Consider the following 102,201-nt stretch of genomic DNA (forward strand, 5'->3'; position numbering starts at 1 on the left):
AAGCAAGCAGACTTGAACTGTGGTTACAAGAGTTGGATGTGTTGCTATTTATGACAGAAATAGTTTCACAGTTTAGGTTTTCAATTAGCACCTCTGTGTAATGTATGTTGGATGGAAAAGAAGATGTGAAAAACGGTGAGAAGTAATTGGTATTCCCTAGCTGACTGGCCAAGTGGTCAGAGTTTCATATAAAAATCTATTTTTCAATATTAGTGCAAACTTTCATTTTCATCATGGCATTTTCATAATGAAAATTTGAACTGTTGTTATTTTCAGTTGACTTACTTCTCTATTATGAAGCTATGACTTCTCCATTAAAACTATACTAGTCTGAGGACTAAAAAGTCTGAACCTTGTTCTCCTTTCATATACATTCACATATCTCTGAGGTAGCTGTGACACTAGTTGAAAGGACTAATTGAACACAGCACTTTCTACAACACAGATGAAAGTTCAGAAACTTGAGAGTATTTCAAAAAGATATGAAAGGAAATGAATGTGAGAACACCTCACGGAAAATATTGTTGTAAAAGACTGAAAAAAAGAAAAAAAACTTTCCAAACTATCGCTATCAAGACTTAGCCTGTCAAAGTAAAAAGTGGATGACATTTTACTTTACCATTTTATTTGTTGGCTGCTAAATTGCTTTCAGACTCTTATGTAAAATCATTATTCTCTTTATGATATATGCTTTCTTTTAAGTTTTAAAATCAGACACTGAATCATAAAACCAAAAACCACTGTGAAGTATCTTGTACACATTTTTAAAGTAGTTATAGTGGGTCAAAGTCTTAGCTGGCTTTCTTGGAGTTGTGCTGATTTACATTAGCTAGTGGTCTGATTGCTTTTATATACGATTGTTTCAATCTATGATGAGGAAAACAAAGAGACAGCAAAACTCTCCAGGGTTTCTTTGCTTCACTTTAGTAGTAAAATATGCAAAGAAGCCAGCTCTGTTGAATTCCTCCTTTTTTTTTTTTTTTTTTTTTTAATGTAACCTGCTTGTTTTACCTCTGAGGTGACACCTCCTGTTGCTACTGGGAACTTCAGCATTCCCAACTGTCCTGGGTAAAATAAAAAGGGCAACTGTCATCAAATAAGTTTCTGAACATGAAAAGAGTGACAGGAAAATAAAAGAAATCCTAAGGGGATTATTTTTGTTTTTCCTGCTGCTATCAAAATAACTTTATTTAGAAGTATAGTGAATCATCGCACAGTAAGTATCAAATAAACCATTCATGTGAAATAAACAGTGGCAAGCATTTATCTACTCAGGAACAGAACTTAAAATAGGAAATATGGCTGTCAGAAATCCATAGTGGAACTACAGTTCCAATATATCAACATTTAGCTAAAAAGCAGTCTCAGCTGCCAGCATGAGGGCTTATTTAGAAGTGAATACATACACTCTCTTTGCAGTAACGGAGCTATAAAATGTTTCATGTCTTGAAAGCTTGCATTACTGTCTCCCCAAAAGGGGATGCTATCACAGAAAGAACAGCACTGATCAAAGTATTGTAGAATCACGTGTTTTGCCTCCTCTCTTTTCCTGCAGAGCGTATTTTGTAGTGCTTTTGGGGGGTTTTATGCTTTTTTCTTCCTTTTTTTTTTTTTTCTTTTTTTCTTTTTTTTTTTTCTTTCTTTCGAGGTCTTGGCAGAGTATCAGCCTTTCAGGACACAGTTTACCTCGTTGCACATCCTCATTCTCAAAATGGCCAGCAAGGGGAGGCGGAAGCTGTAGCTGAAATAAAAATTGTTCTATTTAGCTTAACAGACGGATTCCTGAACCTCCATCCTACTTCCATCACACTTCTTGGAAAAAGTCCTGCAATTCGTCAGAAAAGGGGAAGAGGAGGTGTTTGGACCGAAGATAGCCGAGGACATCACCTCCTCACGCCTTTGTTGAAGGATGTGAGAGGGAAGACCCCCGTCTCCTAAAAAAGTCCATCTTCACTCACTTTGCTGAGGTGGGGGGCACCTCTGGGTTGCACCCACAGCGGGGTGACAGCCCACCAGCCTTCGGTAAGGCCTTCAGCCCGGGGATGGGAGGGGAGGGCCGGCGGGCCGGGAGAGGCGGGGGCAGGGCGCGGGGGGCTCCTTCTTTCCGCCCTCGGAGGGGGCTGGCGGCTGCCGCTGCTCAGGACACCTCCGCGGGGCTGTGTGTGTGGGGGCTGGGGGTCCCTCGCTTTACCCTGCCAGTCCTGCCTGTCCCCAACCCTGCTTGTCCCTCCAACCTTGCTTGTCCCCAACTCTACCTGTTCCCGACTCTGCCTGTTCCCGACTCTGCCTGTTCCCGACTCTGCCTGTCGCCCCTACCCTGCCTGTCCCCGCCCCCCCCCGCCCCAATCCTGTCTGTCCTCCCAACACTGCCTGTCCCCTACCCTACCTGTCCCCAACCCTGCCTGTCCCGCTGGAACCCTACCTGTTCCCCCAATCCTGCCTGTTCCCCCAACCCTGCGTGTCCCCAACCCTGCCTGTCTCCCCAGTCCTGACTGTCCCCCTCTACCCTGCCTGCCACCCCGGAACCCTGCCTGTCCCCCCGGAACCCTGTCTGTCCCCCTCTACCCTGCCTGTCACCCCGGAACCCTGTCTGTCCCCCCGGAACCCTGTCTGTCACCCCCTACCCTGCCTGTCCCCAGCCCTGCCTATCGCCCCAAACGCTGCCTGCCCCCCAAACCCTGCCTGTCCCCAACCCTGCCTGTCACCCCTCAACCCTTCCTTCCCTGCTGCACTTCCCCTGCTGCACTGCACCTCGCTCTACCAAGCTGCCTGGCTTGGGCACATCTCCCTGTCCCTCTCCCGGGCCCGTGAGATACTTGTTCCTTGTTACAGAGATGTTATTAATAATTTAGCTCTGAAAAGGGCTTGTTTTGACACACAGCCCCTCACTGGCACTGCAAAGCCGCCCTCCCCGGGCTGCCCTGGCCCTTTCCCTCACACCTAGGTGGTCTGGAGCAGGACAGTCTCTGTAAGTGCTGTTGCAGACGGTAGCAGCAAAAGATGATGCCTAAAACATTTCTGTATCATCCCTCAAATCCCTAATTTAAGAAAGTTAATATTCATAATTTTCTATTACCTTTCCATTAATGCTAGTAAAGATGAATTTCTCAGATCTGTTTTTTTTTTCCGTTTCCCTCCCTGCAGCCAACAGTTCACAAAGTGAGAAATTCCACTCTTCCTTTTTCAGGAGGTTTTTCAGACTGAGCTATTTGTGTATTGACTCACTCACTGGGAAAGGTTACCCTCTGTTTCAGTGATGAATTAGGTTCTGAAGATTTATAAGTACAAGTTGTAACTCTCTGGAGTTTGGAAGGCTACCTCTGCATCTGCTTTTCACCTGGCAGGACTTGCATGGTAAGTAATCAACTTCACTTACGTTATTTGAAATGAAGATGGATTTTAATTTTTAACAAAAAACTGCAATCCTGGCAGAATGAGGCTTGGACCTAGTACGGTTAAGGCAACCATCCTTTTGTTTTCTGCATGAATTCTACACAAATTATGGCACTGAATGGTGACATTTGAAAAAGGCTTAAATTCCACAGGAAGCTATACTTAAGGAGGTAACATGAGTGCTTTCCTCTCTTGACCCTAAAATGTTCAAATAATCTGACATTCAGAAGAATCTGCTGGTTTAAAAAAAAAAGAAAAGAATTGGGACCAAATTCAGATTTACAAAAGTGGTGATCAAAATGAGCTACTTGACCTGAGGATCACTTCAATGTGTCAGTCCTCTCTCATTCCAAATTTTTCTGGTGATTCTGGGAAAATGGAATAAATATCCACAATTGTATAGTTCATGAAGTGTCATTAATGCACTTTACAGAACTTAAACCTTCAGTTTGTTTAAAGATTTTGTTGGCTTCACAATATCACAATGATTTTTAAGAACAATTTTTTATTATTAAAATTTTCTTGGTGACTTTAAGCATGTATGAAATTTGAAAAACATACTTAAAGTTATTGTCACTTTGGACCTTATAGACAACTGTGTTTTTTATACTTTTTTGTTGATATTGTCATTCCTTACTGTTGCCCTAGCATTTTTCCCATTTACTATTTCTGTACTCCTTTACTAGGCAGAGAGCCTTTGCCTTTACTTTGAAGTATCTCTCAATTTCTCTCTGAAAATTAAAAATCTTATTCTGTTCCTTGAAGAATCTCTTTATATTAGCTGAGTTTCACCAAAAGCATTTTTCTTTTTTTTTCCCCTCTTTTTTTTTCCCCTCTTGTTTCATCGAAGAGTGAAAAGAGGACTAGATGACCTTTAAAGGTCCCTTCCAACCTAAACTATTCTATGATTCTGTGATTCAGTGTGAGAGTAAGATTAAACACCTATATTTTGCTTGTTAATAGTAGCCACTAATCTCAGGCCTGGTTATTACTAAGTAGCTAGTAGCTTGCATTATACTGTATTCTTCAATCCTCGTTAAAAGAACTAAGTGCTCTGCTCTGCATTCTTCAAAACTTCCACTGTGTGCTGATGTGATGTGCCAACAAAGAATGTGATTTAAAATTTAAAATCTGGTGATAAATGATTCTGTCTTTATATACTGGATCATAGTTTCATGATCTGTAACAGCTGTGTTTCTTCTGGCTGTGACAGACTGAAAAATGAAAACTAAATTCAAGAAATGAAAATAAAGAAAGAAGTCCTTCTGTCCTTGTAAAGTGTAGTAGTTTGAATCTCCATGTGTAGAGGGAACTGAAACCAGGTCTGAGGAATTTACTGTATGACCCTTTAAAGTTGTTTGTTACAGTACTCAGCATCAAACTTCTTTTAGCTGCTTTCTACATCTGGATCTGCCTACCAGTCAGTCTGAAAAAGGGGATGTGAAACAGTCCTTTCATTTCCTTACAGGGATTTATAGAATGATGGTATACCTGTGACAAACTGGGGAGAGTGATAAGAGAGGCAAAGCAGCTACTCATTTTGGTGTCATTCTGCAATATTGCTGGAAATGCAGTAGCCTCCTACCTCTGGCCACTTTAGACCACGGGAAGTTTCTGACTGTAAATCTCAAGGTGGTGTCTTACAACCGTAAGTATGTGCTTTCTCAAATTGCAAGAAGTTTGGGTAATAAAACCAAAGAAAGAGAATGCTAACGAGAATTCTTTTGGCAGCTCTTTGTGAAATATGTCTTTTCTGAATGTGTGTCATTTGTCCGTGCATGTTCAGTTCAGTGACTAAGCAAGGTTGTCTGTATTGGCTGCAGAAGTTGAATTGAGCTTCTTATGCACCTAATCTTTCTGTTTTGCAAGCAAAATTGAGGCATCGTCTTAGGACTGGCTCTACCTTTTGTTGTCAGTTAACCTGCTATTCTGAGGAATCTCAGAGAAGATACTCCACGCTGGTATTATTCAGTGGCGGTTTCCATTTACCTCTGAAAGCACAGCTGACTGCATATGAAGCAATTGAATAAGAGCTTCTTCATCTCCTGCTCCTCAGTGGAAACGCTAGCACTCTCAGCTGGTACTTATCGGTTCCATAGACAAAATTGTAAGACAAAACTGTAGATCTCATTGTTTTTCAGCAGGAACAAAATCAGCCGTCAAGATGTCCAATATATCAACGTTGTGTTGTGTTCATTGCAGGAAAGGGAAGTTTCAACTAGCTGTTTCTGTAAGGTCCAGTCTTGCAAAGTTTATACTCTATGTGGAGGCAAAAGCACTCTCCTGTCCTGTGATAGGCGTCTACTGGCTTGAGATCAAAGTTTGAGTGCTTCTATAAGATTGTCAATTCAATCAGAAATGTAAAATGCATCTAGCGAACAAGAAAATGGAGGAAGGAAACCCTGTAGTGCTTTCTGAATTTAAAATAAACTTGCCAAGAAAAATCTAGATACATTGCCTGATATAGGAAAATAGCTGTTACGATTAAAATATGTAACTTTACATTTGGAAAGCCCTCTTCAGTACCAGACAATAGTGACACTGCTCACATGCTCAAAGGAATCTCTTTCACCGCACTTGTGATCAATTGTGAATCTCTTTTCCTCAGGCTTTCAGAAGAAGCAAGAACAGTTCAGTTTCATTTTTCTGGACAAGAAGTGAGAAGTAACTCTAGAAAATGACTCTGGTGATTTTTTTTTTAATGTTTATCATTGAATCTGCCACTGGTAAGTCTAAATCCTAACTTCATCAGTAGAGTCTTTAAAATATTTGCTGAATATGTGGCATCTTCTTGACTGTGGCTTACAGTGGGGAAAGTTTTGTAATTTGCAGCTAAGAACAAAATCTTAAAAGTTTTGGCAACTTCAGCCCAGCTCTAGATTTGGGAAATTTGGTCCAAAATACCAAAATTATGAAGTAAAAAGAGCAGAGATGCTACCTGGAGACCCCTGATGATGTTGTATGGGAGCATGACTGTATAAAGAGCCACAGCAAGGAGGAGAATGGGTCTGCCTCTTTTTGTGCCATTCAGAAGCGTGGTCACAGTAGTTGCTAAACAACAATGATCTCTGAGAACCTCAGGAGAAATAGAGACCAAAGGCTTATTTTATTCTTGACTATTAATGCTAGACCGTGGTCTCTTTTCTGTGTTTTTTTATGACTTCTGTAAGCAAAGGTACGTTTGGGAAATCTGATGGAAAAAGCAGACTTTCTTCACTGTGAGAGTGATGAGGCACTGGAACAGGTTGCCCATAGAAATTGTGGATGTCCCATCCCTGGAAGTGTTCAAGGCCAGGTTGGATGAGGCTTTGAGGGACCTGTTCTAGTGGAAGGTGTCCCTGCCTGTGGCAGAGTGTTGGAACTAGATGGTCTTTAAAGTCCCTTCCAACCCAAACCATTCTATGATTCTGTGATTCTGTGATGATTCTATGACTTTGAAACAAAATTTTACACACGTAATTTCACTCCAAGGCAACTTTTCTAAAGATATCTGAGTTTTTAAGAAATCTAGTCACATAGTGACTTAGTTTTAATTAAGAAGATAAGAAAATGCAAATGTTAATTCATAGGATCTCTGGTTCTATGGCTGTTGACCAGTTCTGAGGATTAGCCATATTCATATAGTCAAACTATATGTAAGAATTTTTCCTTTCCCCTTCCATTGTGGCAGCCACTTTACTATAGAGTGAGGCCAGATTCTGTCTTTTGTGCCCATTTGATTCTGACATTGTTGGACACACATGAAAGAATCTTAGGGAAATGTCATTTTTTTTTACTCTCCTTTTCCTTCTGGTTTTGCTTGGGTGAGGTAAATAAAGACTTGGAAAAAAATAGTTCTTAGATGGAAATAAATATTACTGGAATAAATAAATACTGCCACACCACTCTGCTGAAGGAAAGTCACTTTATAAAAGACCAGTGACACAGCAAATAACTTCAAAGTCAAGCTAATATCATTTTCTGAAAGAAGTACTTGGCCTCCTAATGTGTCTTTTTTCCTCTTTATCTGAAGAGAAACAGTGTCCCTTTCGTGCCTCCATTGATGTGCTAGAAGGGGAATATTTTTTCCTTTGTTACCTTGAGCCAATGCATGAACATTTTCAGAAAGAAGCATACACAATAAACTGGTACAAAGAAAATAATGGAAAGCAGCAACTGATAAAGGAAACACACAGAATTGTTTCCCAAATGAATATTCTGGAGTTTTGGCCAGCTGAACTCAGTGACTCTGGGAATTACTCTGTCACTCACAGGTGGGTACACAAGCCGGTGGGTGAACATCTTGCCTTTGCACTTGTCTGTGAAGAAGCTCATTTCTTTGTCTTGCTTTGTATTGCTAGTGGCATCCGTACAAAGGAGGTACAGGGAACTACATTAACTGTGGTGTCATTTTCCACATCATTTCACAATAACCATCCAGGCAGACCTATGGTATTTACAAATAGCTATAAGCAGATGCGGCCTTTTAAAGGTTCTGTAAACCTTTTGATAAGGCGGGTAGCATTTCTGCTGGTTTGTGATTAATTATCTAGGAGAAATGAGTGATAGGCAACCCTTCTGTCCACTGCCAAGTAAGAGGAAGCATTTGCTTTTCTCCACCGGACTCATTTTTCTGTACTTTGTGGAGTGGATCTCATGCTATGAGGCCTGTCAAGTAGTCTAATTGTACAGTAAAGCAATAAACAAAGAGTAGCATAGCTGAACCCTAGTTTCTGTGCAAACTTTTGCATGCTTGGAGCTGTTCAAAGAAGGAATTAAATAATTGGATTGGATTTCTTACTCCTGTAGAACATCATGAGTCAAAAGGAGAAATGAAGGTAGGCCTCAATTATTTGGTGGTAATATTCATTAGATCATCATGAAAAACTAAAGAATCAAAGGTTTGCTGCATGGAGTTCTTATGAACTGTAATTCAGCATTTACAAAGCAATAATTAATTTAAAGCAGATTATTTTGCATGTAATGATTTGTACTGTTCTCCAGGTGATATTTTTAAGGTTCTTGCCTGGTTCATAAATGTTACGGGACTGCAGATACTGAAAAATGTCTCCACATTTCTCCAGTAACATCACAGACACAAGTTCGATAGTTTATAGTTTCAAGCCACACTTTGATAGTTAACTTACAAGTTAAAAGCTTGGAAGCTGTATCATGTATCATTATTATTATTGTCTTACTGAAATGATTTTTAAAAGTACTGAGTCACAGTATCTGAAATGCTGAATATTATAAATTAAAAGTCTTCTAGTAGAATACTTCTTTTGAGTTTATGTGATTTCTTTATAATTGTAGGGCACTCTTTATCCAAATGTAGGTACAGCTTGAGAAAAATTTTACTCACGTGTGTTGAACCCAGTCTTAAGAGAATTCTCTTTAGGAGTGATGAGTATGGTAGTTTGTTGTGAGGTAGTTTGAGGTGATGAAAAGGTGGTGTATTATTTAGTACAGACATTTGTCTAAAGTAGCACAGGTGAAGCAGTGTGCTTGGTTTTGGTGTGTAGGCATTACCATTAGATAATACCTGACATAGGCTTGTCTGTTGTCATGGACCTGTACTTTTCATATCAAGCCTGAATCTGACTTTAAATTTTGGACTTATTGATGGCATTGATTAGTCTTCTCTATGGTCATCTCACTAAATATGGTGCTAAAAAGCTATAAAATCTAACAACTCAAGCTATTAAATCTAACAACTTAATACATAATGCATACTCTAACTAATTTTGGCATGGGGAAGGATAGGTGGAGAGCATACCTGAATCACCAGGCTACTGAAAGAGGTTGTCATAAGGATTCTAACGTAAAGGACAAAAGAGAGGAAAGTTGTGGTAACCTCAGCCTTAATTAATGATCCTTGCAGTTTTGTGATTTTTTTTTTTTAATCACTTGGAGTAATGACAGTAAATCCACCGTTAACTACAAGAACCCTGTAAAGTGAATATGAAAAAAAGTAAACTTCAAGACTGAGGGAAACAGCCTTACGCATAGAAGAAGACAATGGGAAAAGGCCTTAAGTAAAACTATTGGGATGAAGTTTGTTAAAATAAGTATTTGTTGGAAAACACAAAAATATCTGAATCCTTTGTGAAATCTCTTGATTTTCTGATTTGCTTAAGCAAGAAACTCAGAAGAAAGATTTTGATTACATCAACGCGTTCATTTGAAATGAAGAGTTTTGATTTTCTGCTTTTTTGTTTCATTTTCTAAGACTATAGTATGCTACTGCATTTTAAAACTAGATTTTTAAAGAAAACACTTTTATTTTGGAAAAAAAAAGTTTCTTAATTAAAAGAAAATATTTTGACCACTTTGAAACATTTTGTTTTTTCCCCAGAATTTCTTTCTGGTAGGCCCATACAGATACTAATTTTTCTGCTAAGATCAGAATGACGGCACGTGCCAGAATCTTGCAATGCTTACACAGGAAGTTTTCACAGGTCTCACCACTGGAACAAGAGGCATAAGAAGTCATGGGATTTTAATGGGATCTTGGGCTTAGTTTATCTGATGATTCTCACTATTGGCAAACATGTTAAAGCATTTACATTTCAGCAAATACAAAAGATTATTTGCAGAAACAGTTTTCTGCAGAGACAGAGGACTTTTAGTAGTCTCTGTTGACAGGAAAAAATTGTGGATGACTGAACTGGTTTAAGATTCAACAAGAATGACAAATAGAATAGAATTAGTTTCATTCCAGAGCATTTATAGGAGGTTAAAGTTTTGGTTTCGAAAGCAGACATTCTAAGTATATTTTTATTTACCTTTTTAATTTTCAACTCTTTAATTTAGAGATAAGTATTTGTAAGTTATATAGGAAGTGATTTTTAGAGTGCTTACAACTTTTTAGGCAGTTTCAGTGAACAAAGTGACAATTAAATGTACTGCAGATTTTAGAGAAAAGTAAGACAATATGTGTTGACAGATTTTGCAAACTAATTGCATTTAGGGACTTTTTTTTCCTGTTGTGTTACAACTGACAATATGCAAGAAGCGAGAGGTGAAAATGATGTAACTCTGTGTTTATGGTGTACTATCCACTTATTTTTGACTTAAAGTAAGAATCAGAAGTTTTCCAGTTCAAACAGAAGTATTCTGCTGAAACGTAGCTTAGATAGCTAAAGTGTGCATATGTGCTTGTTGATGTGTTTGTTAGTCTAGTAGATTTAGGATATAAATTCCAGAATTAATAGACATCACTTGCAAGTCTGAATGTGTCCATCTTCAGCCACATTTCTTGAAAATAAGTGGAACTTGTAGTGGGAGTGGTAAGTAGAAAAACTGTGTCACACATCTTTGACAGGATTTCTGATTTGTATGTTTTTTCATAGCCTGTGGTTATCAAAGGAAAAACCAGAATACAAAAAAGCGGGTCATCTGGTTGCTCTGTGTTGGTGACCTTGAAACTGAGTGTGCCTACAGGTTCCTGAAAAAACCGAAAGCACAGAGATCCATGATGAGCACATGACACATTTTAAGATCCTAATACTGCTCACTTTTTCAATGTGTTTAGAACAGTTGAAAGCAGCAGCAACACAGACATTCAGAGTTAATACTGAGGTTTGGAAGGTAGACTGTCAGTTTCTTGCAGTAGATTGAAATACTGAGATAGCACTGGCTTGTAACAGTGAAATAGCTAAGTGATGACTTAGAGATGGCTATGTATCCAGTAAACTTGGTTTATATTTGCTAAGGGCTTTCATTTCCCTGTATCCTCTCCTGAGACAAGCTAGTTTTTGTTGTCCCTTCTCAGTGGGTTTGGCAGGGGGAGTTGAAAGGCTATTAAGGCAGAAATGGTTTTGTTCCACATAAATTATCACTAACGACTCTCAGCAAGTGAAAAACAGGATAGAAAAACAACAGCTCAGACACTAGCAATTTAAACAATACAACTGAACGTGTTTGTTTTTTTTTTTTCTGAAAATCATGTGTACGGCAGATAATTATAAATTATGTAAGCCACATTCATCTTAGTTTGCATAGATGTGGTTTTGTCACCTTCCTGGAAGCTGCTCCTTACCACATTTTGGCTCATTAGGTAGGATATCTTGATCCATTTGATCCACCCATATGGGTGAAATCCTCATATTTGTTGAAGTGTTTTCACCAAATATGATCACAGAAGAAAGCTTATGTGGAGTGACAGTGCTGAGGAGAGCATGTGGCTTTATTGATCATTTTCTTCTGTCTGCTGAATCTAGATACTGAAATCACATGTATTTTATGGCTAGATCTGTAATTGCCTCTCCAGCAGTACTCAGACACTAGTGTGATGCTTGAAGAAACACACAGACTTGGTTGAATTAATTGGAACTAGTGTTTATGTCTACACTTGAACTTGTCTTGGGTCCCTTTACTGTCAGGGAGAGAGAGAGGACTTTCTGAGGCACTGATTATCTCGTCCTAAACCAAACATATAAAATAGGTCATGTAAACTGCACTCTAAAAGAGTGACTATTGACTGTGGCTCCACTGCTGACCATGATTAGTAGCTCTGATTTAGATGTGTAAATGTGGTGTTGAAGAAGAGGTGAGGACTCCACCCACTGTGAACACCCATGAGAGTACATCTCTGATGGAAAAGTTTTGATAAGATTTTTTCCTGTTTGCAACACCACAGTTAACTGATTGAGAAAGCAAGACACTATGTTTTGATTTAAGTTGTCAATTACAATTATGAGTAATGAGTATCTCAAGTAAGGAAAATAAGGAGAACCTGTGTAGGCTGAAAAAGGGCTACAATGAGAAGAGGGTGAGCAAAAGACGTAAATACATCTGTTTGAGAAGCTTAAAAAGGGAGAAAAAAACAACTCAAACCTTGGTCTAAATTAATGGTATAAATGATGTCCTAATAGTTCTGAATCTTGTAACAGTAAAAGGCATGTCAGTCAAGAGTGGTGTTTAAGCTGCTATATTTGTCAGGCTTGCTTCTCCATTTCAACAGTTTTGTCCCCTTAGCCCTTCTCATCAAAATAATTCTTCACTAGTTTCAGTTCTCCTGGGAACAATTCCTTTTTCTTTTTTTGGAGAAGAAAGATTCAAACATATTTATGAAGATGTGATTGACACTGGAGGGAAGTGCTCTGTGATTGTTGCTTTTACTTTGTCAGACCCTACTTGTTCAGTAAAAAATGAGAGCTTTATGCACTAATTGTGAATTTTCACCCAATAACTTAACAGTAGCATACAACTTTCTCTTAAGCCCTCACTTTGTCAAAGTTAGGCAAACTTTGCCAAAACTAAGCCAAAAGTCCTCCAGCTTCTTTTCCATTCCATGATTTTGGACATATCCAGGAATGAAATAACTCACAGCTATAATCTGATTCTTTAGAGGGCTATGTGGGTAGAGCATGGTAGATACGTGAATGACAATGGTCAGCTCCTAGATATTAAAAAGAGGCATTTTTAAAGAAAGGCATTTTTTGAGCATATTCACTTGATCTTTTATAGATACTGCATGGGATGTGATGACTCTGCTTTAGAGTAATCTGGCTCTTCCAGTGAAACTGGGGTAGCCAGCTACTGTAGATCTCTAATCAGTGCAGACTCAAAGATAAAGATATGAATCCTTTCTAAAATTTCTTGTTTTGCAGACATGGTTGAATCCATGCATGATTCTGTAATTTATGGGACTTGCGTAGTTTAGAAATATTTCCAAAACATTGGTGACTATATGCACAGTATCAAGCAATGGATAATGTTGCTTTGTGAACAATAGCAGAGTTGCCCATTTTATTTTTGACATATTTTACAAATACGTATTTTTAGTTATGGCTTTGAACCTTAGCAATGCATAGGAGATTAAACCTGCAAAATCACCAGCTGTTTTCCTAAAATCACATCCTAAAACTCTTTTATGCTCACTTGTAACTATACATGATGCCACAGATTGTTACATCCGTGTTCTGGTCGATATAGCATATATTGTCATATTTCACAGACATAATTGTATTATCAAATGTTTTGTGATATATGATTTAGTTTAGATAAACCCTTTTGTTATGGTAAATAACATATATTGGGGGGTGGAAAAGTAATAAAGAGGAATATAAATAATTAGGTCAGTGGAGATGTACTTTGTACCTAACAGATGTATCAGATAATTTATTTGTATTTTGTTGTGTAACTCACTAAGCCACATTCCTTTAAAAAGATCCTAAAACTGATTTTTACTAATTTTTTTTTTTCATAGCAATGGAAAACAAAATTTCACAATTCAAAAGTGGACCTTGAATGTACTTGAAAGAAATAAAAGCAGCTGTTTCAACAAAAATCATTTAACTACAGAAATTAAAAATGCTGGAACTGGTCATTCACTGAAATGCAGTTATTTGTCTGTCAGTGAAAATGACAGCATAACATGGTACAAGGTAATTACTGAAGCAGTGCCACTCAAATCATTGGCTGTAGAAACAAAACATCTGATAGCAGGAAAAATTAACTACAAACAGATTTTTAGAAGCATCTACAAGCCTTGTAAAGCTTTAATTTCTCAGGTCATTAGGGAAAAAACCTCTAGACAGATATTGAAAAGAAAGTTTTTCTTTGCTCTCAGATTTGTTAGAAAAAGGTACCTGTAATCAGAAATTATTATTAAACTGGTAGTTTGGAATGGTGAAAGATCTGATGCATATGTCTGTTTGCTGATTTAGCCAGCAGCTGTTTTAGGCAGCTGCTACTTTGCTGATACAGATGCTATCCTGACACTAAATGAGGTGCCAAGATATTTGTTTTACAGTTGGCATGTGCTTGTAAAGTAATTGCAAACTTTTCAATTTTGCTGTTTCTGAAAACTTTTTACAAAATGTGTAACAGATCCAGTTCTGTTCATTTTAAGCAAATTATCAGTCTTCTCTCTACTGGCTTTTGTCAGAGCATAGATGACAGTTGTGTAAGCGCCTATAACTGTTGGGTGTTGCGCTCAACCATTGGATGAAGCACCCTGAGTAGGTTTCTCCCACCCTGTCCCAATGCATCACCTTGACCAGTGCTCCTTATTCCTCTCAGGTGCCCTGACTGGAGTAACAGGCCCTGTTCATTCCGTGTTGAATCAGTTTCATGAAAGGATTTTGACAGCTTAAGTACAGGCATCTGCCTAGCAGAATGAGCCTCAGCCCTGCTTCCTTGTTCTTTGGGGCCTGGGAGGATAGGACCAGTGATGAACAGGGCCATAGGTGGATGTGCTTTCCTCAGTAAAGGACCTTATCCTAGACTGACCTCTTCTCATGGCTAAGCTGAGTATACCCATGCCTAAAATTTTAATGCTTAATACTGTGTGAGACAAATGAAGTAGCCGTCCTTTTGCCTAAATATCCTTTGGCACTTAGTTGGGTGAAAACTGTCAAAGCCTTCCTATCACACCCTGATCTGAGATAGATTAATTAGGGATGGTCACACATGTCTTTTATATAAGAGCATATGCATCTGGGAAATGTCCGTTCCCTGGACAATTTCCAGCAGTGATCATTTCCCTTCTTGATCTAAGATAACTCAGACCAGAACCAAATTTTGCTCCATTTTCACAGGAAGTTTCACTTAGTGTGAGCTATGAATTTAAAAAAAGAGCCCCAACAAACCAGAGTTTGTTTTGGGGAACAGAGAGAGTAAACAAATGTGAGTCTATCTCTTGTCACCCTCTGAGATGGTCACCTTCCCTACTGTTGAGGCATTTTGTTTAAACCTGAAAGCTCCTCATGAGTCTAGACAACTTTTGACCACAAGCAGGTGACACCTACAGATCCAAGACATCATTCTGAAAAAAAAAAATAGATGAGAGCATTTAAATTCCTGATATAGCATTTTTATACTCAGACACTTGCTTGGAATTGTGGTGCTCTCAACTCCTAATGGGTTAAATGTTCAAATGTAGTATTTAATTGACCATGATTGAAAATTGGGCCCCCACCTCTTTTGGGTCAGATAAATTTAATTGAAATAGTGAAAGAGTGAGAGTGACACTTTGTTTCAAAATAATTTTTTACTTCTTTAAGGTTTTGAATGTATATTTTCTACAGATTAGTATTTTCTGTCTTTAAATGATGTAGGACTGTAAGAACTATGAAAATGAAACAGAGCGGGAACTGGATTTTAAAACCTTAACAGTGCAGCATTCTGGGATATATACCTGTAAGGTTTTGATCAGTCATGAAGGAAGGATATACCACAGCACAAATACAATTAAGCTGGTAGTAGAAGAAGGTAAGAAAGTTTTCTGAAATTTTGGAGCATGCTTTTTTGTTCCCCTTACTATGGAGATTTTTAATTACAGCTCTCATTTGATAAATATGCACAGAGGTGATCAAATCTGGTAATTTGAACTATTTTGCAATAATTTCAAAAATGAAAAAGCAAAGAAGAAGTTTATATGACATATTAGCAATTACTGAAAATTTATTTAGTATGTTTTCCCTACAGGTTTGGGGTTTTTTGTTTTTTTTTTCTTTTTTTTTTTTTCCAAATTAGCTGCAGTAAGTCATACAAAATTACTAAAAGTTTTGGGGTAGAGCCTTTCCAGCCATTGTAAATTCTGCACTATACAACTACACATGTATGCATGTGAAAAAATTCAACACAACATATTGTGTTTTAAACTACTCAATAATGCCAGAGCCCAGATATTGTTCTTTGAATTAAATGGACTCTATGTGATTAGTCTTAGAAATAAATCAAATGTGTAATTTTAACTGTTGTAAAATGTAAGTAAACTACTACTTCAATAACAGTACTTCTTTCTATTTTAGATACACCAGAGGCTGTAACTTTGGAGGTAGTTGGACGTGACGAAGAAATTGAAACAGAAATAGGTACCGAATTAGTAAAAGAACCTTTGTGGCAGCTACTGCATATATGTTTTTTTTTTTCTAATCTCTTTATGATTCACAGGCTGATTAAGTGTAATCAAACTAAGAACTGTCTGTACACCCTCCTGGATCTGATCCATCTTCACATCTGGTTATGTTTTGTCTAGTGTATTCCATAATTGATATACAAGTACACTATATTTGCCGTTTTATGGAGGCAGAAGCTGAGGTTGCTGCTATGACCAGCAAGAGAAAGTAGTGATGGTAATAAACCAACCCTCCATGACTTTCTTTTGTAGACAGCAAACCCAACGGAGTGGTGTGTGAAAGATGTCTGTCAGCGAACAGCAATAATGAGTAATCCCCTTAATAAATGATGCAGCTGAGGATGCTTTTTCTGCAGGGAAATGAGAAGTGTGAGAGCTAACAGTCCTGGCAATGTGAGCATGCAGATCTGTCACTGCTACAAAGAATCGGTTATGTTGTCAAACCCAAACCCTTGACTGTGTTCCAGCTAGGAGTAGGTTAGATAAAACACAGTCTGCAGGCTTCATACAGTGTTGGACAGGATCCAGGATTTTGTGATTGAGGCTGTAATTAATTTTTAAAACAGAAATTTACCCATCTTTTTCCTTTCCTGTGCCTGAAGGCTTTTCGCATCTGGTTACCCAGTCCTTCTTTTCCAAGTCTGAAAAGTCGTATTTACCTCTGTTGCTCATATCTGTATCTCATTTACTCAGCCAGGACCTCAGATGCGAATTTTCCTTCCTTCCTACAAATACCAGTTGATAGGTCCTTTTCCCAATGGTAGTACCCCAATCCTATGATGCTGATTTCCAGGTGAGGAGCTGGGATGAGAATTTATTCTATGAGACTTCAGCAGGGGCTCTAACAGGTTTTGTTTTTCCTTCGAGTAATAGTATATACTTTAGCTATTATAATCCACTGATTGTAATTCCTCTTACTAGGTACTTACTTTTACCTGGCCCTGGGGCACTGTGATAAGTTGTCCTTTCCTTTTCTCTGCCTGCAGCACACAATTTAGTTCACAGATTCATAGAATATCTTGAGTTGGAAGGGACCCATAAGGATCACTGAGTCCAACTCCCTTTAGTTCTCTAAAGCCTGAAATGGTCTGGCTTATCTATACTCTTCTGGCTGTGACAGAGTGCATCTGAGAGAAAGCAGTGGACAACTGTCACTCTGCAACAGGGTGCAAGAGAGCCCTGGGCATGCATGACTGTCGTGGTTTTCTTAGTGAGGGGGGACCTAAGGTGGTAGCTTCTGTAGGAAACTGCTAGAAGTCGCTCCCCTTTGTTCAGTGGACTCGGCCGAGCCTAGGGTGGACCCGCTGCTGGCCAAGGCCGAGCCGATTGGTAGCAGAATGTCCCGTGATAAAGCCTCTGCGATAACGTATTTAAGAAGGGGAAAACAGAAAAAAAAGAGAGAGGAGAGAAGATGTGAAGAAGCTGAGCGGGGGCAGAGACGCAGAGGGGGAGGCGCAGGCCTATGGGCCTTGCAGGCCTCACCCTCTGGCCTCTCGCCAGGCAGCCGACTGGGCCCGACTCAGTCCAGCCCAGCTGCAAGAAATGGAGAGGAGATGAGATATGAATAAGATGTAAAAAAGATCCTGAGAGACATCTACCAGCCTGTTGTGAGGAACGGCTGCAGACGCCAAGGTCAGTTCAGAAGGAGGGGGAGGAGTAATGCGGCTCCTGGCCAAGATTCCCCTGCAGCTTGTGGTGACGACTGTGGTGGAGCAGGTTGTCCCCCTGCAGCCCATGGAGGTCCACGGAGGAGCAGAGATCCACTTGGAGCCCGTGAAGGACCCCGTACCGGGGGAGGTGAATGCTTGAAGGCAGCTGTGGCCCGTGGAGGGCCTGCTGGGACAGCTGTTCTAGAGGGACTGCACCGGTGGAAGAGATGACCCACGCCGGAGCAGTTCCACGAAGGACTGTGGCGTAGGGGTGGGACCCCACAACGGAGCAGGGGAGGAATGCGAGGAGTTCTTCCCCCAACCATGAAGCAGCGGTGTGAAACAACATGTGATGAACTGACCACAACCCCCATTCCCTCTTCCCCCTCTGTGCTGCTCAGGAGGGGAAGGTAGTAGAGATAATGTTAAGCTTGGGAAGAGGGAGGGGTGGGGGGAGGTTATCTTGTTCTCTGTCTCATTATCCTGCTATTTGTAGTAATAAATGAATAGTTTTCCCCAAGTCGAGTCTGTTTTGCCCGTGACGGTAACTTTAAGGATTTCTCCCTGTCCTTATCTCAAACCTCGAGCCGTTTTTCTTATATTTTCTCTCCCTGTTCTCTCGGAGGGTGGGGGGAGTGAGAGAGAGACTGCGTAGTCTGGTCCTGATCGGGGCTGAACTACGACAATGACAAAGCCACCACCAGTGCAAATGGAACACATCATGCAGGGGATATGAAGTCCAGAAAGGAGTGTAGCTCGTGGGACACATTGCCCGGAAAGCTGACATTTTGCTGCACTGTGAATATGAATGCTACTTCTGACTAGATCTTCTCATGTTATGCTTTGTTTAGGCAAAGAAGAGATACTCAATTGCACAGGTTTCTTGGGTTATTATATGCCAGAAGACGTCAACCTCTACTGGTTATTTAATCAAACCTTTCCAGAAAAATGCTCAGATATCCCCAAGAATGAACCTTCAATATGTGAAGAAGAGTTCAAAGAATTACGGTAGGTTTCCTGAAAATACTCCACTTTTGTTTGTATGTGATGATGTCCTCACTTTGTGGACTACAAATTCAGTAAAATGTCTGAGGTTATTTTAGAACTTTTTTCTCAAAATCTGCCTCTCAGCTGGTTGTAGGTTCCTGTACAGATAGTGTTGCTAACACCAATTCTTCGTTGCAGGCTGGGAAACAAGTTCTATGCCACAAGACTACTACGGATTAAAAAAGTAACAGATGAGTACATGCATCATAATTTTACTTGCATGTTGCAAGTTGATGAAAGAACACAAATAAAAACAGTGAAATTGAAGAAAGGTATGGTATAATCTATGAATCTATGAATCATACTCCTCATATATAATTGTTAATTGTGTCAGTCTTCTCAATCTTGTGGGCAGGGTACTGATTTCAGAACATCTCTCCAGATATGTCAGTGTGCTTATGAAGGCACTGGTCCATCTAGTGCTGGACCTAACAACCAACCTGGGTGATTCCTTCTGCTCTGAGACAGGGACAGCAGAGGTTGCTGCTGTGTCTGCTAGAGCAGCTGTGTGAAGGCTCCACAGATCAACCGCTGCTACTGTGGACACAGCTGGGGAGGCTGAGCTATGCGCTGGGTGACAGATCCCTGGGCAGCACTTTGTTAGATCCCGTGACATTCCCTGTGCTCTCCTACTCATCAGATTGGTGGGATCACAAAAGTTAACTACCCAAAGCTTGATGCAGCTCAGAGTCTGCCATTTGGAGCTGTTTACTAAGCAGCTCTTTTTAAAGTTAAAATCTGATGATTTGGTTGTTTTTTGTGGTGGTTTTTTGTTTGTTTGGTTTTTTTTTTGTTTGTTTGAATTTTTTTTTGTTTGTTTGTTTTCTGGAAAGGTCAATCTTTTATATTCCTGATAATACCTGAAATGTTCTTGGTGATGGTTTATCTATTGTCAGGGACTCTATCCTTCTACTTACGGAGAGCTGACCTTTATTATATAGTAGCACTTCACATTTATAGTCCAGAGAGTCGGGAGATTTATGGCAAATGGGCATTCCCTTCTTGTTTTCCATCTCCCAGACCTTTCCAAGCTTTACTGGGAGGAAATATGTGAAAACAGACTAGTCAAAAGATGATGCATATAACAAAGCAAATGAAATACAGACTGCAATGAGCATGACTTGACAGTGCCTTCGTAAAGACTTCACAAAGATTTAAGGGTTAAAAATCTGTATTTGGAACTAAAAAGACAAAGATAACAGAATAACAATTGAGAAAACAAAAAAAAAAATGCCTGAAAGCAACTACGAACAGAAGGAAAAAAATTATCTTGGCCAGAGAGATTAAAAGGGACATGACAGACTGTTATGTCCCCACTGAAAGAGGAGTGAAAGGTGGAGAATAACAGGAAATAATAAAGAACTTGAAGAAAACTCATCATAAAAGTGGATGACTACCAGTTTGGGATGCTGTACGTCTGTGAGGATCTGTAGTGTCAGTCTTGATCCCGCATGTGATCCATTTATGTGTGTGGAGGGTTTGTGAATGTGTACAAAGCTGTTTCTCCAGTTTTTAGAGTAATCCATGTTCTATAGTTCTTAATGTCAGGACAAATGGCGTGCATATGTGCTTAAAATATTAGCAGAAAAGGATTCACATCATCATTGTGATTTTGGGGGGTCATTTTAAGATGCCATCAGTATTGAAATTTGTCATATAATTTGCTAAGGTTATAATTTCCTGTTTTACAGGGAGCACCCGAGATCTGCCTGTGCACATATTTACAACTGGAATGGTCCTTGCTGTACTATTTGCATGTGTTGCTGTAGCCGTGGTGTTTGTCTGTGTGATGTTTAGAGTTGACTTAGTTCTACTTTACAGGAACATATGCAGAAGAGATGACACTGTTGGAGGTATGACTTGGCTAATGCTGAAATAAGTGTGTTGATTAGAAATAGTTTCTGGTACATTCTTTAGAAGAATCATCTTTGAGGAAGAGACAAAATAAATGCAAGAGTTTTGTCAGTAGAAACAGCAAAGAATATGTAAAAGAGAACCTTATGGTCAGGGGCTAAAGTGACAGAACCAGGACAGTTTGTTATGCACCTGGGGCAGTAACAGTGGGTAAACACAGTGAAGAAGCTGTCTCTGGAGCAGGGAGTGGAAGGGACATGGTTAGATGCTGTTCAGATGCTCTCTATTCTGATGTATTTGTCATCACAAAATTTGATGAAGGTGGAGAAGTTACAGTTCTCTGTCTGTAAAGAGGATGAGCTTTCTGGAGTTGTCAAACAGGCGGATTGACAGAAATAGACAGGCAGATTGACAGAAATTTTTTTTCACCTCACTGATGCCCTTCAGTGCAATCAGTTCAGTTACGTATCACTCAATGTGGTAGACTTGGCCTCTGACTTGGTCTTGGATTGTGTGTTTGTAAATTACTGCCCAAAGCATGACCAGACATGGTATACTCTTGAAATAATAAATTGGTTTGTTCTCTTTTCCAAATACCCATTCTACAGAACTACTTGTAAGTCTTAAATAAAGAGTAAGATAAATGTGGAAATGTGCAATATCACTTAAATAGCATTCTTATTGGCTTACAGACATATTTTTTGCTTCCCTTCTTTTTCTTGATCATCACAGATATGACGTTAACTGGTTAAATTAATCTGATGCTTTTTAAAAAACATTTTAATGTAGAAAGAACATGTCACTTCCAAATATTTGCTAAATGCAATCAGAATCTTTTGTGTCAAATTTAAATTGATCCATGATTTTTTTTTTTTTTTGTTGCTTGAAGACTGTTCAGGGTATCAAAGGAAAGAGCAGGACTTTCTAGATACTTTGCTACTAAGACAGTAGCTTTGAAAACTAGGATGATGGATCAGATACTGTATTTCTACTGGTTACTAATGAGACAACAATTGGTGATTTCTTTCCAGATGGAAAAGAATATGATGCATTTGTCTCTTACTTGAAAGACTGCTTTTCTCCCACTGGAGAAGAGAGAGAATTTGCTTTGAAGATATTACCCATGGTATTAGAAGAAAACTTTGGATACAAGTTATGCATATTTGAGAGGGATGTATCCCCTGGAGGAGGTAAGTGTATTGAATATACTTGTCATTAAACAGGCACATCATTTTCACACAAAGGTGAAAGTCTGTAATTAGAAGGAATTCTGTCAAATATGTTGTGCATTGAAATACTACATTTTTCATTTGGCAGTTGGACTTGATGATCTTAGAGATCTTTTTCAACCATAATGATTCTATGATTTAATCTAGACTATGTGCACACAAAGTTCGCATGCACACATTTTTCATATTTTGTATGTGCATTTATGAATGCATATACACATACACACATATACACACACACACATCTCATTAATTACACAGAACCAAGATGAACAGATGAAAAAGCTGTCATGGTGAAAGTTGAGGTAAGAATACAGAAGATGTCAGAAGTTTCACAGTAATAGTACTCTTGCTCTGCATTGCTGAGTGCAGATGCCTGTGAATAAACTCACATGTACTGCACAGAACAGCTGGTATCTCTCGTACCAGTTATTCTCAGGTAATGTGTGTTTGCTGTATCTTCAGTGTGATGGATGAAACCATTTTGTGAATGTAATGGATGGCAGAGCAAAATAGAAATGAGAAGATGGAATTTTGTTTCTCTAAATAACCTATAAATAGATGGCTTTTATAGATGCTTGAAAAAAATACACTAGGGGACTCCATTTACTGAGTCCCCTAGGAATGGAATTCATTGTTAAAAATACAGAACTATGAGGTCGTCACCCTTCTTCACAAAGCAGGATTTTCTCTTCTTGTATCCATTCCTGACATATTTTTTTCTAACCTGAGAAGTGCCCCAACTCTCCCAAGCCATTTTTTTCCCAGTTATTCTCTGTCCATAAGTACTAAAAAAAGACTCTCTGAAGTGTCCAGTCTGATTCTTTCAATAGTTTTAGCTTATTTACTTGCAATAGTTTTAGCTTATTTCCTTTTCTTTGATCTGATCCATTGTGAATATGGAAAACATTGTATTTACTTCTATTTACAGGAGCCTTTGGTGTGTTATAATACTCTTGTCAGCCTCCTTTTCCTCTCGGTTTTTTCTCCTTTAAGTTACTCCTGCAGTTTGCTTTACCTTTCCCTACAAGACATGTTTTCTAGATCTCTGGTTTCTATAGAACTTCTTGTCGCATGGTGCTGAAGCAAGCATAGGAAGTTGTGCATAAGAATTCAATTTGATGCATGGGTGTTTGAAGGGAATCACCATTTGATTTCGTTCATTGCTTGTAATGACAAAAGTCATGCATCTAAAACACAGCTGGAACTCATTCTCTCATCCCAGGCTTATCTTCTCAACCCTGTATTGCTGGCAATAGATTTCGGTATTCAGTGACATAAAGTAAGGAGTACTCTGAGAGTTACTGAATGTTTGAAGGGAGATTGCTGTTGGTGAGTTTCTGTGGAATCATTCCAATGGTATCTCATATGAAAGAGCAAAGAGATGTCTAGTTGGAGGAAAAATATATTTTGCTGTCACTTTCTATCCATGTGACTACCAATGGACAGCTGTGTAGGGTAGCTGGAGATTGTATGTAGGTTTTGTCTGCTCCAGAGAGCAAACTTTGGCCATACCTGAGCTAATTTTCGCAGACACTTAATCTGTAATGCATATTAATCTCTTCTTAGGGACAGGATGCTTACATGCTGTCACTTTATAAGGGTGACTTTTCTGGTACATCTGTTATTAAAGGATAGGTCAATTCAGTGCCCATTCTTTCAATTTAGTTTAATAACACATTTGTGTTTAATTTGCAGCTGTTGTTGATGATATCCATTCGTTCATTGACAAAAGCCGAAGATTAATCATTATACTGAGCCAGAACTACATTTCTGACAAAGCCATATACGAACTTGAGAGTGGACTGCATAAAGCCCTAGTTGAAAAGAAAACTAAGATCATCCTAATTGAATACATGCCTATAAGTGACTACAAATTCTTGCCAGAATCACTGTCTCTTTTACCATCAAAGAGGGTTGTGAAATGGAAAAAGAGTAAATCTCTTCCCGTGAATTCCAGATTTTGGAAGAACCTTCGGTACCTGATGCCGGCAAAACCTACCAAGATAAATGCCAAGGAGTACTCTAATAATCTTGGCCTAGGCTCAGAAGGGGGTCAACGATGGACTGAGGGCTGTGACTTTAATGCAGTCATATAACAATTCTGGAGACAGAAGACACTTCAGAAAACTGCACATTTTACTAACTACTAGAAAACACAAACTGCACACTTACTTTGGGAAGATAGTGTTCCTAAGAGGGCAAGTCTGAGATCTGAGAAGAAAGTAGAAATTGTTACAGTGGCTAGGATGATGTTAATCCCGATGCTAAATGCTATCTCAGAGAGAGTTTCCTCCGAGATCTGCACAAGAAGCAGAAATTTGATTCTGCTTAGGACTTACCACATAGCACAAAGCACAATGCAAAACATTTTGATTTAACATTTTTCAGTAATGTAGAATAATATTAGTTATAGTTGCATACTTTTTGAGGCCTCTGAATAAATATATCAGTATTTGCAAAGTATTATTATTGAGATGCTCTTGGGTTTGTATTTTGGTATTTCCTAAGGATCCTACTTGGGAGCAGACCCAAACAACTCCTGCCCTATAGAGCTCGATATGCAGGCTTTGGGCAACATCAAGCAGAAAAATCAAGTGAAAACAGAGAAAAAGGAAGTTAGGATGAGTAGAACAGATTTGTTCGGGCACACATTATTCATTATTGTCTTGTATATGGTCTAGAAAAGCCAAGTGGGAGTGAGGAGAAGGACTTGGGGGTGTTGGTTGATGGGAAGCTCAACATGAGCCTGCAATGTGCACTTATAGCCAGAAGGCCAACCACATCCTGGGTTGCATTGAAATAAGTGTGGCCAGCAGGTTGAGGGAGGTGATTCTCCCCCTCTACTCCCCTCCCATGAGACCCCACCTACAGTACGGCGTCCAGCTCTGAAGCCTCCACATAAGAAGGAGATAGACCTGCTGGAGTGAGTCCAGAGGAGGGCCACAAAGATGATCAGAGGAGACAGGCTGAGAAAGTTGGGGCTGTTCAGCCTGGAGAAGAGAAGGCTCCAGGGATCCTTATAGCAGCCTTCCAGTACCTAAAGGGGACCTGCAGGAAAGATGAGAATAAACTCTTTAGCAGGGTCTGTTGTGATAGGATAATGGGTAATGGTTTCACAATACAGGGAGGTAGATTCAGACTGGATATAAGGAAAACATTTTTTTACAATGAGGGTGGTAGAACACTGGAACAGGTTGCCCAGAGAGGTGGTAGATGCCTCAGTCCTGGAGACATTCAAGGCCAGGTTGGGCAGGGCTCTGAGCAACCTGATCTAGTTAATAATGTCCCTGTTCCTTGCGGGGGGATTGGACTAGATGGCCTTTAAAGGTCCCTTCGAACCCATACTATTCTATGATTCTATGTCTTGAAGGAATCATAAGGACTGTTTCCATCCTCCTATTTCACTGAAAGTACTGTAAGTGCTCAGTTTGGCAGAGAGAAGAGGAAGATAAGGTAGAGATAATACTATTTTTTTCATGGACACTGTTATCTACATTATACTCTGAACTGAGGGGTGTAGGGGATTTATGTGAAAATCAGATCTTTGATATGTACCTATACTCCTAGCGCCTTGGAACATTTGTACTTAGTATTATTTTTTAAAACAAACTTAGTAATGACATTCAAAACCATGGCGATCCTCCCTTATTATTAGCTGCCTGCTAGAAAATACCAATCTGGCATAAATTCCTGTCTAAAATGGAACCATGTTTCCTCCTAGTACCAATGGGGAGATATCAATGGAGAATCACTTTGGAAAATCTTCTGTCAGTTCGCTAGGAGACCATCAAGGCTCAGCATACTCTCATCATTGTCTTGCATTCAACTAATGCGTTCTGAGGAGACGTCTCTTTGACACTGATGCTTAATTTATGCAGCTGCAGTGGAGGAGTTCTGTTACCTTCTCAGTGCACTTGAGAACACAATTGGAGTGCTAGGTGTCATGGCAATGTCTCAAGATTCATGAGAATGAAAAACCTTGTTGTTTGTCAAATATCCTGTAATAAAGCATAGTTTGACAGATGTTCAGGCAAAAAGTAAAGGCTAAATGTGGATTTACGAAATGGAGACAACATAGTTGCCAAGTTAACATGCAGATGAAAAGGTATGAAGTAATTAGGCATACATCTATGGTGTCCTTCAGGTCAGCTCCAAGAGGTCTCCCTCTTTCTGTTAGGCAACTAAAGAGCTGTTGAAATGTGATCCTTACACAAAGGACATTTTCTGGCTTAAGCTTTTACTGAAGAGGATTTCTGCTCTTTAGATATGTGTGTCTTTATATTTCCAAATCTTTCTCAAGGTTCAGTTCTTCTCTACCAGTGTTTCTTGTGATTTGTAATCACAGACCAGTTTTAAAATTCTCCTGCAGGACTAATGATTGCCCCTACTTCAGAAATGCCATCAGATATACTGGGCACATCCATTCATTGGCCAAACAGCTGACAGAAAAGTTAATAACTTTCCTCGTACTTAACTGAGGTTTAAACTTGCTCCTCAGCCATACAGTTTTTCATATGCTGCTGTCAATGTATGGCTTAATAATGTAAAGTGTCAAATGTATTATACTACACATATGAATATGGATAGTGCACCTGGTTTGTTAAAAGCTCTGGATTTAGCCTACCCTCTATGAGAATTAGCTACTATAAATTGAAACTGAATTTGCCATGAATACGTCCTCACCTCAGCTTGGAGAGATGATGTGACTGCATATACCTGCTATACCTCATGAAGTTATACCCTGAAGATTGTGAGACCATACAGAATTTGACCACATTGTGGTTTTACAGAAGACCAGAAGACTATACATAAGGAAGCTTGAAAGCTAAATGGCATTAACTCCGAAGTTTTTTGAATGCCAGCAAAGCAGGCATTCAGATGTAGTACAATGAACTACTCAATATCTGTGAAAGGGCAAGGATTTTTGCACAGAATGGTATCGTGACACAGTCATTTAATCTCTATAGCTGATTGTCACTGCCCATGCTGTGGTAAAGAGACACAAGGGAAATTAAGGATATATATCCTCGTGTTAACACCACACGTTGTTCTTACTTCTCTTATATCCTGAATTATTGACTTTAATCAGGGTTTGGAAAGGCTTGCTTTCTGTTTACCAGTCCCTAGAGAAAAGGAGCTGCTAATACGACTTTTGTAGACTGTAGTTGCGTTGGTTTGCCTGATCATGTGTATGTGAATTTATAAATGAATTCACATGATAATTGGTTTGAAGTAATGGGTAATTTTGTGTTCCATTCTTGCAATTAATAAAACTTTATTTCTCCCTCTCTATTTCTGTGACTTCTATTTTTGCTGCAGTTAGACAGTAGTAAGTATCAAAGATCAAACTTACTGTAAGAAGAAAAAATGCAATAAAAAGCAAGAGTATTGTTAGACCAGCTCTCCACAAGCAATAAATGTCTCATTTGTACTATAGAACAATTTAAACAAATCCAAATATAAACAAGGAATTGAGATAGGTAATTTCCCAGAGGAAGATGCAGATGCTGTCAGTGAGGAGACAGCTGTTGTAAGACACCAGTCTTGAAGATTCTTGTCTTTCTTGCATGTGCTACAACATGGTAGTGCCTGTGACACCAGAGTCTGTGTCTGCATTTTTTCTGTGTTTCTAGTTGACCACTTTCTACCACGCGCAATGCAGACTGGAAGAAAAAGAGTATCAAAGAAGTCTTCTTGTCTATTGATAATTTGAACATAAATGTTGGGAAGAGTTTGGGCTATTGAATATAGTTCCGGTTCTATAATGTAGTACTGTATAAAGGCCTGGAAATATAGAAGGTTCATGAATTATAGTTGTCCATGTGCCTTGTCCTGTGTATATCCATCTTCAGTGTCTGCACAAAGTCTGGGGAGACTCTCTGAGTGAAGGAGTCCCTCCAAATGCACACTATGTCTGGTTCCATATCCATAATTTCTTCCTACTACAAGCACTTCTGTTCCTCCATTGCCATCTATGTTCTTTACAGTGATATGAGGAGAGGTAGAACTTGCAAACAAGGGGGAAATGGTAAAAGGTCATTAAAAAATGGAAAGAAAATAAAGATTAGCAGGTAAGAAGATAGATGTGCGAGTCTGGCCTGGAACAGCACTCTAGAACTGTGGTTATATATCAATGTTGTCATTTTCTATCTTGCTTTCTCAGAGAAAGTTAAAAAAAAAAAGACTTTATTTTTAGAGATGACTATGGTCTGGCTTGCACAGAAGAGACAGCTGGTACATCACTAAATCCTATATATATTTAATAAAATGTTTGAAATGTTGCCTTTCCTAGTGAGATGCTTGTGATGTACTTGAAAAGTATTCAGTGTTTTGAAAAAGAAGATGTGATCACTTTTTTGGGAAGTAGTTCTCTGATTTAGTGGCTATTGTTAGATAAAGTGCCTGAGCGAAACAGTAGTTACCAAGCTTTCTGTAATAGCCACAAGTTACGTAAAACAGAAAATGGAAAAAAGGCTCCACAAGAATTTATTCCAGTTTTGACTAACTCGTGACAGCTTCCTGCGGTTCAACAATCCAAATTTCCTGAACTTCAGTGAAAGCAGCTGAAGAGAGATGGCATTTTTTAGTTTCATTGTCAGCTAAATGTATAAACAACTCATCACAGGGATTTGTCTCTTATATTACATTGTTGGATTTACCATCTGGCCTCTGTTGGTGAGATTCATTATGTATATCAGCAAGATATACCAGTTCAGTAGTAATATATTTGTTACTTATTACCTATCAAATACAAAAATAATAGAGTTCAGTACATTAATGACTTAAAGTATTTATGAAAGATAATGAAATAGGTTCATGGCTTATTGCTCTAGTTCTTTTGACCTCTACCACAGTTAAGCCAATTTCATTCATGTGCTGGAGACCTCATTTCAATATGTGGTTACAAAACTATTTACTATACCTTGCAGGAAAATTGTAGCCGTTTGAAGATTTTTTTTGGTGAAGGAATGCTGTTCCGTAAGAGGTTCCAAAACTGCTTGTAATGCTGTATGAATCTGACTTTTTAGAAACAACTGGGCAAATTCAGATGTGACTGTGTCTGTTCATGAAGAGTTATCAGTACATAATAGGAATAATCTGAACATCCTTAGCAAAGAGATCTCTTGAGGGACTTCATTATGGAGTACACCTTATTTCTGAATTCAGGCATTGAGCTGGAGTCTTGAGCCTAAATATTCAGCTCAGCTGTGATAGCGATGTCTCTTGTCTGTGTTTAGTGGCTTAATATGTAGTATATCAAGCATGTTTATTTTTGTAGTACTTAAGGAAGATTCTAGCAGCAAAAATTCAGCTAAAGGGAAGGAACTTATACTTCAGAAATGAAAACTTGTGAGAACATCAGGATTGTTGCCAGCTGCCAGAATGACGAAGGAAAATCATGATACAATGCAAATACCAGTGAAGTGAGACCTTGAGACCTGCAAGGGTTTCTAGAAGACTTTAAATTGTTTAGGCTGATAAAACGAACAGGGAAAGGAATAGGAGTGTTGTCAACAAATGCATACAGGAAAAGAAAAAGCGCTGGAAAAAAAGAAGAGTTGTTTAGGCTAAGTAAGAGTATTCACACAGACATGTGTCCACGAATAAATTTACGATGGGCATTAAAGCCATTAGAACAGCAAGGTCTCCTGTGGGAGTAGTGGGGAAACTATTCTGACCTTCTTCTGTGCTGCAGCACAGTCAGTTTCTGAAAGAAAACCCATAATACAACAATGGTAATCCTTATCAGTTTTATGTTTCTTGGTTCAGAGTAAGCAGGCTAGACAATCAAGGAAGGCAAGAAGGAACTGGCATGGAGGTGCTAGACAATCTTTTCTAATTAGCTACTAAAGGTTATGAGAGTAAAAATATTTTAAAGGCCAGGGTTGTAAGTATTTGCTTTGCCCTTTCTCTGTCTGCAAGTAATCTATTAAGCTATTAGTACATCCAAAGTACTTCTGTGGCACTGGCCATGCTACATCCCGATGCCCAAGGCACCATACTCTGGTGCAGCAAAGTAACACCATCTTCCCTTATTTCACAGAGGAGTAATAGGTGAGTTATCCCACTGGTCCATAAGCTGCCTTTGACTCTATAACCTAGTACAAAACAGACAGAGGTTCATGTTTAGATAATGTTCAGACACCTCCTGTGACACCACTGACTCAATGTAGAAGATAATTGGAGCGGAAAATTTCTTACCTACTTGGTGTTAACCATAGCCAGGCAGAGGAGGAGGTGACGTGTAAATGTGTCAAGCCAGAATTGTACCAGAACACTAAAGAGACTTAATTATCCCAGTACTATAAGACTACACTACACACACACTGAGATGGTGCATTTCCCCCCTGGCTTCTTGGTTGGCAAAGTGCTTGAGCAAAAGTGAGATGGAGAAGGTAAGATATGGATCCCCATCTTGACTTTCCACAGGGATGAGGAAGCACTCCTGAGCATGGAGCCTGCAATTTCCTGAAGCTGTAGTATAAAATATGCTAATTGTGAGTGAGAGAGGGAGAGGTTTGGAGAGGAGAGGTTCGGAGAGGAGAGGTTCGGAGAGGTTCGGAGAGGTTCGGAGAGGTTCGGAGAGGAGAGGAGAGGAGAGGAGAGGAGAGGAGAGGAGAGGAGAGGAGAGGAAGGTATTCTGGAGCAGTCCTTCACCCTCTCCTTTATAAACTTGCTGTAGCAGCAAAAAGTAAATATGAAAGTGCATGTGTGTGAGGCTGCTTTTTTAGCATATACACTACTTTTACAAAAGCGGAAGAAGTGAATTGAAGCAGTGGGTCAGCCAAATATTTGGTACTGTTTGACAAGATTTTCATCTATGGTGGTAACCAGTATGACATACCACTCAGTTTTCTGGCAGCATGGCTTTCAAAACTCTATATGACTGGTGCTTCTGTTGTATACTAAAGATCTGCTGTAGCAGTTGGACTACTCTACTTAATAGTTTGAATGTAATAAATCTGTTGCTTGGAGAGTACAACAATTAGTACTTAAAATGAATGAAGTCTATTTTGTGTCTGCAAGACTCATCTTCAGGAAAGAACCATCTTCTCTTTCTGATAGTCTGAGCAGCTGCTTGAAGGTAGCAATGGCTTGACTTTATCAGTGTTGCACTCTATGAAGTGCACTCTCCAAGAGATGTGGAGAATAAAATGCTTTTTTTTTTTTTGCTAGTCAGAAAGGACACCTTCAAAGAGCTGACCTCTTTATACTAAAACCTACAGAGATACATTGGAGTCTTTTGTAACTTCTAAACCAAATATATACTTTGTATTGGGGCAAAACAGGAGACAGTCACCAAGCTTGATCATCTGTGGGCTCTGTTCTGGAAAGAGGAGAGAGATAACCACATGGTAGAAGCTGTGAATACACATCTTACATCTTCTGATGCTCAGGACTCAATACAATCAAGCATTAATAGAGGCCATCAGGCCATCATCTAAAGGTGTATATAAAGAGGCAACATTGAAATTGCCTCTTATATAGAAAAAAGTCTTTTTCAGCCTCTTGTGGAAATAGAGTAATTGACCCAATTTGCAGTAAAGACAGTGAACTTCACACCAGAGAAGAAGAAACAAGTCCTACTGTTCCTGCAATAAGTCCGGTGCAAACTGATGGACCTATATTTTACATGATCTCTGCTGGAATAGAGAGAAGTGGGGTCTGAATCGATGACAAGGCACTCTCAGATGCTTTTATATAGTTTGTGCAGCCTGTCTTCTATGGGTTTTGCATCCATAGAGGAAGCCTGGAAGAGGGGCTGGACCGTGTGGGACTGCATATCCTGAAGTGCTCTGCCTGCCTAGGGGCAGGGGCAAGTCACAGACAGCTTATATTCATCAAAACTTAACTTTTCTCTTTCTGCCAAAGCTGTGTTGGAGTAACCAGCAAGGCTTAGCTGGAAGGACACAGATAGAAAGTAATAGTGTGTCTCAGCCCTCTTATAGTGCCTGCTTGCAGTGGATGTGGAAGGTAGCTGAGGAGACTAAAGGTCAGCAGAACTTGACTCTTACAGCACATATTATTCAGTGTTGGGCAGAAATGTGGCTCTCTTGTAGATTCCAGATATTACACACTTTTTTGAACCTTCTTGTAGCAGCATTGGAGCAAGCAAGAGAGAAACTTTTACCCTTCCTGCTCTTAAAAGAAGCGAACTAAAAAGTCCAATGCATTTTTCACACAATGCAAATAGAAGATTTCAAAACCCAAAGGGCTTTGATCTTTTACTAGGGGCAAACTTTTTCTCCCTGTTCTTTTTACAAGAAAGTGACCCGGAAATTTTGAACCTAACACAATTGAACTGAGAAAGGAAGGGATGGTGACAGTGAGGCAGAGGAAATTCCTGTAAAGGAAACAGACTCAACACAGTGCACAGCTAGAGCTAACCACAATTCTTATCACATAGTGTAAGATGTACAGGTAAGATTTTCAGATAATTATTTTTTTTTTAAATTACAGCTTTTAGCTTCAGATTTTAGCCCTCCCTACCCCATCTGCTTGAGAGGTGAGTTGGTTTTATTGTCTTTGATGTGCATTTAAAAATAAATTGGTTTTAATTTCTTTGTCAGACAAAACAGCAGTGTCTTAGTAAGTAGCTTCATTAGATTTTGGGTTTGCTTTATCTATATAGTGAAGCTTTTTTCTTCTGTGTGACTATGACTGATCTTACTCCTAGAATCAGATTATGTTTGCCTTTCCGTTGGTGTAAATCCAATACAAGACACAGGAATTAATAGCTCTGCTGCTGAAGTTATTTTTATCAGTCAGAATAGTTGATTGTAAGATTGTGGCATACCACTCTTTACTAGACTTCAGAGATATCATGAAACCTAGTGCAGCTCTCAATAAGTTGATTTTTATTTCTTTGCTTATATTTTATGTAAATGCACTCAAAATGTCATGAAATAGAGATTTACTGTTTTCTTGTGAGAGTTCTTTAGGTTGAAACATAGGCAAAATAATACAATACTTATTCATCTCTTTTATATTTTTTTACCACAGGAAATTATTATAAGACCACATTAATTTCCTTTGTATATAAGTTATCTTCCAATTAAATGACCTCCTAAATCCTTAGACTAAGGATATGATAATATGAGTGCGTACATGGCAGGAGAAGGCGGAGAGACTCTTGATAATATGCTGCCCAGAGTAGAGTGCTTTCTTTTTCTGGCAGATATTGACCAAGATAAAATGAGTCATTGAATATATTGAGTCATTGAATCACCCTGAGTCCACCTGCACTGCAAATATACCTGAATGGTCAGTTTTAGATTATCCTGTTTTGGGTACCCCTCTCCTTTGGTAATTGCTATGTGCTTCTGCTGTGAACTTCTCTCTTCCTGTCAAGCACACTTGCAAGACAACTATTCTTAATTCCACATACTACCATACTTTTTAAGCACTATAAAAATGTAAAGTTCCTGAGGTTCTCTAATAAAAGACTTTATCAGTAAGCAGAAAAATTGGCAGTGGTGTATTTTTCCATGACTAGCAAAAAACAAGAGAAAATTATACAGATTGCTAGCCAAACTTATAACATTCATTAGTTAACTCTCCCTTTTACACTTCTTCCCTATTCGTGGTGAGCTTTTGAGCTTGAAGAGGGTGCTGTTAGCATGGCAGTAAACCTGAGAGAAGAGAGATTACACATCATTGGCATTATTAAATGCTTTGTGAATGGTCGCTTGGTGTGGTTTTGCTACACCTAGTCTGTGTGTTCCCAGTTACAGACAAACTGGCAGCTGGGAAATAAACACTTCCACCACTTACCTTGTGCCAGGTCAGGTGCTCCTTTGGTAGCTTCTGACGGCTTAACAAATTGAACTGAGTCACTAGAGAGGACTAGAACTGTCACAGGAGAGGAGCTGGACTGTTTTTCTCAGATCAAGGGAGAGGGAAGCGGGAAGCATGGAGAGGTAGGAAGGGACCTTCAAAGGCCATCTGGTCCAACCCCCCTGCAAGGAGCAGGGACATCTTTGACTAGATCAGGTTGCTCAGAGCCTCATCCTTGAACGTGTTCAGGGAGGGGGCATCCACCACCTCTCTGGGCAACATGTTCCAGTGTTCTATAACTCTCAGTGTAAAAAATTTTTTCCTAATATCTAATCAGGAAAAAATTTTGGTGAGCTGATAAGTGACATGACTCAAGATATCATCCTTTGTTTTATCTAGTATGAATATGGACAGAGATGCGGCCGTAATGAATGCCTTGAGAGAGTTCTTTACAATTTTCCAGATTCGAAAGAGTCAGGATCCATTAATCTTTTTGCACTGTATAAGAACAATCTTCTTAAAGTTTAAGATGGCTTTTGCCCAGTGCTGGTAGGAAACTGTGTCTCTTTATTCAGACTTACTTGTTGGCTTGCAGTTTCAGGATGATTTTAAAAGATGTATGAGGTGATGACAGTTGGCAGCAGACAGTCTGTAACAATGGGTTAAAACAAATGAGTTAACCTACTCCATATGACCTCTGAGTGTAAAAATAGATCATTCCATTCACTTGCAAGGAATAGAGACATGCTGAAGAGAATGATGACGAAAGTACTCCTCCGGACACAGAAGAGCTGCCTGAAAAAACACAGAGTGGGAGTCCTCTTCATTTCTCTTGTTAGCTCAGTGTGCACTGGATACTCTCTTGCTGCCCCCCTGTATGAGTTGCGTCTGATTTGCATGAGGTGCCAACAGACAAGGGACTAATCTTTGCCCGACCTTTTCTTTTTTTCCCTTGGGCTCACTCAGTGACTTTCAGGAAGCTGTGCAAATGCAGAGTCACTCTGTGGCCATATGAGCAAAGAAAAAAGCTCCTTGAGGTCTCGGTTGCACGATGTGAACATCAGCAAAGCACACGGCCTTTACTCACTGAGATGCGAGATCAGGCACTCCAGACATGTTAATCACAGGCGCTCCATATGTTCTTATTAAATTCCCAAATTAAGCCGTGGCTGTTGAAATGCATGCTGGACAGTCTGCCTTCCCTCTGGCTCTGTGGCTGAGAAGGCTGTGGGACACAGATCAAGCCTCTTAGTAGGAGAGGCAAAACACTCCATACAATAGGCTTTGGGGTTTCATCTTGGTCAGGATGCAGTAATATAGGAGTCTGGGTGCAGCTGAGTGCTTTTGGACCTCCTCCTAAATTCCCTGGGTCTTCCCAGTCTCAGCTCACGGATGGTACACCACAGAGCTGATAACTTATGATGGTGTGGGTGTTTCTCTAATCAGCAGGTCTCTGCTAGGGTCATTCAAGCAGTGCAGCACAGCACTGCAGTGCAGAACTGAGGCCTGACACTGCACAAGTAGGTAAGTCATGGAGGAGAAGAAGGGTTTTGTAGGCTTCTCTGCTGACCCTAGTGGACATCTTAGGGTATGTCCATTTTAGCTGGTAGTAAAGCCCAAAAGGAGCATGTCTGAAAGAGTCAGAACCCAAGACCTGGTGTCCACACAGTATGTGCTTTGAGGATTTTACCTCTGCATAGCTATACTCCCATCCCATGGATTCAATGCCATTTGGAGCTGCAGCATATCTTCAGATTTGGTTTAATCCCAAAAGAAACCAGTTTACATGCCTGTTGACCTTCAAGATACAACAGAGCTCCATGGATTTTGGAGCCAGTTATGCCTTTCTCAGTCTATTGTTGATAATTGTCACTAGATAAAGGCTGATTTTGTTATTTGGTACCTTATCTCTCATCTTAGAGGATGTGTTCCTCTTCTAACAGCAACAGCTGCTGAAAGATATGCACTGCAATTCCAGATGTGGAGTTCTGTGTTGCTGTAGGTATAACTTGGAAATCCACCTGTAAGCAACTCTATGCAAGATGTATCTAAACAGGCTGTTGCATATTCTTGAATGCCATCTCTCCTGCATTTGCATGAAGTAGTATGAGCAGGAAGAGTGCTGCAAACCTCGTTTTTAAAAAGCACAATATCTAGGAAATACTGTCTGCTAAGTTTTATAGAGCTACAATATAAAATATGGAATTGCCTATCTATCTTATTGGAGCGTTATTTAAAAAAAATACCTGTTTTCCTCTTTTGTAGAAAGCAAGATGATTCTTAAAAAAAAAGTCTCAGAATATCAACGAAAATCGATAAAGAAAAGTATGCTCACTTTGTGCTGGATCCTGGCATTGTTTGTCGGTGGGGCAGAAGTTAGGAAGATTAACTTGCCAGGTAAGAGTCTGCTTTGTTGAGGTTTGGTGATGTGGTGCTTTCCGATAGCTAAGAAAGTTGGATCTTTTTGTTTCTGTTTGCCATGCCTGCGCGAGTTTTTCCTGAATCTTTTCATGCTTGTGTCAGGCAAGCAGCTGTTTCTAGCCCTTTTGCAATCTTTTTAGGTATTGGTAATACAGTTTACCCTCAACATGATTCAAAATTTGGTTTCTTAATAAAAAGAAAACGGTAAATGTAAGGGAGAGTTTCTGAGAACCTAATGGAGCAAATTAATTGCTTCTGTGACTCCTTGAAGTCTCCAGCAGCTGGTCCAAGCCTGTCAGGGTAGGGGAGAAGGAAGAGAAAGGCAGAGTGAGACTGATACAACAAAGTCTCCCAACCACACATTCTATCTGGAGGAGCTCGACTCAATCCAGTTATCAGAGAGAAAATGAAACTGCAAAGAGTGTCCCAGGTGGGTAGGCGAGGAACCGAAGTTTCATGCCCTCCCTTCTGCTGAAGTGAAATCCTGCCCTAATTTCAAGGGTTACCACATCCTGACTGGCAGGAGGCGTTACGCAGTAACATTGGTCAGCCTTTACAGAATTCGAGGTTAGGGTGGGTGACCACAGCTTTCAGAATCCAAAAATTTGTTTAATTTTAGTGACAGTAACTGAAACATAAGAGGGGAAAGATTTGAAAGCAGTGAGACGACAATGCTTGTCAATCTTACCCTAAACAGAGAGTGTGGTGGGCAGGCTCTGCTTCTTCAGGTTTATGTTAGTCCCTTCTCCGTTAATATGAGGAGACCTTGAAGAGCTGCATCTGCTTTTCTTCAGAGTTGAGGTTTAATAGGTTAGCACCCATATTAAATTCTTCAGTTCACTAAAAACCTTAAGCTATTTTCAGATTAGGCTTTTTTTTAAAAGCCTAATAAACCTTTCCAAATCTTTGAATAAACTTTTGAGAACATTGGTAAGTTCCACGTTTAAGAAAATCTGTTAATCCTCTATTAGCCCAGCATGCGAACACATTAAAAATTATTTAAAACAAAGAAAGGTAAAGTTGTATTTTTGTAGTATTCCTAATTATTTTTTTTTAAACATGATGATTGTGTGATCTTTTAAACGGTACTGATATCTTATTGTCCTGCTTTTCAGGATGTTCTCATGTTGAACCTCAAATATGGTATCGGGCAATTAGTGATGAGGAGTTTTTTTTACAATGCACTTTACCAGATAGAGATGCTACCCATATTTATGACAACTCAATTCTAAAACAACATGAGGTGAAATGGTTCTGGCATCAGAAAGATAAAGAGCCACTGAAGGCTATCAAGGGAAGCTCTAATCCTGCTCTCCAAGGGGACGCACTTTGGTTTAAACCAGTAAGGGAAAATGCTTCTGGAGTGTACATCTGTATGATACGGTATGTAATGCAGGAAAAGGCTTGTATTTTTATACAACAATTCTTTTTTCTTTTCTTTTGTCTATTAAATGTCGAACTTTTTTTTCTGCATCATTCAGGGAAAAAATCCCATGTCTCAAAATTGTTTTGGAGGTTCAGACAAAGAAGGCGGCAAACTGTTCAGGTTATGACACAAATATGCTGTACCTTCTTGCTAACAGTGGAAATTCAATAACTTGTCCTGGGACAAAATGCTACAGCCAAATAAAAATGCCAAATGTAAAATGGTACAAGGTAAGAGTCACTCTCTCGAGCATTCAAAAAGACTAAGTGGAGGTGTAGCTTTAGGTCTAGTTAATGTTCATGTGCTGTAGGTTTTTGAACTCTTCTTTGGCAGACAATGCAGCCTGAGAAATTAAACCAAAAGCGGAATCTTGAATTGCTATATATCAAGTCTGTAAATAACAGTTTTTAAGAAATTTGACACACCCAAAATACTATTCCATGAAACAGAAGCCTAGAAATACTTTCTTTTCAGCTAAGAAATTGAAGTAAATGAGAACAAAAAAAGGTTCTTTACTAAACTGACTTATGATTGAAATTTAAAATTTTAACGTTTTTTTGACATTTTAAGTTCTGAAAATATAAAATATACCAAAGAAAAAGTAGCTTTATTAGAAACAAAATTCTTTTAAGATTAATGTTTCAAAGTGCTCTTTCCAAGACTCCTGATTTAAATGAAACACTATTCCACTGAAACATTATTGACTTACTCTTTTTCGAATGACCACTAAAATACTTGCGAGCTAAAATGTATGCCTATTGTGTTTGTAAGGATTGTAATATACCATCTAATGAGCAAATGAAAATGACTGAAATGTCAGTTTTGTATTTTCCTACCTGATGTTATTTGCATTATTTATTCTATCAAGTAGAATTATGACCTATTCAAAGTTACTCTCCCTTTACTTGCAAACTTTAAATGAGGTATAGCTTTAGCTACATCTTCATTTGAATCCCAGGGAATTTAAAGAGATTCTTTCCCTTTTGCATTAGTGGATGTTTTTCAGGAATTTTATGTAAGGAAAATTCTTAGTGGCCTTAGAGGATATGAATGCACTAAGTTGAAAAATAGGGGTGCTTTTCAAAAAATAGTCAGTTTTCAACCTTTTAAAAATAGTGACAGTGTTGCCAATCTCGGACAACCCAAACCTATGATTTATTTCTCATAAAAGAACCTGAAATCATTTTTTTAAAAAAATCATTTATTTACAAAATAAAAAAATACTCAGTCCATAAAAAAGTTATCCTTTTTGTTGCTCTTAAGTAATAGGAGTTTAATTTAGGTTAGGTTCATGATTTCACATTTCTCTCAGTAATCACAATTTTAAATACTTTTTTTTTAAAAGCTAATGATATTCAGATATTATAGTCCACAATGTTTTAATATAAATGACAAATGTCCTCAGACTCCTAAAAATCTTTTCTTGAGCTTCAGTGGAAAGAGTTTGGCTTAGCCCTACTGCCATGGTAAGGCTATCCAAATATCTTAAAATGTAATTTAGTAACAGCAACAGCAACAAAAAAGGACTTCTAATGCCTTTATATTATTTTATTTTCATTAGAATGGTCGTCAGATAAAACAAAGCAAAAGCAGACAAAGCCTAAAGCTTAAGCAGAATGAAATCTACTTGAATCCAACCTATAAAATAGATGCTGGAATGTATATGTGTGATTACATTCTATATGACAACACTACCAAGTGGACAATGAGAACAGTAGTAACAGTAGAAGTCATTGGTGAGTAATAGAATAACTCAGAATAAAATATCTGAAGTCAAGTATGTTTTCTCTATTCTTTCCTGTCCTATTTATGTCTTTTGTTCAGGCTCTTTTTCTGAAAAACTCACGAACTGAATCTGCTACATGATCATCAAAATCCTCTTCCAAGTGTTATGAGGACATCTGGGGACTTTGACTAGAACGTTAAATGTTCAGTAATAATATGTAGCATACAATGCCATAGTTTTCAAGATTTAATTCTACCTTGGTTTTGTTGTAGTTCTTAAAAGTTGGGGTCAAATCCACAAAAGGTCTTAGATCTCTTGATCTGGGAGTAGAATTCATGAAACTCCCACTGGTGCCAATGTTCTCCATGTACTGCATGGGGAACGTTAGCAAGATACTTACATACTAGGAGGAAGGAGTGCTAATCCTACATGGGAAATGTGAAAAAAAAAAGCAGTGTATCTCAGTCCTACCCCTATGTCTGAAGTAGAAGCTTATGTGAAAGTAAGAGTTTTAAATAAAAAGTTGTTCCTTGTGGCATGGATGAGACCTTCAATTTTTTCACTTGACAATAACGAGGAGGGTGATGTTGGTGGGGTCACTGCTCATCTTCCACATAAGTTTTTAACAGCAGAGGAAACAGGAGACCTGTGAGCAACCTAACTTAAAAACAAGCCATTTGTTGTTGCACATGCTGTCTGGAGGAAAGCATCTCTGCCTGCATGACCTGTTATTTTAGGCTTTGTGTGGATTACTAAATAAAACTAGCCAGAACTCTATGGCACAGTGATACGATATGAACATATATTCTCCTCCAAATCATGGTGATCTTTTCTGTAATATTTACTGTCCTCTGCTGCCCTTCAGGTGAAGCCCAGCTATTGCCTGGCAGAGTGCTGTTAGACAACACTATGCAAGGGAGCATGCTAGCAACTCAGGATCAGGAATGAAGGAGACTAGTTTGCTAAAAGAGAGAAGTGGTTGTGTTTTTCTCCAGATATCTGTGGTTGAGAGCTGTAAGACACTCTTGTCAGGCGCTTCAGTAACTCCAGTCAATCACAGGTCCCAGAGGAAAGCATAGCTACATCTATTCTACGTCCTGAGATGGATGGATATGACAGCATCACAGGACCTATGCTCAGCATCCTGGTGGAAAGTGGGCCACACTATGGAAGAGAACAAGATTTAGGGAGAGAAATAAAGGTGTCAGATGAGGCAACCTTGTTCTATGGTCTAGTGAGGACAACACTTCTCTGAAATTCCACGATCTAGTGAGGAGAGCACTGCTCTGAAATAGCTAGTCTCTTTTTTGAAGATGTTTGATGCATTTGGTACTAAGAAGTCATGGGAAAAATGTATATACCCCATCAGGACAGGGCCTGGAAACCACATCTCACCAACCTCTGAGACGTCTGTGTACTGGGGTACAAAGTCTCATGCCCTTTCACTCTTCTCTATATGTTCCACAATATTTTCCAAGCAGGCACGGACTACCTCTGCTTTTCTTCTGACCTGGCTGAACCTGAGCTAATACACTGTGTTTCTCAGTTCTTTTCCCTCACTTCCCAGCACAGTCAGAAAAACACTTGAAGTGTGCCATATGTGTATATACTCCCCCTGAATCTTGCATACATTTCTGTTCTGTGACTTGGTTCAAAAAAAAAAAAAAAAAGAGCGTTTTGTGGCACCATTTCCCGTGATATGGGACTTTCCTAGATTATCAGAGCTGTGGGTTTTAGCCTTTTTAAGATGTTTTTCCGGAGCCTGGGTAATTGCTTAGTAGATTGTACAAAGTGTGGGTGTCATTATAGAATTATAGAATGGTTAGGATTGGAACAGACCTTCAAAGGTCATCTAGTCCAACTCACCTGCAAGGAGCAGGGACATTATCTGTGTCCTTAGGCATCCCTTGTTTTAAAAAATTCCATGGTTATTTTAATGCAGGTACCTATGCTTGTGTGTGTGCTGTCTATGTGCTTACTGGGCATAGAATGGGGCTTGGCAGGGAACTGGTATGAGGATTGTGTCCTTCAGGGGGTTTTGCAAGGTGGGGAGCTAATTTCTGAATCCTAAATAACCTTAAGTGCAGGCTAGATGCTGAGCTCCTCAGCTTATGTAAGAAGGCAATGTCTCAGAGTAAACTGAGATAGCAGGTCTTTAAGCAGCTACATCAGTTTTGTGGTCCAAACTCCCTCATCTATGCATTCTCAGACACCTCAACAGCTATAAATCATCGTCTTGAACCCAGGTGGCTAAATTCCACCTAACATTTGAAAAAGAAAACCCTGAAAGATATTTTCTCTAGTCTTCTGGAGTGATGAGAATATTATAATTATTTGTCATGGTTGAACCCCTGCCTAAAAATTTAACTCTACTACATCCAAAATTAGCACATTATTAACACTATTCCTGTTAATTGCAGCAAAAACCACTACTCATCCACCAAACTTCTTGTATCCCAATGGTGTGGTGATCCTGGAAGCAGAGCTTGGTAAGTTTCGATTCCTCATCTGAAAGTGAAAGAAAATGTTTAAATGAGGTATTGATGGATAATGATAAATCTTGAGAAAGCAAAACAGCTTTACTGTCTGTGAGTATGAGAATTTTATATAAAATGTAGGGTTTTTTTTTCCTTGATATATATCTTTGTGGATTTTAAAGGAAGCATCAGGTGTTATACAGACCCCAGGCTATTTAAGATAAAAATATTCTGGTAACCTCCAGGCATGGTTTTCCTGTGCTAATTTGTTCCAGGAAAGCCACTTGAATTGGAATGCCGTGTACAGTTTGGGTTTGAAAGAGTTTCTCTGATGAATGTAACATGGAAAAGAAACAACAATGAAAATATAAATGAGAAATTGAATCAAGAAACACGGTAAGAAAAAAAACCAGCAGTCTGATTACTACTACAGTCAGCAACTGCAAAAATCTTTCTACAGCAGTTTCACTGAATACCTTTTGCTGAAAGAAATTCAGAAAGCTCCGTTCCTCAACGTATTAATGTAAAACAGTAAAACAGTACTGTGGACACTGAAAGGAATTTGGGTGCCTCGGATGTTGGGGTGTATTTATTGAGTCAATCTGAGGACTTGCAGCACTGAATTTCAGGACACTGAATTTCAGAATTCTTCCCTGTCAAGAATTAACAAGGCTCTGCAGAGGAGCAATATGTAAAGGTTTCCTGTGACTTGGGAACAACCCAAATAGTCATCATGCTTCGCTTTCCTTCCTGCACTTCCCTGTCTCATTCACTTATGCAGTGTCCAACTTGGGCAAGAAACAAAGTGGAGGCAACACAGGCAAGTGTGTCCTTCATGATACAGCCCTGAGTTGTCTTTATGGGAAAACTTTTCTGTGCATCAGGGGAAGCAAAACCACTGCTGCCACTGCTAAAATCAAGTTCTTAATAGGAGTCATATGGAAAAAAAATAACAAATGGTGATATCACACACACACATGTGCGCATGCGCACACACTCACTCATGAGGTACATCGGAAGTTGGATTTTCCTAACTTTTGAATGTTTTGCTTTGTAATGTTCTTGCTAAGTTTTTAGTTTTTAGGTTTTTTTTTTGTGTATGCACAATTTCTGTTTGTTTGTTTTTAAAAAACCCAAATGAAGAAAACATTCCCAACAGACTTTCAGTACGAGTTGAATCCTTTCCCATGCTCATGCCTTTGTATCTTGAGTTAGCTGAGGTAGGGCCACGGTAGACTGCTGCTTTGCAGTGGCATGATATGAGGCACCTTCAGGACCACTCGGAGAAGTCTGTACTTGTGGCTTTCAAAAAGAAATGCTGACACTCAGAAACTTTGGGTATTCTTGAGCAGTTGAAACACAGATCTGTTCTCCACAACACTCACTCAGCCCCAAGAGATTCCTCTATAACCTCTTAATTTCCTATTCTTCTGTCCCTTATATCTATCTTATTCTGTTTGCCTATTCTGTCCTTCAGCTTTTTACCCCTGTGCAAGAGGCTGCGCTGGCCAGTCTTTTTGCTCAGCTTGTCCTCTCTTAGGGCTCTTTTTTGAAGTTTCATTTCCCTGCATTTCCCCTGGGGGAATTTTTTACGTCTTGGAAAAATACAAATAATCTTATAGAAGCCAAAGGGGCTGTAAATTTAAAGCTAGGCAAGTGTTTAAGTGAGTATTTTGCTGAGATGATGACTTAAGAATAAACCTTTCAGTCTGCAGATCTTTGATGTTAGTATTTTCTTACAATGTAAAAACGAAATGGAAGTTCCAAACCAGAATATTACATCGCTGTTGAGAGTTAAATCTGAATGTTAAGAAGTTGCAAGCTCCTCTTTCTTTGTATTTAAGACATTTGAGGGTTGTGTGAATGAACAGTAAAGGTACCACACAAATATCTATTTTTTCTTCAGTGTTTATTCAAAGGGTTTAAAGGGGCACACGCTTCTTCATGTTGCAAAACTGAAAGAAGTTACTGAAACGGACCTCAGAAGCAGCTTCACATGCTTTGCTGAGAATTCGGTGGGGAATGCCACTGCTGTGATTCAGCTGAAAAGAAAACAGAGAGGTAAAACTGTCAATGAATGACTATTTGCCCTTGAAGACACATTTTTAATTACTGCTACAAGTTCATTTCTCATTGACACTGACTTTTTAGACAGCTGCAGAAGTTTTTTGAAGCTGGATGGGAAAAGTTTGATTTGTCAGCTGTCTAGAAAGCCACATTATTCTGAGGACTACTCAGAAGGACAGGGCGTCTGGGGACTTACTGCAGGCAGACAGGCCAAGTGGAAGCTGGAGAGTAACTGGGAGAAAGAAAAGGAGAGTAGCATCTCTGAAGATTGATAGGCAATCTACTAAACTGAAGCAGAGTGGCTGTTGAAAGCAATAGCATTTATTGATCTTCATAGGACATTTCTGTTTGTTTCCCCAGTCCTTAGCATGCATGTTTCTGAGAAGTTGCCATAACTGACATGAATGTGGCAGCCTTTCAAGCAAAGGCCAAAACCAGAATCAGTGTGGAAATTAAACTGTTGAACCATAGTTGACAGTGAAGATTCATCATCACAGCACAGGAAATCTCCAGCAGGGCACTGTGAGCAGCTATGTGTGTTCTGATGTGACTTTTCCATCTCAAGCGATGACTACTTTCAACGCTGCTGAGTGTACCAAAAACTGTTTTCCCTGTGCCTTCCATCACAGATTGGCTTCTCATACCATCAAGGTCCCTGATGGTAGACTGAATCTCTGTGTTAAGGATTGCAGCTAAATGAATTCCTGACCTCCCTAAAGTTTGCCAGTGGGGCAAAAATGAAGATTGTGAGATGATTTGTCCCCATTTGTGAACTGAGTTTTTCATCCAAGTGTCAACATTATTTTGGAAATCCAAAATTATGAATAGAATTATGATAGACTCTTTTCTTTCTACAGTGTTTTTCTTGTATGTACTGTGCAGTGCCATTTCTACTCTGTTTGCACTCCTTTTGTGCACTGTCTTTATTTACCAGCACTGGATTGAAATAGTGCTGATGTACCGAAGTTATCTGGTCCACAGTGAAACTACAGGAGGTAAGAAGTATTGTGTAATACTAATTTTCTCCAGTTTTTCAAATGCCTTTTGCCACTTGGGTTAATCTGGTGTGAATTATCTATTTAATTAAATCTCTTAATGAACCTGTTCTCCTTGAGCCAGTGCAAAGGCTGTTAAAGCTAGCAAGATGCTCAGTGCATTCAGATGGAAAAAAAGCCAGGCAGTGTGGAGGAAATATCTAACACCAACTGGTGTCACAGCTAGCCTTTTACAAGATCCCTAATTTACCCATGGAAGACTAGAATAGGAAGTTGAATTTTGGCAGTCCGTTTACAGGGAATAATAGAGCATCTACAACATTTTAACCTCCTTCTCCCAAAGTGTTCAACAGAATCTGTGGAAAATAATTAAATGTCCTTGCAGAACTAAGTGATGGACTCCAGAGTCCACTGTACTTTTCACTTGAAGCCAGATAATTTCTCAGAAAAATAAACAGAGGAGAGAAATAAGATTATATAGGGCACAAACTGGAAGTGTATGTCTGAGAAATATTCATATTTCACTTCTAAAAACTATGTTGACTGTCTTGACATCTATACCAGAGTGATCAGCTTCTGATATTTCAAATCTCTGTAGTAGCATCATACCATCATCTCAGCTAAAATGGGCCCCCAACATAGTAGAGCATGTGAAAATGTATCAGAGATGACAGTGCCTACTTCAAAGAACTTAACATATAATTTTCTTACATGGATTGAAAGAAATCTGATAGTATGTACCCAAGGAAATTTTTCTAAAAATTCTTGAATCCTAATGCAGCTTGAAATATAGGTGTCTGAGCTTGCTTTTGTGTTTACACGTGTACACATAGATTGTACATGAGTGTGAAATAACTGTATCTACATAAGTACATATGCAATGAGACAATTAATTGATCTTTTGGAAAGTATTTTTGTGAGCCTTAAGGCAGCTGGGAAAAGCAATTTGGGAAATCACTCAAAATTTCCCCTCTATTTGGTAACAAATTGATTTAAGAACCTCTGGAAAGTCCCGTTTGAGTTCACCCTGTATGCCAGTAGCAGAGAGAGAGACCTGCCAAGATTTGTGCATCAAAGTTGAAGACACTGCTGGGTTTCACCATGGCAGCCTCTGTCCTGCTCCCTGACTCTCATGTACAGACCAACCGTGCGCAGACCAACTGTGCCTACCCAGATAGATTTCTGCCTAAGGTGATTGGTTATAAAATGTGTTCCCACCTGGAGGAGTATGTCCTTCTCACTTCATGTGGATGCTTATTAAGTCACCTAAGGTCTGCTGCTCACAGAGCAGCAAAGCAGCAGTTATGACAATTTTGCTATTTCTTCCTTGCCATCGTTTCTTCTCTCGCACCCCTCTTAGCACAGAATCAAAGAACTGCAGGATCCTGCAAGGTTGGAAGGGATCCCTGGGAGTTTTATGATCCCACACCCTGCTCAAAGCAGAGCTAGCCTAGACCAGGTTGCTCAGGACCTTGTGGGCTGAATCCACAACCTCTCTTGACAACATGCTCCAGTGTTTGGCTGCTCTCAGAGTGCAAACTTTTTTACTAATATTTAATGACAGTTTCTTTTGTCACAACTTGTGTCTATTGCCTCCTCTCCTATTACTCTGCACCTCAAAGAAGAGTCTGTCTCCATCGTTTCTGTACCCTCACATTTGGTAGTTGAAGACCGCAGTAACGTCACCTTTTTTCTCATGCTTCTCTAACCTTTGGGCTTTCTCCTTAGCCAATCCAGACATATCTCTTTAAAATCTTGCCTTCTTCCACAAGGAGAAAGAAACAATGCAAAAGCTTTGATACTAACACTTAAAGACCACATATGCAGTGAACTTTGCTTAACTCTGGTATTCTTCATTTCCTACCCTTTGGGTACCTTAAATATTTGTGCCAAAAGTTCCTCAGGTTGTAATTTTCTTTCTGTAAAGTTCGGGGGGGGGGGGGGGGAGGAAATCCTACTGGTGCTTACCGTGTATTTGTTTTTGACTTACTATTGTAATAGTAGTATCATAAAGGAAAACAGTGATGTATTTATTAATGGTTGTTGTCTAATAAGATTGCAGTGACCTCTGTGGGTGAAATGAGGAATATCTGGCTTGTAGTGCAATTTATTGTCATTAAAAAACTGTTTTCAAAGGAGCTTCAATTCAGGATGTAGCTGAATTAAAGTTCAACTAGACTGATCTAGTGACCCTTTGCTTCGCCTTTAATGCCCATGCTAGTCTTGTGTGCCTGCTGTTGGCGATTCAGTCTTGTGGGCCCAAAGTGGCTCAACTTGGCAGAAAAATAACTCAGTAAAAGACGGTGAGTAGCTAGCAGAGCGAATCAGCTTCGTTTGTTACCACAAGAGCTTCAGCACCAGTAGAAGGAAGTGGTGGAAGCGTGTGGCCAGGAGCAGAGCAGAGATGTAACGTGTGGTGTGTAATCACATCCTTGGCCTCCAAATCTAACCTGCACACCTATGCTTTGTTTTGATGACACAGTTTCTGCTACATGCTGGTTCTGAATGTAGGTGTCAAACCTCAGCTCATGCATGTAATTAGTTTTCCCTGTGTACTTCCTTTGCTCCCTGGAATCCATATGGGCTCTTCTAGATCCTGTGGGAATCTGATGGCTCTAGTTCAGGTTTGTGATCCTAATCTTACATCTAGGGATAGAAATCAGGAGGTTAACACTGAGGCACGGTGTGATACTCAACATCACTACTTAGGTGTCTGTGCTGGAAGCAGGTGTCTAAGTTCCCATGCAGTGAAAATGTAGTCAATATGGTGAAAACTAGAGAGCTCCTCAGCTCAACCTGCAGCAACATCCTGCAGCAGGGCTCTGTGCTGAACAGATTAATTTCTTTCTGGTTCCTATTAACTGTGTTGACATAGGATACAACTCAGCAGATGGAACATAAGTGTCTGATGTCATTTGGGCTGCCTGAGGATGACCTGTCATTATAAAAGATTTGAGTCTCCAATAGTTCCTACATCAAATATGGCAGTCCCATCAACCTTAGGATGTCTTAAATGGCATCAAGCAGCTAGATATGGGGAACTGGACTGAGTCCACTGTGCCTTTTTCTTTCACCAGCAATTCTTTTTGTTTTCCTTCCTCCTTCCTCAAATGTAGTTTAAATTCTGTTTAGCAAATAGATAACATTTGGTTTTGCCTTGTAGTTAAGAACAAGCCCAACTCAGGTCATTGGTACCAGGGTGTTTCAAAGATTAGAAAAGTTCTTTATATATTTTTCATTTGCACCTCACAAGCATATTCTTTTAATGAGACTGAAACAAAGTCCAGGAACTGGTCAGTACTCAGTGTTTTATCGGATACGTGGATCAGACTTAGACTTTGCTACTTGCACCAGTGTCTCTGATTAGAAACGTAACAGTGTATGAAAATAGCTCATCTTTTGCAAGCAGTTAATATTTAAGAACATTGTTCCTTTAAAATTAATTATATTTTCAATGTGGGTTGTGCATTGATGTGTATGTTTTGAATCAGTGCTTGAGCAAATGAGAGAAAAGACTGGCAGTCATTCCCTACAACATGGATTTTGCCTCAAAGGAGCCAGACCTTCAAGTGGTGAAAACTGGATCATGTTTGTGAAAATGCAGAAAAATACCTGATTTAAACTTCCTTGCACTAGTCATCTGTAGCTTCCTCATTTGCTTTGGTAGTGTATGTCTACCAAATTTGCAAAACAGTGAGGAGTAGGGGTTGGCTTTGGGTAACTGGATGGCTGCACTTCATGAACAGGTGATAATTTTAAGTTTGTGTTGTGCTTACTTAAATAGATATAAATGGAAACTGAGCATTAAGAAAGAAGCTGAATCCCTTAGACAGACTTGTTAATGTATACAGTGTTACTTATTTATTTATTTCAGATGGCAAAGAATTTGATGCGTTTGTATCCTATGCAAAATTAGACTCTTCTGAAAGTGACTCTTCTTTAATTAGTGAGGAAAAATTTGCCCTGGATCTTCTTCCAGAAATGCTGGAAAATAAATACGGATACAAGTTATGCATTCTTGAAAGAGATATTCTTCCAGGAGGAGGTAAGGTCCATGTGGATGGTATAAAATCTTCAATTCTTTCTAAAATTGTTTTTTACTTTCCAAAAAACCTTATGCACCAGATCAGTAAATGGTATATTTTGGTACTGGATTTTTTGCTCAAATCTCATTGTGTTTTGATCTTTATATCTGGCCCCTGCACCTTAGGTACACGTATGTTTGAGTGTGGTCGCTGGGAGATACTAGGCTGAGACAAAGCTTCTTGTTCAAGAATTTCTTTAAAAGCAGACTCCCTGAAAAGAAGACCTCAAATATTTTGGTAGTTACTTTCTGAGCAACTTTAGTCAGTGCTACCTGCAATAATTAGAAAGCCTGTTCCTGAGAGAGACAAAGACAAGTCCAAGTATCCCTTGAGACACTGTCTGAGTAGCGACAAAGTGTGTTGAGGTCTCAGCTGCACCCTCCACCTCCTGAGCAGTAAGTTGTGTTCTCCAGGCTGCGTAGTTACGGCTGTGGTACCCTCTGATAGCAAATACTATAACTAGGGGTTATGTGCTTGCTTGGCATCCCTATTTTTTTTTTTAGATATTTCTGGATTTTTGTTGTTGATAACGGAACCAATTAGATAAAAAGTCCATTATAGAATGCAGTAACTATCACCATTTCTTCTCCAGCGTACACAGATGAAGTTGTTACAGCTATTAAACAAAGCAGACGAGCAATAATTATTTTGAGCCCAGCCTACGTCAATGGACCAAGCATCTTTGAACTGCAAGCAGCAGTGAACTGCGCGTTGGAAGACAAAAAGATCAAAGTGGTGTTAATAAAATTCCAGGCTTTCCAAGAGCCAGAGACTTTGCCTCCAGTAGTGAAGAAAGCTCTTCGGATTTTACCAGTAGTTACCTGGAAGTCTTCTATTTCTGCTGCTCCAAACAAGAAGTTCTGGAAATATATGCGTTACCACATGCCAGTGAAAACTACTAAGATGTTGGAAAATCGCAGCCTAAAGGGCTTTTTCCAAAGGTTATTCAGTCTGGTATATCGCTAGCAGAAATTTCATGGAGGGATGACAGCAGGCTCAGGAACGGTGGTGTGACTGTAAAAGACCTTTTCTACATCAACTGACCGCTGTGGACTGTCACTGCAGTCAGCAATAGCTCACTCCAAAACAGTGAGAAGGACTGACAGCAGTGTGATGGTGCTGCAGCCCACAGTGCAATCAAGTGGCGCTGCACACAACTGTAAATGTGAGCCATCTTTCACTGATTATTATTTTATTAATATTTTTATTATATTTATCATATTATTTTGCTATGATGTTGAGACATGCATGTGAATGTTTTGTTCTTTGCACTGTATTTCTTCTGAGATATTTTTATACTAATTTTCTAGAAAAAGATTAAAAAATGGAACTCCAGAGGAAGCTTGCAGTTCACTTTTCCTGCGCAGTCTAGTGGGACAAATCCAAACTTTTTAAACAAGTTACCTCCTGTTGTGGGAGTATCAAGAAAGAAAAGCTCTGATTTTCTTCCATAAAATTACCAGATCTGTGCGTAATTTGAGTAATTTGTGAGTAAATTAAATTTACTCACTTCTTATGTATGTAATACAAGCTTTAGCAGCTTCTAATCAACATTACCATGTTTCCACACTTTAGTATCCCAACACTAGGCATGATAGTTTTTGTGGAGGAGAGAAGAGGTTAACCTTTTTAAAAAAAAAGTTCCATCATGATGAATGTCCTGCTGGAGGAGGAGGATAATTTTATTGTCCAGTAAATGCCTTGCTGGCATGAGGAAAACAAACGATAAACACAAGACAACTTAACAGCCAGTTTTAGGCACGCTATCTGACTCGTACCTCCCTCTTTCTACTGTTATAATGTGCTAAGTTACATACACGCATTTAAGAGAGAGGACACATTTCTAAATGAGGACGTAATTTGCGTGGTCCTCCAGCAGATGTCCTTACTGGAAGGCCTGCAGGGTCCAGTTATTTACATACCAAGTGCTTTTGTCACCGGGTGAGACAGGACCAACAAGCAGTGCCAAGTGTGGTACCCGAGGTGCCACCTGCCCTGGGAAGGCAGACGGGGAGTGAGGGCAGGAGAAGAAGGTATGGAGCAGGATCTCCTGTGTGCTCAGGGTTCCACTGTCTCTCCTATCTGATGCTACTTACTTGTGCTACACTTGCTGCCTGAATGGTGTGCATTGTGGCTGCTTTTTTTTTTTTTTTTTTTTTTTTGACAGCAGGGAAAAAAAAATCTGAGTGGCTGGATAAATAATGTAGTTGGAAAGGGCTTTTTATTCCTTAACAGGCTGATGCTATGGCCAGGGTTTATCTGGGTCAGAGGAACCTGCAGAACCGGTATCTTCATATAAACTCCAGGTCCGCCTGTAACACAAGGAAAAAGATAGGCACACTAGGGCGTTTAAAATTACCTCTAATAGGCAAATGAAGAGGAAGAAGCGGCCATGGCTATGAACAGTGTGAACCGACAGGAGTGAGTGTTGCATGCTTTCATGCACCCACTATATGCTATATCTGTAATAAAGGAGTCACAGCCCTGGACATGGGCTCTCTCACTCTTGCACATGCAAAGCTTTTGAACTGGTTGCTGTTGAGCCTGGTATGCTGTGCTGCTGCTGCTTATTTGGACGATCCCAACCTGAGCAAGAGTTTCTTGCCTCATTATGAACCTGACCACGAGGGTGCTGTTGGGTCTTCACAAGATACGAGACTACATGTTTTCACAGTGGACTATAACTATGTGCAAATTCCCTATGAAGTTACTCTTTGGATACTCCTTGCTTCTTTTGCAAAAATAGGTAAGTAGAAAATGGGATCTTGTGTCCTCAGCAAAAAGTTAAAAATGTACCATGTAACCAAGTATCTTCCATGCATTTTTGTATCTGGGATTGTTTTTACTGGTCTTGTCCTGAAAAGAACAGGTGTGTTCGTTATCATGACAGTGATAAAATTTCACCTCTGAATGGTTCCAGCTTACTTAAAAGATATGACTTCTAACCTTTGTGTCTCTTGGGTGGTCCATGCTAGTGAGTGCCCTGCTTTTGCCTAGAATAGAGTTAATTTTCTTCCCAGTAGCTGGTATAGTGCTGTGTTTTTAATTTAAGATGAGAACAACGTTGATAAGGCACTGATGTTTTAGTTGTTGCTGAGCAGTGCTTGCACTAAGTCAAGGACTTTTCAGCTTCTCATCCTGCCCCACCAGTGATGAGGCTGGGGGTGCACAAAAAGCTGGGAGGCGACACAGCCAGGACAGTTGATGTAAACTCACCAAAGGGATATTCCATGCCGCATAATGTCATGCTGAACAATAAATCTGGGGGGAATTGGCTGGGGGCAATGGCCTCTGCTTGGGAATTGAGTGGACATTGGTCAGCGTGTGGTGAGCAATTGCATTGTGCATTACTTTTTTTTGTTTTTATTACTATTATTGTTATCATCATCATCATCATCATCATATTTTTTCCCCTTCTTTTTCTATTATATTAAACTGTTTTTATCTCAACCCACAAGTTTTACCTTTTTTCCAATTCTGTCCTCCAACCCACTGCAGGGGGAGTGAGCAAACGGCTGTGTGGTGTTCAGCTGCGTGCTGGGTTAAACCACAACAGTGAGCAGTAACAGACCTCCCCTGCACAGAGCTGTCCATCCCTTTTTCTGGTCTTCAGACATCACAAGATATCTGAATTTACAACCTACCACAGCTGTAGAAATCAGTAACACCAGACTGAGACTTGAAGCATATTGAATTTGAGGGAGGAAAGTGGGAAGAATTTTTCCATTGTGTGAATAACAGGAAACATTTCCCAATGAGTCTTTGTTTTACATGCTTGCTGTTTCAAGTTGCTCATAAAGTAATATCAGATGAGAGAGACTGAGAGTCTAAGAGGGTGTAAGTCATCAGAGATGCAGGCTAAGTGCCTTTTGAATACATACCAACCAGCTTCTGTTAGAGCTCCATGTAGGAATTTGAATGAAGAAAGACAACTCATGGAGAAGTAGGGACTGCTATTTACATAGCAAAAGTGGCTAACCATGTGTCTTACCTGTTTGCATGGCTAGGCTCAAATTATTTTGACCAGTCAGAGTTAATGCAGCAATATCAAATAAATGAAGAAGATTGTAATAATGCAAAGAGCTGCACGCATGTTATCTCCCTGCCCTTTTGATCTTCCATGGGATTTTCAAACATTCCTATAAAATAGGCTTATAAGTGGGACTGATGATCTTCTGGAGACGGCATGACATTTTTCATGTCATAGTCACACAATTGTCAAAGATTTTTACTGCTGACCATTATTTGCCATTTTCATAATAGCCAATGGTCTTGATCCAACTCCTATAAACAAATGTCTTCATTGCTAAAATAACAATAAAATTTTCACAAATCAATTTTGTTGTTATCACATCAGTAGAGTGTATTAGCAGTGAGCATATTGACCAATTTCTTTATTCATAATTCATAAAAACACAGGACTTGCCATATGGCACATTTACCCTATGTTGTGTTTTTGAGCAAGAAATAGATAATTTAGAAAAACTGTGTGATGCCTCCCAAGTAGACCTATTCCTTAGCTGTGAGTTTTCCAATAATATTATTTTTGATGAAAAGTGCAGAGCTACTGACTTCAAATCTACTTGGAAGAAAGAGTTACTCTGAATAATCTGGTTACTCAGGGAAGGAGATTAGCAAACTGTTAAAAATTTTCAGTGTTTGTTCTCTTCTTTCTGGGTGTCAAGATTTCAGGATGGGAAGCACTTCTGAAATTTTGAAAGGAAAAGCAATCCCCTTGTTCTGTAAAACTGACAAAAGACTTGAACGTGATTTTTTCATTAAAGAAGATGAGTAGACTTAAGATCACAACATGCTTTTTTTTTGTAAAAACAAATAGTTTACTAAATAAGTTATTTAAAATTTAATAAATATATTTTTATTTTCCTTTACTTTTGAATGTTGCAGTCATGTCATTAGCTGCTAGAGTCAGATGATGAAGGTTGACCTAGCTTTAGACTTGGAGACACAGCCATTGGGTTTATAGGTTTCTTAGCCTGCCTCATTCTCATTCTTGGAAACTCTGAAAAAATTCTTACATTTCTAGTTGAGGCACCTCTTATTTGCACACAGTTCCTGGTACAGAGACTAGATGAGCCATTGCTAGGCATTATCTTAGTATGGATATCAGTATTTGTGTCAAATGGAAGAATAATATGAACGCACTTGCAGTAGTAGTACATCAAGGTGGACAGGAGGAGGTTCGCACCTACAACATTGATATGGTAAGTGCAGCCCTTTCTCTGTAAAACAGCCTGGCTATATCTATGCTTATAAATTAATGAGCATCTTGTCAGGAAGCTGTGTGTGGCTGTCCGTACCAGATCAGTGTTGGTGTGCTCCTTCTCAACTCTCACCCTTGTCAACAAGCCTTCTTCCAGGCAGTGCCCAGGCAGACTATGCATCAGCATCTCTTCCCACAGGCAGTTTGAATGTTTTCTTGCTGGGCTAAGGAGGAGACTTTGACTGTATGAGGTGAACCTTTCTTCTTGGAAAAGTCTTTGGCCTGCTTAATTTGCTAGTGAAGACTCAGCCTTTATTCTAGAGAGGGAAAAAAAATACCTTGGGATGCATTGTTTTCTCAGATATTCGATGGCTGCTGGTAGTACTTTCAGCTCTGCTGAAATCACTGGTTTTGGCTGAGTAAACTAACTCATAAGATTCTTTACAGAGTGCTGTTTATTTTATGTAGGAACAGCATTCTTCCCAGAAAAGCAAGGTTAATCAGCTTGTACAAAGCCTTATGTTACTGTGACTTGATTCCTGCTGGTACCTCAGTTGCTTTGGACATCTTGGTGTTCACGAGTACCCCCTCACACAACCTCCGGATTGCCTGGAGTCTGTGCAATGCTTCAGGGGGAGTGCTGCAAATGGAGGGAGCTGAGAAGGCCATGGCATCTCAGCTGCTCCCTGGTCCCTTGGGCTTCCCCACGTTTCCGGCCAGCCCAAATCCAGTGAGAGCTCTGCAGCCAGCACTGGGATGAGCTGCCCTCAAACCTGCAGCCAGAGACGGGGAATCTCTTTGAGACGGAGGGACATACTATGCCTCAGAGGTTTGGCAGTAGTGGTTGTGCAGCAAGAATTCTTGAAGAATATTTTCTTTCCAAGTTGTGGAGTACCTTTTCAAAGATGTTTCTTCATTCCTAGAAGTGGAGCTTAGACTCAGGCACACTTGCTCAGAAATTGAGAGCTGAGAAGGAGGGAGAGAAGAGCTTCATGGGCAAAATCTTTAGCTGTTATAGTGACAGAAGTCTGTGAATGTTTCATTTCGAAGTGAACAGTACTGCTTGTGTATTTATTTCCACAATCCTAAAAGTAAAACCTGGCTATATGAAGACAAAGTATTCAAAGGTAAGTAAAACATCTGTCTGATGTCAGGTTAATTTAAGCTTTAGTAATACTCTGATGTTTTACTCAAGGTTTCCATCTCTATCACCGATTACCAAGACTCATGCCTGAAAGCTGCATCCTGATTGCCATTGGAGCACTAGTAGGAGCAATCATCTTTGCTTCTGATCACAAATCTCCACCAGTGATGAACACAAGTATTTATTTCTTGTATCTGCTTCCACCCATTGTCCTGGAGGAGGGTTATTTCATGCCAACTCGCCCATTTTTTGAAAACTTTGGGTCCATCCTGTGGTGGTCTGTTCTGGGATCTCTGATAAACTCATTTGGGATTGGCCTCTCCCTCTATGGAGTCTGCCAGATCGAAGCCTTTGGCCTGACCGACCTGAACCTGCTGCAGAACCTTCTCTTTGGCAGCATGATTTCAGCTGTGGATCCTGTGGCAGCTCTGGTAGTTTTTGAAGAAGCTTCTGTTAATGAGCAGCTTTACATGATGATCTTTGGAGAGTCATTGCTAAATGACGGCATAACTGTGGTGAGTTTCTTCGCGTTTCTTGTCTTCCCCTCTCTGGGCTTTTGTGGCTTGTAAGGTTATTTGGCACAGGACAAGAGCAACTCTAAGGAGATCCTAGAGACATTATTTATTTTATGGATACTCCAGTCTATTACACACAAGTAATTTTAATGTATGTAAAGATTATATCTCACATTAACTCTTTCAAAAACATATTGGTTTAGAGCTGCTGGAAGAGGGAAGCATACATACACACATTAGATATCACGTCTCGCTCTTGCATTCACTGAAGCAAACGGTCAAGCTACAGTCGATTTTTCTGGCAGGGTCAGTGTAAGACCTAGGAATATTCTTGGCATCCTGCAAGCAAATAAATAGAAAATTGTACTGCTTAAATACTGAAGGCAACGGGGGCAGAAATGCAAGAGACTCAAGAGACTCTTCCTTGCCTCAGAGAGCCCTCTGCAAAAAAAAAAAAAAAAAACCCCCAAAAAAGCCAGATATAGACAACCTCTGGAGGCCACACTTCTTCCTCTAGCCCCTTCTAAGAAGTTCCCCAGAACTTCCTTAGACAGGAATTCCAAAAGCCACTAATAACTTTGCATAACTCTGTTTCTGTCAGTAAAAAAAAAAAAAAAAAAAGACATCTGACAAATATTCACTTTTCTTGGCTGCCTTATCTCAAGTGTCCAGAAATAATGCCTCTGGAACAAGGAATATTTTGTTTGGTAGTTTTTGTTGTTTTTGATTTTTTTCTTAAATATGCAAATAGTGTTTTTACAGAGCTACTTTTGCTAATACTTTCCCTCTTTTCTCATTAGTTCTACTAAAACTTGGAGCAATCCAAAATTCTAGCTGTAAACCATAATTGACAAAACCACTTAGAACATGCATATTTTTCAAGGAAGACATTCAAGCAGGAAATTAATCTCTCAGAAACCAACAGGACTGCTCATGTGCTACAAGTCAACTGCAGGTTAAGGAGTTTTGCTAGATAAGATCTTTACAGAATTTAAAACACAGGAATCTAAACCACATAAAAACTATTCAGATACTGTTATACATGAGGTACGTCACAACCCAGACGTGTAAAATCTGTACAGAGTTCATTGCTGAAAGGCTTCATGGGAGAAGTGCAGTTTACGAGGAAGGCAAAAAGGAAAACGAACAAAGTTTCTTGCAGCCACAGGCTATTGATCATAAATCCTCCCTCTTGGTGAAGCAGAGATGTAGGGCTGATGTAGAACTAAGGGTCAAATGTTGCTTAATTTTACACGCAAACCGCTGATGTGTTATAGTTGTAACAAAAAAAATCCCCCATCCATCTATCACTTCCACTTGTCTCTTTGGTTCCTTCAAGTGCAGACCTCAAAAAGTAATGCCTCTTCCTCGCTCTAGAAGAGCTTGTTCAGTCCTTTTTTTTTTTTTGTCTGGCTCTCTACCTTGTCTTTCCTTTGTTCCCAGCTGTTATTTATGATGTGGGTTCAATTCATGAGCTTCAGTCAGGATCCTGCACAACATAAATGTGTAGTGACAGAAAGCCTTTAAAAAAGGTGTTATTTGGGCATTCCTCAGCAGCACTGGGTGTGTTAGCAAAAGAGATGAAAGGATTGTGCATAGTGAGTGTTGGCTACAGCACTGTGAGTTCCCTTTGCCCCACGTGACCTCATCTTTGGGGTTCTTCTCACTGTTTGTCATCTCCTGACGGTGCATCTCTGCATCACCCACCTCACAACCATTTTCTGGCTGTGCAAGTTTTCAGAATCTCCACCTGGCTTCAAGTTTGAGAAGACTGAACTATTTGTCACCTGGATGGAGACAAATTGGTGGCCTTCTTCTCTCAGATATCCCACTTGCTTTTTAAAAGTATTTAAAACTCTTTATCTCGGGTGTGTTATCTTACCATTTCCTCCATGTTTCTCTCTTAACATTTTCCTTTCAGTTAACTCTATGTGTTTAAAAAGATATTATCACCAAGATATGTTAAGCATACATATTTTTTGGTTGTTTAAACACAAATATCCCTCAGTTATTTCCAGTCTGCTTATCAGTTTGAATATTTTTTTCCCCAGCCGGAAAAAACTGGTATGAATTTTGCTGAACTTGTGTTACATTAGAGGCAACAATAGCTCCCTCTTCTATATTTAATTCAACATCGTGGTATAAAAAAAATACACAAAGTAATAGACCAGGAATTAGAATGATGATTTAGGAGTGATGTCTTTGACTTAAGGAACTGGGACAAAGGTGGATAGTTAACACTTTTTACCCATTTGTACCTTTCCCCATTATCCTTAGTAGGGCCATGTCCATGGATGGAACAAGAAGGCCCCAGATCCTGTTAATTCCTTCTTTTCTCAGTTGCTTCTAAGCGGACAGAACAGTGTAGGAGCATCAGGACTGGTCCTGATGCATCAGAATAGCGCAAAGAGCAACAGGATTGGTCCTAGCATGTTTTCATACAGTAGTGGAGTTTCAAAGGCCTGTTCAAAATGTTGATGTTGGTAAATCTAGTGCAGCTTTCACTGAAACTTAAACAGAGGTGGAGAACCCTGATTTTGCTGAAAAGTGTTTCAGGCACCTGAAACTCTGCTCCCATATATATACACAGACTGTTTCTGTCTCAACAGAAGCTGAGCACCTGTGGGCATCAGGAAATAGGATATTTCCCCTGACTACTTCACCTCTGAGTCTTGACTTTAGAAATGCTGAGGACACCTACACATCATGCTCTACTCAAAAGGAAGCAGCAGTGACTATTTTCTCTGATCGTGCCCTCTTCTTTGTATGGAGTAGCAAAGCAGTTAAAGAAACACACCACATGATGGAAACCCAAGTAAAATTAATTTCTTTATCTGAGGGGATTTGAATTTACCTCTCTGATGTCGCTGAGGAAGGTTTTGACCACTGCGATGTATGGTGCTGGGAAGGAGGACGGAGATGTCCTCTGCTCCTGCTGTTGAAGTTGACCCACTGTGTTTAGAGCAAAATTAAATGCATGCAGTCAGCAAGAGTTATCAGAGCTGTTAAATGAGGCCAACTACCAATCCTCCCCTTCTTTTTGAGTGAACAAAGGCATCCTATGCTGATCGAGGCTTTCCTACTGTATCAAGAATTATACTCCATTTACTGGCAGAAACATTGCAATGTAACTTAGCCAAGCAGCACTTACTTGGAGCTTTACTTGTATGATGCCCAGTGCAGGATGTCACACAGAACAATTTACTCCCACAAAGCATGTTACAAAAACAATGGAAATTATGTCATACTTCCATAATTTCCATTTTTATGCCAATTCAGTTATATAGACACTTTAGGAACCAGAAAAAGAGAGAAAAACTTTCTAAGTCATTTACTGATGATAATTTTCTTTTTTCAAAAGTCAGCACAACTTCATGCTTTGGAATTATTTATAAAGAATCATAAGTCTTAGGGAGAGGTTGAAGCCTGCAATAAAGGGGGAACAGAGAGAGTACAGGCTTTGTAATTAAACTCTATATGGCAAGTACAGTAAGGTTTACTTACTGGGAAGACGTGAACTCTCTTTTCCTTATTTGACACTGAAGAGCCCAATTTCATACACAGTCATCAGGAAAAAGCAGCTTCAATTACTTTCTCACATGAAACATTTCCTTGTGCTTTTTCTGTCCCCCAGAAAAATTGGAAATGAGTCTCTTGGAGAACAGGCTGTGTGACAGCTCAAGGTCATATGCTTCCAGCAGCAATTTAAGATTAGATAGTAGCTGGGGAATAATTATTATCCTAATGAGCTTGACTCTTCCACCTGCAAATATCTGCTTTAATCTTCTTAATAGTCTTCTGAAATTAACTATTTGAAGAAGAAAGACCAAAGAAAACGAGATAAGGCAAAAGGTTTTGGTCCATTTTGTTTTTTTGAACTAATGCTTTTTGTGCAATAGCTTCGGAGAGCTGGTGTCTTTAGATGTTCCCCAAATTCTTTTGAAAACTGAAAGGTGACTTCCACATGTTACACACTCCCTGTAAACAGATCTGACAGGATTTAATGCTAAATGACTGTCAGCAACCTCTAAGACCTTTTTATTACTACACCACTCATTACTGTGGAAACTTTCTATTAGTTTCTAAAAGGTGGATGAAAGTGAAATATACTGAAGATTTTTCATCACAAATTTTTGCAGAAAATAAATTATTGATATTAGAGGTATGGTAGACTTATCTACTCTAAATTAAATGAACTTATCTTTACAAACTAAATTACATAATGTAGCAAATTTAATCTTTCTTCTAATCTGACATAATTTTATTTTGATTTTTGTCACTTCAAGCTTTCTAGACAGAATATATGTGTGAAGGATCTTTAGGTCATTTAGACTGACACAGATCTTGGTTCCCAATTTGAGACTGACACATTGTTCTTGGGGAGGAGTTTAAGTGGCATTAGACCCAAAACATGTCAGGATAGAGAGGCTGTATTTGTATAGCTAGAGACAATATGAAACTGAGGCTACCATTTTCCCTTCCCTTCCCTTCCCTTCCCTTCCCTTCCCTTCCCTTCCCTTCCCTTCCCTTCCCTTCCCTTCCCTTCCCTTCCCTTCCCTTCCCTTCCCTTCCCTTCCCTTCCCTTCCCTTCCCTTCCCTTCCCTTCCCTTCCCTTCCCTTCCCTTCCCTTCCCTTCCCTTCCCTTCCCTTCCCTTCCCTTTGTCTCCTGCTTCCTTTCCCTTTGTCTCCTGCTTCCTTTCCCATTCCCAGTCATTTTCATTATTTTTACACATCAGGCACTATTGAAAAAATATTTAACACTTAAGAGTCCATCTAATGAAGCATGTCCAGTTTATTGATCATACAGACAACCTAAATAGGATTTAAGTAAAAAATGTGATTTCCAGTATCTGCCCTGCCCCATCCTGAGTCAGAAAAAGAACATGTAGAGGGGAATCCGGGGTTGGGAAGATACCCAGCTGGGCTTTTGACATCTGCTACAAAGACCAATGATTAAGTTTGACTTCAGAAAACAAAAAAAGCATTGGTATTTTTCTGTTACTTCAGTTGTACCTGATCTGTCAGAGTTTTACTCTTATTACACAACCATCTGCCCTTCTATTTTCAGGGCACTTAACAGACTCTTGATTCTGGGACTTGTTAAGAGACAGTTGAAATGTCAATTGTTACTTTGCTGAGCTGTCTAAAGCAATTTCAGACATATATATATATATACGTTTATACACACACGCATATATGAAATGAATAAGCCTGCCAGGTTCACAAAGACGCCTGACTGCTGTCTCCTTATTTTCACATGTAGGTCTTATATAATATCTTCATCGCCTTCACCCAGATGCACAAGTATGAAGAGATCGAATCCATCGATGTCTTTGCTGGCTTTGCTCGCTTCTTCGTGGTGGGGCTGGGTGGTGTGCTGTTTGGCATCGTCTTTGGATTTGTTTCAGCACTCATGACTCGATTCACCCACAACGTTTCTGCTATAGAACCCCTGCTGGTCTTCATGTTCAGCTACCTGTCGTACTTGTCCGCTGAAACCCTTTACATCTCAGGCATTTTGGCGTGAGTACACTTTACGGCTTTTTGGATGCCCTCTTAAGGGAAGTGGCATTGCTTTGAGGAGGCAGTTTTCTCAAGGTTGGTACAATACAGGCATTTTCAGTGTCTCTGGCTTAGAGATCTGCAGTGAACAGCTTCTAAGGGGTCTATAAAATGTAGTGGTAATTAGGAAAAGCAAATGCAGTCAGCATAGGCATAGATGTACTACTGAGGAGTGGATATCTTCTTTGAAATCTTTTTAGGTTTTTACACACTGAAAAAAATATTGCAAAGTGTGGGTGAAACAACTAGTGCTGCCACCGTCTGGCTGCTACCTCTGGTGAGATCAGTTGCATGAGAGAGTGATTTGATAATAGACCAGATATCATAGAATCAAAGGATCATAGAATCATAGAATAGTTTGGGTTGGAAGGGACTTTTAAAGGTCATCTGGTCCAACATCCCTGCAAGGAGCAGGGACATCTTCAACTGGATCAGGTTGCTCACAGCCTCATCCAACCTGGCCTTAAATGTTTCCAGGGCTGAGGCATCTACCACCTCTCTGGGCAACCTGTTCCACTGTTCCACCACCCTCGCTATAAAAAATTATTTCCTTATGTCCAGTTTGAATCTACTTCCCTCTTTTTTAAAACCATTGCCTCTTGTCCAATCACAACAGGCCCTGCTAAACTTTCTCCCCATCTTTTCTGTAGGCCCCCTTTAGGTATTGGAAGGCCACTATAAGGTCTTCCTGGAGCCTTCTCTCTTCCAGGCTGAACAGTCCCAATTCTCCCAGCCTGTCCTCATAGAAGAGGTGCTCCAGTCCTCTGATCATCTTCGTGGCCCTCCTCTGGACTCGCTCCAACAGGTCCATGACCTTCTTATGTTGGGGGCTCCAGAGATGGACACAGTACTGCAGGTGGGGTCTCATGAGAGAGGAGCAGAGAGGGAGAATCACCTCCCTCCTGCATTTGTAAGCTGTATTAATGCACTATTTAGAAACAACACCGCATTTAGATTGTAAGGGTAATGAAAAGTGGAAAACATTAAAAAAGAATGTCCAAGTTCTTGCTTTTGTATACAGCTGTGAACATCAGCTCTAAAGAGGTTTAGTGGAATTATATTACATTTGAACAGCGTCACCGGACCTGAAACTGTGCAAAACCCAAACAGGAACATCAAACATATAGGCACATGTAGTGCCCATACTTATATGTGTACTATAGACTAATATATATGAACACTGAAGATCATATTTTGATGTGATCAGGACAGCTTGTTACTGCTGTAATGCTGAGGACTGCTTTCTTAAAGTGCGGTGATGGCATGGGTACCCACCGCAGAGAGAAAGCTGGCAGGTCTATCAACTGCAGTAAACGTGGAGAGGGTGAGTGAGGGAGCAGGAAGGAAGAGAAGGAGAAGTGGAAGGAAAGAAGACAGCAGCAGGAAAGGAGTCTGAAGAGAAAGGAAGGAGTAGGGGTAAAAGTGAGAAACATTATGGTAAAACTGCTGGTAGGTAAATTTGAAATATACTGCACAAAAAAAAATATACCCCCTCAGCAGGGTAAAGTGTAAAGAAATGGGAACCTGATGGTTCCAGCAGCCAGTGCTGGTGGGTGGCAGCCGCCTGATGGCCTCTGTTGGCTCTGAGCTCGCTTGCTGGCAGGTAGCAGGGCTCTTGCGAGCCCTGGTGCTCCAGAAAGGAGTTCCCATTATTGAGGACAAATTGGTTTAAACCTATCCCTAGCAAATATAAGCATGTGGCTGTTGATGTCCAGACAGGTGCATTTACTCACCTCCACTTGTCAATCCCTGATTTGTTTAGCTTCAGAGTAGAATTAGCTTTGTAAAAATAACCTTTGCAGGATGTCTCTGGGAAGCAATATATGAATATCCAGCCATATTAAATAAGTACTTAGACAGAAGATATGCTTTCCTGAGCAATTAGACAAAGGAGATGAATCTTGTTCTATGTTTTGCATATCCAACACATTTTCTCTGATTAAGGTGAGTGGCCACATTTGTTGAGCAGGATTAGACCTACTATGTAGTGAGCACTAATACCATATGGACCCTTTCCTACCTGCACTGCCCAAAATACTTCTTCCCTGCCTGTTCATTACACTAGACTACATAGCTTTTTATTTCTTTTGCTTCTTAGTTTCATTAGAGTGCTGAAATTATTAGTAATAAAAGAATGTTAATATAATTGGGATTTGTTATTCTTACTGCTTCATTAAGGAAATTATTGCTTGTTTTACGGATGGGAACTTATTGTCACCCTTCTGAATTATTGAGGAATTAATTCATTTTTCACTTGGATCATGAAAGTCTATTATGTATGTGCCTCTGAAAGTCAACAGTATTAAACATTAATGCCTAATGGCCTTATCTTGGAGTGTCCTTGGACCTGCTAAATGTCTCAGCTCCACCAGAATACCCTTGAGATTTCTTCAGTGGAAATTAAATGAGCAGAAACTAGAGGAAGGCTTATTTAACGAACAGTCAGCATTCTCTCAACTCACAAGTTTGGAAAATTATCGTCACAAGAAACCCCCAAAGACTAAGATAGTACCAGCAGAAACTAGATAGGTGATGGATTATGTTACTAGCATAGCACTCAATCTATCTGCTACTTGTGACTATGGAAAATGAAGGTGTGGGGAAAGGAAACCCCCTTCAGTAGGGCTGCTCAAAGACTACTGCTCTGTGTGACTGCTGCCAGTGCCTGTGGTGGGTGGCTGCTAATACTTTTGAAGCAGGCTCTAGCCTTCATTAACAGTGAGGAGGTGAAAAACATCTTGGTGCTTCCTTAGGCACATTCTCCACACCGTGGGTAACTAAAAGGAGGGAAAGGACATGTCTGTAGGATAACTCAGTTTCCCCCTACTATTCAGCAATGGGGTGCTGTGGGTGGAGAGTCACTCACGATTACTCTGGCCCTGCTGATGTGCCAGTCAGGAGGAAGATGCCAGGAGCTTTGGCCCCAGCATAGGACTACCACCATGTTCTCCCACCACTACCTCAAAGGAGAAGATCACTAAGAGGCAGGTTATATCTCTCTAACCAATCCGTTCATAGGCTGGCACAAAACCAACTTGCCCTTTGTTTGAGACTCAAATATTTGGTGCTTGGTGGCTGTGTGTTAGGCATTCAGGATAAAATGGACTTTGAACTGCGACGTGATGCCCTCATGTCCTCTTCAGGAAGGCCGACCAGATTGCTTCCTTTTTCCTATGTGCACGATGGATTCATAAAGCTGAATAAAGATGCTCTTCTGTCTAATATAATGAAATAGATATTACTGAAGAAATAAAATACTTCTTTATATTAGGAAGGTCAAAGACTGGTGACGGAGAGTGCAGGTGATTAAGGCTGAAGTTCTTAAACGAAAAGAAAAACAGGTTGTGGCTGATCTCTGATGTTTTGCCTTGTACAGGATGACAGCGTGTGCAGTGACAATGAAAAAATACGTGGAGGAGAATGTTTCCCAGAATTCCTATACTACAATAAAATACTTCATGAAGATGCTGAGCAGTGTCAGCGAGACCTTGATTTTCGTGTTCATGGGAGTGTCTACAGTGGGGAAAAACCACGAGTGGAACTGGGCCTTCATTTCCTTCACTCTGCTCTTCTGCCTTATTTGGCGGGCACTGAGTAAGTCAGTTTTTGCAGGCAACCTTCTCTGCACCCCTGAGAGAAACCTCTTGGTGCAAAGGTATGTTAGAAAAGTCTGTGCAGACTGGTATAACCGGTTTAATAGAGTTATGTTACTGAAAAGTTAATTCACAAATCTACACATGGAAAAAAGGTGGAAAAATCCCCCAAATAATCTGAATGCCAGTCTCCAAGCACAGATTTTATGATTAGGTGAGAGTGGAATACTTTAAGCAAAATTAAAATATTACCATGATTATGACTATACAGGTGCTGATATCTTAGTTAACTACAAACCCTTGGGTAAGTGGTTTTCATAATGATTTCACTGCACACTGTAATTAACTTACTAATTAGATAATGTACATCAATGCACTTCTAGTCTATAACTCTACAAGACCTGGGTGAGGAGTCTGAGAGGCATTGTAAAAGAGGGAATGTGAAAATTATCACTGACGGATAACTGAACAAGGACTCTATTTCCTTCCTTATACTGCATTTAGGCCAACCACACTATGCTACTGCTTCTCACAAGTCAATTCTGAAATTTTAAACTGCTAGAGAAGAGTGCCTGTTTGAACCTTCTCCACTTCTACACACAGTATCTCCCCATTCCTGCAAAGGTCTCCTACTCTCTAATCTGTGAGACTGGGATTCCTCCAGCATGAACAGGGCAGTTTAAAGATGATGTTACATGAGCTATGGGACACCAATTCTCATCTTCTCCTAATATCCAGGATCAGTTGACAGTAACGTTGGACAAAGAGAGGCAATAAGAAGGCTGGTAGTGTTCTGGAGGTGGCAACAGTCCTGGCAGATTTCTCGTATGAACTGCTTTTGTTTCTGTTAGACAATTTACTGGAACTGTGGAAGCAGAGACGTGACACATTGCAATCTTCTCCCTCATCTAGTAGTACCGTCCAGCCAAACACTCTAGCTGACATAAGAAAAGAAGGAATGACCTACTGGGCCAGACCAACCCTCTAGCAATACCTTTAACAGAGCCTGCAGGAGATGCTAATAAGGGAAGGCTCGCAAGCCTGGCCACTTTCTGAGCTCCATACAACTCCTAGTTCCTCAACATCTACGGTCACTGTGTTAGGGATGTGAGAGGTTACACTCCTTGTCTGCATTATATAAGGCTCCGTTTTGGACCCATTGCCCATGCCATCCTTATTTTTAACCTGAATATTCTATTCTGCATCAGATTAAGTTACAAGTGCTGCAACAGAAAGCAAACACATTTCTGCAGAGGTGATGAATTACTGTTGTGGTTTAGCCCTGGTCACCACACAGTTTCTTGCTCTCCCTCCCTCTCCCCAGTACGAAAAGGGAGAGAACTGGGAGGAAAGGAAAACCCGTGGGTTGAGATGAAGACAGCTTACTAGAAGAGCAAAGGAAAATGACAATAATAACAAAATATGAGGATACTAAAACATACAAAATGAACGATGCACAATTTCTCACCACCTGATGTCCCAATGACCGATACAGTCCGTCCCAAGCTACAGTCACAGAAACAAAACCAAGCAGCAAGCAAAGGAGCGAGAGAGATGACCCTCCAGACAACCCCCACTTATATACTGGGCATGACCTTTATGGCATGGAATACTCTCTTTGGTCAATTTGAGTCAACTGTTCTGGCTGTATCCCTCCCAGCTTCCCACACCTGCACATCGATTCATCCTGCACATTAGCGAGACCTGGAAAGTTGAACAGTGTCCTTGGTCTCATTAGCAACAACTCATCATCAGTGTGTTGTCAACATTCTTCACACGTGAAAACCAAAACACACTGGCTACTGAGAGGAAAATTAAATCCATCCCTGCTGAAATCAGGACAATTATGGAGCACACCCTAGTCAGACACTGTTATTTGTCACTTGCTTTTGTAATGAAAGATGTTTTGGAAGTATTACACACAAGAGGGTCAAAAATATAATTATGCAAGTAACCCTATTTCTGATATTTTTAAACTTCTGAGTGCCTGTATTGGTCATCATAATAACATTCTTTTTGAATTTCCATAGGATTTTTCAGAGTAATTTATATTTTTTAAAGAGGATGAGAAAACAAAATATTCCATCAGGTGGCCTTGGAGGAGATATTCTGAGCACTGAAATTTAGGCACCCACCTTGGCTAACTAAGTTACTAGGTTAGTTCCTCCATGCTGCATTTAAAATCAATGGTGGCTTCTCTGGAGCATCCTGTGGGGCAGAAATGTACACTGGGCACCTGTCACCACCTCCTCCAGCATTCAGCCCTTGTCTATATTCCCTTTACATACAGAGCCCAGGCTTGAGCTCTGGGCATTGGCCCTGCATCATCTGCTATGTCATTGAGGAGGAACAAGAACTGTCAGGTGATACATCAGGGCCAGCTGTGCCCTGAAGGGGAAGGCAAAAAGGGATTGAGAGGAAAAGGCAAGTGATAATTGCTGGAAACTGGTTAGTGAATCAACTGGAGAATATGCCACGAAGATGATAAGAGGGCTGGAGCACCTTTTCTATGAGGACAGGCTGAGAGAATTGGGGCTGTTCAGCCTGGTGAAGAGGAGGCTCCAGGGAGACCAGATACCAGGTCTTCCAGTACCTCAAGAGGGCCTACAAGAAAGATGGGGAAAGGCTGTTCAGCAGGGCCTGTTGTGATAGGACAAGGGGGTTTTAAAATAAATGGAGGTAGATTTAGACTGGATATTAGGAAAAAATTTTTTACAATGCAAGTTGTAGAACACTGGAACAGGTTGCCCAGAGAGGTGGTGGATGCCCCATCCCTGGAAATGTTTGAAGCCAGGTTGGATGAGGCTCTGAGCAACCTGATCTAGTCGGGGATGTCCCTGCTCCTTGCAGGGGGGTTGAATTAGATAACCTTTGAAGGTCCCTTCCAACCCAAACCATTCTATGATGATTCTGTGATTCTACGCCACTCACAAAGAAGGAAGTAATGGTGAAAGATCTGAAGATTGAAGGCAACTTCAAGTGCAGTGACCGTGAGACCATGGATGCTAAGATCCTGAGAGGAGTGAGCAAGCCAACAAACAGCAGAGTTACAACTCTGGACTTGAAAGAGCAGATTTTGGCTGATTGAAGTGGTTGATAATATGGGAAGGGAATTAGCTGGACCGCTGGGCTCAAAATACTAGTCTAGCTGGTGGCTAATGGCATCCCTCAGGGCTCAGTACAGAGACCAATATTGTTTTAATGTCTTCATTAATGATCTGGAGGATGGAATGTAGTGTACAATGAGCAAGTTTGCGGTTGACACCAAACTGCAGGGGCGGTCCATATTCTGAATGGCTTCCATTCAAAAGGACCTGAATAGGCTGGAGAAATCTGCTCTTGATGTTCAAGAAGAGTACATACAAGGACTTACATGTGAATTGGAATAACTCCATGAACCAGTACAGATCTGGAGTCTAGCTGTGAGGAAAATGACGTGGCCTGGTAGAAAACAGGTTGAACGCGAGCCATAATTATGTCCTTGTGACAAAGAAAGCCAACCATGTCCCAGGCTACATTAGCAAGTGTTGTAGCCAGCAGGTCCAGAGGAGTGTTTCTTCTCTGCTATTCAGCACTGGTGGAAGTGTGTGTGGAAGTGTGTGCTGTCTCCAGAGTGGTGTCTCCAGTACTGGGCTTCCTAGTATAGGAAAGACTTGGAGGTTCTGGATCAAGTGCAATAAAGGCCACCAACCTGGTCAGAGGCTGGAGCACTGGGCATACAAGGAGTCTGGGTCTGTGCATCCAGGTGAAGATACGGCACAGGAGAGAACTTATTACTTTCTACAAGAAGCCGATCAGAGGAGAGAGAAGATGGAGACAAACAGTTCCCAGAGGTGCACACTAATAGGACAAGAGGCAACAAACAAAAGCTGGAATGTGGGAAATTCTGATTAGAGAGTGGGAACATATTTCTAACATGAGGGTGATCCAATATTATAACAGTGGCTCAGCTCTCATTTCTTAAAGGTATTCAAGACTTAACTGGACCTTTGAGCAACCTGATCTGATTACCTCTGCTTTGAGTACTGGCTTGCACTAGATGACCTCCAAAGGTCCTTTCCATCCTACAGCACTCTGAGTCTAACATTTGCAACTAGCTAAGTGTTGGCATCAAACATCTCAGATTAAGGTACTATTTCTTAAATCTCTCAGGTGGGTTATCCCTCTGTCAAAAATGAATACCAGAGCAGGAAGAAGATGTTAGCTTCACCCTCAAAGCCCATACACATTTCAAGACCTTTGACTTTTAAGCCTGGGAGCCCTGGAGGAAGGCATTCAACCAGAGGAAAAAGAGGAAAGGGGAAACCTGTGAAAATTCAAGTACATGTATCTGAACAGCTCTATTATATAGGGATGACACAAGGACTCAACAGCAGCGGTGACATGATTTTTGTGGGTTGACAGCAAAAAGAAAGGTATTAAATAGTTTCTTGCTAATCCTGGACCAAGCACAGCCTCTAAGTTTTTGAAGGCTTACTTTTGGACTCTGTATTGGAATATCCTTTCAATCAAGACAGAAAAAGTGCTCTCCTGATACAAGAGCTATTTTGCTGCCACATGTCCATCCTCCCCTTAAACACCAAGGGGAGTGCTAGAGCTGTCCACACGAAGGCCGAAATATTTTCCACTAAATTTGTTTGCTAAAATGATTACATCATTTTCTCTGAAGCTTGAATAAAGTACAAAGAATTGGCCTGAGGGTGATACGTCACAAATGCAGTTTCAGTCTGTGTAGCTGATGTTTAGCATAGTCATAAGTAGCCAAAAAAGGTCTTACATGAAGTGGTATCTAACAACCTACATATCAGGATACTGCTACTGGCCTTACATATAATAATACACTGCGTTTATCAGTGAAAGCTGTGTAAAATAACACCAGTGATTATTAGCATTTGTCAGTTTTTACTTCAGAAATTTAACAGTTTTCACACAAAATATAGGATATGTGTTTCTTATGGAAGATGGAGAAGGTTAAGAGTAAATCAAGCAAACAGTTAAATGTACTCTATATAAAGAAAAGCTGCAGTTCTTATACAGAACTTACACAGCCAGAGGCTGTCTGATTAATTTTAATTTTTATTAAAATCAAAATGGAATTTGAGAAATAAACAGAGAATTAGAGATACAAGAAGCCAGAGGATTAAAAAATAACTTGCTATTACTCTATAACTTTCAGTGAACCTGCCCACAGAACTTAATTGGTAAACAGGCAGATACTGTGCAGAGAGCAGGAAACATTGCAAGGGAAGGCATAGGAAAAACTCTCATCCAGTGGTTTGTCTTGTCTCCAGAACACTTCAGAGAAGAACTGTGCAACATAGATACAGAAAGTATATTTTTTCCTCTAATCTCACTTCTAAACTGGGTAAGTGAATTTAAATCCTGAAGCAGTTAGGAACCATGGTCCTTGGTAGGAGATTATTTCACACACAAGAGATTCAGCAGTTGGTCAAAGAGAAGCTACAAGAACCCAAAATCGAAAAGAAAGGTCTATCAACATCTGCCTGAGACAAGACGTTGTTTTGCTTTAAATATTTTCCTTTTCTTGATAATAGCTGTGGGTTTTTCCCTTCCTAGGTGTATTTGCTCTCTTCTACATCAGTAACAAGTTCCGAACATATCCCTTCACCTTCAAAGACCAGCTCATTATTTCCTACAGTGGCCTTCGAGGAGCCAGCAGCTTCTCTCTGGCATTCTTGCTTCCAGCGAATCTCTTCCCAAGAAAAAAATTGTTCATTACTGCTACTCTTGTAGTTATATATTTCACTGTATTCATCCAAGTAAGTGTATTTCTTAATGGATTACTTTCACTTAATAGAGGTGACTGAAAGCTTCATAGTGAAGACTGCATTGAACTAACCCTTAGATTTGGACAAGCCATTGTATTTTATGGCCAGATTTAGCACTGCACTGTGTAATTACCCTTTCAAGGATTTTTAGTTATTACTGAACAACTTTTTTTCAGAAAATCTGTATTGAAAACCTGTGTCTTCTTAACTATTCAGAGGAAAGGGCCCCTTGGATCCAGAATCTTTTCTACTCACTCCACATGCACTTCCTAGTGCTTCCACATTAAGAAGCATTTTAACTTTCCCCGTCAGCACAGAATCACTCTCATGTAGTGGTGCACCTCAAACTGAACAAAAACAATATGTCTGTTTTGTGAAGGATTATGAATTTTTTACTTTTATCTTAATTCATCTTGGAGACCAAATAAGAACATTTTGAAATTCTTTATGAAAGAATATTAAAGGAAAATAAAGTGAATAACTCAGGTTTGTAAGAATAATTGCCTGGTGTTACTTCAGAAGTTTGGATTATTCCACTTGGCTTACACTACTGTACCAGAAGGAACTGGATCTTCTGGAGGTCTTGCATCCCATGTTCTGTATTTTCCCATACAAATATCTTAGATACTCTAGGATACTGATGGGGCACTATGCAGTTGTGGTTGGTCCCTTGGATTCCATCTGAATGTTGCAGAAAAAAACCATTTTGTTTCTATTTCCTCTTTTTAGATACTATTCTGTAGCAGTGCAGTAAAGAATTTGGAACAGTTGAAAATAGTTTCTAAGTGAAAAAACCTCAAAATATCTAATTCTGAAAGTGTTGATGTAAGAGGTTTCAAGATTATAAGAAAGAACCTCACAAAGATAATGTCTTCTTTTAAGTGAGTGCTGGTTTGAAAAGGCTGGCAATGAGTCAGTTACTTTATATAGTTAAAACATGTTGATAAATACAATCTTGCTTTAAAAAAAGTCCATAATATTTAAAAAGTTTTGAGTTGTAATCCTCTTCTGTAGCTCTGCATACAGGTAATAGATCATTCTAGGGTCTAAGACACAGTTTTCCTAATTGATTAAAATCAAATCCTTTTGCTTGCTTTCTGCTTTTTCTGAAAGACAACTAACATTACAACTCATTGTTCCAAATCCAGGGAATCACAATTGGACCATTGGTCAAATACTTAGATGTTAAAAAGACCAACAAAAAGGAGTCTATCAATGAAGAAATTCATGTGCGAGTAAGTTTTTCATATCAGTAGCTGATATTCTAAAAAGAAGAAGAGAAGGGGTATTAAAAAAGAACTCGACAGAGGGAGGCATTTGGTAGCACTGACATTGGTGGATTTGGACACTGAATGCTTTTAACAACATTTGGAGGAAATCCTAGGTGTAATATTCTAAAATATGATCTCTAATTTATATTCATAGTGACTGTCATATAATAATATTTTATCATAACTCTCATGGCGTGGCAGGGCCCTTATATCTTGATACTTGTGACCATGGCAGGACAGAAACATAAAGGTAGCATTTACAAACTGCATTTGTCATCCTTCCCAGCCAGATTTGTCAGATACTTTTGTTGCCATCTTTTAACTGGTTCTAGACATACTGACACCTTAAAAGTCTTCAATCAAGTTTTAGTGAAATGACAAGAGTTGAAACATTGGTCTGCAAACTTAGTTGCAAGTTGTTCTTTTCTCCTCTCAAACATTTGCTTTGACTCTCAAAGTACCATTACATAATATAACAGAAAGCTCCTCAAACTGACTTAACACTATACAAAATATAAGTACATGCTTTCATTTTCACAGTATGGAATAGATTTTAAATTAACAGAAACATTGCGTCTTAAAAATTAAACACATGCAGAGACATTTGGAAAATTAGAGCATATCAATTGATTTCAACTTGAAGTGCATTTAATTCTTACTATTTCAACCTTTACACTTAACCTTGAAAGGAATTTCTATTTAAAAGCACCACTTTCAACAACATATATGTTAGAATTGGCCATTTTTCTGTCTCTTTCTATAATACTGGAAACATACAAAAGATGGCTGAAAATTCTGGTAGTCAGCAGTGATGAATTTACCAGTTTCTTGACAATTTGCAAAATCCTAAGAGAACTTGTTGGTCAAGGCAAAGGTTAAGGTGTGGGGTAGCTGACCCTGTGCCCTTCTCAGGGAGGTCACACATGCAGAAGGGCAACTTGGTTGACAGAGCTAAGAATTTAATTTTTGTTCTTGTAGACAAAGAGAACCAGGCAATTTCTATGTGCAGTATCATCTCCTGTTGGACATAGTCCTTTACTTGGGCCTATATGTTACTGGGTGGTGATGAGATTATAGCAGACTGACAGACTTGATACCTCCATCAAAATATTGCCACTGCAGCCAAGTATAGAAGCTGCCACAGTGGGATCTTTGCCTTAATTTTTAGAGAAATGTAGACTCTTTCAGAATTAACTCACTGCCCCCAGTTAAAAAAAACTCAGAATCCTATCAACAATTGCGTATTTGTGGCAACATAATTTTCTCATAACGGCTACTTAAAATTTTTCCGTACTTGTTTCTCCAGTTGATGGATCACTTGAAGGCTGGTATTGAAGACATATGTGGACACTGGGGTCATTATCAGCTGAGAGATAAGTAAGCACCTCTTATTGCTGCCTACTATAATAAAAAAACGTATCTATCTGTCATGTAAAATACAATGGGTAAATAGAATAGGAAATCAGTCTTGTGCCTCGTAAAGCTAAAATAGCATGAAAATATTGGGGACATGTGCAATATCTCTTTTTAAAAGTGAACTCCTGAGTAACCATTATCTCTTGGGAGTGCAGAGCTTATATATTGCCTGCTAAATTACTTCTGCATGAACAAGCAGAAAATGAGCCCTCTGAAAGGAAAACATAGCACATGAACTCATGCTGTAGGCATCAGCCTGTGCACACAGCTTTGGCATGAATCTTAGATCCATGACAATGATCCTTTAGGTTTTGGATTTAGAACGGGAGCTACGTAAGGTGCCAGTGCTTCACTGACTTTTGCTGTAAGCCTCCACAGCAAATATGATGCCTTGTTGGTGAGTACAGATTCAATATTAATTGGTGTCCCGTCCTTACAGGTATTCAGTGATATTTAAAATAAGAGTACTGAAGGGAATGGTTTAATTTAAATATCCAGTATCATAAACAGATACTTTCTAGCTGGTCTTCACTTATGAATGCAGGACCTGTGTTGTGTCTTCTATAGGCAGGATGAGAAGGTTTTCTGAAGCTTTGCAGCTCTTCCAGGCACTGCCCAGAAGAGATGGATCTGCCATTCTGAGCTGCTATTCCCTTTATCTTTTCCCTCAGTGAGCTCCATTGTCGTGTGGGCCACCACCTCAGCATGTCAAAGGTGGCATGGGGAGACAGTAATCTTCCTTTTCCACAAACATGGTATTATGATGCTGTGGGCTAAAAGTTATCCCTTAGGCTATGCCTAGACTTCTGTGCTGGAGTTCTCTGTCTCACCTTTCAGCACTGGACTCCAGTAATCCAGCTGGGGGTCTGCTGAGACATGTAGCAACTCCTTTCAAGACTGAGAGTCTCTCCCTATGGAAATTATAAATTAAGAGGGGGAAGAAGGCAGCTGGTTTGTACCCTGTTCTTGTCCCAACAGGGAATAATGATGCGTCTAGGGCACATACCTGGACCCGGAAGCTAAAATGTCCTGTTGGCTTTCACAGTATGGAGACAACTTTAGGAAGTCCATTGGGACCACACCACTGTTTGCACAGTCAACAAGCTAAACAATTCCCTGTTGGAGCAGTAATTCCATTGAAATAGCTGCATTTTCACACATCAGAGAGTGATGTGCATTTCACACATCTACCCAATAGCTATGAGAAAAGATTTTTGTCTAAACTAGCCATATAGTGTTTCAGTTCAGGGGCAGATTCAAACACCACACTGTATGTGAAAACATTTAAAGTAAGAAGGTATTCCCTAGACTTTTCTATACAACTTTAAAGGCATTTAGCATATGTATATCAGAATTAATTACCTAAGTGATGACATTCCAGGAGGCTTTCTGTTACACAGAAAAACATAAAAAGCTCTAATCCCAGTGGAAACATTTGTGTACTTCTTTTTTTTTATTAATGTATAAAGAGTAGCCTTTGTTAAGAAAAAATGTACAAACCTTGTAGTGTTTTTCCTGGTGTTGTGGAGCACACTACCTTGCTGTGGTAAACTTTTTCTTTGAAAGCAAGTGATAGGAAGATCTGCCATTGTTCTGCTAAACATCTGCCTGCAAGCACATATCTGTTCCAAAGCACACAGACATTCACATTCAAACTGTGCCACAGAGTAGCGATATTTTACAGTCTGCAGCAGGCGAGCAAGTAGTATTTTTTGATCCATTCAATTTTTCGGTTTTTCAGATCACAAAGAAATAAATTTTCTCTGCTGTAATTGTCAGGATTCAAAATTGCTGGCAACAGAATGGGCCCAGACTACAGTAACTGCTGGGCCGTTTAGAGCCTCATTGGTGGCTGGCTGAATAGCCCAGGATTACTGTAAGAGCAGCTGCTGCTGTTATGTCCTACTAGAACACAACATTTGTACAAAAGCATGGAGACTGGCCATATTCTTTTCTGACAAATGTGGTGGTGTTATATGCAAACACGCACCCAGCCCTCTTTTTTTTTTGCTCTGATTGCAGCTTGTTTCTTTCTTTTATCTGGTGGGTTTTGCAATCTCTGTGGACCAGCAGACCATGCCAAGTGTCCACCTAAAGGTCTCCACTTACAGGCCTTCAGGAGTCCACAGATGCCTCCAATTTGGATTCAGTTTCCACTGCTGAATTCTGTATGTGCATATTCGAATGAAGATTGGCTTGTACCACAGAAATAAAAACACATTTCCTTTTATCACAGTTTGATTACAATATCTCTCTTGCAGATTTAAGAAGTTTGACAATGGGTATTTGAAGAAAATCTTAATTCGGGAACACCAGCCCAAATCCAGCATTGTGTCATTGTACAAAAAGATGGAAATAAAACTGGCCATCGAGATGGCTGAGAGTGGCATGAAAATTTCAAAACCATCCACAACTTCTTCACAGTGAGTACAGATCTCCTGACCCTCTGCAGAGTAGGCATAGGAAGGAAGGGGATAAAAATGAGGGAATACCCAAGGGTTTTTATGGCTTCAATAGAAATGTAAGAAAAAAAAAAAGATAGTTATGAGAAGTTGTTGTTTTGTGCTGGCATTTTGGTGCTCATCATGCTTGCACTTTGGTTTTTGGTTCACAGAGTGAAAATCAAAACCAGAGGCATTTTCTCTGTTTTTCTTCAATGATGGGCAGTTCTGAAGAGGAATCATAAGTCAGGTGCAGAAGCCACTCTGGCTGCTTTAAATCACAGCACTGGCTCCAGGTGGCCGTATTTGTCACTTAGCTAGCCAACAGGTTTTTCTCATCACTGCTAAGTGCTGAGAGACCTTTAGGAGAGCTTAGAGCACAAGTCCCAACTCCACTATCCCAATCACAATTTTTTTTTTCTGACAGTAGATCTCCTTTAGCATTTACAATCTTTGGTACTTCAGTTTGCAGTCCCTCAAACTGTCTTGCCATATTTTGGGACTTCCATACCAAATTTGTCCTATTAGACATTGAAAGCAACCCCGCAAAGAAGGACTTGAGGGTACTGGTAGACGAAAACCTGAACATGAGCTGACAACGTGCACTTGCAGCACAGAAAGACAATTGTATCCTGGACTGTCTAATAAGAAGTGTGGCCAGCAGATTGAGGGAGGTGATTCTGCCCCTCTATTCCACTCTTGTGAGAGTCCACCTGGAGTACTGCATCCAGCTCTGGAGCCCCCAGCATAAGAAGGACATGGATCTGCCGAAGCAAGTCCAGAGGAGGGTCACAAAGATGATCAGAGGGCTGGAGCACCTCTCCTGTGAGGACAGACAGAGAGAGCTGGGGCTGTTCAGCCTGGAGAAGAGAAAGCTCTGGGGACACCTGATAGTGGCCTTCCAATACCTAAAGGGGGCCTACAGGAAAGATGAGGAGAGACTCTTCGGCAGGGCCTTTTGTGATAGTACAAAGGGTAATGATTTTAAAATAGAAGGAGGTAGACTCAGATTAGACATTAGGAAAAATTTTTTACAATGAGCATGGTAGAACACTGGAACAGGTTGCCCAGAGAGGTGCTAGATGCCCCATCTCTGGAACCATTTAACATCAGGCTGGATGAGGCTCTGAGCAACCTAGTTGGAGATGTCCCTGCTTCTTGCAGGGGGGTTGTACTAGATGACCTTTAAAGGTCCCTTCCAACCCAAACCATTCTATGATTCTATGAAACATTGATGCAACTTGGCATCAGACAGACCAGGGGAGAAAACTGGTGGGATCTCCAGAGCCATCAGTGAAAGAATTACCCTCTAGAAGAGAGAATTCCATACAAATCTTTAACTGCATATATTTATCCTCACCTTGCAACCCACTGTCCACAGAGTGGGTACTACTAATGACACTTGACCCCTACAAACTCTTTCCTGGATTCCTGCTGGCCGCTGTTGCTGTTACTGCCTGCTTGCTGCTGCTGCATCCTTCAACTCCTCTCTATTTTGCAGCAGCCTCTGGCAGGGCCCAGTATATTTTCCTTTTCGGAATGTTTGTCTCAACTCACACCAGAAAGTTCAAGTAGCAACTGGACATTAAATTAAAATCTCTTTTAAAATTGTTTGGTTTATTCATGTCAAGATTCAACTGCCTTCCTGAAACTGCTATCAGCATGCAGTGTAAGATTTAGCCCTTTTCTTTCTAAATCATTGATTGCTAAATGGACGATATTAAAGAATATTGTGTGTCTATCAAGCTCCTTTCTGTCTGCTGTATTCCTTTAACTGTTCTGAGCCTAGAAAAAATGTGCAAGATTGGTATACAATCTATGGCAAGCAAACCACATGCCTCTTCTTTTCTTGAGGGAAAGAGGAAATAAGACAAATTCTTTCAGTGTAATTCAGAAGTTCTCTACTGAGCTGAGAATTTAGATTGAAAAATATTCTATAATAAACAGCTGATGTGACGGACTAATTTTTGACAGCTGTAGTGTGGCTGTAATTGAATTTTACTGTGCATCAATCTCCAATGCACAGGCTCTCCTACTGAGATAGCGTTTTTAAAAATCAAGTGTCAACTTCAAAAAATATGCTGGCTTCATTTTACTGCTACACTGACTTTGGTAAGAGTAAATTTTATAATGTATCAATACAGTGCAGAACAAAATCAAGTGCCACGTTGTCATTTGCAGTGGTGCAGTTGTGTAAGAGCTATGCCTGATCAATATGACTTCCTTCACAGGACCAGTGAAGATTGGTGGAGAGTTCACAAAGTTAAAAATTTTAGATATAATATATAAAAATAATCTTACATAGTGGAAGGTGTTTTATTTCCTCCCTGTATCAACTATATCCATGTCTAAAGAAGAAAGAGATACTAATTTCAAAGAGTCAGTCAGTTTTCATGCTATATTATAATTTAAGTATTTTCTTCGGAAATATATCTCCTGTGCTGTGCTTTGTTGTAACATGCTGTAAGTTTCAACGAGAACAAAGAAACAGTTTCAACAAGGATTGCTTTATGGGTTTGGTAACATACCAGACTTGTTTGGGTTTTTTTTCAAAGTCCTTTTTTAATGCATTGTATATTTCAAAATGTAAACGCAATCTATTCCTTATTACAATACCTGTGCATTGTTATCAGTTGGGTAGGTTAATAGCTAATCCCATGAAAAGAATACACATTTTTTTATTTGTGCTCAAGAACAATACAGACTATCTTCTTCGTGTTTGTTCTCTTGCTATCCCAGCTCAGCTGAAACACAGGAAATTTTATTTATTATATTTAAATCACTTTAATAGCAAAATGATAAGACGTTAAATGACTTAGAGCTGGCCACTTGTGTGCTGGCATGAGGAGGGGGTCAGGTATGCAATTGGAAAAGTAAAGAGATGATCTGATGTCTTCCCAGCAGAGTTCTGCTCACTGCTTTCCCTTATTTGTTCGCAATTGTAAGATATAAAGAACCCGGCGAGACATTCAGTGAAGTGTGGACCAGATAGACAGATATTCCCTATGATGTCATAGCCACTTACATCAACTATGGCAGTTCAATTGTCTTTACACAAACGAACCAAGCCTGCATTTTACACGACACTACTCTTTGTCAGGCCAGATTGCCATTGGCTTGTGTTTGTTTTCCCAGCTGTGCATAGGGTCTCTCTGTTGTCCAAAGGGACAGCAGTGAGGGGTTGCTGACAGCAAAGAGGCTGGTTTCCTTGCTGTGGAAAGTAGCACACTGGGGGCTGTTCCACAGTCTGCGATATGCCAGACCCAGTATGGAATAAAGGTGCGTTACACCTAAGCCTGGAAACTTGGCAGCATTCCTGGACCCTCTCGGTGTTATCCCTGAGGGCTGAAAGCAAGTGAAAAACCAGCCAACCAGCCAACCAATGAACCCACTCAGCTGGCCTGGAATTGGGTGGTAGTGATTATTTATTTTTTACTTGCTGGCAAATATCTAGCTTTGTTGTTGTTGCTGCTGTCGAGAATCAATGAATGTCAATTAAACATTTGTTGGGAAGGATTTGTCAGGGCCAGGATAAAATTTCTGGTCAAATCCAGAAAGGAAGTCCTTTTCTCTCACTCCAGCTTGCCAACAATTGAGTGGTAGACTCATGGGTCTCTCATGTTTCATTGAGATCCTTAATCTATTGGTTACCCCACCCCTACCTCTAACATTGCTCTTTAACCTATTGTCAGTTTCTCTCATTCTTTCATGTAATAAAAAATTAGGCACATCTCAGTTTTGGTCTGATGCAGAATGAAAACACATTCCAAAACCTTGAAATGTATTGGGAGTGAATTCTTATGTTCCAGGGACTTTGGACAGAGCCAAGCCACCAATGGTCACTATTTATCTGACGGCTAGAGGCAATAAAATGTAGAATCCAGGCAGCTTATAATGGTCTTATAAGTTTTCGAGATGCTTGTATCAGATTATAGCACAAAACAGCGGCAGTCTGGTTAAACGAGCTGTAATTGCAAATTCCAAACTTCTTCCTATGTTTACAGCACTATCTTAGTTTAGTGTGAATCCACTTCCTTTGCTGTTGAAAGTTTTTATTTTAGAGGAAGTACAGAATAAATGCACATAAAGCTTTGTCAATACTGTACATTGATCATAACCCATTCTTTAATTGTACAATTTGCAGACAACACTTTAAGGACATCACTTAGCTGAGAACAAAGATTTGCAATTTCATTTCTTTTCTTTTCTTTTCTTTTCTTTTCTTTTCTTTTCTTTTCTTTTCTTTTCTTTTCTTTTCTTTTCTTTTCTTTTCTTTTCTTTTCTTTTCTTTTCTTTTCTTTTCTTTAAGAAAGTAAAATGGAGAAAGGACAAAAACAGAAACAAGAAGATGAACTCAAATTGATTCATCCTAGATGATCAATATCTGTTTCCCTTTCTTTTCTTGGGAATTCAGCTAAACTCTAACTCTCACACAGTTCGACTGATTTAGCAAAACCAGTTAACATTTCACTGCAGCCCTTGTCCATTGTTTTGCTAGTGCAAAGGGCAAGCAGCTACAAGTGACCGTGGTCTTCTTGACCCAGTTTGTCTTAAAATACAAAGATGACTATCTTTTAGGTAGTTCTTTTGTTTTAAATGGAGAAACAGGCTCAATGCTAAGGAAATCTTATATGTTCTCCTCTCCACAGGGCACATCTCTCAGACTCCTTTATCGACATATACTTTATTTCTTAAGTATTTGCTGCACTTTCTCAAAGGAGTTAAAACCAGTAGGACTGCAAGGCCCAGGCTGCTAGACCATGCTGAAGAGTGTATTCAGAGAGAGAAGGAAACTTGCAGTGCCTTCCTGAGTGTACAACTGTTTGTTGTCCAACCTAAACCTTAAAACTTTAAACTTTTTTTTTAAACCTTAAAACTTAAAACTTCCTTATGAAGATTCGAGAAAGAAAATAAGAGTTTCTGCTGTAACCTGTATGAAGGCTTAGGGCCCATTCTGACTACCCAGTGTAGCTATAAAACCCAGGAAAGAGCAAAATCTGTTGTTTTTTATTCATCTTTGGATTATTCAATGATGTCACTGATCACTGAAAGGCTCTTCATAGCCTTCTGATCTAGCACTAAAAATAGATTATGCATCATTTCGTGGGAATAGTACTTAATCAACTCATTAATATAATATTTAAACTTCTTTTTTATTTACAGAAGCAGCAGAAATCAGCGTGTGCATAGGCTCTCCCCAGCAGAGGTGGAGTGCATGAGAAATGTCCTGGCACATAGTCTGTACCAAGTGCGACAAAGGGTGAGTAAGCTACCTGTTATCGTGCAGTATTTGCAGACTGAAAGCTCTTATTTGCCCTCCCCATACCATGGCCACGGCAGGCTGTTGTACCAGGACCGATGCTGGGGTCACACTGGTGGGAAACGTGGGCCCAGAGCCCTCAGCCACTCCAACCCTGGTGCTGCACGGGGAAGGGAAGGCGGAGAAGGAGCCCTGGGTTGGGGCTCACTCCTGGGTGGTAAAAAAGAAAGCTCTTTTTTTTTTTTTTTTTTCCATCAGCTTTTCACCCTCATGGCAGTGAGAAAAGCCAGGGAAAATCTAAGACTGAGCTGTAGAGGTCAGACTTCCCTCGCTGCACAGCTACCTGTGACTCAGAAACCGCCTTCCTGAGGCTGCCAAACATCTCCAGGGGCCTCTGAGGTCCCAGGTCCTCTCCCCAAGGGCACGCACAGCCTATATAGTGGAGGCTGGCTGGCCGGGTGGGCGGCCAGCCTGCCACTGCGAAGCTGGAGGGATGCTGGCCAGGTGGCTACCTGGCACGCCGGGACGGATGCAGGGCGTTGTGGGAGGCAGCAGGTTGGCAGGTGGCCAGCAGCAGTGAAACTCCCCTGTGGAAGTGGGTGGACCAGCGGCGGTAAACATTGCATATCTCAAAGTCAGCTGAGAGTCAGGCTGGTAAATCCTCAGCCCATACAGAAGTCACAGTTTACCCTTGCCACAGAAGGAGAAAGGAGGTGAAAAAAAAATTGTACCTCCTCTGGAGCTTCACTTCACTTTTTGGTTTGTTCCCCGCTCCCCCCCTCCCCCCCACCCCGCCTTAAAATGAGGGAGATAATGCCTCAGCAAGGATTTGTTTTGCAGAAGGTTGTACTGATTCTGATGCAGCCCAGTGTATAATATCTACTTAATCCAATCTTGGGCCCAGAATATACAACTGAGTGCCCTTGTACTGCAATGAGTAGCAGAGGATATATTGCCATAACCTTGAAATTATGCAGATAAACAGAGCTAATTCATGTAATACACATTTGCTAGAGAATGCTAGGCCCTGCTCATTTAAATGTGTCATTATTAATATGATATTCGTTCCTAATATTGTTCGATTTGCCATGGACAATTATCCTTATGATATTAATTTCTTATCTTAGCAGCAACAATTTGCATATATGGCTGTCTCTTAGACTACTGAAATGAACTCTCTCTCTTCAAAATCAATTACAATAATGACTATTTGCACCACTCACTTCCTATGTGGTATTGAGAACGGTGTGCTTTTGGAAATGAAAGTTTGGAAGTGAAATAATGCCACTTCTAATACCTCACTTTCAGCTTTGAAGGCCTGGTAATGCTCTGGCTCATCAGATCAACTATACAAGGGTACTTTCAAGTGAGAACGTGATCAGATTCTGCTTTTCAAGAGGGCTTATAAACTTAACTGAGTTTTTCTCTTTAAGGCAGATAATTATTTCCCTCTTTTATAAGATATATGCAATAGATTTAAAAGCTTGTCCTAAAAGACACTCAGTGTTAGGGTAATACTAAGGTGTAGTTTGTCCAAGTATGGAAAGGAAACTCAGCTGTGTATCTCATTCTGGAGGTGTACTCTTCTTAACGTAACCTTTTGCTCCAGGGCGTATCTGCAACTTGCTCCTTGGCTCAGTAATTAGTACCAAGGCTCAGTGACAGGTTAACCAGCTATTTCTCTCTTGGTACCTGCCTCAGATCTGTAGATCTCAATTGTGTGATGACAAGTGACACGACAAAGAGAGGACAAGCCCAGAGATGTTAACAGCCTTGTGTAGGTAGGCATACTTTATGGTGCACTTTGAGCAGGCAAGAGTCTATCAAAAATGGCATCGAAATGGAGCCCTTGAGGTTTGAGACTTACAGCTGTGCTCGTGCTTCCTCCCATCTTGCTCTGCAGCAGTGAGGTTAGTGCAAGGCTGCATTTTTCCATGGGATACCAAAGAAACCTGTGATGAGTTGGTGGCCAAGCCAGGGGAGGTGTCCCTTTGGCACCATGATCGACCAGGCTGCGCAAGGTTATTAACATCGCAAGCGCAAAGAAAATCAGCTGGGTGCATTTTCTCTTTCAGGCACCAACATACAGCCGACACAACCTGCCTGCCAACACAAATGAGAAACAAGCTCAAGAAATCCTCATCCGTCGGCAGCACAGCCTGAGGCAGAGTTGCAGGAAGGGAAACAGCTTACCTTGGGGTGGACAGGTACCTGTTATGTAAACTACTATTCACATGAAAAAGGCCTCCACTTCTCTGTAAAAAAGAAAGAGATACCCATGTTTATACGCTTTTTTGAGTAATTAAAATGGATACTTTCCCCAATGTCCTCATGCAGCACCTAGGAAGAAAGAGCTTCACTTAGCTTGTGGACGGAAACACTTTTATGTCCTACCTATATACATTGATCAGAAATCAGCTACTATGGCTGTATGTAGTAAAATAATGTAACTTGCAATATTTTGGCATGTGCAAAACATGGTATTATCACAAAACACCTGATACAAAGCCCTTGACCCCTTGCACTGACAGTTTGGGCTCTTGATTACTAAGATTTGTCTGACCAAATGTAGGCATTGAATAGCATAGACATTTACAGCTGAGAAAATCACAGTTCAGGAAGATAAATAAGTTCTTGCTGGATATATGAATTTCATTTAAAGTTGTCAGTTGAAATAGTAAAGGTGAATCTTAGAAGAACATATTTCTCTCTACTGACTGTAAAAAAAAACCTCTAGGGCTGTTATATCAGACACAGACATTTTCACTGGAGCTGATGTTGAGTTCAAACATCCAAGCCAAGCATAGATCTTATTTACACCTCTCTAAATCTGGCTGAAAAGGTGCAGAGGCACAGCAGAAAAAGCATATAAGAGTCCCTTTTTACCATCCCACCAAATAAGTGCAAATTGTGGAGGCGATCAGAGACACTGAATGCATTTCTGTCTCCATACACAGGCTAGCACCAAAAGCATACGCTACCTCTCTTTGCCTCAGGGCCCCAGCCAGCCCACTGGACGAAAAGCCAAGCGTGTTACTTTTACAGGTAATGGCAATGCTTTACTCTTCATCCTGCTCCAGCAGTGAAAGAAACTTGTCCAGTTGCTCAGTGGATTTAACAGTACTAAATGAATAGGAGGTAATTCTGCCCCTCTACTCCTCTCTGGTGAGATCCCACCTGGAGTACTGCATCCAGCTCTAGGGTCCTCAGCACAGGAAGGACATGGACCTGTTGGAGTGGGTCCAGAAGAGGGTCACAAAAACAATCAGAGGGCTGGAGACCCTCTCCTATAAGGGCAGGCTGAGAGTTGGGGCTGTTCAGCCTGGAGAAGAAAAGGCTCTGGGGAGAACTTATTGCAGTCTTTCAATACTTAAAGGGGGCTTAGAAAGACTAGATATAAGGAAGAAATTTTTTACAATGAGGATGGCAAAATGCTGGAACAGGTTGCCCAGAGAGGTATATGCCCATCCCGGGAAACATTAAAAACCAGGTTGGATGGGGCTCTGAGCAACTTGATCTGGTTGGAGATGTCTCTGCTTCTTGCAGGGGGGTTGGACTAGATGGCCTTTAAAGGTCCCTTCCAACCCAAACCATTCTATATTCTATGAATACTTCCATGGAAGTCCCTCGCCTGTTTAAATGAGCTACACCCTTCTCTCCTATCTTTTTTATCTATGTTGTTTATATGGTCATTACTGTAGCAGTTTCTTTCTCATTCCAGCACGGCCTAGTTTTCTGTTTTTCCCCCTTGCACAAACATTCCTGTGATCCCTACAGTATGGCCTGGCCATGAGGGCATTTGTTTAAGGCCGAAAAAGCAAATTGTCTTTTCTCTGCAGCCCCACAGACACAATTTCATGTGCAACTGTCAGGAGTTGCTGAACCTGAGCCTGCTGCAGCTCCGTGCCTCCAGGTCCTGCCAGCAGCGATGCTGAGCAGGTATTCCCAACAGGCACCCCCCCACTGTAATTCAGTGCACACGTGCCCACGGTCGGACACACAGACCAGCACAGACAGGGCACAGGGCTCACGCAAATGCAAACAGCACCAGTGGCTTCATCCTGATCCCCTCTCTGTCTGATCTCTATGATAGCCTGTTAGTGGAAAATTATATCTACATACATGCTGTCTGAATCCCCCAGTAGCTGGCCTCAGACACACACTCTGCCCGGCTGCTGGCCCTGGACCCTCCATCTCCCCATTTGGTGGCACTTGGGCAGGTGAGCCCCTAGGGACACAGCCTCACGACAGCTGCTGGTACTCAGACCTACACACACACACGCACACACATACACACACACGTGCACAGACACCTTCCACCCCACACCATGCACTGTAGATCCCTCCAGCAGCTGGCCTTGGACACCCAGTCTTCTCCATAGTGAACTCCTAGATCCCCTGGTCTCCCTTTGCATCACACACAGAGACACACATGTGCCAACAGGTCTCTCTGGTATCATCTCCAGATTATGGCCTTACCAGTAGCCAACTGTAGACCCCATGGTCTCTTCAGTCACTGGTCTGGACCTCCTGCCTCCCTCAGTATTCAACTCACAGGCCTTCTGCTCTCCCCAGTCTCTGTGCTAGACTCATAGTTGCTCCAATGGCCGGTTCCCAAGCCTGTTATCCTACTTGATGGCTACTCTGGCTTGGTGACTGGTAGTGATTTTACAATAACATACTCACCCACACAATATGCATACACCCCAGTCCCTCCAGCTGCTGGCACTCAGGCCTCCACACACACATGCACGCAGTATAGGGAGATGCTCACCCAAGAAAACAGTCAGAAGCAGTGTTTAATGAGAAAACAGGACAAGACTGCACTGAAGAGGCACAGGGCATTGCCAGACACATGTACTGACCAACCTCTGTTTACATGAGACCAGCCCTTTCTATTCCACTTTTCCCCTCTATTTTCCCGCGCTTGCTATTCTCCAAGCTACCCTGATCCCTTCCTTTCCCTGCCTTTAGTTCCTGCCCTAAACATCCCATGATAAGCCCTGTACGATCCCAAAACAGTCTCCCCAGACATCTCAGCAATGAGCCCTGTACCCCATCACCTCACTCTATGAGGTGCCCTAGGGAGAGTCTCCCTGTTGGCTCATCGTGGTGGGTTTCACCCTGCCCACGGGGCTGATCACCCCCATGATGGATCAGGGCAGAGGCTCAGGCTCGTTCCTCTGACTGGGGTACTGGGGGCTCTTTTACTTGCCCTTGTGCCTCAGGGACCCTCTGTGTTTGTGAAGTTGAGACTGTAATCACATAACCCAACAAAAAATCCTGACAGAGTCTGTCCCCAAGCAGCTGGTCTCTTCTCCGTTATTCCCGGCTTGCTCTCTGTGACCATTTCTGTAGTAATACTGGTGTTACTGCGTAAAGTTATCAGCCAGTCTCAGGTTATCATATGTACACAGTAAAATGCAGACTCATCCTCCCTTACACTCTAAGTGAGGAGACAGAGGGTGGGGATGGAGCAACACTGAATTGCCCAAGGAAACATAGCAGAACAGTGTCACAGAAAACATGGAATTTAGGACACTTGAATGTTCACCGTTGTCTCCTTCTGTAATCTCCCTGATTTCTTTCTGAGTTTATTTATATGAACCTGAAAGGCATTTTTGTTCCTTAGAATAATTCCTTTTAATTTCTGGCAAAACTAGCTATAGCAATTGAAACCGTATTTTTAAGCTTTGTCTTTACATCAAAAACTTGGACAAAAGAGTTTGTTTCCTGCAGGTGCAAAATTACTTTATTTCTTCCCTTTTTGTTTTCCTGTGAAAGAGATGAAAGCAAAAGAGATCTGTGTAGGTAAACCACCCCCTTGGGGCAGGACACTCACACCTGATGGAGGCAGAAGAGAAACCCATAGGATCTATTCAGAGGGGAAAACCAAAGCTGCTCAAGGTAATTTTTTTTTTCTATGCAGCTTATTATTTTCTGTCTTTCAAAAAGGCTAAATTTTTTCTACACGGAAGCCTTAGTCCTAAAAGCGTTTCAGACACTTTCAAGGTACCAAGTCCTGTTATAGCAGACAGGCACTTGATTTCAGTGGGGAGAGAAGTAAATCCTGAAGCAGGGAAGGCAGGTACCTTTTCACTGATAGCTAGGCCTGAATTTGGGCCCTGCCTTGTGATTAATGCAAATAATTACACTTCTTGGTCTAGCTTCTGGCACTATCTTATGTCCATTGCACAGCATTCACACCACTATAGATGTCTGCAGCAGGAGGAAGCCACCCTAAACTCCTCTCCTAAACTGTGTTAGGATGAGATGGATTGCGCTGGGGAACTGAGAAGAGAAATACTCAGTATGCAGGAAATTAGAATGACAACCTCATATATGCACATACGCATCTACAGAGATAAATGCCACCTCTTCTGTCTACGCCTGCAAGCCCTCCCGGAACAAGCATCCTCCAGCAATTTTAGTTTAGCCCTTATATGTAGCATACGCAAAAAGTTTAGTAACTAAGAAGTCAGAAGTGACTACAAATAGATCCTTAAACTGCCTATCAGCTCTTTCTGCCATTCATACGAATGAATGATTTCTCTGACAGTACTATTTCATTTGCACTTTGTAGCAGTGATGCCTTCAAAGGGCTGAGTAGAAGCCCTTCAAATCTGAGAATACCTTTCCTATTTTATTGCTGGTGCTGTGGTATGCTCATACGGCCTAACAGAAGCAGGTTCTGCTGTTAGAGAAATGTGTGGCCCTGTTCGATGGCAGTAAGTACCGGTGCATGGACTCCTTGTACAAGCTGTGAAGGAAACATTAGCTTAAAATAATTTAATAGACATTAAGCTGCAATAACTTGATAAATTTTGACTGTGTGACTGTACCCAGTACACATGTGCTTTAACTGCAGCAGGATATAGTCCAATTTTACTATTCATGGACCTTTGTGTTTATCTCCCCAAACCTCCTAGCTTGTTATGAGCTGTTTCTTAAATTTACTAATTTGCTAGTGCATAGTTAGACCACAAGTGGCTTTAAGAAAAGTAAAAAAGTATATTCTGTAAACTCAACAGAATGAGAGATCCAGTTATTGGCCTATTGCAGACAAATTTTTATTGTGTACTTGTGGCAAAGAGAGCTGGTAGGAGCAGGTCTGACACACCCAATGTAATCAAAGTGCCCTAGAGTCAAACTCCTGGTTTCAGGTGAAACTATTTTCTTCCCAGCTGTTAATCACAGGTGACTGGTAAACTTGACGGCACCATAGTCTTCTCCTTGGACACTTTTTGTCTTGTGCTGTGGGTTTCACAATGCTTTTCAGCAATAGGACTATGTAGACTTGTGGAATTCATAGAAGATTGAAAGCTGCATAAAGGAGCACTGTGAAGGCATTGAGCTGGTCTGTGAGGCACTAAAAGATAGATGAATGCACTTATTCACTGAAGTTTCAGGGCACAGACAAGATCAATAAAATCTTTTAAACACCAGCTTTGGGATGAAAATTAAAATGTAGGGTTGTTTTTAGTTCTCGGCTACTCTCTTATTTTATAGATATTATATAAAATGCTTCAGTTCCAGGGTTTAAAACCTTAATGCTGTTTTGTATTGAATACTCTTTAACTGTCCTTTCACATACCATGGTGTTTCTCTTTTCTTTTCTTCAAAATATGGGTTATTTGTCTGTTTCCCTCCAGATCACCACAGAAGTGGCTCTGATGCTGCTTTCCCGATAATGTTCAGAACGCAGCCTCAACGACAGCCCCTTGAAGCAAAACACCGCCGGGAAGAGCTGATTCCAATGGCACGCTTGGATAGACGAGCGGGCCCATCTGATCTGTCAGGTCGAAGAGGAAATTCAATCAGCCAGCGTCGTTTCACCAGAGCAGACAATCTAGCTCTAATGCCAAAGTCTCGATTCACTGTGGGAGAAGTAGAGGGATATGAGTCAGAAGAAGAGACAGAAACGATGGCACCAGCCAGGCCATTAGCCATATGAGGAGCAGAGAAGAGCAACGTTTGCATCTCTAGGGCCCTTTGTGCACTGCTCCAGAGAAAATAACAAAGCTTTTATATGAACCAAACCACAATTTTCCCTTTGGGACCAGTGCATTTGTTCTCATATCACTTTCAAGTGCTGTGTCAAGGTACTTAGTGGCTCGGAGAAGACTCAAATTCTTATATGTTTATATCAAGCTTTCTTTCCAACACAACACTGCAGGAAAGAGGGGAACGTGATCTCTGTAGAGGTTTGGACATGGATTTAAATGACAGTAGTCGGGCACATGCAATGCTATGGTGGAAGCTGATGTTGCCTTCCTCTGTTCTGTACTATGGCCTAAATCCAGAAGAAAGAAGCACTGAAGAACATGCTTAACATCTGAGTCCCCAGATTGGTAACTTCAACCAACTGTCTAGAGCTTTTGACCTCAGAGTGGTTGAGATATTCCAGGAAAGAGTTTAAAAAAAGAAAGGCATTTTTAGGGCACTAATGCCACTGATGATGCCTAAAGGGGTACTTAAGGCAAAAGGATTCTCTAGTGGACACTTTCAGCACTTGGAAGTCTCTTGGCATCTCAAGTTTTGTCTCTGCAAAAGTGCCTAAAGTCAGTTGCTGTGATGGTCTGTAACTCCTGCTACTTTAACCAATTTCAGCATGTAGATACCTATCACTCACCTACAGTTGTTTTGGATGAATAAAGGAAGCATCCTGGTACGTACAAATCCAGAGAGGACTCTTCAGGGGCAGGGGTGCTGTCAGGATGCCTTTTATTTGCTAATGTGGGATAGCAAGAATGCACACAATATGTTTGTAGTTCAGCAAGTGGGAGGCTTCATTGTAGAGCATCTAACCTTCAGTCCCCACTCCCACTTTGCCAGAGGGTGCCCAAATCATTGGGTCACTCTTCACACTGAAGCTGGACCAGCACTGCAGATGGGCAGCAAGAAATGAGATAAAAGGGAACGGGGGCCTAACTTTGTAGGCTGCTAGCTAGAATTAAGTGTTTTGCTCTCAGTAGGGTGTCTGCCTATATGTTGTACAGAGAAGCACCTGCGAAAAAACAATAGCAGAAGTAACCAGAGGGACATGCACTGGAGCCCTTGACCTCCTAGCCCTCATACTGAGCTCCCTTACAACTCTGTGCACCCATGCTCCAGTCTCCACGGTGGGTCTCCCTTGTGGTAGAAGAGCAAGAAGCTATGGTCTTGAGTAATTTTGGAGAAAGTCTAAAACCCCAGACACCCAGTTCTGCTCATGGAGCTCATTTCTCGAAAACGGAAGGAACGTTGCCACTGTCATCTGTGTCTTGAAACTGTAGCTGAGCTGATTTTATCCAAGGGCATGATTTGAATCCAAAAGTCCATAAACCCACCATTACAGCAGCACAAAACTAAAATCTACAGCTGAGAAATTCATCAGGTTCTGTCGGATTTTCTTCAAGTTTCCCTCTCTCTTCCACTCAGAGCTTGCTTAGCTGCCCAGCTCAAGGTCTAAATGCTACTGTCAAAGTCAGATTGGTAAGAACTAGAGATAGGAGTGCCACCTTTGTGTTTGTCTTTTTTATATTACAAGTGCTTGTATGTCCTAATCTAGAAAAAAAAAAGTAAGTTCATATTTCTTACAATGGTTTTCTGGTTCAGGACAGGTAGCATCTAAACTAACAAATTTGAAAAACACCACCAGAGGAGAAAAATAAAACTGTTTTTTCCCCTTTTCTCATGTTTGCAGCTTTTATGTTTAGCAGGTCATAATGAATCATCTGTACTGAAATTGTAAAAAGCTTTATGAAACTTAAGTTCCATTTGTATTTCTTCATTGTGCCAGAGGAGTTATACAACTTCCTTTTATGAAAGCAGTGGCATGCTATTAAAAGAGGGTAGGATTTGACTTTCGTATCAACACTGAATAAGCAATGAAAAACAGTTCTGTACCTGAAAATCAACAAATAAACTCAGCTCCATCAAAAGAGGAAGCACTACATGCACTTTTTAAACAAAAGCCAGTTGTCAATCCTATAGCAAGTTTTATTGACAGATCATAAATCTTAATGAAAATATTATTTTAAGAAAAAGAGTTACTATACAAAATCAGGTCTTAAATTGCATTATGAGCTACCCAATTGCCACATGAAATTTAATTTAGGGCAAAATTAGTGCACCCATATGACATAGCCCTTAGGCCACAGAGCTGACATACGTGCGTGGAGTAGGGTGATGGAGGTGTGGGATCTGCTTCTGCATCATAGAGTTGGGAGGGGATGAGATCTCCAAAACTGACTGGTGGGTGATAAGAACTAGAGGCAATCCTTGGGGACAGAGAAGAGAAAGTGGAAATCTGAGAGGAGAGTGAAAAAGGGATACTGTCTCATCTTCAAAGGGAGGCTCAGGAGAGAGATTAAACAGAGGAATTACTGTGAGCTGCAAATTTAGCATCTTCTCTTAAAGAAGATCTAATCAACATGTTGTCTGGGGAAGGGGACAGATAGAAACTGTGAGATGAGGAAGATTAATGGGATGTCTGGAGTGGCATGGAAAGGGACTAGACATACAACAAGAAATATTATAAAAGTTGTGGAGCATTTTTATAATTACCCATCGTAACTAGGGAGCAAGCATTCAATTTCTAATGACAGTTTATATTAGAACTAGAGAAAAATAATTAAGTCTTTCTAAAATACAAATAAAACTAGGGCATAGCTGGAGTATGCCCTACCCCATACTGAAGTATCTCCTATTTGACTCCAAAACTGGAGTCAAATCACCCACTTTGGGTTTATTCCTAATTTTTACTCTGAAGCAATCAGTGACCCAGATCTTCAGAAAGTGTAAAGCCATAGAGCATCTAGAAGTTAATAGAACGCTCCCAGCTTTTGCTATCTGACCCCTAAACTTGTAAAGTCTATTTTTAGTTTTCTTCTCTAGCAATTAGAAAATAGTACTGGAAGAAAATTTTCTTCTGTGCCATTAGTTGCTGTTAATGGTTTTGCTGGCCAACAGCCAGGTAGCAATGCTGCAGATTCTTGTATAAAATACATTCTAAAACAAAAAGTTGCATTGTTTATTTGTTTTCATGGGTATTTCATACTTGTGGACAAGAGTTCTCCTTAAGGAAGCACATTGCTTATGTTTTAAATAGCAATAACTACAGCAGTATTTCATTACAAGTGACTTACTCTGTGGCTGTAGGCTCACAGACCTGGTCCATAAAGAAAAATTTAATGGTTTAGGGCACGATTTTAAATCCGCTGTGTGTGGGCATTCTTAAACTCTTTAACCTGGGTCACCTCTGGGAAGTTTGTGGTGATAATTTACAAAAGTAAGTTAATTCAAGATCTCTTTTTTTTTTTTTCTCTTTTTTAGATTGGTACAGTGATATTTACTCAGGAATTTAAGTTGTGCTCTCATTTAAGGTGAACTGGCACAGGAAACCAACCAGAAGGCGAAAAATTATTATTCAAAATCCAGAGAGGAAATAGAAACTCAGGGAGTTAAGACTGTTTCCTTGGGGCAGGAGGATAGTGCAGGACAGGTGAGTTTCAGGAAGGAATAATGATGGATAGCCTGTATCTTTGACAGTAGAAAGAAAATAGAAGATACACTTAGACAGAACTTGCTAACCAATGAGAAAAATAAGACAGTAATATGAACAGTGATATTGAGAAAATATTTTAATAGTAAAAGCCACAATGGTCAAACAGAATATTGCAGAAAAAAGGAGGGAGTCATCGAGGTCAATAGTACATTGTTAGCAACCAGCAATACTTTCGTATTTATTGCACAGTGTGCAACTGTTAGATCCTGTTGTTCTTGCTGCAGCTGTTACTCTTCAACTAATATTCCAGCCAAGTAGGAATGTGTAGTCAAAGGAGAATCTCTTCCTCGGAGAGCTTACCATCAAGGATGCAGCAATGAGGGGAGTGCCCAAGCTGTGGCTTCCAGAAATACCACTCAATGGAGTGCATGGAAAGAAGGCATTGCTGTGGTCCCTTTTCCAGGTGGAATGGTGTCCGCTGGGAATGTCTGCAACTGGGTAGTCAGGGCTGTTGCCAGCAAGCAGAATTGGGAGGGATGCTATGAAAGATCTGAAAGTAATTTGCGTGTCACACTAGGGGAGGAGATCAAGGAAGGCGTGCAGAAGCAGGGGGATAATTCGTCTCATACCATGGCTTGAAACTCAAGCGAGTTGAGTAGGTGTGTGTCCATCAAAGCCAGAGAGGAGAAGCTGTAATAGTTGGAACAGAACAAACACCCTGTCAGGAGCTCTAGATGGACTGATTTACTGCTGTGCACGTCAGCCAAGAAAGTAGGCCAACTTAAAAGTCAAAAGTTAGTTCAGATGTGTTTAGGGCAATTAAGGAGGGTTATATGAGATTCAGTAAAGTAGGTCAGAGTGTCAGGCTGGAGAGACTGGTACAGACAAAGTAACTGTGACCAACTTCAGCATAAGAAGGAGAGCTTAATCCATGTTTACGAGCGAGGTAGCCAGAGAAAGAGGACCAGTGATATCTGCAGAGGAATTAATCAAATTGCTGTGGAAGAAAAACTTGACTTTCTTGTAACAGAAGATAAAAATAGTTGTGAACTGATTCTTATTCTCTTGCTGGTATGTTGGTTTTGAGAACTGACACTTTCAAGGGTTTTTCTGCAGCCATTAGACCCTGAAAACTGATGTTTTATGGTCATGTACGAAGAAAACTACTATTTAAAATTCTGGAGGAGACTCTGGAAAATGTAACAAGTATTTCCAAGCTTCCTTTCTTCATAGGTACCTTTTGTAATTGTCTATGTATGTATTTGGATAGAACACAAACATTAGGAGTGGAAAAACAGATTACCTTATCTTTATATTTTGTTTGCTTTTTGGGTAGGACAATTACGTTTATTGTTTTGCCAAACTCATTGTACTTAAGAACCTTAAAGAGGTGTAAGGTAATATGAGTAATATTCCGAACCAGTTAAGAGGACTGGAAATCTGTTGAGCGAACTTGCTTAATTAATTTCCTTTCCTTTTGAAAATCTGTCTCACTGTTAATCAGAAGTGACTTTTTCTCTCCTGCTTTGGTTTCACAGGTGTGACATTTCAAAAGTTAGTATCAGTTCTTGTTTATTTCTAATGCATCCTTGCTCCTGGAAAAATTCAAGTTTCTACTACCTTTCAATCATAAAACATGGGACATGGAATGAAGAAAACTGTGAAGCTCTGATTTTCAGAGTTTTCTTTTTTTTTTTTTTGGCAGTGCAGAATGCAGTCACACCAATAGTGAGCAGCTGGTGAGGAGCTGATACCCAAACTGAGCATGATCTCTGACTTTTTTTCTACTGTTCTTATGGGACCAAGCTAGGAAAAAAGAAGCATCTGTCAGGAATAGCCACAGTGACCTGGAGGCATAGGTATTAGTTATCTGCAACATCACTTTTACACATGCAAACACAGGGGAGATCATTAGACATCTGTTCAGTGCTTTTCCATCAGTAACTTACTCTGCTAAATACAAAATTATCATAAAAGAAGCTTGAAGTTAAACTGTTCTTTTTTTTTTCTGGAACGTATGTCAGGTGTTAATTTAGACTCATTAGTTGGTACTGGACCGAACACCATTTGCTCCTTGCTCTACTGTCTTATCAGTAGTGATAAGGGGTGAAAATAATGAGTTATGCATACATGCCAAAAATAAAAGGGCTCTTATTTTTTAAAGATATCTTGGAATAAAACCTATAGCCCTCTAGCTGGCATTGTTCATGCCTTTCCTTAAGGATAAATTTAGAATAGAATCACAGAATACAATCATAGAATCATAGAACAGTTTGGGTTGGAAGGGACTTTTAAAGGCCATCTAGTCCAACCCCCCTGCAAGGAGCCGGGACATCTCCAACCGGATCAGGTTGTTCAGAGCCTCATCCAACTTGGCTTTGAATGTTTCCAGGGATGGGGCATCTACCACCTCTCTGGGCAACCTGTTCCATTGTTCCACCACCCTCATTGCAAAAAATTTCCCATTCCAGAAGCTTGCACTGGGTGAGAAAACAATGTATAAATGAAACTAGCTGCCCAAATACATTCAGCTTCAATATTACATGATGGTGAGTATTGATAATAGTTGCAGTTGTCTCCTCCAGGTGCTGTGTGCACACAAGGCACAGAGAGTTCAGAGGCAGGGCATCCTGAGAATTATGCCAGCGTTAAAACTCCATGTGAAAGGCAGAAAAACTTTCACAAAGCAAATGAGCCGTGTGTACACGTAACACAAGAACAGTGCCAGGAACCGAACATGAGACCCTGGTTCCTTGACCCCAAGTCTACCTTTCCTTCCCTGAGGCTTTCAGGTGACTGAATCCTGCAGAAATCGACAAAAGAACAGGCTGAAACTCTTTATCCAGCTCTCACCACAAAAAGAGAACAATCTGCACAGAAATTACACTGTGCACTGCTTCAAGCCAGGCATCAGGATCATCTGTTTACAAACACTCAGGGCCCTAAAGGACATCATAAAATGCTGCCATCTTTAAGATACATGTATATAATGTAAAAAAGATTTAATTATTCACTGATTTTCCCCTAGCACTCTTGTTCCTTTCAAAAAAACTACATTTTTTTTCTGCATATTTCACTTAGGTACAAAAACTCAGTAGCATTGGCAAATACACTTTTTCCTTGGCACCTGAAACAGAAGTTCTTGGAAGTGACTTATTCTTCATTTTGGTCCAGTGAGGAAGGGAGGCTGTAGGTGTTTAGCACAGGTGTTAGATGTAGGGCAAAGCTCTTCAACTTTCTATGCCTCCATTTTCTCACACATGCAGTAGGGATAAAGACACTCAGGGCTAAGTTGTGCACAGGTGCCTCAAGCCGTCTGAGTTGCCAGACTTGGCACAGGAGCTGCAGGAGTCCTTTGCTCCCTGGATCAGCAGCTGGAGGCCAGGGAGGTCCCTTGGGGCACCTTTAAGGCAGCTGGACTGCACTCCCGAGGCTGGAGTTGGTGGGGATCTAGACAAGGCAGTCAATGGCACAAGTCAGTTGAACACGTGTGGATGGCTCCCTTGCAGTGACCTGGTGAACAGCTTAGACTCCACTGACTCCAGTGGGAGCTCAGACACCTACCCCACATATAAACCCCTTAATGGTGAACATAATGCAGCCAACTGAGTCTGAAGCAGAATTCCTCTGTCCTCATCCTTTAAGTGATTTCTGCATCAATGAATGAAAAACATCTTTTCAAAGCTGGGCATTATGGCTGCTTTAGCTTTGAGATGAATCTTCGCTTCTTCCTCAATAAACTAAGCTATCTCTGCATGTACACATAAAAAGGTATTATCTATATATTTTAATGCTGTCTCACTGTGTACAACTCCTATATTCTGTTTATTTCTAAACGACTCTCTGTCTGCAAGTGTGGCTGTAATGGGTTTAGCAATAGAAAATTGCAAGGCTCACATTACTGCTCACTCAAATGGACCCTTTGGCTTGAATTCCTCTTAATGACAAAATCTTTCTTAAAACCTTAAAATCTTTCCCCATCATTTTCATAAGTATTCAAAACATAAATTCAAAGGAAAGTGATGACTACTGATAAATTTGTTAACCAAGCCGTAGCAATTCGAAGGACCTCTTTCAGGAGCTTTTTTTTCTTATTTTTTTCCCTAATGTAAAAACACCTGCTACTGATTCACCAAGCACTGCAGAGCAGATATAACAGTCAGTGCCAAGATCAGATTTACAGGTCTTGTTCCTAAGTAATGAAAAGAAAGATAGATGTAGCAACAAAGCTTGAAACATCACTAAAATCAAGTTTGAATGAATCAGGTTAAGTTCTAAAGCTCAAAAGAGCTATAATTATTATCATCATAATAATCATAATCACTATCATCATCCTCATCATTACTTGTCATTACTATTATTGTTTGGGTTGGCTGTTTTTTTTTTTTTTTTCCCCAGCCTCTCACTATGTGTAAATCTTCTGCTAGATGAGAGCATTGACTCTTCTGCTTTATCTGCTGGAAAAGGTGTGCTTTCATCAAAGAGGAAAAGAGCTGCAGTGACCTCTGTTGATGGAATTAAGCAATGTATTTAAAGAGCCAAAAGGGAAAGGTAACACATTCAAATCCTCTTCTAGGATGAAGTAGGACCAAAAGCAAACTGTACAAAGAGGGAGCAGCTTTCAGGTTGGGTATGAAAAGGACTATTTCCCAACACCCACTGAAATCAGAATCCTCATCAGGATAGTTGCCTTTTGTATGCAATGATTTGCAGACAATTTGTTCCTTTTTTAGTGTGGAATTAAAAAATATTGGCATGAAGATAGAGGACATAACGATCTAGGGGAGATGTGGTTTTTTCAAGTGCTATACTGCATTCCAGGAGTTTATGTCACCGAAGGAAAACATGGCACTTGAATGTATTACGTGATCTGAATTTAGTGACTGGTCCTCTGAGCCAGCCTGACACACGGTGTTCTTGAAGTTTTGAGGCAAAGGAGCTTTCCAGTTGGCAGGCTGCCTGTGCCAGAGAGAAGTATCTAGGAACTGTCATGCCTTTATGGCCAAGAATTTGGAACATGTCTTTATAAGCTAGTTCTGATCCAGGAAAATAATTAAACACGTAAATACCCACAAGGATCTGGACCTTAATGCTTAACTTCAAGGCTGGGAGTAGCCTCAGTAAGCCAAGCATTTAAGGATTGATCCTATATGATGAAAGTTATTAAAATCAATAAGCAAACTTCCATTAAGAGCTAAGTAGTTTGCGGAAATTGGGATATTATGTCCTTATTTTTTTCAGACTTGTGCCTTTGCTAAGGACTACTCAGTGTCAAAGAGAGGCATAAATGAGGGACAGGGCTTTGTACTGTTAAAGGTATTTTATGTTTCCGAGCTGTCAGTAAGCAACTGGTACCCACACTGTTTGGCTTTTCTAGGAGCCCCAGTAATACAGATTGGTATCTTTTTCCTTCTCCGTCTGGTGTTACGGAGAATTGTGTCTGACCACAATCACAAAGCTGGGAGTTCTCCCAGTCCAGGTATTTTAATTTGTCAATGCCTCCACCAGAGCCTGAGAAGTTTTATTTTTAGTATGCTTTCCAGAACCACTGCTGTCCTTCCAATCCTAAAATGTCCTTCTCACAAGAGACAAATGGGTATCAGTAATGACACTTTACTAGTATTCCCTATGGTAGCCTTGTTCAAGCTTTGTAGAGAATAATTTCTGAAAGTGTAAGGAGGGGAAAAATCACAAGTTCATTCTGGTTCTAATAAAAACTATGAAAAACTGTACGTAAATCAATATCTTATTTTGATATAGATAAAATCAGAAAATGAAATACAAGATCAGTGCACTATGATATCATTAGCTGGATATTAGAGGTGCACTTGCTCTGCCAGTCCAAGAACATCAAGATACATACAATGTAAAGTATTAAAATCAATCCTAGTTTGCGTATGTTAGAGATGCCATAAATGTAGGATGTTATGGCATCTTACACAAACTTCACAATAAAGCCAAGTATTATAGCTACCTATTTGAAAACTTCATGCTGTCAGGCATGAAGGAAGTGTTGACGTATCTTCCATATATAATTAATGATTCTGGCAAAGATCTTCTACTTCTTGGAAATTATGTCTGTTTTTTTCACTCTGCATGAGTCTGACAAATTTTTGTGGAGAGTGGTCAGGATGGGAAGTACAGCTGGGCTGTAGGTTGGATCAAAGATTTCTTTGCCTCAACATATTTAGCATCCTACAAAGACTTCTACACAATAAAGGATTCCAGTTACCCACTCACTCTTCTAAAGATACCTGAAGAAAACACTCTTTTCCTGGGAGAGTTTATACATTAAGAAAACTAACTCTATGTCAGAATAGCACATAGAACCATTCTATATAAAGAATCATTATTTTCTGCCAAGCTTACCTTGTGATAGGACAATTCTTTTTTTTTAGGTTGTTTGACATAATTCTAAAATGAACATTTGTAATATTGTATATAGCTACAACTTTTGCACTGAAGGCTGAAATCACCCATGCTCTGATACCTGTGCTAAAGCCGAACACCCGTGCAGTATATATATGATGTGTATTTGCTTTGCTGCATCAGGTATGATTTAGGAAGCATGTTGTGGCTCAAAAGGAATCAAAATATCTTATTGCTGTTTTTCTACTGTGCATTCTTATTACCCAGTATTCGGGCTTTATAATTTAGTTCTTTTCCAGTTTAATCTTACAGTGCATTTATGAACAAGTTCCTGAGTGGTTATTTATGTACCAGTCATCAGAGGTCAGCTCTCTTGGCTTATCTTATAGAAGAGAAAGGAAAAAGTCAGCAGTCATCTTTTTCTACATCTGCAGAAGTATCTTTTTTCATACAATTATAACTGTTTGACAGGAATTTGCTCAAAGTTAAAGAATATCTTTGGATGGAGATTAAAAATGGAAAATTACATCTTCAGAGATGTACTTTTCTTTAAATTACTAGTATGTGAAAACTGTTTTGGAACTTTAATTGCTGCTACAGACTTACTACAAAATAAACTTCACAATAAACCCTGGCTGATCCTTATCTATAACCAAAAATCTCCACACTGGCAAGAGTATAATATAGGGTGAAATCATATTTGGATTTGGATTTTATTGCAATGGAGTTCAACAAGTCAGGATTTCCTCTTTCAAACAGCCCCAAACCTCTCTCCCTCTGGGTATGCGGAGATTATCTGGATTCTGCAATAATTGCTGGTTGGGTCAATTGCTGGATTTTTTTTACAGTGAGAAGACTTACGTACTTTCTGGTTTTGGCCTCAGAAGCATTCGGGTATAACCTCTCATGGTAAGCTGGACAGTTCAAACCCAGAGTTTGAGTGACCTCCTGATTCAGAAGCCAACTTCTCTGCTCAGTGCCAGCTCTGAACCCTAACAATTATGCCTGTTTCCAAAAACTGCATCTGAACCTGCCATTCTTTTGACCATTGTGATCTTGGCACTTAGCATCTCTCTGATCATCCTGTTTTAGCATGCTGCAGGTGGGATAAACCTGAGGCTCAATCCCAGGAGAGAAGGCTTTGTCAGAAGCTCCCAGAGTAGCAACCACTGCAAAGCTGATAGGTAAAATCCCTTCTAATCACAGAGTGGTTGAGAAGGGACCTCCGGAGGTCATCAAGTCCAATCTGTCACCTATGGCTCCTTTCCCCTCTTGTGAGTAGTCACTTGGAGAAGACTCGGACAATGCACATGGCTGCGAGTCTCTTAGCTATGGCCAAAACTCATACTCCATCACAGCACTGTAAGAAAAAATAAAGAAAAGAGCTACATGCGGTGAACTATGAGGGAGGAGGCACCTTGCTCTGCTTGACCCATGATTTTAATAGCAGAAGCAGCAGTAGGACAAATGAGGGGTTGGAATCCACCACATCTGGCTTCAGATGTGTGCGCCAGCCTGTCAACCCCAGTCTCTTTTCATGCTCAGCTGTAAGAGTCAGCATCTACAAGCAGTGATTGATGGGCCTGTACTGGGAAGCAACAAGCAGGCCCTTTTGAAATGCCTGCTGCTTTCCAGGAGCCCTAAATAGAGCCTAGGGTGACAAGCTGGGACATAGATGCCATTGCTAAAGGACAGATGAGCCACACTGGAAATAAAATGATGACTACCTTTTACTGAGGAGCCGAAGGGGTTTTGAAGGGGTTTTAACAGATTCTTATCTTGATATGAGCAGCATCTGTACACATTCTATGTGATGCTAGAGCTGAACTTGTGAGCAGTTGTTAAAAGCATACTGATCTTTTTTACTGTGGTTCTGTACCCAGACACTTACTTAGCTCTAAAAAAAATGAAGTTCTAGAACTAGAACAGCTGTATCAACACCCGTATCATGAGCCCTGTGCCCATGTTCATCTAAGAAGCCCAGCTATTTTGCCCTAGAAACTTATCTGCCCACACGTGTATTGTCCTGAGCTAGTCTGGGAATACCGCTGCCAGGGCTGGACTACACAAAGGATCAAAAATTTGTTAGTCCCTCGATGCTGGACTTCATGTAGCTTCAAGTTTTAACGCATTTGATTTCTACAATAGAAAATACAGGTCAGACTGATTTCTCTTTTCTCTCTGAGGTTTTTCAGATAACTAGCTGCTCTGGTTTATTTCAAACACTGTGGGATGGTTTTTGCTACCATTACAGGACTGGCACCAACATGCTGGTCTAGCTGAGATGAGAACCAAACTGCTTATGTGACAAACTTGCTTCACCATAAGAGAAGCAGAGGTTGATTGCACGGGACAGATATGCAGCCTCTGCTCCTCTCCTCAGAACCGGCATTGTTATTTTCCTGGCATTTTCCAAGGCACCTGCAAACGGAAACGGTGATTTATTTATCGCTACATATCAAGGGATGATAACTCCTTTTGGCAATTCTGTGAGAAATTTTGCTAATTCCATTTTTTGACAGTACATTCCTTCCTCAGGAGGCATAGACAAAGTGTCATGCAGGAGGAGTTAAAAAAAATACCAGTAGTTAATGACTATGAACATAATTGCTCCACCTTTTTTCTCTGTGATGTAATGTTCCAAGAAAGACTGTTGCACAAGAAAGCAATCAGAGGAAGGTTTAAATACAAGGAAATGGATATAATCTTCTCAATAAAGTAATGTTATCCTGACATGGCTTCTGTGAGTAGATTTGTTTGTTGTAGACATTGGAAGGCACTTTACCATTCCTCTGCACTTTCCTGTTATATTTATTAAAATGGTTTTCTTGAGGTTTGTTTGTTTGTTGTTTTTTTTTATCCTGTGCAGCCTTTTTTTTTTTTTCTGATAAAAAGGTATAGTCACATTTTGAACCCTGTATCTAATTGTAGGATCAAATCCTATTGCTTTTTTTTTTAATAAATTGTAAATATTTGAGACTAAGTTAGGAACTCTAACATTTAAGTATCTATGCCTAGTTGAAATGGTTTAAAGATATAGGAGCACATTCTAGTTGCAACATCTGCATTCATGAAGAAAGAGAAATAATTCAAAATTATATTCTGACTGTTGATCCGAGGTAATTACATGAAGGA

At 40.2% G+C, this 102,201-nt stretch overlaps 3 protein-coding genes across 4 annotated transcripts; all 3 read left to right on the plus strand.

Annotated features, from left to right (window-relative positions):
• The first annotated feature begins 1,969 nt into the window (after nt 1–1,969).
• Nucleotides 1,970–24,880, plus strand: IL18R1 (interleukin 18 receptor 1). 2 transcript variants are annotated; one of them, XM_086740865.1, is made up of 13 exons: nt 1,970–2,022; nt 3,255–3,354; nt 4,862–5,041; nt 6,002–6,119; nt 7,406–7,646; nt 13,586–13,763; nt 15,438–15,591; nt 16,134–16,196; nt 18,741–18,897; nt 19,075–19,208; nt 20,628–20,789; nt 21,822–21,980; nt 23,718–24,880. In XM_086740865.1, exons 4-13 carry the CDS (start codon nt 6,071–6,073, stop codon nt 24,116–24,118), a joined length of 1,698 nt encoding a protein of 565 aa, XP_086596991.1. In that variant the 5' UTR covers nt 1,970–2,022; nt 3,255–3,354; nt 4,862–5,041; nt 6,002–6,070; the 3' UTR covers nt 24,119–24,880. The 2 variants fall into 2 exon arrangements, with proteins under 2 accessions (XP_086596991.1, XP_086596982.1); XM_086740856.1 differs by lacking the exon at nt 1,970–2,022 and having other exon boundaries at nt 3,227–3,354.
• Nucleotides 24,881–36,073: 11,193 nt separating this feature from the next.
• Nucleotides 36,074–49,963, plus strand: IL18RAP (interleukin 18 receptor accessory protein). Its single transcript, XM_010115295.2, has 10 exons — nt 36,074–36,197; nt 37,337–37,604; nt 37,703–37,877; nt 39,209–39,383; nt 41,794–41,862; nt 42,126–42,246; nt 43,757–43,911; nt 44,775–44,912; nt 48,787–48,957; nt 49,590–49,963. Exons 1-10 carry the CDS (start codon nt 36,074–36,076, stop codon nt 49,961–49,963), a joined length of 1,770 nt encoding a protein of 589 aa, XP_010113597.2.
• Nucleotides 49,964–51,487: 1,524 nt separating this feature from the next.
• SLC9A4 (solute carrier family 9 member A4) lies at nt 51,488–89,163 on the plus strand. The gene is made up of 12 exons (XM_086740888.1): nt 51,488–51,743; nt 55,414–55,877; nt 61,141–61,400; nt 64,816–65,033; nt 70,610–70,812; nt 71,970–72,056; nt 73,399–73,469; nt 75,770–75,931; nt 81,113–81,209; nt 83,285–83,416; nt 84,167–84,254; nt 88,862–89,163. The coding sequence occupies exons 1-12, from the start codon at nt 51,488–51,490 to the stop codon at nt 89,161–89,163; spliced, it is 2,340 nt and encodes a 779-aa protein (XP_086597014.1).
• The last annotated feature ends 13,038 nt before the right edge of the window (nt 89,164–102,201 follow it).

The sequence above is a fragment of the Chlamydotis macqueenii genome, chromosome 1, assembly GCF_036417535.1.
Source record: "Chlamydotis macqueenii isolate bChlMac1 chromosome 1, bChlMac1.mat, whole genome shotgun sequence".
Taxonomy (NCBI): Eukaryota; Metazoa; Chordata; class Aves; order Otidiformes; family Otididae; genus Chlamydotis; species Chlamydotis macqueenii.

What these genes read in the sequence shown, in the direction of transcription:
- IL18R1 (XM_086740865.1), top strand. Translation starts at nt 6,071, where the DNA reads ATGACTCTGGTGATTTTTTTTTTAATGTTTATCATTGAATCTGCCACT. An exon ending in AGAAATTGAAACAGAAATAG is followed by an intron (nt 16,197 to 18,740) that starts GTACCGAATTAG and finishes TGCTTTGTTTAG; the next exon opens with GCAAAGAAGAGATACTCAAT. An exon ending in AACAGTGAAATTGAAGAAAG is followed by an intron (nt 19,209 to 20,627) that starts GTATGGTATAAT and finishes CCTGTTTTACAG; the next exon opens with GGAGCACCCGAGATCTGCCT.
- IL18RAP (XM_010115295.2), top strand. Translation starts at nt 36,074, where the DNA reads ATGATTCTTAAAAAAAAAGTCTCAGAATATCAACGAAAATCGATAAAG. An exon ending in GATCCTGGAAGCAGAGCTTG is followed by an intron (nt 41,863 to 42,125) that starts GTAAGTTTCGAT and finishes AATTTGTTCCAG; the next exon opens with GAAAGCCACTTGAATTGGAA. An exon ending in AAATTGAATCAAGAAACACG is followed by an intron (nt 42,247 to 43,756) that starts GTAAGAAAAAAA and finishes TTTTTTCTTCAG; the next exon opens with TGTTTATTCAAAGGGTTTAA.
- SLC9A4 (XM_086740888.1), top strand. Translation starts at nt 51,488, where the DNA reads ATGGGCTCTCTCACTCTTGCACATGCAAAGCTTTTGAACTGGTTGCTG. An exon ending in TAAATGACGGCATAACTGTG is followed by an intron (nt 55,878 to 61,140) that starts GTGAGTTTCTTC and finishes TTTCACATGTAG; the next exon opens with GTCTTATATAATATCTTCAT. An exon ending in TACATCTCAGGCATTTTGGC is followed by an intron (nt 61,401 to 64,815) that starts GTGAGTACACTT and finishes TGCCTTGTACAG; the next exon opens with GATGACAGCGTGTGCAGTGA.